Source organism: Helicoverpa armigera, chromosome 29 (assembly GCF_030705265.1).
Source record: "Helicoverpa armigera isolate CAAS_96S chromosome 29, ASM3070526v1, whole genome shotgun sequence".
NCBI lineage: Eukaryota > Metazoa > Arthropoda > Insecta > Lepidoptera > Noctuidae > Helicoverpa > Helicoverpa armigera.
The window spans coordinates 4316463-4433211 of record NC_087148.1 but is presented as its reverse complement, the minus strand read 5'-3'; the positions used below and the strand labels follow the sequence as shown (position 1 = coordinate 4433211).

The window sequence follows — 116749 nt, the reverse complement described above, 5'->3', positions numbered from 1 at the left end:
TATTTCTTACCAGAATGACGCCCCGAATTTGGTTAAGTACTAATAACTTCAGTATAGCCTTAAGGAACAAAACGTATACTTAATTAGGTTCCGCTTAGGTTGCCCGGATAACAGGGTTGAGGAGGTCAGATAGGCAGTCGCTCCTTGTAAAACCCTGGTACTCAGCTGCATCAAGTTAGAAACCGACCCCAGTTGGGCAAAGGCTAGGCAGATGATGCTCGAGGCGTCTAAAAGTCTAGATAAAATGTGATTTATTTATTGCATGATATTATACTATTTACTGGATAATGATAAGTACCTACACTAACTGTTCCCAGATAGTTCCACAGGCGTCCTAAGGGAACTATTTCCCAAACCTAGATAAAAAATAGTATAATGCCCTTCTTTAGGGCCCTATTCAAGTGCACTCTTTTACAAAATATTATACATATTGGGTCAGTTTAATTTACAGGATTAATAATGAATGAAGGCATGAATTCCAGTCATATTCTTTTAGGTACCTATAACAACATTTGACCTAAAAACTAAACAAACAAAGCAACAACACGCAAAAGTCGCGTTATCGCCAATTTTTCTAATCAACATAAAAAGAAATTCATTCCACACGAAAATATTCAAAATGCCAATAAAACCATAGATTGATTCACGTGAACGAACAATCTTTACACTTTAGCGAAAGATTTTAATTATTTTCGACGTGATTTTGTCATGGCCCACGTGGCTCCATCTGTGCGATCAAGCATGAACTAGCCAGTCAAACCCGATACAGTCACGTGGTAAGCACTTGCTCGGGATGAAAAAAAAAACAAAACCTGTTTGGCTGTATAGTAGAATGACGTTTCTCATGTTTTTGTGTCGTGTTTGATTCGTAGAAGGAGTTTTAAGTGTTTTAAACGTGAAATTCTAATACGTGAACTGTTAAAACATCTTGTTTTCGTGTAATATAAAGTTTAAATTGTGTTTCGACGAGATTCTTTGCTATAATTTTGTTGTTAATACAAGTGATTGTCACAACGACCTGCAGACAACGGGTGAATGAAACCAATGTGATAGTACTTTGTGATTTAATCATAAATACGGAAAAAAATGTACAATCAGTGACATTTGGTAAGAGTAACCATTAATAATGTGCATAAATACTTTTTTCATATTGGTTTTATGTGTGAAATAGTGTTAGAGAAATGGGTGACCTCTTAAAACACCCTTACCGAGTGAAAAGTACATTTGTAAGTGTTTTATTACAAAAATGGATGTGATTACTGGATTATCCCCACTGAGTGAGTATAGTTAACTTTCTAGAGAAATAAGGGTCAGTTAATTGGTAGTCTAAGCATGGCTTTAGGGTCTATGACCATGCATTGGTATTTTGTTCGTGGAAACAGCCGTGTTTGTGATTCAAGTCGCGTTAAAAACTTTTTTGTTTGGCAAAACTTTTTTTCTAAGCTTTTAGGTGTATACGTCATTGATTTTTATGTTTTGTTTTTTATTTAAAAACCATTAATTTTACTTAATTGTCTTTATTTTTAGGTAATTTAATAGGCATATTTTTTTGTTTCTTTTTTTCAAGGAAAATTACTCTAAAGTAAAAAGGATATTTAAAAACAACTTTTACGCTGTCATCTAACTACATTCTACAAAGTTGCTTTTTTATGTATTTCCGATCATAGGTGGCGCTTTTGACGACAAAGTTAGCACTCACTTTGTCACCTATTGCAAAACATGTAGAAAAAAATATAAAATGTACGCAAAAATAACCTTTTTTTTCAAAGAAAATTTATGTTATTTTGCGTCTTTAAAATATCAAGTTCATATCCTTTACATTTTATCCAATTTTTTGCAAGCATTTTTTCGTCTTTTGCCTTTTCGTGGCAAAACCGAATAGAATTAAATTGGTTATGGAGATGGGACTTTGAGGATAGATCAAGGCCACTTTTTGCCAAGAAAAGAGGTCTGTAAGGCGCGAGTAAAACCAGGGTAAATAGTATACCGAGGTATAATCATCAGCACGAATCTTGAGCGCTGACCTTCACCTGCAGAAGTAATTTATTGGGTCCCTTTTGTGGTACGAAGTGAGGAGCGGGGGCGGGCTAAAGCGGTGATTGGCCCGCAGTGCATCGCGTCATAGCCGTCACTCGGGATTGGTTCTTTGCTAATAAATCACTTCGGCGCAGGTGAAGGTCAGCGCTCAAGATTCGTGCCGATAACTATACCTAGTATTTTTATAGCTTGCGTTTCGCGAAGGTGCCTATTATGGTACGAAAGATAATGTTGCTCAATCTTTTACGTATTGAATATATTATTAGAACATGAATCATCATTGTCATAATATTTTATAATAGTGCAGTAACTGATACTAAAACAAGTTTGGTTTGTATCGCGATTGGTAAAGTCGTGACTATGGTGGAGCTTACGACAGAATAACGTTAAAAACTATTGTAAAGGTGAAATTCCACTGCGTTGAAACTTGTTCGCACATTTGCTCGCGAACATAAAATGAATACCTAGACATACGTGCGAGAGCACTGCTAGCATGTGTTCTCGTACAAAGGTGCAGTTTCGCGGTCATTTATTAGAAATGGTCGTAAACAATTTGTCACTGATTGCTAAAGCGAGGAAAAGAAACAATTTCTGGGCGTCACAGTGCCTTATACCAGTAGAATCTCACCTAAACCATATCTTTGAAAAGTACCTACTGTCTGATCATAATACCTAAGCAGTATTTTAGGCTTGTCAAAGGCTAGAGTACGAATAGTACCTATCATTCACCGCGTGACCTTAAGGTGGATTTTTTCTTGGACTTTTAAACTTCCTCGCGAATTTTTCCTTCACCTTAACGGTGTCAAAGATGCACTCATAAAAGTTCATACTTATTGGAATGTCATAATGTATTATATTATATTTGGCTTACTTGACCTTCAAACCCATTCACTTGCTCATGAGATACCTATGAAGTTATCTAAGTACAAAGAAAAAGCCGGATATTACGAAAAAAAACATGTCTGTAGTCTGGAAATTACTACTAATGAATAATCCATTGTGTTTAAGATGAGACTTGTGAACTATATCTAAGGTTTAGTAAAAATACGAACATAATCTGTTCTAATAGGATCTTTTAAATAGGAACCTTTCTAGAGCCAAGTTTTGGAGAATCAGATGAACCTTTGGGTGTACATATTATAATGATTGTTTGTTATCTTCTGTCAAACGTTTATTTTCTTCCTAATCCCAGGAACTACTAGACCGATCAGGAATAACTGGCTAACTATCACGGTTTACGAGCTACAGCCTGGTGACTGACAGACGGACACACGGGCAGCGAAGTCTTAGTAATAGAGTCCCGTTCTTTGAATGTCTATCTAAGTACGACTGTACCAAGCTGGATAAAGTTGTTTTATGATCCTCGTCAAAAACAACATTAGCAGATATCTCAATAAAAATATTTAAGATGAACAAAAACTCGAATTCCTCTTATTAAAAAAAACTAAAACCTGCTTCTTGACGCTTTGGTAAAGTATTTTTAAATATGTAAGTAGGTAGATTATTGGACACAATGGCTTGAGAAAATAATAACTTGTCCTAGTCATAGTTTAAAATGTTTTGTAATACCTATGTAGGTATATCTAATTTAATTAATGTAAAACTTAATACGTCGAGTCTTCGCGCAAGTCGGTTCGTGATCACTCTTGAGAACAGCTTATAGACGTGGCTTAGGAGGGAAATGGGTCGATAGTTCTTCAACTGGGTTTTGTCTCCCGTTTTGAAGAACAGGACGACAACACTCCTACTCCACGCCTCTGGAGTTCTCCCTTCAAACAGGACGGCATTAAAAAGCTTCTGGAGCTCCCCCAGTACGGGCTTACCTCCTGCTTTTAATAGCTCTGTTGTAATGCCATCATCATCATGCAACTTAATACACTTCATAGATAAATCGTGCTAACAATAGCATAATGAGTAGGTATGCCTAACTTTTTCTCGTCGCATATTATTATTTGTTACTGTTTTCTAAAGCAAGAAGACAAGAAAAACAGTTCTGTGCGTTGGACACAAACACCGCACCGCACACTAGTGCGGTGGAATCTCACCTTTAGTTATAAAAAAATATAAACCTAGCAGTCGACGTCATTGGCAGATCGCTAGGACTTGTCTAGAAGCTCCATTTGAAAAAAATAATGTTGGGATAGACAAGTAGGTATAGACACCAACTAATTAAGATACTCTAATCTGTCAATCGTTCTCAATCAACATTCAACCTTATACTTTACGAGATAGGGTTGAAATCTATTAAACGTTGACAGATTGTAATAGCTTGATATGCTGATGTTTTTACAGACGTTAGCACATCAACCTGTCTTAATCTGTAAAATTTCGTCAATAGATTTTGAACCTTTTCACAATAGTTTAAGGTTAATGTTCGATTGGTATTTGACAGATTCGGATAGGTTGACCTGCTGGCGTTTGTACATATTATAATGTATGATATGCATGTCATTCATAAAAATTTCACTATCGCTTTGTATAATGTTATCAAGTGTAAAAACCCAGGATATTAAACAGCTCGATTAGAGAATTCCGGATAACTATCTGTTAACCTAATTCTGCGTAAAAAGATGGGTGGATATAATTAGGTAGATAACAATTAAATAAGTATTATTATACAATAGTAATGTACAACTGGATGAAAAAATCAAGAGTTTGGAGAAAAGGCCTAATTTATGTACATTGTCAAATCCTGAGAAAAAACTGACTGAGCTCTGAGATTTATTTTACATACACAACCTTAAATCTACCATAACAGAGCGTGCCTAATGCGGCACATAGGTTACTATAGTTTTTTTTGCTGTAAGAAGAGTTCCTTGACAGTTCTTGTTTGACAAATGTAGTGATGTGACCTAACGAAATTTAATCGATTTTTTTGTAATATCGAATCAGTTGGCAAAGAAAATAAAATCGGATTACCGATTTTAGATCCTGCAAATATTATAAATGTGAAAGTTGGTATGGGTGTGTGTGTGGATGTTTGTTTATTTTCACACAAAAACTGTTGTACGGATTTTGATTAAACTTTACAGTAAACCAAAAAAAACCAGCCAATAACCAAAAACCTGATATAACGCGGGTGAAACGCGTTCGCGATTACAAGATGGCCGCTCCGATTTGTGTCTACGAGTAGCGTCAATCTCTATTGGCAGAAGTTCAGTTCCACGCATTAAACTTTTTTAAGATTTATAGTTTGTTATTTTATTTACTTAATTTATTAACAGTTATTTGAAACCACAATAATTTACTTAGTGATTTAAGATAGGCAATATTTTTTTTATCATATAATTTTTATTTATTTTTTCCAGTTTATTTTTTATTACTCTAAAGTAGTATGCATGTCACGGAAAAAAATGAAGTGTCAGGGAACTCTTCTTATGGCAAAAAAACTATAACTAATATAATCTGTTTCTAGTGAAAATATAAAAACCTTGGGACTTCATGACATTTACGAAATCCGGACACAATCCTGAGGGGAGACATATGATAACCCTACTCACGGGTCGATCGATTATAAGGCGGTCCGTGGATTTTTTACGTCAGTTCACTAATTTCGAAGCCTTTAGCGTACAAACAAAAAAAAACTCGGACTCGCGCAAGAAGGGTTCCGTACCATTATTTAAAATGAGCAAAAATATCACGTTTGTTGTATGGGAGCCCCCCAAAATATGTAGGTATTTGATTCTGGTTTCCAGTATTTGTTGTTATAGCAGCAACAGAAATACATCATCTATGAAAATTTCAACTCTCTAACTATCACGGTTCATGAGGCAGAGGATAGAGGAGCTAAAACAATAGGGTCCCGTTTTACCCTTTAGGTACGGAACCCTAAAATGGAAAAAATGGTTCCTCTTTACTAGGCAGTATATATAGAACAAAGTTGTCCAATATCTTATGCTTTTTATTTATTCTTGAATGCATAAGGAAAAAGTCGGGTCCTTATCGTCAAGTGAGTTTTATTAATACTTTTCCTGGTCCTATTGGCTATCTGGCATTTGGACCGGTTGAAAGATTTGTAAACGTTTGAAGGTTAAGGTGTATGTCACGAGGAGGTAAGAGAAATTTGAATATAAATAACATTATTTTAGATATTTTAACTTAGTAAACGTCAAAACAAGGCGCGAAAGAAAGTCCCGGCTGTTATTTGAACATCTTTGGCTGTCGTTTTGGGTAGTCGGAAGCCAGAAAATTTGGCAACTAGTCTTATGAAACGGCCAAGTAAGTAATAGGCCCAAGTAATAGGGTTGTGGACGTCAGATAGGCAGTGGCTCCATGTAAAACCCTGGTACTCAGCTGCATCCACTTAGACTGGAAGCTGACCCAACGTAGGTGGGAAAAGCAGATGATCTAGACACACGGCAGTGTGTCCGCCAAGTTCGAGCAAAAAAAGCGACACACCGGCCGTGGGTTATATTACACGAACCATTTCGGGCCAAATTCGACCCCCCTATAACTCAAAATCTATTTTATTCACGCATATCAAATTTCTAGTATCTATTGAGACCCCCTCACTTATCTAAAATACAAAATTTCATTAATATACCTATTGTAGTTCTTGAGATATTATATCTATCTTACAAAAGCGAGCGGTCAGAGCTATGTACAACTTACGTGGTCGTGAATCTCTTAGGGAACTGTTTAAAAAAATTAATATCATGACCGTACCTTGCCAATTTATTTATGAAAATATCATGTATGTTAGGAAAAACTTACATTTGTTTGATAAAATATGTGATAGACATAATTATAACACTAGAAATAAAAATAAGTTAGCTATCCCGCAGTTTAGATTATCTAAAGTACATACATCTTTCATGGGATATTGTGTCAAATGTTATAATAAAATACCAGACAACATTCTGGAATTGAATGACTTGCGGTTTAAAACTCATATAAAAGCCACACTTTGTAAGCAAGCATATTATAAATTAGAAGATTACATTCAAGATAAAAATGCTTGGAAACATGCTGGTCCTGCTCCATAGGACATACTGACAATATCTAATTAATTAACAAATTAAAACTACACCAGCAAATAAAATTGTATTCATCTTTTGATTATTAAAATTTGTTTGTAACTTTGTACCAAAATATAAACCAATTTGTAAATGTGAACACCATGTAGCATTTTAATTGTCACTTTATCCTCATTTGTCTTTGCGATTCTACATGATCTTCGCATGCTTTTACTGTATGTATCAATACATACAAACTGTAATACTATATTATTTTTAAAAAGAGTAACCATGGAGTTTCTTGCCCGTTCTTCTCCATAGGAAGCTACTTTTGGAATGGGCAACTAGAATCAAACTTAGTTATAATTTTGACGTTCATAAGTGCTTGTAAAGGCCTAAATGAAATAAATGATTTGACTTTGATTGACGTCAGAAAATCGCTATTTTTACTATACACTCACTGACTGACTGACTCACTCATCAAAAACCTAGACCACTTCCAATGGTCGTATTGACTTGAAATTTGTCATGGAGGTAGGTCTTTATGTCAAGGTAAAGGAAAAAATCTGAAAATGGCCAAGTGTGAGTCGGTTTCAAATAATGAAGGTGTAAATTTATACCTCTAAGGAACTAAAACGAACTTTTATCTATATTTATATAATATATCTTCGAATGGTCGAACCGATCTGAAATTCGTTACAAAGGTTTGTATTTAGTCAAAGTAAAGTAAAAATCTGAAAACGGCCAGTTGTGAGTCACTTTCGAAAATAACGAATGTGTAACTTTGATCCACGAACATAATATATGATAACATGTCATGTCAGTCAGTTGGTAAATCTAGTCCATTTAGTTAATCTAGTTCATTTCTTTGTAAGAAGCATAGTGCATATTAAAAAATCTGAAAGATTGTATAAATGAGACATTTCCTTAACTAACTTATTCATAAGAAAAAAATAAAATAAATAACCTTACAAAAATAAATGAAATCCCACCCAAAACAAAAATGTGAAAGACTGCCAAGTTCGATAATATGGGAATGCTTCGTCTATAAAAGAAGTGAGATCTGAATAAGTACCAAGTTCCATACACATACCTCAGTTAAAAATAGTTACTTTTTAATGATGTTACTTGGCAAGTTTCAATAGTAAAATTAAATACTTGATTCATTGCGTTTAGAAGGTTTATAACAGGGTGTGTGAAAACTTGCCAAGTGACATCGTTAAAAAGTAACAATTTTTAACTGAGGTATGTGTATGGAACTTGGTACTTATTCAGATCTCACTTCTTTTATAGGCGAAGCATTCCCATATTATCGAACTTGGCAGTCTTTCACATTTTTGTTTTGGGTGGGATGATCATTTACTTAGCCAAAGAGTGAAATATAAAACTACCAGTCCAGGAATTCAGCCATAGAGTGTTTTACATAGAGCGACTGCCTATCTGACCTCCTCAACCCAGTCACCTGAGTCTGAGCAACCCAATACTTCTCATTAAGACTGGTTATCAACCTTTCTCGCTACACTAGAGTACATTTCACAGTTCGGCATCTCAGCAGACTTAGTTACCACATCATTCATCGTTCAATTGGATGATGATGAGAATCATGTCAAGGCATATAGTTGGTGGAAATTTGTGCCCTAACTGAGGCACAATAGATCGCTTTAGCCAGATCCCCTATTATCTAGTTTGTGTTGTGTTTGAATGGTACGGTTTGAGGTATAAGCGGAAGCGATTATTGTTAAATAAGTTTATTTATATTCGATTTACACGGTTTTAAAAGCTAATCATATAAATCGGAGAACTTATTTTCTTTAAAGAAGGTGATGGCAGTAGATGCATGCAAGATCCACGGCCGAGATGGTTGGCATTTGTTTTTGGAGGCCTATGTTTAGAAGTGGAGGGCAATAGGCAGAAATTCTGACGATGATGATCTTTTCGGGCCTCAATAAACTTGTAGTTGACTTTATAGAAGGCAATAAGGTGAAAAAAGCAAAATAAACAAGGAAAGTAATCTTTAGTTTAAAAAATTGCTAAAAAATTGTTAAAAATACAGTGTAGTCCGCTTTTTCCTTATTCTCATCAATAATGTAAGTACGAACGTCTGTTTGTAGCGTTTTGATGTCAAAACTACTGAATCGATTTAAAGAAGTAAGTTTTATAAGTAATTTTGATATGCCCTTTCCTCGGCGGCCCTGCGGATTTTATCTCTCTCTCTCCGGTGGTGAGGGATTGCCGTCCCATCGCTCTTTGAGAGGGGAATAAAATGTAGTAAGTTTATTTAGTAACAATAGGAATAACAATGTATCTTTCAAACAATGAAATAATTTTTCAAATCGTTTCAGGAGTTACGCAGCGTTTAGGGTACAAACAAATGTTTCCTCTTCATTATATTAGTATTCATAATTGCTGTCGCTTCTAACTTGTACCACGCCCTGCTTATCTGCATGTGTTCGGTCCAGCATCCACAGAGAAGGTCAAGAGATACATAAATACCTGTAAGCCGTATGTTTGTTTGTCATCGTTATTGACTCGGTTAATTAATTGACTGTCTTAAACGAGCGTTTAGTCAAACAAATAAGGCTGGAGTTCACCAACGACATAAACAACCGTTTAACTTAAAACAACTGTTTACTTCGAAAATGTAACGTGAATGTGAATATTGAAGGCTGAAAATCAGCACTTTTTGAAGGTCACATAGACAGCCCCCAAAACGCCCGCCCTTCTCCACTTCTTATGTGTTTTTGCTGGGAAAAAGAAGTGGCGCAACAAACTTCCCAGCAAGCAAAGTATAGGAGAGTGAGAATTTAATACCGAACCACGGATTAATATTTTTTAAAGGCTCTACTTTACTTCGCTTACCCAGATGAAAGTGTATAGCTATCTTCAGATTACGAACTAGTATGTTGATAAAAAACAGTTGCCAATCTGTCAATCCGACTTGTCAAGCAATTGTGGTTCATCCGTTTAAGCGTGAAGATGTAACATACATACAAACTCACACATAAACTTTCGACTTTATAATAAAGTGTGATTAAATTAAATAAGTTGACCATGTCAGATAGGTATTCGTTCCATATAAAATACTTACTGAATAGGTACAGGTACCTACTCAGCTGCAGATTAGACTGTATGCAGAAATGATAGTTAGTTATTTTCTAAAGTGTCACTTCTCATCAAATAACTTTGCTACTCCAATTTTAGCTCGCTTCACGCATGTTGTGAAGTGCTTAGTTACATTATGATCTATCGATTTGCTTGGTTTTGACTGCTTTCATTTAGACACGAGCTTTTAATAAAAATTGCTAAATGAATTAGCCTAATTGACTTTAATTTTCTGGGTAGTTTTATCAAAATTTCATATAAAACCAGTTCGAAATACGTGTTCGTAATAGGTGTTAGATGGCACAGTCTAACTTTGCCTAGCTTCATCACAGTAGCTCACTGATTTGGGTTGCTCGGGTAACTGGGTTGAAGAGGTGAGATAGGCAAGACAAGGAGCGACTTCCTTTTGGAACATTGGTATTCAATTCAGCCGCATACGCTTAAACTGGAAGCCGACCCCAACATAGTTGGGAAAAGGCTAAGCAGATGATGGATAGTAGGAACCGGTTTTTGGGGGAATTTGGCAAATTTATCAGCCTAATTTCAAGACTCTGACTTGAATTTTCTTAAGTTTTATCAGAAACCAGTTCGTAATACACAGGTGTTTGAGATAGAGCGGTGGCCATGTAATCAGCTTCGTCACAATAGCTCAGTCTAGCTCGTTTTGTGCTCCATTGTCTTTACGTGGGAATGTGACAAGAGGCAAGTTAGGTGCAGAAGGATTAGTATGTTACGTAAATATGTAGCTGATTTAAAGTCGTCCCTAGGAGATTTGTTTTTACTTTATAGACGTATTTGTGGGTTAAAAATAAGCTAAGAATGTTGCATGTTTAATTTATAAATATATGTACACACAACTTTGGCTCACCCGCTTTCCTGAGATAAAACACTTTAGAAGATTATTTGTATAAACTAAACCTGATTACTTATTATATTAATATGATTTCTAATGCAAAAAAATAAACTTCATTATTAGAAAAGGAAAAATCTAACCAAAAATGGCAACACAATAAAAGGAGGGTGCCTGGTGACACCCGCCCATTTGCTCATCGGTGGTCGTAGAGTGCGGAAGCTCTGTCCGAATTATTAGCGATTGTCATTTTGAATTACCTTAAATTATAATTTTTCTTCTTTATTTAATTTGTAAGGCTGGTGGCCGATTAAATCTTTAAAAAAAAATCTTCTGTGTTTCTATTTGTAACATCATAAAAATTTACCAATACCTACAATAAAAATAAATACGACATAAAATATGGTGCAAAAATGCGTCATAAATATTTCATGACATGTAAACAGCATTTTTATTGTAACATAAAAAAATATATTTCAAACGCATAATATTATGTACTAGCCGCGATTACACTCGCGTCCCGTGAGAACTACTGCCCGTACCGGGATCTAGACACACGGCAGTGTGTCCGCCAAGTTCGAGCAAAAAAAGCGACACACCGGCCGTGGGTTATATTACACGAACCATTTCGGGCCAAATTCGACCCCCCTGTAACTCAAAATCTATTTTATTCACGCATATCAAATTTCTAGTATCTGTTGAGACCCCCTCACTTATCTAAAATACAAAATTTCACTAATATACCTATTGTAGGTCTTGAGATATTGACGTCAGAAAATCGCTATTTTTACTATACACTCACTGATTGACTGACTGACTGACTCACTCATCAAAAACCTAGACCACTTCCAATGGTCGTATTGACTTGAAATTTGGCATGGAGGTAGGTCTTTATGTCAAGGTAAAGGGAAAAATCTGAAAATGGCCAAGTGTGAGTCGGTTTCAAAATAATGAAGGTGTTTTATACCCGGTGTAAATTTATACCACTAAGGAACTAAAACGAACTAAATTTATCTATATTTATATAATATATCTTCGAATGGTACAAAGGTTTGTATTTAGTCAAAGTAAAGTAAAAATCTGAAAACGGCCAAGTGTGAATCTCTTTCGAAAATAACGAATGTGTAACTTTGATCTACGAACATAATATGTGATAACATGTCATGTCAGTCAGTTGGTAAATCTAGTCCATTTAGTTAATCTACTTCATTTCTTTGTAAGAAACATAGTACATATTAAAAAATCTAAAAGATAGTATAAATGAGACATTTCTTTAACTAACTTCATCATAAGAAAAAAAAAATAAACAACCTTACAAAAATAAATGAAATCCCACCCAAAGCAAAAATGTGAAAGACTGCCAAGTTCGATAATATGGGAATGCTTCGCCTATAAAAGAAGTGAGATCTGAATAAGTACCAAGTTCCATAGTTACATATACCTCAGTTCAAAATAGTTACTTTTTAATGATGTTACTTGGCAAGTTTTAATAGAAAATTAAATACTTGATTCATTGCGTTTAGTAGGTTTATAACAAGGTGTGTGAAAACTTGCCAAGTAGCATCATTAAAAAGTAACTATTTTGAACTGAGGTATATGTAACTATGGAACTTGGTACTTATTCAGATCTCATATCGAAGCAATTGGCAGTCTTTCACATTTTTGTTTTGGGTGGGATAAAATATAGCCTATGTTACTCGGGAAGAGTGTAGCTTTCCAACAGTGAAAGAATTATCCAAATCGGTTCAGTAGTTTCCAAGCCTTAAAGGTACAAACTTAAAAAAAAAATATTATTATGTATGGATAAGGAAATAAATATATTTTATGAAGTGATAAGTATGGGTTTTTCATTTTCCCACGGCACGGTTATAATGTTTATTACTACTATTTAGATATGGTGGTACTGTGATTGAAAATCGCATAAACAAACAACGAGAAGTTCTAAACTCTAGACTGCTTTAACAAAGTTTTTAATCCCGATCGGCCAGCCTAAGAATCGAACTTCTCTTCTCTTCTCGTCTGTCTAGCCTTTTCCTAACTATGTTGAGGTCGGCTTCAAATATAACTCGATGCAGCTGAGTACCAGTGTGCCACGTGGAAACACTGCCTATCTAAACAACTTGGTAGGACCACTCGGACTCTCTGGCTACCCTGTAATGACTGTCAAAGATGTTTAAATGACAGCCGGGATCCAGCAGTTTATAGTGCCTTACGAAACACGGAAGAACTCGTCATGACCCAATGGTCACCCATCCACTGACCGACCGTGCCAAGCTTTGCTTAACCTCATGATTTACCAATTGCATTGACTTAGCCACGAGCTCTTCAAATGGATAGTTCCAAATTCTTCATCTTTTCATCATGTCCCTTTAACTATACTTCTGTCGCCAATCTGTACAGTGGCAAAAACTAATGTATTCTTTTAATCGTTTGTGAATTATTGAGTAAGGGGCTGAGAAAAATATGGCTATCTCTCTCCTTCTAAGAGACAGCTGATTAAATACTAAGATAACAATTCTATTATGTATTTATGTCGTGTCTTCTAGGACAAATACAATAATTAGTTGAGATTAAAGAACTTTAAATAGCTCTCAAGCACTGGCAGGGACCTTGTATATTGGGTATCGTGAAAATGATTTAAGTATTTTAACCCTTAATTTGGCAAGCATAATCTTTATCAAATTTTATAAAAAAAATACTGTAGTCTAATTATTTGAGGTATAAGGAAATAGAGAAAAATATTCAAAAAAATTTTTTTTCAGTAATTGCGCTGAAATAATATGTATCTTATTTTACACATTGCCAAATACGGAGGAAGGTATAGTTTTTCGATAGTGTATCCAAAAGGATACATTACCAAATCGGGGTTATAAAATAAAATAGTTAATTGGTAAGAAAATTTATTTTTTTACATGAAAATCGTAAAAACAGTTCCGTTGTTTAGTTAGACATAATCTCACATTATATTTTATCCGAATCCAGTGAAGGTGTTGAGGAACTACTATAAGAATCATGTTGTATTCCATAAACTGGCAATGTTGTGTCACTGGCTGTGTTATCTTCCTCATTGTCTGTTGTGTCACTGTCGTCCGATCGTGCATTTCCTGCAGGAATCAACGCTAGAATGCACTTTGATCTTGCTCGTTTTAATACCTACGAACAAAAAAATTGCACATGCAACCAAACCAAACCCAAGCAAACTGAACACTGAACTGTTTATATGAAATTATGTCAAAAATTATGCAAAAAAAAAATCTAAATAAAAATTAATTTTATCCTACGGAACCTTACATGCTGTAGGGTCTCACATGCGTGTAGTTAATATTTTTTTATATAAAAATTACTAGAATTTTAACGTGCGATAATAGGTTAACTTTTGGCAATGTGTCTTTAAAGATACAATGTTGTATAGTCGACATTTGAGCAAAGTATCTTTAAAGATACATTGAGGTTTGACACCTTGTCATGGCTCGATAAATACATTTCTATGCCATTATTTCAGCTAAATCGTTAGTATATTACGTTACACACATAAAATAGTAAGAACCTGACATCATCACATATAAAAAATAATAAAAATCAATAAAACTTACAGCTTTGTTGTTCTTCGCGACCGTCATTTTTTCAGGTTGACGTAAATCGGGATGTCCAGTTGTTGAAAATGCAATAGACTTACTTTTCCTAGTGATGTCATGAGTCAAACTTTATAATTAAATCGATCGATTCAAAAAAACACAATTATTTAATGTTACAGATTTTTTTAAAGTTGTTGTATCTTTAAAGATACATTTCCAAATTAAGGGTTAAATGTGTTGTCCAAACGTGAAGACGGATTACTCAAGTGTTTTAAAAAGATTGTCAAAATGTGTGAACGCTTTGTTAACATATATAATATATATGATTGAAATTAATTCTAAGGGTGCGTCTACACGGTGCATGTAGCTGGAGCAAGTTAACATGCGCAAGTGACAAGTGCACGCGGGTGGGTATTTTGCTTTGGTACATGCGCGAGTCGCTGGACCCGCACGTTTTTAAATGCATGTAACCTGCGCATGTGTCTCAACTTGCGCAAGCTACTTGCACCTTGTAGGTGCACCCTAATGCTAACTTCAGATAGGCGAAGTTACTTTGTATCTACTTAGTTAAACTGAACGCCGGAAACGCGGAATTCACACGGAGTATAATTGATTTTCTATTGTGTTAGAAGTCTATGTAAGTACATATAAATGAGCGTTTAATTCCCTTTTGTCGTGAAGAGCTCGTGGCAAAGTCAAAGCCACATCTCGCTCGATCATGTGAGCATCTTTAGAAGTTTAGCAGAAGCCAGAAAGTCTGACAACCAGTCTAGACTTGCTTAACATAATTACCTGGGCAACCCAATATCCCTTGATAGGACTGGTTGTCAGACTGTAAGACTTACTGGCTTCTGAGTGCCCGTAACGGCTGCCAAAGATGCTCAAAAGACAGAGCCCACAGTTTATGCCCGTGCCCTATGAAACACAGTCTTTGGTGTCCAAGATATACATAGAAAGTACATACAAACTAAGAAAATTTCCATTTGTTCTTGCCAGACTTGGAATGGGACCCACACTCATTCTTGAGAAGTTGATTCTTTCCCCATTAGTCCACCACGACTTCCATATTATAGAAGGAATTCCTTATAAATATAGGTACAATGCAATAATACATGACCTACCCACAAAATGTTTTATACAGATTTACAACATTGCTAAAATGTATAGTTACACCACATAAACTATAGACTTGGATTCGGACTAGTAATTATTGTAAAAAGGTTAAGTTTTTATTGTCAACCTTCAAGTTGGTGATAAAAAAAAATGAATCCAATATGGCGACGTTTATCCTTGTAAATGAGGTTATGCAGTCGAATTTCAGTTTCATTAAAAAAATATAAGTTCTTAGAAGAAAAATATAATGAAAATTATAAGAAAAATATTCTTTCTTATTGGTTTCAGTTGTTCATAGAAAAATAACTGGTTTTTGATGTGATGTGAAACTAAACCAATTAAAGTCTTTTCAGATTCATAAAATAAAGATTTATCTAATGAAAAATATTACATGCTCGACGACCCTAGAAAAAATTAAAAACACATATTTTATATTTATTTTTTACCTTAAAAATTTTTATCTTTACATTTAGATCACGTTTTCATTAAGGAAAAAAAATCAGGTCAATACTACAATTTTCAATGCCGAATTTGCAGACAACAAAAAAAAACACCAAACCTAAACCAATTTCACACTCTATCGGTACCTGCTCAGCCGTTTTACAGATACAAGGGTACAGACGAACAAACAGATTGCACAAAAAAGTTTTTATAGAATATTGCGATATTTAAGTTATTGTAAAAATGTGCAAAGTCTATAGTTTTGGTGATTGTTAATAATAATTGAAGGTTGGTCAATGCCAAGGTTACTCGTTGATGCGGGTTTGAACCTGGGTAGGTAACAATTTGTATTGTTATGTTAGTAGCATTTGTACTAATATTGTGAAACTGAAGAGTTGGTTTAAACGCGCTAATTTCAGGGATTACTGGCCCAATTTGAAAAAATATTACGCCTATTCGTTTTACAGACAACTGGGATTCCATTAGTCCATTAATTAGGCTTATGCATATAAGTAGTAAATATTTCGACAACGGTTACACCTACGTCCTGTGGGAACTACCAACTCTGCCCAGCTGGATATAGAAGTAGCCTACAGCCTTCCTCGATAAATGATATAGATGTAATAAATGTCGGGACACGGTTTTCACACACGGTCGGTTAGCCCCATGGTAAGTTATTAATTAACTCGTGTTGTGGGTGCTAACACAACTGATAAATTACATATAGCTACATATATGACATATTTTAACATTCAACCACCACCGCTAACAAGCATGCTCTCACACGGGCTGCGGCCTCCTCTCACACGGAGAAGGATTGAGCGTTAATCACCACGCTTGCTCAATGCGGGTTGCTGATTTCAGGCTATATAGTCCAGGTTTCCTCAAGATGTTTTCCTTCACCTTTTTATCAGCCATTGGTGTCCAAAATATACTTAAAAAGTACATATACAAACTTAGAAAAGTTGCATTGGTACTTGCCTGACCTGGAATCGAACCCACACCCTCATACTAGAGAGGTTGGTTCTTTACCCACTAGACCACCACGACTTTAGTTACCACTCGACTTCGGCTCTCGCTGAAAATCAGCGCTGAGGCTTTTGTCCCGTATAGGGTCTCAGCATTATGCTGAGCGAGGGCCGTTTCACTCGGGTGTGACGCATATTTCCCGCTATGTACCTTCTCGTGTCGTGTCTCTTGTTGTAATTTCCGTATATTATAAGGTACTCTGTGTTGTAATTCGTATTTTTTTGTTGTTGTTTTGTTTTGTATTTTTCTCTTTTTTCCTTGTGTCACTCGCATGAATAAAACGTTTTGCTTTCTTTCTCTCACTATTACCTACACTGAAATATTTTTTCAAATCGACTTAATAGTTCCTGAGACTATCACATTCAAGCAAACAAATTCTTCTATACATATATTTACAGGTATGAATTACCACACGAAATATAATGATTCACAACGATTTGATTATCATAATTATAAGGGTGAATAGTTTTTCGTATCAATAAAGGGGGTTTCTATGGCAGTGGTTAACCGTGAAATTATTGACAAACTTATTTTGTTTTTTTTTTTCATATTGTTTCTCATGCCTGTTGTTTGCGTCGTGAGGGAACGACTTACGACGATGAAGCTTCTTAATCAATGTTCGCAATGAGCCTCGAACTCCGAATACTTATTTATTTTCATTTAATTGACCCCCAAAACACCCCCAGAAAAAATAAGTGAAAAATAAGAAAATTCTAAAATGAATTCTAAATTTTCCTCTTTGATCTTAACTTTACCTCAAAGAGCTACTCTAAAAGGTTTTGTTCCAAAAACTCGCTGTCAGCTAACAATGTGAAAAAATGCTAAGTATAAAAATACTTCATTAAATTATTCTGAATGAAACAATAATCATGAAAGGAGCTCCTTAGAAAGTCCTTAAATTACAAATTTAGACAGTCCTGATCTCCTCTGGCGGCACAAAGTGTAGCTGTATCTTCAAAAACGCTTATGCAGTATAACATGTTCATGTGTATATGTAGGTAAATACTTCTTGCCTTGGATGCCATTATTTATTTCAAATCTTGATCATCAAAATCAGACCCTGGCTGAAGGTCTTATATTCTAGGATCCGCAGGGAAAGACCGGTTAAGCAGTACACATAGGCTAGGCCTAGGCTGAACTGCGAGGAAAAAAAAATCCGCTAAGAGTTAGTTTGAGCTCATAAATCAGTATGAAGATGAATGGTTGTACGTAATTACAAATACATATCAGGTATTTAGCCGGTATTAGACCGACTGAAAAGATTGCAATCAAGATTTTGTTTTTTCTGTGGGTTAGATAAACTCTCTCCAAAGAATCGCGAAGTAAACAAAATTGTCCTTCATTTCTCTGCACATACAATTGTGTAGTTTTGTGTATAACTACAGTTATTAATAAGCAGTTTATGTATATGCTTCCGTGTGTACTCGGGGAATCAAGACACGCTAGTCGAAATTTATAATGCTGTGATGTCATTACTTTATATAGGGGGTGGAGATATAGATAATTTCATTTCGTTCCTCAAAAGAATTTCATTATTAGAAAAAAAATCTACTGAACCGTTGGTTCATAATCGTGACTGGCTTGTACGGGATCCTCTGTTTGATTCCTGGGTCGAGCTTTCCGTGGTCGGGCCGATATCGCTTTGTAGGTTGTAAAATCTTTGGGAGAGCCTCGGCTCTGGGAGAGCACGTAAAGCGTCCCCGAATGCTACTCAGTAGCAGTCGTTGTTACATACCCACGTCAGAGGCCGTCAGGCGGATTTGAGAAAACTCTGACTCTAGGGCTTGTTAGGTGATTAAAACTGCAGCTTACTGGCTAAGAAAGAAGACTGAGAGTCAGTATTTCAATAACAAGAAAGTTTAAACCATTTCTCAGTTACAAAATTAGCCTTAGCGTTTTAAATGGGGCATAACAGTATTCATATAAAACGCACATTTTAGACCTGTCTGTTTGTATACAAAGATAGCAGTTCTCCTTGACATTTTAGTTACAATCGACAGAAAGTCACTACTTGTGTTAGTTGGCTATTAGAGAGGTATAGTTTAGCAAGGATTTAATTTGTAGAGATCATTTAGATTAATACACCTGAACTGATATTATAAATAGCAAACATTTTGTTTGTTTGCTTGTTCGTTTGTGCCCTAAAGGCTCCGGAACTGCTGATACGAGTAACATAGGCTATAGTAGTTTCCACGAGACCCTAGTGAAACCGCTAGAAAACAGCTACTTTATAATAATCCGATATCCCTTGGCAAGTCTTTCTGGCTACTGACTACCCGTAACGACTGCTAAAGATGTTCAAACAACAACCGGGACCCAATAATTTATCGTGCCTTCCGAAACACGGACGAACTCGTCATGACAAGATGGTCACCCAACAAGCATTGCTTAACCTTATGATCAACGTGTGGCTGTTACTTAGCCGGGAGCTGCTTTACCAAGTATCATCATCTCCCGAGCCTTTTCCTAACTATATTAGGGTCGGCTTCCAGTCTAACCAGATGCTGAGTGCTTTACAAGGAGCGACTGCCTATCTGACCTCCTCAACCCAGTTACCCGGGAAACCCAATACCCCTTGGTGTGACTGGTTATCAGACTTACTAGCTTCTGACTACCGAACGACTGCCAAAGATCTTAAATGACAGCCGGGGCCTACAGTAATGTGCCATCCGAAACCTTTACGAAGCAACTGAGCCATTAATTGATCGTTAATAGTAGAGAGCCGGAACTTTTTATTGAAAAAAAAAAACAAATAATCATATTTCAAAAGTTTCTTAATTTTTCACCCTGTATAAAACTGTTTTGGTTTGACGATACGTCAATTTTTGACGTTACAAACTACAGACGCATCGGCACGCATTCCTAATTTAAAATCCTCACCTCCTATTGGTCGAAACTTGATATAGAAGAGGGGGTTAAGCCCCGCCCAACAATGAAACCAAAGTTTTCCACCAATATTTGGTCGATGGTGAGGTAGTCAAATACCTTGAAATTTAACGATTTTACCCGATTATTGCCGAAGTTTGCCGATGTAAAGATCAAGTACAAAGGCAAAGATACCTTTTGATGCTTGTTTTATGTATTTAGAGCAGAGAACTGAAGAAAATCTTATTTATACAAGATTGACGAAATTCAACTTTAAAATAGACCTTTCCTAATATACATTACTAACCTTTACCCACTTATCTTTGCGATTCTACATGATCTTCGCATGATGTTACTGTATGTATCAATACACACTATAATACCATATTATTTTTAAAAAGAGTAACCATGGAGTTTCTTGCCCGTTCTTCTCCACAGAAAGCTACTTTTTTAATGGGCAACTTGAATCAAACTTAGTTATATTTTTGACGTTCATAAGTGCTTGTAAAGGCCTAAATGAAATAAATGATTTGTCTTTGTCTTTCACCCGCGTCCCGAAAGAACAATTTTCCGCATTTATCTGTCCAAAGAACTCAAAAACAATTCACAGATTTTCATGTGGTTTACACTCATTATATTATCATTCTCGGAGCCTTTTTCCCAACTATGTTGGAGTCGGCTTCCAGTCTAACCGGATGTAGCTGAGTACCAGTGCTTTACAAGGAGCGACTGCCCTATCTGACGCCCTCAACCCAGTTACCCGGGCAAACCAATACCCCTTGGTAAGACTGGTGTCAGACTTACTACTTCTAACAATGTGGTTTACAATAATAAAATAGAATATAAGAATGTTCTAATTAATATGAGGATCACATAAGCAAATCAACTGCTTTAGAATAGATCGTTTAGTGAAAGTCTCTTCCATACACGACAATTCACTTTCGCCCTGCGCATATGGTTACATAGTTAAATCCCGCGGTTTTACCCGTGGAAACTACTGCCCGTACCGGGATAAAATATAGCCTATGTTACACGGGAAGAGTGTAGCTTTCTAACAGTGAAAGAATTTTTCAAATCGGTTCAGTAGATTTGGAGCTTTTTAGGTACAAAAAAATATGTTTCTTCTTTCTTATTTTAGTATACATTTAGGCCCAGACTCTACCAAAGCGGAGTAGAGCAGTTTTGAAACAACTAACAGTATTTCTCTGCTCAGGGATACCTACTACTGGGTGGAGGTGGAGACGAGATGTTTGAATAAACGAAATTCTATCAGTTGTTTAAAAACTTCTCCAGTTCGAGTTTGAGCGTATGAGGCCGACAGAAATCTAAAGATTTCTTTGTCGCACTCGTTTAGTTTTAAAAGGTCAATGAGAATTTGGATGGGTGGCCATTATCAAAACTAAGTCGTGGCGATTTGAGATAGGCAATTACTCCTTGTATGACAATGGTATTCAGTCTGATACTGATGGTTTTAATGTGCGCAATCCATGCGAACCGATCGATCTATTGGCCGACTAATAGTCTGCATCTCAAAACGTGCTGCAAACTTAGGCATGTAAAAAGGGAAATAACTCTAAAACTTCTCCTTATTGGATACATAGATTTCTATCCAAGACGTCTATTTCATCGGCATACATTTATCGCATCAACGAAACGATTTTGGAAGACGTCAACTCCTTTTGGATTGATGGACACATCGTCAATGGCTGCCATAAGTCTTAAAAATACTATGCCATACAATACCATGAAAGCCGCATCAAAATCAGTTTACCAAGCGTGTGATAATCGCGCATAAACTACAGGTACCCTACAGGTCAAACTGACAACCTTCAACTTACGTTACCTATGTTTAGATAAGTAAGATTAACTATGTTTGACTTTGAGAACCTCGTTTTTTCATGTCGGTTAAAAATCAAACCTTCTAAATCTACGAAACAAAACATGTAAGTAGGTACTCTATAATGTCATGGGCAGAAAGCATTCTGCTTTGTATTTGTATTGATCAAGCTACTCGTTACTAGGTAACGTTCGTGTTTCCAATGCCGTGGTGGGTATCTGAAACATCGTTGGTTTATACAAGTTGCTGAAAATTTTGGGAGGTCTACTATGATGTGTAGAAAGTAGGGGATAGTTGGTAAAATATGGCTAAAAGGACAGATTTGTTTGAGGAAGGATTAACGTTTATTAAGGCACAAAACATCTTTTTGGGAAGTCCGTTAAAAATAGAGACAGTAGCATGCATATATACGTGACTAGCTGTTTCTTGAATTTTCACCAGAGCATAGTGGATACTACTTTATGTACCCGGATAACATATAGCCTATGTCAGCCGGGGATAGTGTATGTAGCTTCCCAACAGTGAAAGAATTTTTCATATCGTTTCAATGGTTTCAGAGACTTCTGGATAAAAACAAACGCAAAATCTTCTTTACCTAAAACAGTTAATGTCATCAATTTTGATCAAATCGTCATCATCCTCCTGTCCTTATCCCAATTTTATTTGTGGTCGGCGCAGCATGTTTTCTCCTTCCATACTCTTCTATCTGTCGTCATTTCACAAATCATCATCATCCTCCGAGCCTTTTTCCCAATTATGTTGGGGTCGGCTTCCAGTCTAACCGGATTCAGCTGAGTACCAGTGCTTTACAAGGAGCGACTGCTCTATCTGACCTCCTCAACCCAGTTACCCGGGCAACCCGATACCCCTTGGTTAGACTGGTGTCAGACTTACTGGCTTCTGACTACCCGTAACGTCATCTCACAAGTAACATTCAATAATTCTGACCACATAGTATACCCCCTTAACTAAAAATGACTGATTGTTATCAAGAATTGAATCAAACAATTTTGACCTTAAAATTCGTCTTTTCGTTGACAATTTGTAAATTAGCTTTGGAAATCATATTTAACCGTAAAATATAATGGCTGATATTTTTTTGGGAAATGAAAAAAATATGCAAATTAGTTGGTAAATGGTTTATTATTAGTAGTCCCATTATTTAAGGATATTAGATAAGAAATAATTACTTTGTCATCATCAGCCTTTTTTATTGCCCCACTGCAAGGCTGCGGCCTCTTCTCATACAGAGAAGGAATGAGCATTAATCACCACGCATGCTCAAGGCGGATTGGTGATTTCAGACTTTTAAGTCCTGGTTTCATGGGTGTGATGTGGAGGAATGAAAGTCATGTTATGAGGAAGGTGATGAGTATGAACGTGGACGGATATATATAGTGGAAGAGGACCAAAGAAACGATGGATGGATTGTGTGAAAGTCGTTATGGCTAGAAAGAATGTTACTTATGAGATGAAGGCAGATAGAAGAGTATGGAAGGAGAGAATATGCTGTGCCGACAACAAATAAAATTGGAGTATGGGCAGTAGGATGATCATCATCATCCATCGAGCCTTTTTCCCAACTATGTTGGGGTCGGCTTCTAGTCTAACCGGATTCAGCTGAGTACCAGTGCTTTACAAGGAGCGACTGCCCTATCTGACCTCCTCAACCCAGTTACCCGGCTAACCCGATACCCCTTGGTCAGACTGGCAGTAGGATGATCATCATCCTCCGAGCCTTTTCCCAATCACGTTGGGGTCGGCTTCCAGTCTAACCGGATTCAGCTGAGTACCAGTGCTTTACAAGAAGCGACTACTTTGCAGTAGGATGATGATATGTTTTAATTGGAATTCAATTCGTGGTAGCCTTTATAACAACGAATATCTATGTAATTCTTTGGCACGCTTAACAAGCTTGAGTGTTTAAAGATTTTCAGCATATCAAGTATCATTGTTGAATGAAATGGTTTATAAAATATACGTGTTTAGGTAAATTACGAAGAACGCACCCAATCGTAACAGGCGTTGTTTTTAAATAATTATCTTTTTTAATATCAACAACAGATCGTGACTAAGTTAACAGGTTAACCAAAGATAGAAAATTTCTACATATATTTAGGTGTAGCTTTGCCTAATGCGATCCATCAGTGAAAACCTATGTCATAGTATGTTCTTTTGTTTTTCAAAAAGTGAATCGTGCTTTTGAATTACAAAGGAAGTGTGAGTCCCAGCTGTTATTTAAACATCTTAGGCAGTCGTTACGGTTAGTCAGAAGCCAGAAAGTCCTACAACTAGTCTTACCATAGGTTATCGCCGTTATCGGGTTGCCTGAGTAACTGGGTTGAGATGGTTAGGTAGGCAGTCGCGCCTTGTAAAACACTGGTACTCAGCAGCATCCAGTAAGACCAACATATGTACCTAGTTGGGAAAAGGCTAGGCAGAAAATAAGCTCTGCGTTAACTGTGGTTAAATAGGTTATAACTAATGTTTATCTGTCACTAGACTATTCATGATCCTTCATAGCTAGACCATTGAAAACAAACTACCACCTCCAATTTCTCCCAAACCCCTTGGACACGTCTTCCCGTAGCCTGATGGTCATAAAAAGTACATACTTAACCTTAAATTTTCTCCCAAATCTTATTAATAGAAACAGGTTTTTTTTTCTTAGGTTTATAGTTATCGGCACGAATCTTGAGCTATGACCTACATCTGCGCAGAAGTAATTTATTGGGTCCCTTTTGTGGTATGAAGTGAGGCGCGGGGGCGGGCTAAAGCGGTGATTGGCCCGCAGTGCATCGCGTCATAGCCCTCACTCGGGATTGGTTCTTTGCTAATAAACAACTTCGGCGCAGATGTAGGTCAGAGCTCAAGATTCGTGCCGATAACTATACGGCTCCCGTCTCACACTTGTCTGTTTTTCTAACCATGCAGGGGTGTCAAACAATAAACTTAATTATGTGTTAGCCGATAGGTCAGTCGCACGGCCCCGTTTAATGCGTACATCCGTTCATAATCGGTGACACCCCTGGTGTGTGATAGGGGCAAATATTGTGTGTAGGGCTGACCGTGAAATCTGGGAAAATATTTTCGTAAAATTAGGTAAATGATTTTTGGGTTCCGTACCCAAGGGGTAAAACGGGACCATATTTCGCTCCTCTGTCTAAAACTAGAATTAAATAAATATTTAGGGGGCTCCCATGCAGAAAACGTGATGTTTTTGTCTGTTTTATAAATAATGGAACGGAACCTTTCGTGCGCGAGTCCGACTCGCACTTGGCCGGTTTTTTGTTTTTACTTGTAATCTATCCTATTGGTGTTAGAGCCAGCCTCCGTTGTTTTACCATAAATAAGTAACTTACTAATAGTATAAAGTAAAACTGCACAGTTTGTTTAAACACGCTTATCTCAGGAACTACTACAGGAGTGATTCGAAAAATCTAAATATTTCAGTAATAGATCGCTTATTTATCAAGGAAGGCCAAAGACTACATTTGTACTGGGTGCTACTCGGGACACGGTTGAAACCACGAGCAACAGCTAGTCTCGAAATAAAAACAAATATTTGATGTCCAAAAGGACCTGTTTTAAACCGCCATCTTGCAGTAATTGTTGACAAACAATTCCAACCTTATTACCTAATTCCAAATAATCCATGATCACATTTACCTATAAACTGAAGTAATTACTTTTAATAGAAAACCATGAATACCGTTTTCCCACGGCAGCCATTGCATTCACAATGGGGAATAGAATATGACATTTTAGATAGACAAGCGTTGAGCTTGACGTATAATATGGGTAATTTTTGTTGGGGGTGTTTACAGGTGATTTGGTGATTTTCATTTTAAGTTCATCATAAGCCTTTTAGGCTTCTGAAGTCCTGCAGAGAAAAAATTTACGCCAAAATCACCAGGCTTGCTTGAGACCAGTAGGCGATTTGAGACACTAAGGAGAAAACCAAAGCTTTTGCTAAGGATGCCCTTATGTGTGTTTTTGTTGGGCTTTAACGCCAAAACTACTGAAGCGATTTCAATGAAATTAGGTACACCGATAGTTTAGAGCCTGAGAAAGGACATAAGGAAAGTGGTTTTCCCGGGATGTGGGTGAAACTACACGAGAAACAGCTAGTATATAGTTATTTTTTTTTTCAGAATTGAAAATAAGCTTAACATAAAGTTTTTTTTTTATTATTATTTTCCAATTTACAAAGGCCAGCTGTCTTCACCCATCATTGATTTCACCAGCACCTGATATGACCCTAATTTTATAGCACATGTGCAGTGCCGCTCCATTGACTCGAACCCGTACTATACCGGTCAGCAGCTCATGTTCACTGAGCACCTGTGATATGCTCTGGTGGTCATAGAAGATTATGGTGAAATCATCTCATCATCCTCCTGCGGTTGTCCACATTATATTTTTGGAGGATGCAGCATATTTTCTTCTTCCATAGATAAGACACGTCCTCCCCCAACAAACATTATGGCTGCAAATACAGCTTACTTTAGAACCTAAAGTGTTATGAAGGTAGAATAGTAGCTGCAATTATAGATTGAGACGACAAAAGAGTGTTAGTAATAAAATATAACACTTATAGTGACAGTGAAGCAATTATAAGAGCAATGTATGGAGGTTAAACGCGTAGAGCAGCGATTACTATCCCTACAATACAGACCAAAGCTTCTGTGTTATAGCTTTGAGCGAATTTTACGACTATAAGATCCATATAAGAAATTAACATTTACTATTAACTTCTAAAGTTCTAAGCAAGCTGCTACAAACTCTTTCGGAGCGCTGATAGTTGCTCAAAAGGAGCAATTAACGTTACTTGCTCTACAATGGTGTTCATTAACACTTTTACAACACCAAACTCCTAAAGGGATACAAAACTCCCTTGTATGATTTAGGGCTGAATAGTAGGGATATTTCTCCCTATTAATAGAACTTATAGTGTCAAGTATAGTCTCTATATTACTTAAGGTTTAATTATTGAGTTCGTTACTACTTTAGTACCTCTAATTGGTCACGTGGCGCACGAACAAAAAAATGGCGTCACAACATAGTTCCTCTCAAAAGCGTTTTAAAACTTGGAAAGTTCAAAGTAGAACCGGTGGAAATAGACGGAAAATCTTGAAAGATTATCGTAATATTTTAAACTACAACGTTGCAGATGCAAACTTATCACAAGATAACCTGAATGAAAATGGAAGCATCACTAGACGTGGTCAAGTGGGAGACTTACTTGATGAGGGTTCCGCATGTAATGGAAGTGATATCGCAACTGCAAGTTTTGATATTTCCGAAGAGGACCGATGTTATTACTCATTGAGTAGTGATGATGAGGATAATCCGAGTGAATATATTAAGAATTTTCAATTTAGTGAAAAATTGAGGGCATGGTCCATTGAGAAAAATATTACACAAACTGCTATAAAAGATTTGCTGTTAATCTTAAATGACAGATTTGGCATGATTCTACCAAAAGATCCTCGAACTCTTTTACAAACACCAAAAAATATTTTAATAAAAAAACTAGATGACGATGGCGAATATTGGCATAATGGAATTTCTGAACCTTTGAAATGTATTTTAAGGAAGTTTAGTAATTTACCCAATACAATTTACTTGAATTTTAATATTGATGGATTGCCAATCCACAACAGTTCTAAAAAAGAATTTTGGCCAATATTAGCAAACATTCATCAAGTCGACGCAAATCCTTTTGTGATTGGCGTGTATTTTGGTATCGGAAAACCAAAAAGTTTAAAACTTTATTTAGAAGATTTTGTAAATGAGACTAAATGTATTTTACAAGAAGGCATCCAAATAGAAGACAAGAAAATTTCTGTGAAAATCAGATGCTTCATCTGTGATTCTCCAGCGCGAGCTTTCATTAAAGGTTTGTACCTACATAATACGAATCGGTAAGTTTAGTCGGCAAATAATTACAGTAACAGGGCTCAAATCGGTAAGTCTATAATTGTTTATATATTTATATGAGATGTTATGTAACAATTTATTTAATGAGTCAATAAGTAATAGGTTAAATCAGTCTCTACCGGTTTCAAAAGCTTAATTCTTTGGCCGACTATTAAATGCAAATACAAAGCAATGCAAAACACAAAATATACGTTTTCTCATGTTTCAGGTGTCTGCAACTTTAATGGAATGCATGGTTGTTTGAAATGCACAACTGTGGGCGAATACTCTCACCGTTCACATACAGTGTTTTTTTCTTCGCGAAAGTTTCCTGATAGAAATAATGAAGATTTTAGAGCTAAGAAATATGGAGCTCATCACAAAGCAGATTCCCCACTATTAGAATTACCAATCGACATGGTTCAAGATATTCCTGTAGGAGATTCACTACATTTGATTGATCTAGGAATCATGAAACGGCTATTAGTGGGATGGCGTAATGGAAACTTTGGGATTTATACTACAAAATGGTGTGCAAGGGATATCACTAAAGTAAACGAATTCTTGATGAAAAGTAGAATGCCTTCCGAAATACACCGGTCAATCCGCTCACTTGATTGCCTTGCGCACTGGAAAGGATCAGAATTCAGGACTTTTTTACATTATTTGAGCATAATCGTACTTATTGATGTCCTTCATGAAGATGTGTACCAACATTTTCTAATGTTTTTCTGTGCGGCAACTATATGTTCAGTTAGTAGATATAGCACTTATTTACCAATAGCTAGAGAGCTGTTTCAAAGTTTTGTGGACCAGTTTAAATTTTTTTATGGGAGAGACTATGCGACCAGCAATGTTCACAATTTGATGCACGTAGTAGATGAAGTGGAAAAATTTGGGCCCCTGCTAACTTTTAACGCTTATCCATTCGAAAATAAATTATACACAATTAAAAATATGCTCAGGCAGGGCAATAAACCTCTGATACAGCTAGCGAAAAGAATCTCCGAGAAAAGTATGGTTGATTCTCCTAATTTACATAAAAGATCTGAGCATACTGAGCCTTTTGTATCTGAGAGTCAATATCGTACAACGCTTCATTTTAATACTTATGTATTATCATCTAAACTTCAGGACAGATACTGCATGACGAATGACAGCGACATTGTGGAAATAAAAGAGATTAAGCAATTACATGAATCTAATGTTGTGCATATTCATGGCTATAGATTAAGGAACAAACGTGACATATTTCAACGTCCTATTAAATCATCATATTTGAATATGTTTGTAGTTGCAAAAGACACTGAAAATCGAGATGAAATTGTGATATCACCAGGAGATGTCCAGTTTAAACTTGTGTGTATTGAGCTTGAAAATTCTCTTTACTTCTTTCCTTTACTTCACACTGTGTAACATTTTGAATTAAACGCAATTAATGTATGTATTTTTTTTTATTTCTCGTGCAAAATCAACCTCTTAATCTAAACTAAAATTAAGATCAGAAATTGTTTACGTTATTAAATAACAATTACAATCATTAAATGCGAATCAGGTACTTTTTTACTGGAATAGTGACATGTAGCATAGCGTATTTATTCGTATGATTAGTTCCTGTAATAAAACATTTGCATTATAATTAAAGTAGGCACTTTTACCTCCTAAAAATATAAATGAATTAAAAATGAATTAAATTAGCATAGGGACTCTTCTTCGACTTCGATTGAATCGTCACCTGGGGCTAGTACTATGGAATCATTTTTGATTCCAGGTATATGTCTGGGTTGATTTTCAACATTATTTTCAGCAGTTGCCACGAATGCTACATAATTGTTGTTTTCCGTCTCGTTTGCGTCTTGTTCAATATTTCCGGCACTATTTTCATTATTATAAGGCTCTGAGCTACTTTTATTATTTTCAATTTTGGCTCGTTTTCGTGCAGTAGATGACCTTTCTTGTTTAGCATTTTTTCTTTTGTTGGCATTCTTCAAAATGCTTTTGAAAAAAAGCTCATTTTTTTGTAATGTAAAAGTCTGGTCCCAACTGAAAATCATCTCCCAAAAAAACGAAACAACATTTTTATAGCACTTTAAACTAATTTTAACGCCATCAGAACGACTACTGCCACTCCAAGAGCACTGACACAAAAAATCACGCGAAAACATGATATCTATAAGTCTGTAGGCACAATTAATTCCTTTTCCACCGGAACAAATAACCGAAAAAGTTTGTTTCAGTTGTTTTCTAGCAGTTTTATCAGAAAGTAAATCATTGATTTTGTTCAAATCTTCAACAGTTGTAATTGAGAGAAACTGAATCGCAAGTTCTCAACTTGGTTTTTAGACGTACCCAAGGGAACAACATCCTCTTCATTGCAATTACCGAGTTGTAATTGCATATTATCAACTTGGACAGAAATGCAAGCCATCTTGTGCATAATTTTTTTTTGATTTTCCAATATTGAATCCATCTTTTGTCGTGGTTTTCCAATACGTCTAATATTTTCTTTAAATCACTATTTTCTTGTGATTTGTCTATAAAGTGATCTTGGTTTTCAGCAAGCACACAATAGGTATTTGGAGGTATACCCAGTATTTGGTTATCTGAAGTCAAAATGATTTGAGATGAAGACTCGCTGGACTCATTGGGTACAGAAATCACGGGTGAATTGTATTGGTTATACTGAAAAAAAAAACACAAAAGGTGGGTTGTGTATCGTAAAAAAATCTCAGTCTCTGCATTGTAAAAAAGTTTTTTTATGCAATCATCTATACTTATTACTTATAATATTATAAAGAGGAAAACTTTGTTTGTTTGCTTGTTTGGTAGTAATGAATAGGTAGGCTCAAAAACTACTGGACCGATTTTAAAAATTCTTTCACCATTCGAAAGCTATATTATCCACAAGCAACATAGGCTATATTTTATCCCGGTATGGGCAGTAGTTCCCACGGGACGCGGGTGAAACCGCGGGAAAACGGCTAGTTACTTATAAAACGTTGACCATGTTTTCATCTATAAGTATAAAGAGAAAAGAATCTATTCAGATCGCATACCTCGTAAAGCGTTTTGAAACAAAAACTCAATATCTATTTATCAAATGAAAGGATCTTGATTTCCTGAAAGTAATAATACATACCACTTGTTGTTGGTCGGATGTTGTAAATTTAGAGGAAGACGCGTTGGGCTCATTGGGTACAGAAATCATGAGTGGTTCGTATTGGTTGGTAGTCTGAAAAAAAAAGCAAAAGCACTCTTTGTATTGCAAAAAATGTCATTGCCTATTCGCAAGCAATTACGGTTGGGTTTCTGCCGGAAATACCCAAGGTCGGGTATTTTCCTGAATAATACCCGAGCTTGTAAAATAAATTACATGACTTAAATATCTTGTGGTACTAATAACACAATTGTATAAAATGTTATTTAAAACGATTTTGTTAAAAGCCCTTACTTGATTTTTACACAAAGTCGTCTGAATTCGAGTTTTATCCCATTTTTATTTTCCGGGAAAATACCCGAGCTCGGGTATTTTTCGAGCAGAAACCCAAACGTAGTTGCAATCCGTTCATTATTTTTGGAACATCTTTTAGAAATTGAAGAAACTGACATAATTACTGACTGACCGGTCAATGCACAGCCAAAACCGAAACAGAAACACACAAAAACACCACATCACGATCGTGCAAATACGCGTGCAAAAGCTAATTTTATAACAAACTTTTTTTAAATTAAAGAAGCTTGAATTGAAAACGGAAAGTAATACATACCAATTGTTCCACAAGTGCATTCAAGTTTACTTCTTGTTTGTTGGATTTTGTCATTTTGTCATTTATTTGCTCTTCATCAGTGTCTGTTACACATAATAAATTCTCGAGTTCTCGTTCAGCGTCCTTATAAGTTGGAATATTGTTTCGTTTTACTCGGCACTTTATTTGTCGCCAATCCGGGTCTGGTAAGTAATCATCGCATTTAACAAGTTTTGAAATGTTTCTTTTAGGCCATTTTACAATGTTATTAGATTCCCATGTAGCAGGAACAATCCAGTGGCTGTATTTTCCCTTCTCTAATGTTCTTACAATTTTGAATGGCATTCTGAAATTGAAATATTATTGTTTAGTTAACAGAATTAAATTAAAAATACAATAACGTCTAAATCGTCTTGCACTCTTATTTATTTTAACAACCTATATGGTAAATAATGCTAATATCTACCTAGTGACACTTTTAAAACGGCGCAATCGAAGTTACCTACGTGAACAAAGGTATAGGCACTACAAAGTTTTCGCGCGGTGTCCAGCGCCAAAAACAACACTCGTCACGATGAACTTAGGTGGAGGGCAGAGACTGAATGGTAGGTATTTATTTATTAGCGCGCGGGCTCTGTGTGCGTTTTGTGTCAGCTAACCGGAACTGTCAACGTGCGTTGCCGTCACTGCGTACGGCGTCTAACTGAGTGTAGACAGCAAGTGCCCTCGCCTCTCCGCCCCACCGCTCACAAGCTCACATACCTAAGGCGCGGCCAAGTTCCGCGCGGACTATAGTCAACCGTAGGCTAGGTAGTGCTTTTGGAAAATAACTACGGATCCCCAAATTCATGCGTCCACCATTTTAGATAATGAAGTTAATTAAAACAGTAAAATATACGAAACGAAAACTTAATACAATGAAGGTATTTATTTTTCTAGCGTCCTAATACCAGGGTCACGACACTTAAGTCAATAGGCAAAGTTTTGTTACATATTTAGTAAAAAAATGTTTTGCTCCATGTGAATCAAAACATTTTTTTAGATAAATACGCAACAAAGTGTGGGCCCTTCAATTATTTGCTAATAATATATACACATATTCACAGTTTACTTACCTTCGCAATGAAAATTCCGCTTCAGCTTCCACTAACAACGATTTAAAATAACACTCAACTCCGCCTTTTTACCAAGCGAATTTTTTGATATATCATTCATTTAACAACGTTATACAAAAACATACCGCATTAGCCGGCTATGAAAGAAAGTAAAAAATTATATCCTTAGACGCTAAAATTTCCTATTCTAGATCTATACTGCAACTCAAGGTGTTACAATTTACCTTATTGCCACCTTCTAACCGCTCAAACAGTAAGTAAGATACATCATAGATCTACTGTGCCCCTTACGGAGTTTATATTCATACATTTGCTCCCTTTATAGCGCTCAAAGCGTCAGTAAGCAGCATGTAGCTCTACCATACCGCTTGAGGAGTCACTAGTCACTTAAATACCACTCTTACAGCGCTACTGTACCTCCACAATTGCTCTACTATATCTCTTAAATTAATTCTGTAACTCCACTACATCGCCATTATGGAACCTAAGGCCATAAGAACTTGTGCCCATTCCAGGGGTATAATAGATTTATAGCTCGCTATAACTCCCATGTGATAGCACTTATTGATGACCTTAGGACCTGTTTAGCTCCTTTATATATCTGTTATAACTCTTGTATTAGCGCTTAATGTTAGTTGGGCCTAGCCGATTATCGTCCAAGACGTATGTTCTCACATAAAATGGAGATTAGCCAGCTGCGCAGGACATATCACAATGTACAAAAATCATCTACCTAGTCTTTTCCTAAACTATGTCTGTCCTATTCAACCTAAGTACTTGAGCAATTGGTAGGACTGGTTGACAGACTTTCTGGCTTCTGATTGCCCATAACTGCCAAAGATGTTCAAAAGAGTGGAGTAACTCAGGGAGTAAAAGAACTCGCTATGAAGAGATCATTAAGATCAGAGACAGGTCACCCACTTACAGACCGACTGTCCTAAGCTTTCTTTAACCTTATGATCGATCTACCCTTGCGGCTTATACTTAGCCACAAACTCCTTACAAATGATAAATAATCCAACCTTCAGGAAATAGTAAGCTACAAACAAAAACAAAAAAAGATAAATTAAAAACTTGACCGTCACAAAATAAATAATACACAAAGTTGAACTTCGAAATATTTTATGAAAAAACCTAAACGTTTTAAATCTCAAAATAAACGTTTTACTTTACACACGCAAGTAAATAATCGTCAACCCACAATATTCAAATTAGTAAAATCATCCCCTAACCATTTAACTTGGTAAACGGAAAATCCCGCGATTGGTCTACACTTTCCCTCCAAACAACCAATGTTTTCCCTGAAAACCGTAAAAAGACAAATATATTTATCTCTTTCTAACACACTAACAAGGCCATTTACCTTTCTCCCCCGTCTCTTTCCAACGCAAGGGGTGAAAACGACTGTTGACGTTTGTTGTCAGTGCCTTCCAAGTTTAAACTAATGACGGACGTACGTAGACAAAAAAAAACAATTTTTAAATAAAGAACACATAAATGGCCAGTGTTTAGTGTAAACTGTGGTGAATAAATACTTTTTTGTCGTATTGAAATTCGCAGCGCAACGTGACGGTTCGGCGATCATACTAATTTCACTGTGAAATGTGATTTAAAAGTGAAAACGGATTCAATGAAAAAACAATAAGTACACACGTGATATGGTAACAATTAACTGCAAAAATACAGCGGAAAAGATTTTGAGTCCATACTATATCCGTTTCTTGTGACTTTAAAATTCGAATAGAAGTGCTAGTTAAAAAAAAACATTTGAAAATTGTCATTTCCCGCGATGTGTCATATTGGGTGCGTTCTCGACGCCACGTGATATTCAAAATACAGATAAAAAATGAGTGCGTTCTAAATTAAGATGGAATATACTTGGCATATGGAGGACCCTGGTCAAGAATCAAACTCACGGACCACGCGGTCGCAGAGCCGTGGGCAAGGTAAGACTGGAAAAAAATCATAAAACATTAACCTTAAATAGAAGAACAACGCAAGGACTTTATGACTTTATACAACATGTAACGTAATTAACGCACACCCTCAAACACCCCAATTAAAATATTATGTTATAATCATAATACATACACTGAATTTTTAATTTAACATGTATATGCATTGTTATTTACTAAATTAGTTATACCAATTCTTGGAGAACTTTTTGGTCATACTACTACGCACGCAAATATCGCGCCGCGCGCCGCTCGACTCGACACAACATAACGAAACTACGGAAAAAGCCGACAATACACGAAGTCTTATTACTTTGAGTTACGGTCTATTTGAATTTGTTTTGACTGTACAGGGTTAATATGACAATAATTTCCGTAGTTTTAATTATTTTTGGGAAAAAAAATTACCTATATTAAAAATGATATAAATCGATTCAGTAAACGATTCTGAACAAACTAATTTCAGGATGTGCGTTAATTAAGTTACATGTTGTATATGCACGTAAAACATAGCGTCTAAAGAAATAATGGAGCTACATTTTCTCTGAAACATACTAAAAAATAAGACCAGTAACCCCGAAAACCATCTAGATAGACAGACCATTACACACATATAGTTAATCTACGTATATGCGTATAAGTATACACGCAAATCTCCCCAACTCGTGAAAATATCAAAATCTACTCAACGAACTTTCATGCAGTTTTCACTTGCATATCGGTCTCTTCCTCATACACGACCCTCATTCCCTCTTTCCTCCTCGTCACATGTGCTAAACATGACGGCCTGTGTCCTCATAAGTTCTCGGTTACTGGAGGCACTTAAACTGCCTCATCGTTCTATCAGTCGCCATAAGCCTCCACCAAGCACGGGGTCTTCAAAGTTTACAATTAAGTAGCCTGGGATCTAGAAGTTCTTGATTGATACACCCGTGCATCGGAGAGCACGTAAATGTAGATCCTGTGCGTGATCTCTCTCCGCTGGTGTCGGATTGCCGTCCCATCGCGCTATGAGAGTGAAGGAATAGAGAGTGCACCTGTGTCTAATCAAACGCTATACTTGTAAGATAGTGTCATGCGAAATGCGGTAGTCAGTTTTAAGACGACAATCTTTGTTTCTTTTTTGCGTCCACTTCTTCCCTGCAAAAACACATAGCAAGTTATGAAGTGTGGGCGTTTTAGGAGCTGTCTTTTTGATGTTTAAAAAGTGCTGTTTTGCAGCCAAATTCGCGTTTGACCTTTTGCAAAATACTGAAGCCTTATCTTAGCCTATCATACCTTCAACTGTAAATCGTTGACAACGTATCGAGTACAGTATAAAACATGAATATTATTGTTGAGCGTTACGACTTACTACAAGTTAATACTCAGTCATAACATTAAACATATTGTACTGTAAACTGTTCAGTTAATTTGAACGTTGGCCTGTAACATTGACCGTCTTATTCTTTTAGGGTTAAGATTATATGTTAAAGGTTACCCATTGGCAACCGTAGCTGAGTGCCAGCGCTTTACAAGGAGCGACTGCCTATCTGACCTCCTCAACCCAGTTACCCAGGCAAGGCAACCCAATACCTTACGGGTATCCTTTAACATATAATCTTAATAAATGTTTAAATACGGGATTTTCCCTGTAGAATCTTCTAGAAAAACCACCAAAGAGTTTACTACTTAATCGCTGGAGGCTTTAAAAAAAATTGCGATTGCCATTTACACGCCACGGTAGTCATATCGATCGAGTATCGAAACCGGTATGTATGTACGAATTAACGATTCCATTTAAATACTCTATTTGAAAGCGGGCAACGCTCCATTTATTCCGTGTGTTTCTGAAATCATTTTGCTGAAGGAATGTGGCCTAAATCAGTAACTTCTTCCTGGGATTTTGAATTTGGGTCCATTTGGGATCGAATTTTAGTGTGAAACGCGTCAAATAGAGTTACTTTCGCGATTACAACATAGTTTAATTTGATTGGTGTCCATATTAGTAGAAGTGATCAACACTATACTAATATTATAAAGCTGAAGAGTTTGTTTGGTTGTTTGCTTGAACGCGTTAATCTCAGGAACTACTAATTAAGAGCTTCCACATTTATATATAGGCTCCTTTTTATCCATGTGCTGAAAGTAATTTCCTCAAGACACAGGTAAAGCCGCGTAAAAACGTCTACTAATATAATAAACCAGTTCCGATTAACTGAAGTATATTTCATCGAGGTAACCGTAATATGTTGCATTATTTACAATATACACTTAACCGTGTTAGTTAAACTTAACTGCCAGTTAAAGTACTTAACTAACTGTAGCTAATTTTATAGTAGCGTTATTAAATTAGATTGAAAATAATCAATAGGTTCGAGTTTGATTGTTTGTAGCTTATGCTGATGGTCTGATAAAAAAAAACTTTCAATGTTAGATAGGCCCATAGAAAGTACGATACATAGATAGTTAACATTACAAAACTTATACCTAGGTAAACTAATACATGAAATACAATTTTAAGTCTATTTGTTGACACGAATAGGCATAAAAATCGGTTGCGTAGTTTTGAAGATTTAAGGGTACAAAGGGACATAGGGACAGAAAAAGCGACTTTGTTTTATACTATGTAGAGTTGTCAACCTGACTCTAGAATTTAAAGAGACATACTACACTTTATTGCAAAAAAAAACACACACACAAAGTTACACTCGATGGCAAATTACACTGGGCAGCAACTTACACAGGTAACAAGTAGGTAACAAAGTAGGTTACCGGTTATAACTGGCTGTTGAAACATGACAAGTTGGTAATTAAATAATTAACCGCTGGGTAAGTGAGTCGGTCATCCATCATATAGTGTACTTACAGGTATTTGCTCAATGGAAAGTTGACACTCAATATTAGAGGTGGGAATTATAAGTTAGTGGAAGAGATTTTAGGGTTCCGTACCCAGTACTCGAAGGGTAAAAGTGGGCCCTATTAATAAGATTTCGCTGTCCGCCTCCAATTTTTTATATAAGTTTTCAGTAGTGGAGGCAATACAAATACATCACCAGTGAAAATTGCAATCGTCTAACTAACATAGTTTAAGAAACGTGAGCCTGATGATGGATAGATAGATAGAATATTCTTTATTGTACACTAATAACAAACAGGACATAACAAACAAGTAGTAAACGAGTACAATAGGCGGTCTTATCACTAAAAGCGATCTCTTCCAGACAACCTTTGGATGGAGTCGATCTGTAAAGAAATAGATTAAGACGGAGAGCAAAGTCTAAGTAATATAAGCCTGTTTTACCCATTGTGTACGGAACCCTATAAACTAGTTTATTCATATTACTTAAAATAATAAGAATACAATTTATGATAGGGAAATATTAAAACTAAGTATCTATTCATCCGCATCGCTGTCAGCGGAGATCGTGCCCAAAAGGCTGGCTACATTGCCACGCTGGATGGCAATGCATATCTTTTGGCCGAAGTATAGGCCAGCCCTTTGGTCACGAGTGGACTCCACTAATCGCTTACTGATTTCTCGGAAGAACTACAGTTACCAGAGATTGATTCCAAACAAATACCAAAAAACGAAGGAAGATATACACACGACACATGTAATAGTCTCACGGATGAGTATTGTGTTACCCGGGTAACTGGGTTGAGGAGGTCAGATAGGCAATCGCTCCATGTGGCACACTGGTACTCAGCTGCATCCATTAGACTGGAAGCCGACCCCAATATAGTTGGGTAAAACCTAGCCTTAAGACGATGCATACAAATGCATATAATTATATAATCTGCGCTAGTGTATTCATTAAACAATTATGACGCTAACAGATCACTCTTTTCTAGTTAATTATAATTATTATTTAATAGATCCACTTATTGTTAAACGTTATTTGTTACGCCCCATTATGAGATGAGGCGCAATAATTTGTGCACGTGTGCTACGTAATAACATATTAACATAATTCTAAAAGCGTAAATCGGTTATCTATATACTAGTATTATAAAGCTGAAATCTTTGTTCATCATCATCATCATCTCAGGCATAGGACGTCCACTGCTGAACATAGGCCTCCCCCTTTGATCTCCACAGATACCTGTTGGAAGCGACCTGCATCCAGCAAATCTTTGTTTGAACTTGCTAATCTCTGGACCTATTTGGGAAATTATTTCTGTGATAAGTAGCCCATTTATTTTTTATCCGGGTGCACCAAGAAGATCCCACGGGGGGCAGATAAAACTGCAGAGAGTCTAGTCACTGTAAATCATGAACCATCTTCTTCTTCTTCCTCTTAGCGTTTATCCCGTCTTGTGACGGGGTCCGCTTTCCGTATCTTCTTCTTCCACTTCGCTCTATCCTGGACATCTTCCTCTTCGAGTTCGCAGATTTCCATGTCTTTCTTTACGACACTCAACCACCGCAGTTTTGGCCTGCCTCTGCGCCTTTGACCGCTATATTGCGATTGAGTGTCGCATTTGAATCATGAATTATGAACCGAACAATTTTAGGACATTTTTTTTTTCAATTTCTGACCCTTGAGTTTGTTCCGGCGTTTCTTCTCAAGGTAGTCAGATATGAAATGTTGTATCCTGTTTTAAATATAACTTATTTTAATATTCAGTATGGTTTCTTGGTCAATACAACCTAGGTACTAGTTTTCTTTAAAAAAATACATTCTTGGTATCATGTCACGCAAAAAAAATTTCGCAGAAACCAACTCTTCTATTTATATCCCAGCCAAATTCAATACTTTTTCCTGTTTACAAAAACTACGATAGCAAAACGATTTGTTTTTTCCTAATGACGAACATAAAGTGATGTAGTACGTTATCTACTAATAATAAAATGTGTAATTCAATCTGTCTGTCTGTTGATAACGCGCCAATGTTCGGGCGAGCCGATCTGAACTGGTCAGTAATTGTGACTGTTAAACGAAAGATTTTATTATCAAACTCATTTATTCAAACTTGGCTGCTAAACAGCACTTTTTGAGTGTCGAAATTTATAAAAGACAGCCCGCAAAACGCCCTCTCTTGGCTACTTCGTATGTGTTTTTGCTGGGAAGAAGAACAAGGCAACAAACTCCCCCATTATAGCCTAGTCTTTGAGGACATTTAAATTTAACTATATGGAGCTGAGTACCAGTGTACCAGTTACACGGAGCTACTGCCTGTCTGAACTCCTCAACCCTGTTAACTCCGCAACATGATACCTCTTTGTGTTAGAATTCCTGGCTTCTGATTACTCGTAACGACTGCCAAAGATGTTCAAATGACAATCGGGATCTTACAATTTAACGTACCTACTGAAACCCACTGACCAACTGTATGAATATTTAAGCTTTGATCAAATCGAGATTGTGTGCTGTGCCACGGCGGCTGTCCTCATATACGGAGATCAGCCAGCTGCCCAGGACATTAAAGTGTACAAGCATTTGCTTGGTCACAGGTGCACTCACTATTCCTTCACTCTCATAACCCGATGGGACGGCAATCCGACACCACCGAAGAGAGATAAGGCGCAGGACCGACATTAACGTGCTCTCCCGTGCTATCGTAATAGTGACGCATTGGTATAATATTTATGTGAAACACGTCAGGAATGCGCAAATCTGTGATATTATCTGTCAGCCATTTTTGTTTTATCAACACGTTTTTATATAGTGCGTGAAGCGGCGCCAGTGACGTTTGCGTCGACTCAATTTGTAAATCAGAAACCTATCTAAGTATAGGTGTATAATCATTATCATAATTCCCCTATCCTTATCCAAATTTATTACTTGTCGGTGCAGCATGTCTCCATTGATACTTCTCTGTCTCACGTCGTCTCACAAGTAACATTCTCTACAACCATATATTGTCTTTCACTCAACCCATCCATCGTTTCTTTAGTCGTGCTCTTCCTCTTTATCCTTCATTCCTGGTCAATCCTCCCCTCAGAAAGTTTACTTTTTGGTTTCAAGTGTTTCTGGAAAGAATTTTATTTAGGAAAACTGGACTTTAATATATGAAACTTTGGCTTTATCCTGGCACTATAAGTAGGATGCGGATGGAAACACTGGAGAAAGAAAGTTGAAAAAAAAAAGAAAAATTTTAATGAATTTAAATTAAGGAAACAGTTTTAAAAATTTCAATGAATATAAATTAATAATAGTGTGAATACAACAAAAACATATTTTAAAAAAGCGTGGGGTGCATGGTGTCAATAGTTATAAATATTTTATTGACAGATATGAGTACAGTGATTTTCATTTCGATAATATCTTAAAAAGCACCCCACGCTTTTTCAAAATATTTTTTTGTTGTATTCACACTATTATTAATTTATATTCATTGAAATTTTTAAAACTGTTTCCTTAATTTAAATTCATTAAAATTTATTTTCTATTTTTTAGTTCGTTTTTCTATAAAAAGCGTGTTTTTTAGTTTTTTTAAACTATTATTTATTTTCTACTTTTTAGTTTGTTTTAAAACTATTATTTGTTTTGTAGAATTAAAATTCTCTTAAGTATACAAAAAATTGTCAATATTAGAGAAAACGGTTAAAGATAATTATCGACTGTAGAGAAAAATTCTAGAAAATTTTAATTAATTTTCTTACCTTATCGACTATAGATGAAAATTATATAAATTATCAAAAATCATATTTTGCAAATTGAAAAGCCTAGAAGTCGGTGTCTAATGGATGTTACTAAGTTAATTTTGCCACCGACTTCTAGGCCGATGCACCTAAAATTAGTTTTTTTTTTTTGCTTTTTAGTGTTTTGGGAAGTCGGTTTAATTTTTATTTCTTTTCAGTGATACGAATAGTTGTCACTATCCATACAAGTGGGAAGTTCTCATCAATACAAAGAATATAAGTCCAAACGAGGTATTTTACATATTCAGTTGTCGAGTTCCCTCGACTTTCTCTGGTCTCCATCATCAGGTCAGCTCCAAACCTACACTGTTGCAAAGGTCTTGTCAATACAAATAATTTAAGCCCAAACACGAGGTAGTTTACATATTCAGTTGTCGAGATCCCTCAACTTTCTCTGGTCTCCATCATCAGGTCGGCTCCAAACCTTCACTGTTGCAAAGGTCTTGTCAATACAAATAATTTAAGCCCAAACACGAGGTATTTTACATATTCAGTTGTCGAGTTCCCTCGACTTTCTCTGGTCTCCATCATCAGGTCAGCTCCAAACCTTCATTGTTGCATAGGTCTTGTCAATACGAATAATTTAAGCCCAAACACGAGGTAGTTTACATATTCAGTTGTCGAGTTCCCTCGACTTTCTCTGGTCTCCATCATCAGGTCAGCTCCAAACCTTCACTGTTGCAAAGGTCTTGTCAATACAAATAATTTAAGCCCAAACACGAGGTAGTTTACATATGCAGTTGTCGAGTTCCCTCGACCCTCTCTGGTCTCCATCATCAGGTCAGCTCCAAATCTTCACAGTTGAATAGTGCTTTCAGGCGCACACCTGAGTGTCAAGTTTTTACCCTATGTATGCCTACAACTTTTGAAGGTTGCCCTCGATTTCTCAGGGTTTCCATCATCAGATCCTGACCTGATGACTATGGGACCAACTGGCAGCTATTCCGAGTCGAACAAAAAAAGAATCACGTAAATCGGTCTATAAACCTCGGAGTAATCGATGTGTATGTGTAACCTCCTCCTTTTTGGGAAGTCGGTTAAAATGGAATAATTTTATCAAATTAGTGTATTGTCATCGGTCCTCAATAAATCTACAAAGTTTGAACGAAATCTGGCCGTTTAAAGTGGGTCAAAATCGCGCCCAAAGAAGTCGGTTACAAACAAACATACAGGTGAAGCTAATAAAAAGCGTGTAAAAATTGGTTGTGGCCATATACTCCACACTAGGTTTCCCCGAACTATGTAATATAAACTTTGATTCTAACACACTGTCGTTTTTCTTTGAACTTAAAATAACTTTGTATATTGATAACACTGCAATACAGACGTCAGTTGTTTTTTCTTTTCTTATAAAACGTTGGTTCATAAAAAGAGTCGAGTTAAGGCGAGGAAGTGGTCAACAATAATTCCATAACCGGCACGCGCATCTAAGGCGCCAAAAGGGGTCGGAGCGTCTGAGCGGGGCGAGGATAACAATACGCGCGCTAGCTTATAACTAAAAGTCGTAAGCGACAAAATGGTTTTGTAATTTTAATATTTAGAAATGATAATTTAATAAAAATTCCTACTACAATTTTAAAGAGTATGTATATACTCAACTACTAAAAAAGTTAAGAGGCTTAAATCGGTCCCGTTTGCCCATAATATGTGAATCTCTTTTTAAAAAGAGGTATGTTTGATATATTTTTCTCTGTTATAAAAGTTACCTAATCATGTTTCTACAACTAACAAAATAAGGTTTATATTATGAACTTTCAGGTAACCAAGTTGTATTTTGATCCGTTTTGTATTTACTGAGAAAAATTGACATCCTTGGCGCCAAAAATTCCAATTCGTCCTCTTAAGGTACGTTTTCGATGCCAATTGCCGACCGCACATGCCCCGACTGCGTGAAGTCGGCCGTAGCTGCACTACTGGTTTGTATGTATTAACATGAAACCGTTTTGGACCGAAGCGGCAGCAGCACGTGCAGTCGCGTTTCTTTTTTTATTGGAAACCATCAAATGACCTCTCCCGCTGTAGGCGCAGCGTGAAGGAGTGTCAGACTCTTACTGACTAAAACCCACCATGTTCCTTCTTAAGCCCTTTGTGTACCAGCGCCGCGGTAACTCGCGCGAACAACCTCGCAGCCCCGGACGTGCAGTCGCCTTTAGATATCAATTGTTTTCATGCAGTCGCGGCATGTGCGGTCGGCAGTTGCAGTCAACAGCTAGTATTGAAAGCGTACCTTTAAGATTGTTTATGTAGAGGGAAAATCCAGGTAGGTTTTCGATTTGCGTAATAGCAACATTGGTTTTTCATCTTTTTACCGTCTGGTATGTTAATTGCTAATTTACTTTTGTAATGTGGCTAATTCTTTTCTCAAGATTATGATGAGCATACGATAAAAAAGTTGGTGCTTACATAATATATTGTTTTCACTAACTTAGAGGATCTTACGATTTTTTCTGCACCTACTCAGTTATTTATAGCATATGTTAGAAAATCATGATGTCATATTTATGAGCTTTAGTATCCCGTGTTGTTATTTAAGTAAGTATGTAGATTTCAATCACTTAGTTTAATATTTTTTACTGGCATAACGATCTCATGGATAGTGATAGATTGAATTTTCCACACATTATATATTATTGTCGTCGATATAACTAAAAATACCGAAAACTATAATAAAATAAATACAATAAACATAACTTTCGGCCATTTTTTTTTTCAAAACAAATTACCGCGAGTCTGACTCACTACGCCGTTTCTTATCAACCCAAAACAAAAAACAACATTTTTACTATCAAAATTTAACCAGACGTATCAAAAGTCAGTCGTTCAGACCTTTATAGACATAACAGAATGCCAAGGAAGCTGGTTATCAATGAAGATGACTGTTATTCACAAAATGGTTGACAAAGAATCAATTGTTGGTACTTGGTAGTATTGAATCGGTCCAGGAATTGACATTGTACAACGAACACGAGATGATACGGGCTAAACACGCTTTTATTAGGTCGACTTGTATGTAACTGTGTAGTGGAATCTAAGGCATATATTACTGAATAGTTACTTGTCTAAGATAACTTATTTAACCATCTTCCAAGGATCGAAGTAAAAATTGGCAGCTGTATGTAGTTCTGATGAAAATACAATAATATGGTAATGTCGAACTGAATTCGAACTGTAACATCTTATGAAAAGGTATCTAGCTGCTTTTGGGCTTGTTAGAAAAATCTTTGTTAAGTAACTAACTAACGTGGCTAAGTAATATATAGACCCATCATAGGTTAAGCAACGCTCGCTTCGAGCATTCTGTGAATGGGTGGAATGCATGTTAAATTGGTGGGTCCCGGCTGTTTAGCAATAACTCGTAGATCGAAGCCAGAAAGTCAGACAACCAGTCTTACCAAGGGGTATCGGGATTGCTCGGGTTACTGGATTGAAGAAGCAGTTTTGTGTAAAATACTGGTATTTAGCATCAGGTTAGACTGGATCTCTATTTGCTTGAGAAAAAACTGCGCAGATACTGGAATACTCAATTCTTTATTAGCATTCCATATAATGTTATACATTTTATGAAGTAGAAACAATGTGGGAAAACAATATAAGGCACAATGATAATACTAAACCAATATCTATCTTTATTATTAATAATGTCTTTTTTTCACAGTAAGTTATTTAGCACAAAACCGGAGTTTGTACTTGGCTACATTTTTATAGTATCAACAGGGATAATCGTCGGTTTTGTGTCACCATTTCATTAAAGTTGTCTTAAAAGTGCTTCAGCGTGTTGGCTTCGGCCCTACGTTCGCCTTTCAAAAATGTTGAGTTGTTGGGACTATAGTTCCGTGGTCTGATAGAGACTATACAAATCAAATATGTAATTTCTTAATTTACATAGAAAAATAGTAAATAGAATAGCTTCATTGATTGACGATTCGTCATTTGTTTTTAAACAACATTAACTTACAAATGAATCTAACCAATACTGTTCTGAAAATCGCATCCAAATTGCTTCAGGCAAACGTGAGATAATCGCGGACAAACATACATACGTACATACATATATACAGGTCATACTGAGAACCTCCTTTTTTTAAATCGGTTATAAGTTTTCCACAATAAAAATAACAAAAATTACAGTTATTTAAAGACCAGATGCATTTTCACGGATCACTAGAGCCCACCCCTAACAGGGGTAGAACAATTTACTTCACAAATTAGCTAAGGGTGAACAATATTAGTTTGCTCACTCAACTGTGTGATTTGGTCAAATATTTAATGTTTACCTTTTAAAAGGGGTGTTTTCATATGGACAGGTGTAGTTTTCGTTGAGTATAAATGGTAGGTCGACTTTCTTCACCTGTTTTTACCCGACTAATAAGAAGTTTTTCCCATTTTATATGAAACTAGCTTCCGCCCGCATCATCGCCCGCGTTTAGTTCGGTTATATCGCGTTTCCAAGAGAATTCTTCAAAAGTCCGGGATAAAAACTATCCTATGTTCTTTCTCAATGTCAACTCTATCTCTGTACCAAATTTTATTAAAATCAGTTCAGTGGTTTAGACGTGAAAGCGTAACAGACAGACAGTTACTTTCGCATTTATAATATTAGTAGGAATTATTATCACCTCACAGAAGCCAGTAAGTCTGACAACCAGTCTTACCCAGGGGTATTGGGTTGCCCGTTGCCCCAGAACTCAGAGCCAAACTGTGTAACTGGGTTGAGAAGGTCAGATAGGCAGTCTCTCCTTGTAACGGCTTCGAAACTACTGAAGCTATTTGAAAAATTCTTTCACTGTTGGAAAGCTACACTCTTCCCGAGTAACATAGGCTATATTTTATCCCTGTACGGGCAGTAGTTCCCACGTTACGCGGGTGAAACCGCAGGAAAACGGCTAGTATTATACAATACTAGCTTCTGCCAGCGGTTTTACCCGCATCCCGTGGGAACTACTTCCCGTACCGGCATAAAAAGTAGCCCATAGCCTTCCTCGATAAATGGGCTATCTAACACTGAAAGAAATTTTCAAATCGGACCAGTAGTTCCTGAGATTAGCGCGTTCAAACAAACAAATAAACTCTTCAGCTTTATAATATTAGTATAGATTGTTTACGAGACCCATAAATTAAAATTAATTCTTAGTGCATCACGATCACAATCCGGTCAAGGATATAATCATTATATTGCAAAGATAACCTCAGTATTTTGAGACCTATTCAAGTTATAATTATAAATTGTTTACGCAAAATTAATGCTGATAAACTTTATAGAGTTCTTGGCTACGCTTAACGCGGTCGCTATGTGGATGGGTGACCATCAATGGCTTAGGGAATTCCTCGGTGTTTTGGGAGGCACGTGGAATTGTGGCTGAAGAATACCATTTGAATATCTTTAGCGGTCGTTACGGGTAGTGAGAAGCCAGAAAGTCTGACAACCAGTCTTACCAAGCAGCGAGCGGCCTGGGTTAACGGGTTGAAGAGATTAGATAGGCAGTCGTTCTATGTAAAATACTGGTGCTCAGCTGCATCCGATTGGACTGGAAGCTGACCCCGACGTAGGATAGGCTAGATGAAAATGATAATTTAATACGGGATACAAAGACGAATGAAAAATTCGGCCAACGAGTTGGCCAAAAATAGCCTAGTTTTTGTATGGGAGACCTAAAAAATATTTATTCAAGTTTAGTTTTCAGCTGTTGTTGTAGCGGCAACAATAATACATTGTGTGACAACCATCGATATATTTGTACTACGTGACAACTGTTTAACAATCATGCTTCAAAGGATACAGCCTGGTGACAGACGGACGGACATCGATGTCTTAGTAATAGCACAGATTGCCATAATAGTTACTACGGTAAAAGGATCCCGTTTGGTACAGAACTCTAAAAACAATTTATACACGGAAAATTTTACTAAAACCCCACGGAATTAACATTACGACCTCAAGTTCAACATCAAAGCTAAGATACACTAATTAATATCAAAACATATAAATATTTTGCCAAATAAAAGTATAATTAGCACAATCTCGTCGCCTTGACCCAAAATATTGTTTCATATCAAGCGTGTGTATAGGTATTTAAATGATAATAATGCCTATTACATGTTCTGTTATGTCTTATTAAATAACTAGCTTGTTTTACGCGGTTTTATCCGCGGAACGATATAACTTTATAGCTTACCCAGATGAAAATTACAATATCTGGAACCTACTGTATCCTTTTTTTAAGGGGAATTCATCAAATGACCCCTCCCGCTGTGGGTGCAGCGTGAGGGAGTGTCAGACTCTTACTGACTAAAACCCACCATGTTCCTTCTGGAGGCCACAGTGTACCAGGGCCGCGATAACTCGCGCGAACAATCCCGTAGTCCATTAGACATTTCATATGGTTTCACTCGCGTCCCAATAGGACTACTTCCCTCTCCCGCATGAAAAAGGAGCCTATAGTTTTTCTGGATAAACAGCGGGCTATCTAATCCCTACTGTGTGAGAGGAGGCTTATGCCTCGCCGTAGATCGATAAAAACGCTAATGATGATGGGTTACCTAATATTGAAAAATTTTTTCAAATCATTAATGTAGCTTACAATATTTCTTCCTTACCCAATTCAGTAGCTTTAGAATCCTTTATTATACATGTTTAATAAGCTCTGCATTTGTGATTTTTGATAAACATAGTCAACTTTTCAATCTAGCCTAGAGCCTGAGAAGACATAGGCTGTTTTGTTTTCGATGGCATGGCTGTGGTATGTGGTACGACGTGGCTTTCCCTAGACGAGAGATTAACTGGGAACAGCTAACTTCAATACTTCAAAATTAATCAAACAACGTTAACCATAACCAATAATTAATTACAATTTTTCACGACATTTCTGCATTCGCATCGAACGAAGTTCTCAGGGCATTCACCTGCTCCTTTCACTCGTTCATATTCATTCAATTCGTGTCGATGACTTCAGAGTGCTTATCTCCAGTTCTCCCGGGTTAAGATTTAATTGTTTTTTATAACGTTATTAATGGGCGTTATGTCAGTTTTATTAATATTGTTTTTGATTAAGTATTCAGGGCAGTGATTGGTAGGTATTTATCTTGTGTTGACTTCCGCCAGCGGTATAAAATGGGTCCTTTTGATATTTTTAGCATTAAAGTAGTCTATATATTTTATTAAAAAAATGCCTCTAGAAAATTAATTTTCTTCTCTTCTTTGGATTTCATTTACCCTACTGGGTCCACATTGTATGCATTTTATAAAATGTAACACCTGTGTGTGTAACATATGAAATGCTAATAAAGAAACTGATTATTGAGTACATATAGAGTTACTTCTCCATTTATGATATGATATTCGTTATTTCACGATGAAGACCCGACAGGGAGTTTTGCTCAGAATTCAGAGAACTATTTCCCGTACCGGGATATCGGATTTCTATTGGTAAAATAAGTTTCCCAATTGGCAAGTGGATCCAGAGATTACCCCTCACAAACATTACCTTCCCCTTTGCAATATTAGTATCTTGTAAAACATAGCCAGAAATTTTCGAAAAAGTTTGATAAGGTGGTTTGAAGATCAACCGCAACAACCAACCGTTAACCTTTTCACCGCCACGCCATATCGGTATTCCTATGCCCTGTACGCCAAGCCCGAAAATCTTAATTTTAAATATCTACTAAAAAATACATAAAAGTAATGATTTAATAGGTTTATTTTGTATTTTTCTGCGACCTGTTTTTTGTCGAGTATAGCCGTCGTTGGCGCACAGGGCACGCTTGCTCATGTCGGCTATAGCCGACATTGGCGTTCAAAAGGTTAATTTATTTATTCTATACTAGCGACCCGCTCCGATTTCGCACGGGATAACAGTATTTCCCTACTATTTAATGTATGTTATTATAACAGTATTTCCCTACTATTTAATGTATGTTATTATACATACAAAACCTACCACTTTAATCACTCTATCTATTAAAAAAAACTGCATGAAAATCGGTTGCGTAGTTTTAAAAATTTAAGCGTACAAAGGGACATAGGGACAGAAAAAGCGACTTTGTTTTATACTATGTATTGACTTACATATAATTATTTACGGAACCACATAGCTTGCCACACAACTCTGTTTCATTTTCCCATACATACCTACTATATTAATCTGAAGAATTTGCACATCTACATAATATGTTAGTTTCTGTCACGCGTTGCAAAAACTATAATATTTATGTAATACATACGGTATCGCAGACATTTTTATTGGTGTTATGCGCGTGGGCAATTTATGATGACATTCTTAAGTTGATTAGAATTCCGTTGGTTTTATTGTTAGACTCAGTATTTTCGCGTGAGTATGCTGTCATTGAACATCTTTGGCAGTCGTTACGGGTAGTCAGAAGCCAGTAAGTCTGTCTTCCAGTCTTACCAAGGGGTAATGGGTTGTTCGGGTAACTGGGTTGCGGAGGTCAGATAAGCAGTCGCTCCTTGTGAAACACTGGTACTCAGCTGTATCCAGTTAGACTGGAAGCCGACCCTGACGTAGTTGGGAAAAAGCTCGGGAGATGAATGCGAAAGTCATGCGTAGTTCTTGGCTCCTCTGACTTACATACTGCATGGCTTCTGACTACCAGTAACTACTGCATGTTCAATTGACCAGACCCATTTAACGTGCCTTCCAAAACACGGAGGAACTCCTCATGCTAAATTGGTCACCAATACACCGACTGCGCTAAGCGTTACTTAACCTTATGATCAATCGACCCTTGCGGCTTTTACGTTGTAGCCACGAGCTTCTTTCAAAGACAAGAACTAAAGAAAGAATATTACATACACACAAGATACACTCAAAGACATAGCCCTTTCTTTGTCTCATAAAAAAAGCTTTACAAAAAAAGTTAGATAGCATTTCATGCGCACACGCACATAGAAGGGTGCGGAAGAATCGCATGAATGCGTCAGCCATTGCGTGAAATTCTCGAGCATAGACAGTATAGATCGACTGTCAAACAACGTCACTTGTGCTATAGTGTAAATGAATAGCTTTTTTTAAAATTGTGCGTTCGTTTTGAAACGAAGAAGTATTTTAATCGAAGTATGAAAGTGTGGTATTGAAATTGGGTTGTATGTGAGTGTTTTTTTGAATATTTACTTTACCTAATATTTTGTGAATAAGAATTTAGAGTCTTTACTATGTATACTTGCGGTGGGATATACAATAATAACAGCCTTACTTATAAACGTGAATTAAATAATAAGTAATACTTAAGGGCTGTTTAAGAAAATTCTTACTTATAAACGTTGCTTAAGCAAGTCTTAACTAACATTTAATCACTACTTAAGGCATAAGTAGTGATTAGTTAAAATGTTGCTTAGAAGGTGATTATAGATTTTAATAAGTAAGGGGGTTTAACTATAACGATAACCGAACCATTTTCAGTTGTCAAATCGCCGATGTGACCAATGGACGGCAAGTATACGGCTGGTTATGGTTTGGTTATCGTTATAGTTAAATGGTGCAACTCTTTCTTAATATTATAAAGCTGAAGAGTTTGATTGTTTGAACGCGTTAATTTCAGAAACTATTGGACAGATTTGAAAAATTATTTCAGTGTTAGATAGCCCATTTATCGATGAGGATTATTTTTGCTAGTTATAATTAAAGTGCGTGCAATAGCTGGCGTGTGGGTGAAACCGCACATCTAGTTAATAATGTTATTTTGTTATAAAAATAATTATATAACTTTCTGATCGAATTATGTATTGAATAATCGAGTTTCCCAAAATCATAACAAAATTAATAGCGTTAGTCGGCGTTTGTTACTTTTTAAGGCGCAAACATTTGAACCAATTTTGGCATGTAGGGAACTAAATATAGATATTTTTATCCGGTTGCGGTAAATAATTCCTTCGGGTCGCAAGTGAAGCCACTGTAGAAAACTAGTTATTTATAAACCGAGTCAAGAATCTCATTTCTGCTTCTACTTTTCATGGCGTTTATAAAGTCATAATATTTATCCTGGATTTTAAAGTAAGTCTTACCTAGGGGAGTTGGATTGCCCGGGTAACTGGGTTAAAGAGGTCAGATAGGCAGTTGCTCCTTGTAAAACACTGGTACCTACTCAGCTGCATCTGGTTGGACTGGAAGCCGACGCCAACGCTGTTGGGGAAAAGGCTCGGCAGATGATGATTTTGAAGTAATTCCACAAAAGAGAAACCATATGAAAATACTAGCTGAACAAAATTACGTGAAGTAAGATGCAACTAGCCATTACACTAATTATGTATGCACATACGCAATAGATTGGCGTGATAAGTAGAAAAATAAAAGTGATATCGACTTTTTTTTACGACTTCAAAAATCATCAAATGACCCCCTCCCGCTGTGGGTTAGCAGCGGTGAGGGAGTGTCAGACTCTTACTGACTAAAAACCGTCGTGTTCCGTCGTAGGCCTTTTATGTACCAGGGCCGCGGTAACTCGCGCGAACAATCCCGCAGCCCTGGCAGGCCTTGGCCATGTTGGGTCCCGTTGGGGTTGCTGACATCAAAATTACGTGAAGTTAGATGCAACTAGCCATTACGCTAATTATATATGCGCATACGCAATAGATTGGCGTGATAAGTGGAAAATAAAAGTGATATCGACTTGTAAAGTTAATACTGTATGTTATGTCGCAGGGAAATGAGGAAATGTGGGAATTGGTGTAACACGCATGGTGGTTATTATTCTGATTGGCTTTGTTTTTGTGTTTCCTGTGACTTTTTTGTGGTTTCGAGACATGGTATTCTGGACGTATTATTCTTATTTTAGAATTATAACCTAATGTCAGTATGCTTATGTTTTATTTCACCAATTAGTCAGCGAAACATAGGTACATATAAATGGAAACATATTGAAAGATACAATGTTTTTTTTTTTTTCAATATTATTCATTTACTGTTATTCTATCATATAGTATTTACTTTGTGTGAATAAATGATTTTTCTTTCTCGCATGACGTTTTCGTAATACAAAACTGACGGTATAAGCCCGAATTTTAGTGCGTTGTGTCTTATTTCAATAGCATCATTCATGGGCGTAGCCAGCTTTGGGCTCAGGGTGGGGCAGCAGTCAACCTATCCCCCGGGGAAGTACGAGGGCCCTCCGAATTTTGTCTCTTAATTTGAGAGGTTTATATTTTCAGGTACAGAAAAAAAAACAATCACACACAGGACAAAAGCCAAAAAAGCATTTAGTTCCGGAATACGCGAGCGAAGCGAGCGCGAAATTTTTATCGGACTTAAACCAAATATTACGTAAAATTTAGCCCAAACGTACCTACTTAACTTTTTGTTTGTTGACCAATGCAAAAACGAGGGCATTTAGTTCCGGAATACGCGAGCGAAGCGAGCGCGAAATTTTTATCGGACTTCAACCAAACATTACGTAAAATTTAGCCCAAACGTACTTAACTTTTTGTTTGTTGACAAATGCAAAAATGAAGGCATATAGTTTCTGAATACGCGAGCGAAGCGAGCGTGAAATTTTTATCGGACTTAAACCAAATTTAACCCAAACGTACTTAACTTTTTGTTTCTTGACAAATACAAAAATAATACAGTTTCTGAATACGCGAGCGAAGCGAGCGAAATTAATTATTTTTTAAGACTTAAAAACAAAAACTACGTAAAATGTCGCCCAAATGTACATTTTCATGAATGGGGGGACTAGGTACGACACACCCGATTTACGTCCATAGGAAAACCCCCTCGCTCGCATAGATAAGTCGATAAAAATAAAGTTAGATACCTAACGTATAGCAACGTCACGCAGCTAAGCTTCGCGGACCACTCGGAATGCTTCCAGGGACCACCAGGGGTCCGCGGACCAGCGGTTAAGAACCACTGTGCTAAACGATCGTTCTATTGTACAGGTTGTACAGGGCAAGCAAAATAGCGAGCGTGGTTTTTACACTAGGATAAAATTGCATTTCCGAAATTTTGATCACATCTACCAGTTCCATCTCCTTCAATGCATTATTTTTTGGATTAGATGGACGGCTCGGCTTGCTACGCCACATAGCAACTATTCTTTTAGGGAATACGGCTAGCGTGTATTTTGTTTTGATCGCGCTCTTTTCAAAGTCGACAATTTTTTTGTGCAATAACTTATGGATAGTACATACCTATGATTGTTGATGTTGTTAGTTAGAGTTAGTAAAAAAAACATTGTTTAATCAGACACCTTATAGGTCAGAGCCAGGGCCCAGGGTGGGGCAAGTGCCCCAGCTTGCCCCAGTGTGGCTACGCCCATGGCATCATTACAAAAAAGTTATAACGTGTCTATCTATATTTCTTATCTTTTCCTAAAACTAAAGTATAAAATTTGTTTGCCCTGCAGGTCCAGGCTTCATCGAGGAGTTGGACATCGAGGCGTACATGAGCTCCGTCGGCGAAGGCTGCTATGCTCCTCAAACTATTGACCCTCGTCGGACTGGGTAAGCACTACTGTCTTTATATTTTATTATCATCTTTGGCAGTCGTTACGGGTAGTCAGAAGCCAGTAAGTCTGACACCAGTCTAACCAAGGGGTATCGGGTTGCCCGGGTAACTGGGTTGTTGAGGTCAGATAGGGCAGTCGCTTCTTGTAAAGCACTGGTACTCAGCTGTATCCGGTTAGACTGGAAGCCGATCCCAACATGATTGGGAAAAGGCTCGGAGGATGGATACTGATACTTATGTACCTCACATTGTGATGGGGTCAGTTTTCCTGAATTTTTTTCTCCACTTTGCTCTATCGTTCACGTCTTTCTCGGATACCTAGAACTCCGTTATATCTTTCACTGCTACATCCCTCCATATAATTTTGGGGGTTCCGCTAGGTCTCCGACTGGATAAGTCCTACTCTGTCTATAAGAACATCATCGTTAGCCAAGCCTTGTTCCAATACCAGTGTGCAAGATGGAGCGACTGCCTTTGTGATGTCAATAATCCGGTTACCAGGGCAACGCATTTTGGCTTCTGACTAACCACTGCTAATAGATGAACAAATGATAGCCGGGACGAGACCTACTTAAACGTGCCTTAAAATGTTAACCTCATGTCCCGAGCGGCTAATATTTAGCTATGAACTCTGCTTTTTCAACGTTAATATTTTAAACAGTAACTCCAAATCGAAAACTAGGAGCTCTATATGTTAATCTTATCATTCCAGGGGCCACCAGCTACCCGAAAGTCCACCGGACTCCGGCTCCGAAAACCCTTACAGCCCATCAGAGACCAATGTCTCCCACGCCATCTCAGTACCCCAAACGGTCCTAAGTTCCGACTACATGCTGGTCCATGACCATATACCTACCCACGAGATCCTCCAACAAAATGGCGACTATATCTACGATGAGCTGAAGTCCGACCATGAGGTCTTGAGGAGTAATCTCAATGATGTCGTGGTACTGCCTCAGGATTCTAATATCGTGGAGCTGGGCATCAGGACTGTTAGACATGATTTGGGGTTAGGCGATGTTTATCAGAATAGGTAAGGTTTACTTCTGTATTTTTTTACTGATGTAGTATTGTTGAAATAAACTGTTTCGTGTGTCTAGTAGTTGCATAGCGAAACTGCTGTGTTTGAGGTCTCGAGTTCGACTCTCGGGTCGGGCTGAAATAGCTTGCTTTGTGGGTTTTCGAAAACTTATAAAATAGCTCAGAGTCTAGAAGATAAAAAGACTACTGTTATGACCTTAACCATAGCAATGAAGATGACCCTAATATATCTTATATCATACAATCTACTTTGTAGCCACTTGATAAAGAAAGCAAAGTTATTTAGTGAAAGGTTGTTTATGACATTGAAAAATTAAGACAAACATATAGTTATCGACACAAATCTTGAGCTCTGACCTTCACCTGCGCAGAAGTAATTTATTGGGTCCCTTTTGTGGTATGAAGTGAGGCGCGGGGGCGGGCTAAAGCGGTGATTGGCCCGCAGTGCATCTCGTCATAGCTGTCACTCGGGATTGGTTCTTTGCTAATAAATCACTTCTGCGCAGTTGTAGATCAGAGCTCAAGATTCGTGCTGATAACTATACCTAGGTATCATTACTATTAAAAGATTTTCTACTAATCCAACAAACAAAATTAAAACAACCTCCCATCCCAAGGTACAGTCAGATGAGGGTCGACATGCCAGACCTGGACCAGGGCATGATAAACCCTCAGCTGGTGGCGTTAGGCCACGAGACCCTGACTCCAGTGTACACCAGCCTGCAAGAACCTTCTACGAAGAAGAGGAAGCATTCACAGGATACTAACTCTCAAGTGAAATGTGAGCCTGGTATGTATAATTTCAAATGGTAGACTTTACAAGGGTCATCATTATTATCCACAGTCTTTTTATTTTCCCACTGCAGGGAACAGGTCTTTTTTCATACAGAGAAGGAATAAGCGTTAACCACCATACTTATTGAAGGTGAATTGAAGATTCAAACTTCATAGTCCAGGTTTTCACAAGATGTTTTCCTTCAGTCAATGCGATTTGTATGTATAGGAAAAAATCCTTCAATTACATGTATAAGATGGTTAAACTGTGGAGCTTGTGGACTCACTATTTATCGTGGATAAAGTGGCTTTCTAACAGTGAAACAATTTTTCAAATCGGTTTAGTAGTGTGTCGAAACAAACCATTTTTTGGGTGTTTGTCCCTAACATTGTCCAAGTACATAACTCATAACTGTGCAAAAAGGATGAATACACGTACATGGATCGTCATATATTGCGAAAACTGTACTTATTTATTTCCTTCTTCAGCGGCCTTATCACCGGAGAGTGTAACCCACGTACCCCGGCCGGCACCGCCGTCAGTAGACGGATCAGAGGCAGGTGACGATGCGCCCCTGCAATGCATCAGGTTCGGCCCCTTCCAGCAGAACGTCTGGCATTCGCTGTACGACTGCAATTTGAAGCCGCTGTGAGTATTGAACTCTTCTTCATATCATTACTAGATTTATATAAACTAGTTATATAAAAATGTTTTTGAGGATAACTAGCTATCTTAGGGATTCCATGAAAAAATGTTGCCTCAGACCTTTGAGATTTATATAAACGTGTAGGTTGAGATGTTTTGTTTTACGAAACCTGGTGAGCTATACTTACTTGTTTCTGACAATCTAAATGTGTAAGCTCGGGAGTTCTCTCGCTCGGTACTGTTCGAGTCACCGAGTTACACAAAAAATGTTGCGATTGTATCAAAATAGTACGAGTAGGTACAATTTTAAAACCTACTTGTACTATTTAAAAACAACTTGCATGTATAATAACTTAATAACACACACAAAACGGCTAACCCTCTTTCGTGAAATAAAATTTCGAACTTCAGAGCAGCAAAATTATAAAAGCACCTTCAGAATCCAGTATTTACAACGAAATTCTTGATTTTCCTTCCAGCCAACCACCCTCCTACGTGGTAGGAGCTGACAAAGGATTCAACTACTCACAAATAGACGAGGCGTTTGTCTGCCAGAAGAAGAACCACTTCCAAGTCACCTGTCAGATTCAGATGCAAGGAGACCCTCACTATGTGAAGACGGGAGAGGGGTTCAAGAAGATCAGCAACTTCTGTCTGCATTTTTATGGAGTTAAGGTAAGGAGATTTAGTAGTACTATCTTCACCAGCGGTTTTGCCAAAAAGTAGCCTGTAGACTTCTTCTATAAATGGGCTGTCTAAAACATAAAAAATACCATCCAACTATTAGTAAGTAGGTTGGTATGTAATATAAAATGGCCTAAAAGTGTTTGTTTGAAAACTTATATAGCTACATATTACGTGCATAATGAAAATAGAATGACTGACCAGAAGACTCAAATTATTTTTGATGGTTAAAGTTGTCGGTTACATGTTTTATTTACTTTTAAATGCAATAAGGTTTTATTTTACAGGCTGAAGATCCGAGTCAAGAAGTGAGAATTGAACAAAGCCAGTCTGACAGAACAAAGAAGCCTTTTCATCCAGTACCGTAAGTATTATAATAACTGAATATACATAGATCATCATTCTCACCATAGTAGAAATCCAAAGAATTTATTTACTGCCTGGTTCTCTGTTGAACTCAAGTTTTGGTTTTTCCTAATCCTCATAAAGCTTTATTTTCTTTTGTTTGAAGAACTTTATGAACAGATTAATTCTTTTCTAAAATATGTATTTGTCTTATTTACATGCATCAAATAACAAATCAGACTTTGAAGAAAACATTCTAAAGAAAGTAAACATTTTGTGTATATTTGCATGTTTAAAACACTTTCTATATTTTCTACAGCGTCGAAATCCGTCGCGAAGGCGCCAAAGTGACAGTCGGCCGTCTACACTTTGCGGAAACCACAAACAACAACATGAGAAAGAAGGGCCGACCCAACCCAGACCAGCGACACTTTCAGCTAGTCGTCGCTCTGAGGGCTCACGTAGGACATACAGACTTTATCATAGCGGCTTCAGCTAGTGACCGGATTATCGTCAGGGTGAGTCAGATTTTGTGGTTTTAGAATGTTTTTGAGGTTAATAAGTGAGTTTTGGGATGGTGTTCCGCAAGGTTGTATTTTGGGTAGTATGTTAAAATTTCATTTGTCCCTTTTCCCAACTATGTTGGTCGGCTGCCAGTCTGATTAGATGCAATTGAGTACCAGTGTTTACATGGAGCGAAGCAACCAGTTACCTATTCAACCTGGTGCCTTTTGGTATTATTGTAATATATTCTGGTAGCGACTGACAAAGATGTTAAAATGACAGCCGGGACCCACCAATTTAAAGTAGCTTCTGAAACACGGAAGAACTCGGCATGACAAGATGATCCACCCTGGGACCGATCGCACCAAGCGGTACTCCTAACTTATGAACTTACTAGCTTCTGCCAGTGGTTTCACCCGCATCCCGTGGGAACTACTTCCCGTACCGGGATAAAAAGTAGCCTTCCATGATAAATGGGCTATCTAACACTGAAAGATATTTTCCTGAGATTAGCGCGTTCAAACAAACAAACAAACTCTTCAGCTTTATAATATTAGTATAGATGATCGTTTGATCCACGTGGCTCAGACTTAGTCATGAGCTCTATCCGACTTAGCTTATATACCTTCATTGTACTACTCTTATTCACTTTCTTTTCTACCTTTCTCAGGCATCGAACCCAGGTCAGTTCGAATCTGACTGCACGGAGAGCTGGTGGCAGCGAGGAGTGTCAGACAATAGCGTCCACTTCACCGGCAGGGTCGGCATCAATACTGACAGGCCTGATGAGTCCTGTGTTGTTAATGGTAAGTTCATCTTTACCACACAAAGTGCATCTCCCAGGCATCGAACCCAGGTCAGTTCCAGTCTGACTGCACGGAGAGCTGGTGGCAGTGAGAACTGTCATTAGTATCAGGACTTTTACACAGAGATATGTATGTTAACTAGGTTCTGTCGGCGGTTTTACTCGCGTCCCGTGGATACAGCTTATCGCACCTGAATAAAAACTGAAATTTAAATATAATGGTCCTTGAGATTAGCATTTTTAAACGAACAAACTCTGGCGTTAAATTAAAGATGTTTGACATTATAGTTAAACCTTCTGCCCGCGGTTTCACCCGCGTCCTATGGGATTTTCATCCCATACATGGAAAAAAGTAACCTATATTCTAATATATTACTACCATCTCAAAATGCAAACGGTAGTTTGTGGGTGCCTATGTATTTCTGTTAATCAGAAAGTACATAATATACCTATTCGTTCTTTGCAGGTAACTTAAAAGTGATGGGCCATATCCTTCACCCATCGGATGCTCGCGCTAAACATAATATTGAAGAGTTGGATACAGCGCAGCAACTGAAGAATGTACAGAGCATCAGAGTTGTCAAGTAAGTATCACGCAACCAAAAATTTATCTAGATCATCATTTGCATATCCTATTCCCAACTGCGTTGGCCAGGCCATTTAAAGGATGTTGTTTATCCAGCAACCCTATAGTATTTTGTAGCCTTCCCGTAACGACTATCAAAGATGTTCAAATGTCAGCAGAGACTCCATTTTACGTATCTTTCGAAACTCGTCTCGCTCATCTACCGTGCGAAACATTGTTTACTTTATGATCAATCGATCCGCACGGCTAGTACTTAGAGACAGGGTCCACAATGTCTCCTATATGTAATTTTCAATATGTGTAATTAAACTGCTAAAGTTAATCAAAATCCGTCCAATAATTTCAAGTGAAACAAACATCTATCCGATATATAAACATCTATCATATATGATACTTATATAAATCTGTGAATTTGATTTGTTAAAAATAAATGAGCAGTCCTAACTAGAGTCATGCCTACATTTCCCTTTATATTCTCTTAACCCCAGATTTAACTACGACGCTTCATTCGCGGAGCACTCAGGCTTACTCGGCTACGATCCGTCCCGCCCCGCACCGCAGCTCGACACCGGCGTCATCGCACAGGAGCTGCGGAGAGTCATCCCGGAGGCCGTGAAGGAGGCGGGCGACGTCACCCTGCCTAATGGCGATACTATTCCTAAGTTCCTGGTGGTTAATAAGGTGACAGCAACTACAATATTGTGGGTAGATTGTACACACAGCAGGTGGACATCGGCGTCATCAGTTAATTAAATATTGTGACTTGTATTTTTTAATAAGCAGTTGAAGTAAACATTTTGGAAAAAAAAATTGTGACTAGTATGCATGCCATTGAAATATACAAATATGTGCCAAAAATACTTTATATAAAATTAGAGGTAGAGTCATTTTGTAGATCAAGTTTCAAGTGTATTTTGTTGCTGTGTTAATACCATATAGGCTGTTTTTCGATTTCACCAGTTTCCCTGGGAAATACATACTGTACCTGAACAAAATATAGCTTATGTTACATGGGGATAGTATAGCTATCCAACAGTGAATTTTTCAAATCGATTTATTGGTTTCGAAACCTTTGAGTACAAAGACACAAAACACCCTTTTTATACTAATATATTTCTTTCGTCCCACCACCCAAAGTTCGTAATATGTATCTTCAATAAAGTCATACTTAGTTAGTTCTGTTTATGCTATATATATATCTTTGCGTCACCTTAAGGTTGACTGGAGAGAATACCTATGGCATTAAGTCCGCCTATGTAATATAATGTTGCATAAAGTTAAATAAATAAATAAATCCTCCCATCTTAAACCACCTTCTCATTCCAGGACCGCATCTTCATGGAGAACCTCGGAGCAGTGAAGGAGTTGTGCAAGGTGACCGGCAACTTGGAGTCCAGGATCGACCAGCTCGAGAGGATCAACAAGAAACTCTGCAAGATCAGCATCCTGCAGAGACGAGATAGCTCTAGATCCAGTGTTAGCAATGGTGAGTAGATGGAGAATATAGGGCTCTTCATGGAGAATATAGAGCTCTTCATGGAGAATATAGGGTTCTTCTTCATGGAGAACCTTGGTGCAGTCAAGGAGTTGATCAGCATACTGCAGAGACGACATAGCTCTAGATCCAGTGTTAGCAATGGTGAGTTTTTTGGAGAATGTAAGGCTCTTCACGGAGAAATCTAGGGTACTTCATGGAGAAATCTAGGGTTCTTCATGGAGAACCGCGGTGCACTCAAGGTGTTGATCAGCATACTTCAGCGATGACATAGTTCTAGATCCAGTGTTTTAGCAATGGTGAGTTTTTTGGAGAATATAGGGCTCTTCATGGAGAACCTCGGTGCGGTCAAGGAGTTGTGCAAGGTGACTGGCAACTTGGAGTCCAGGATCGACCAGCTCGAGAGGATCAACAAGAAACTCTGCAAGATCAGCATCCTGCAGAGACGAGATAGTTCCAGATCCAGTGTTAGCAATGGTGAGTAGATGGAGAATATAGGGGATTTTTGAGAAGAAGGGGGAAAGAATTGGAGAAATCTAGGGTTCTTTATAGAGAACCTCGGAGTAGTCAAGGCAAGTCAGGCGGAATTGCCCAAGGTGACCGGCAACTTGGAGCCAGGATCTAGTGTTAGCAATGGTGAGTAGATGGAGAATATAGGGCTCTTCATGGAGAAGGTAGGCGCAGTCGAGGAGTTGATCAGCATACTGCAGCGATGACATAGTTCTAGATCCAGGGTTAGCAATGGTGAGTTTTTGGAGAATATAGGGGATTTTTCTTTGAGAAGAAGGGGGAAGAAGGGATAATAGTAGTGAATGGTGGGATTGTTTGGGGGCTGTCCATTGAGTTTTACCAATCAAAATCTCTAATGTTGAGATTCGCTAGCTTTCTATTAAATTCTTAACACCTGGTTATATTCCTTGTTCTTAAAACCGGCTTTGGCACCGGGTTTGTACCTTAGTTTAATATGATGATTTAAACCGAGCACTAAGCCTAAGACACTTCTTAAGACCACCTTTTATTATGTGTTTGTTAAGATAAAGGAAGGCTAGAAAAAGAAGGTGGAGTTTTGCAAACCTGAATCTTTGGAATCTTGTAATACTGAATTTTAATATATCAAGTAATTGCCCTTACAACTCCAATAAATATAGGTTTACAGGAGACTTCTTAATAAAGCATAACATATTTTTAAATTACATTTCAGATTCCCGCTACTCAGCAATGTCAAACTCCTCAAAATCCTTCTACAGTGATGGCAACATATCCATAGACCAAATCCGAGACATAGCTCGCAACATCCGAAAACACGAGTGTTGCCATAAACTCAGCCACAACTCCCCGAAATACACGCGAAAACAGTGTAAAAACTGCCACGGAAACTACTCGAAATACGGGAAATATTACAACTATAACAAAACCTGCGTCAGATACCACTCTAACAAACTCGAAAAGCCGGAAAATGTCGAAAATCCGACTTATACTGAATCTAATATACAAAAATACCCGGAAGAAAGCTATGAGAGTACGTTGACGAAGAAAAAGGATACTTGTCTATGGTTGAAGAGTGATGATAATTTTTCGTATGGCAACACTAAGTTGGGATTTTGTTGTCGGAAAGATTATGGGGATACCAGCAGTGAATTAATTTCGAATAAGTTTTTGCAAATTGTTATTACAATACTGATATTTATTATGGCTGTTTGGTAAGTACATAAATAGTACTACTTTTATAGAATACTAATATTATAAAGCTGAAGAGTTTATTTGTTTGCTTGAACGCATTAATCTCAGGAACTATGGGACCTACCTAAATATTTGCTCATAGCCCATTTGTCGAGGAAGGCTATATGCCTACGATGTTTTATCTCACGAAAGCGGGTGACCTATACTTGTGTGTGTAAATATTCATGCACATGCAAAACGTCTATAAGGCAAACCCGTGTCTAGGTCGCGTATAGGTTTCACCCGCGTCCCGTAGGAACTACTACCCGTAACGGGATAAAATATTACCTCTATCACTCAGGAATAGTACAGCCTCCCAACAAAGAAATATTTTTTCAAATCAGATCTGTAGCTGCAGAGTTTTAAGAGTACAAAGAAAAAATGATTTTAACTCTGTTATTAATTTCCAAAATGTTTGCCACCATATTTTCCATCGTTGTTGCCATTCTAAAAAAGAATTGGTCAAAAGCTATGCTATTTACAAGATATCGTGGATTCACCTATAAAATCTGTGTTAAGATTTTTGATAGCAAATAAATAAACCTATGTTCCAAAAAAATATTATGTATTTTTATTTAAAAAAATCTCCATGTTTACAATATTTTCTTCATTTTCAGCCTCGTAGTAATGTCAGCACTATACTTCAGAGAGCACCAAGAACTCATATCTATGAAAGAAAGTCGTTTGCATCACAATCTAGACTACCCACACTACGGGAAGCTAAACAACGAACTGTATACGCATAGAACACCACCGGATAAGAACCAGATTCAGGTAACTCTTTATTTGGCTAGGCATTTCCTTATAATCAGCGGCAAGTTTGAAATTCGGTTAAAGAGCAACATTTTTTAGGGACTGCTTCGTAGTATCTAAGATTTAGGTATTTCCGAATCGAAGAAGTCCTGCTTTTTTTAAGTCTGCTAAAATATGATATTGCCCAAGGGTTGACCTAATTAACTATTTATTAAGCTATTGAAATAATTAAACGTTTATATTTATATTCTTTTAATTTGCATTATTTCAGAATACAAAATCATCACAACACACAGCGTCTAAGAAAACACCAAAAGGTACGTAATATTTTTTTTTTATCTTCACAGTCAGTGACTGACCTGACAGCCAGTTTCTTGATCAAAAGTAAAAGCCAAAGTAATGTCATAAAGTAAAAGTAACGGTCAAATTCGTTTTTTCAAGGCTAAAGTTACAGCAAAACTAATAGATAAAACGAATTTGACCCTTACTTTTACTGTATGACATTACTTTAGCTTTTACATTTGATGAAGAAATTGGCTGTTAGTCAAGCAAATATTTAACATGTAAACATGAATATTAAAATTAAATAATTATTATTATTTCAGAGAAAGGACCGCACAAAACTACACAAGAATACATAACGACCGCGCCAACGGAATCACCACATACAGTGTCCAGTTCTTCACATCCTACCAAGAATTATGCCAGTAACTTTAAAAGTAAGTTTATTATCATCTGCCTAGCCTTTTCCCAACTATGTCGGGGTCAGCTTCCAGTCTAACCGGATGCAGCCTATCTGACCTCCTTAACTTAGCTTCTTCTTCTTTCTCCTGCCCTGTGCCCAATTTTACTTGGAGTCGGCGCAATATGTCATTCTCTTCCATTTTCCCCTGTCACTCGTCATACTGACACTCACTCCCTTCCTATTCATGTCATCTTTCAGGCAATCCATCCATCTTTCCTTAGGTCTTCCTCTTCCTCCTTAACTTAGCCATCTGGGTAAAATGATACCCCTTGGTAAGACTGGTTGTCAGACTTTCTGGCTTCTGACTACCCGTAACGACTGCCAAGGATATTCAATGACAGCCGGGACCTACAGTTTAATGTGCCATCCGAAACACAGTCTATGGTGTCTAAGATATACTTAGAAAGTACATACAAACTTAGAAAAGGTGCATTGGTACTTGCCTGATCTCCTTTTCTAAGTTGATAATTATTATTATTTGCGTATATTAATATTTGGATATGTTTATCATGTAAAAGAAATATTTTAAAGAGAGAGAAGGTCTTATGTATATTCAATGACTAAAAAAGCTAAAAAAAAAACGTTTTAAGGTATAGGGTATTTTGTTTGCTTTTCACCCTTTTTTTGAATCATTTTATTTGTTTACCAATGATAAACTTATTTTCCTTTTACAGACTCAGTCCCCACGCTCCAAGCTCCTCTTCAAGCCGAGATGCCGATATCCCGCGTCAGGAAAGTGGACGTGGTCGGCGGCGGCTGTTCTTTCGCAGCTAATACTAATAACGAACTGGATCCTGAATGCCAGGTAAGGAATTTTATAGAATAACTAGCTTTCGCCCGCGGTTACACCCGCGTTCCGTAGGTGACAAAAACTATCCTAAAACCTTCTCCCGAGTCTAAGTTACCTCCCCTCTAACTTTCAGCCAAGTCGGTCAAGCCGTTTTCATGTTATGTCGTGACAACGGAAAGCGGGTTCCATTTTTATAGATAGAATATAGATAAAAAGTTATTTCAATAAGTCCGCAATTCAGATTGGCAAAAATATTGCACCCGTATTTTTAACAAAACATTAATAGCCTTACTACAAAAACTTAAACGTCTGTTGAACACCTGTCTAAAAAATGGTAAAAGGTAAATAAGCACTTAGATATAAAATAAAAAGATTGAGAGTAGGTGCTCGTAACGTCACGTCTATGTAAAATTTTTGTACTTAGAAGTAACGTAGCACAAAATTCAATCGTGCTGTTTTTTCGTTGTTATTAATTTGTGAGAGTAAATAAAAATACACGCTTATTATTCAAGGGCTATTTAAAAGACGCACTAATTAGTTTTTCTCATTCCCCATACTTATTTTCTAATTTCGATCTCATCAAATAACTTTGTTATTCTAAAGTCAGAGTTGTAATATGTCCGCTACGGCGTCATTCAGTGCACTACCATTTATTTATTTATTTAACTTTATGCAATCCTAAAATTACAAAGGCGGACTTAATGCCATAGGCATTCTCACTAGTCAACCTTAGGGTGATGCAGAGATAACATGGCAGGTGCATTAATTACTTAAAAAGACATGGTATAGCCATTCATCTACGTAGTAATTTAAAAGTTTTTATATTACCTATTATACGTAAAAATTATTTACACGCTGCTACTAAAGGATATTGTAAGGTTAACAGCATGGATCAGATCAGTTTTGGTAAGTTAACACAACAGTAGGTATTTATATAAAAGCTTTCAATACCGAATGATGAAGATGAAAAACCTTTATTGAACATTTTAAAATAAGACAATACAATATAAATAAATATCTATTGTACTCCACATCATCTGCCTAGCCTTTTCCCAACTATGTTGGGGTCGGCTTCCAGTCTAACCGGATGCAGCTGAGTAACAGTGTTTTGCAAGAAGCGACTGCCTATCTGACCTCCTCGACCCAGTTACCAAAAACCAATACCGCTAGGGAAGAATGGTTGTCAGACTTACTTGCTTCTGACTACCCGTAAAGACTATAGTTATCGGCACGAATCTTGAGCGCTGACCTTCACCTGCGCAGAAGTGATTTATTAGCAAAGAACCAATCCCGATTGACGGCTATGATGCGATGCGCTGCGGGCCAATCACCGCTTTAGCCCGCCCCCGCACCTCACTTCATACCACAAAAGGGACCCAATAAATTACTTCTGCGCAGGTGAAGGTCAGAGCTCAAGATTCGTGCCGATAACTATACCAAAGATGTTCAAATAACATACCGGGACCTACAGTTTATCGTGCCTTCCGAAAGCTTTATAATAATCGTAATCATTATAATAAATTTCAGTTTTTACTTTCCCAGTCACCATGTGGCTTAGACCCACAGACTTACGACAACCAAGAACCAATAGAGAGACTAAAACCCGACAAAGAACAGAATGACACTTCTAAACCTTTAGAAGTGTCGACCAGAGACGAACAAGAAGCTATGCCTGCTACTCTAGATAAAAATAATACATTAAAATCGGAGCCAGAACCACTTAGAAATGAAAATGACTCTTTCAAATCTCATGATGAAGATAATTATTTAGATGTTAATAAGCAAAATTCTACGGATAATGGGAGTAGAATGAAGAGAGAAGTAAGAGATAAAAGGGAGACTAGAGATAAGTTGAGTTCTGAAGAAATGTCTTTGGATCAGTCGCATGAGATTGGACGAAGTGGTAAGTGTTAAAATCTCTATCTTTTTAATCATCTTCCTAGCCTCTTCCCTTCACCTTATAGAGATGGACCAGATATAGGTACTTAGAAATTACATGTTTTCAAGATGATTTTCATTCAAGATTTATTTACTTTTTCTTTCCAGCTTTAAAGGTAGTTTGTCATAGAGTATTTGACAGTCATAAATTGTTACTATAAAATACGTATACTATACATAAAAAATACATTTGTGGTTTAATATATCAGATACATATTAATCCATATTATATGTATTTTTTATTTGTTAGAGTAATTATCTGAAATAGTCCAAAACATAAAATTCTTTAAACTAACTTTCGCCAGCATTTTCACCTGCTCCTAGCGGGAACAACTTTTCACACCCGGACAAAAAGTAACATAAATGGGCTAATATAACACAGATTTTTTAAAATCGGTCCACTAGTTCTTGAGACTAGCTCTTCAGCTTCATAAGTATAGATAATTTATTAAGGTCCTTTATTAATATTCCCAGTAAATAATACATAGGAAGTGGTGAAGGATCTGCGTTTTTGGGGACTGTCTCATGTAATTCTTTCATGTTGTCTACAACTTTGGACTATTTTTTTTTCCTTTCAGAATGCGACACAGTCCGCGTGGGTATATCAAGCAAGTCTATAATAAACTCGTCGCTATTTAGTGAGAGTGTGTGCGCCAATAACGTGTATAGCTTCAACTATACTATACCGCTGTCGCATTGCTTGAGCCATAAGCATGTTGATCTTACTTTCAGGTGAGGATTATTATTAAGTCTGTTAATTTGTCAATTGAACACGCTTATATACCTATATATTAGTTTCACTTGTAACTATGTACGTAAGAATTTCTTGGAATCTTAATTTGACCCATACATGACTAGCTAACAAACGTCAACAAATCCAATATGGCAGACTCCCCAACATGGCGGACGTTTTTTTTTTAAGTATTATTTTTTTATGGGAAATTATAAAATGATCCCTCCCGGAGTTCCAGACTCTTACTGACTAAAACCACCATGTTCTTTCTGAAGCCCTTTATGTACCAGCGCCGCGGTGACTCGCGCGAACAATGATTAAAATGAGTTTGAGTTAGGGCCAGCTTAGTAATCGACTCAAAAATGACTGAATAGTTATCTTAGTAGTTAGTAGCAAGTCTATAATAAACTCGTCGCTATTCAGTGAGAGTGTGTGCGCCAATAACGTGTATAGCTTCAACTATACTATCCCATTGTCGCATTGCTTGAGCCATAAGCATGTTGATCTTACTTTCAGGTGAGAATTAGATTATTACTAGCTAATCTAAAAACTTCGCGTCGACTTGTTAAGAAAAGATTTTGAAATTCGATTATCTTGAAACGGGTTAACTTTTGCCCAGTGTCCCATGGTCAAATTTGTCCGTATTGACCTATACTATCACCTCATGAAAGGATGCGGTCTACTTACAAGTAACCCTGTATAAGTCTGTTATATCTGTTAACAGTTAGCTTAAAAACTATTCAATGGCATGATAAAACTTTGTTAGTCAGCTCAGGGATAGTCTTGGTGACAAACAGAGCAAGAATTTTTATATCGATTCAATAGTTTTTGCGTGAAGAAGTAAGAAGCATGCACGATTGCATACTTTAGCCTCTCATTTTTATTTATTTATCAACACTATAAACAAAACCAATGAAACTGAAAGCCTAATGAAAAGTTAGAAATAAAAGAGTAAAATCCGTCGAATTAATGTAGCATAAAAACTAAATAATTCAGGCCCGATTCGACCAACAATATAAATGAACTTTGTGATATGAAAATTGAACGTGAAAATTCATAGATAATAGCTGTTTTAAGAAAACTTCGTTTAAGATGTTAACTTGGTCCTAAAAGAGTGATATTTTTTTTTCAGGTCTCAAAAAATAAAAGAATTCCGTCTCTGCGAATTACAATGCAACTACGACTCTTCAAAGTCCTGCCAAACCACCACGGAACCGCCCAAGCCGGCCCTAGCTGATGACTCCTGGAGCATCAAGATGGCGCTGGAGTGCAATGTGGACCGACTCATGAGAGTCAGGGCTAGCTTCCAGCCTTTGGTATGGTATTTTTCTTAGTAGTAGACTATTTATACTTTATGTATAAAATTAGTAAATTGGCGGACTTAATGCCAATCCAGTCTAACCGGATGCAGGAAGGAGCGATTGCCTATCTGACATCCTCAACCCATTTGAGTAAAACTGGCCATCAGACTTCCTGGCTTCTGACTACCCGTAACGACTGCTAAAAATGTTCAAATGACAAGATGGTCAGGTCACCCATCCACAAAGCGACCGAGACAAGCTTACCAAAAGTGGAAACACATTATATTAATGATATAATTTTATTTCCAGGACCTATGCTACCACACGCAAGAACACAAGCAGCCGTTTATCGAGTACAAAATACGTATCTACAGAGATTGTCACAATTAATGTCACTTATGTCAACTGTCAACAAATGTCACTCTAGTAGGATTTTCATGTAAAGTAATTTTACTCCATTTGAAAAGGCACTTAACTAAAGGCAAGCAATCTTGATAAGACTTTTCACATAAATACATATGAAACAAATAAACTACTACTTAACGTAAAGGTTCAATTGATTAAGTTACTTTGATTTTTAGGCGCATTTTATTTTTAAGTTGAGATTTCATCATCTTTAGCTAAGTGCCTACTCTAATGGAGAATAGTATATCAACTTTGATTATAAAAAATGAATTACCATCCATATGCTGTTATAGCTCTATGTTATGAGACATTCATATATGACGTCTGATTTTATGGAGTCATACACATTTATAAAAGTTTAAACTAGATAAACGTCAAAACTCCAAACATGGTGAAGTTTTCAAAATGGCGACCGCAAGCTCTATAATGTCTATTGTAATATTTGAGTCGCAAAATTGTATCGATAAGATAAACTAAATATTTACAATACACCAGAGAGATTTTATTGATAAATTACTAGTATTTGCTTATTATTTTATAATAAATATCACTTTTAATTTTGTTTTGGGAACTACTTCGAGCACCTGGATAAAGCCTCGATAAATGCTATCTATCACTGAAATATTTTTTCAAGTCAATCCAGTGATTCTTGAGATTAATGCATTCAAGCAAACAAACTTTAGCTTTGTAACATTTTTATTTATTTTAATTATTGATACTTCGAAATCCCAGTGTGAATTTTCAAAAACCAGTGGTTTTTACCAAAAGATATTAACATTAAAATTTATCAATAAAATCGTATCAAAACACAATTATTATATGTATTATTAAATTAAGTAATCTAGTACTAATATTCTATGAATAGTAAAATAAAAATTATATTATTAATAATATGACACATTCCATAAGTGCAATTATGTAATTATTATCCGTCCTATTTAATGATATGGCCTATTATAAAAAACGGCTATTTTCTATACTCATCTAAATGGCTATAGTTACATAAAAAGAGATCGAAATACATACAGATACCGACCGTCTTACCACAAAAACTTTTAAACGTCAGTTTAACAGCTGTCTAAAAAAATTATTATGACGTTGAAATAAGGTCCATTTTGCAGCCACACTTTTTTTTAGACATGTGTTTGACACATGTTTAAGTTTTTGTAGTAAGACCACGAATGTTGTGTGCAGTTGAAAGCTGTCAATTTTGAAGGTAAAATTGTTTTTTTTATACTGACTGATACAATTGTCAACTGCACTAAAAAACGGTCGGTACCTTTTTTGTATTGGCAACTACTATAATAATATTTATAAGTACCTAATTATTTAATATTTGAACATTATTGATATGTTCTTTATTTATTGGCAATTTTATTATTTTTGACAATTGCTGTTTCTAACATTTTTGAAAAATAAACAACATATGTTAAAAATCATGTCGATTGGTGCTTAAAACGCTCAAAAAGACAACATTTAATGTAACTTACCATGACAAAAAACATTATATATTCAAATATTTATTTATTTTAATGGTGATAATAACAGCTCAAATTAAATAATTTAACAGAGGAGCTATGTATAGAAAAATACATAAAATGATTTTTCATCATCTGCCTAGCCTTTTCCCAACTATGTTGGGGTCGGCTTCCAGTCTAACCGGATGCAGCTGAGTACCAGTGCTTTACAATGAGCGTCTGCCTATCTGACCTTCTCAACCTAGTTACCCGGGCAACCCAATACCCCTAGGTAAGACTGGTTCTCACTATGATTTTTGACTATGATTTTGATATTATTTTGAGAAAATATATTTTCTTTCCGTAAAAATGGATTTTGATGATAACTGAAAACTGAAAAAAGTGCCTATCTTAAATGTAATGAAATTATTAATAAGTTCAATTTTTTATTTAAACATTTAATGGAATTGGTTTGTTTTTTTTTACAAATAAACAATATTTTTATACAATTTAAACTAGAAATGGTGGTAGCTACTATTATTATTTTTAGTACATAATAGGAACTTTTTTTGTAATAATGAATTTTATTTTTAGTATTTTTGCAGCTTTATTTTTAGTTTTAATTTTAATTATTATTATTTTTGTCTAGTTTTTAAGTTGTATTGTTTGAAATTATGTCAGAGAAATACTCAGATGAATTATTTAATTTTTATTCGAACCATGGATGAGCCATATTTCATATTGTAATGTAATCAGAATGATTGGTAAATATTATTAAAATATACAATATATTTAGAAAATTAAGTAATTCTGTGAATATAAGACATACTGAATGAATCTCTTTATTTAAAAAAAAAACAAACGTTTTTTAACCGACTTAAAAAAATACTTTTTTACAAGAAAATAAATCCCACTTCAAAAATGTACCTAAAACTTTCTATGCACAATGATAATAATATCTCTTTGAAGTCGGTTTTATTTTATTGTAAAAAGATTTTAACGTATCCTCCTAAAATAATTTTGGCCATATTTTCTTCTAGCGTAGTCTAAAGTGTTATTATTCCGATTATACGTAGAAATAGTATCTTTGCATTCCAAGCCAGTACTTAATTAGTTAATAAGAATAATTTGTAAAACATTTTTAAAAATCACAAGAATGTCTTTATTATATTTCTTTTTCATCATATTTATAAGAAAAGACATCAAATTTTATTGTTTTTAACATATTTAAGCTAATTAATATTCTATTTTATCAAACCAGTTTATGTCAGAAATATTTTTTTTTATTGTAATTTTCGTTAAAACTTCTCTTCGAAATAAATGTAATTAAAAACATCACAACAGCTATCTGACATCACAAATACACTTAAAAAAAATCAAAATAATAAATCTTAAAAAATAATTTTTTGTAACAAAAAATAGCTCAAGTTGCCAGTTTCATACTTACATATTAAGTGTCCTACATCTGAAACAGAAAAACTGGAGTCTCATTAATCTGTTATTTAAATTAACAAATGAAACAGTGGATATCTACTTAGTACAGTCGGTTAGATGTAGCTTTACAAATTAAGCTAAAAATTAAACTAGGCTAAGTATTTTTTCTTGCCATATTACTAAATAAACATCACAAATTATTTATTTCTAAAATTATAATCATATTGTCATTTTACATTTTTTTTTGTTACGGCCTTTCTTAATAACCTATCTATCTATAGTTTTGCCTCAAATCTACAGATAGAGTATTGGAAACGGCCGTTAGGCTTTTGAAGCAAAAAGTATCTAAACTCTATGGCAGCTTTATTTAAAAAAAATATTATTAAAAAAAATAAGACAGCGATTATTTTGCTTGCTTCAAGAAATGTAATATTAATATTATTTTTTAATTTATACGAATAGAAATAATGATTTTTATTATTATAATTAAAAACTAAGGAATTTATTATTTGTAAATTTTGTCTTTGATTTGTTATTAAAAGGTTTACGCCTTTTTTAAGGTACGTTTTAAATGCTAGCTGCCGACTGCAACTGCTGATCGCACATGCAGCGACTGCATGAAGTCGGCCGCAGCTGTACTACTGGTTTGTATGTATTTACATGAAACCGTTTTGGATCGAAGCGGCAGCAGCACGTGCAGTCGCCCTCAGATATCAATTGCTTTCATGCAGACGGTAGTTGCAGTCGGCAGCTATCATATAAAACGTACCTTTACTATTATATAGCACTATTAAATAAGGTAAAATAATGTTACTATTGTAATAATGAAATATGCGTATTATTTTTTTCGAAATCGCATGTTTTTTTTATTGTATTTAAATTAGAAAAATCTCATTTTAAGTAGATGGATTAATTATAGTACCTAGTTGTTTAGTTAGATTTTAAAAGGCAATATTTAGACTTTGTTTAGTTTATTTGCTTACAATGCTCTCTGATTAAAAGATCTGTATTATATTATAGTGGTATCGAATGTTTTGTGCAGTTTACAGCTGTCAGTTTTCATTTTCAAAATACCGCCATTTGTACCAACTGACAGCAACTGTCAACAGCACCAAAAAACGGTCAGACCATGAGTTTTTTTTTTTGTCATAATCAAACTCAAAAAAGGTTTTATCATATTTATTCCTTTTTTATACTCAATCATTTTTAATTTTGACGTAAAAAATATTGGGGTATTTTATTAAAAATGCTTTATTTCACTAAATACAGTCTAAATAAGTCCAAATATCTAGCTGTATCCTAGTATTTATATATTATATGTTATTATAATATAACTCTTATAAATTAGCCAAGCCCTGTGTGTCGAAACTCAGGCGTTTATAAGTATGTACCTAGTTACAAGTTAATGATAAGAATCCACAAATTTGTATTCCGTAAGATACAATATTAAATTGTAGATGTTTATATTTGCAGTTTTATTTATTTTAACTTAACTGTTTACCAGCGGTTTCACCTGCGTCCCGAGATAACTGACTTCGCTTAGTCGGATGGTGACAAATACTATCCTATGTCCTTCTCCCGGGTCTAAGCTACCTCCCCTCTAATTTTCAGCTTAAAGATTCGGCAATTGTTCGAGTTATAAGTAGTGTAACTTGTACAACTTTCTTTTATACTTATGTATAGATAGATAGAAGATGAACTGACACCATTAATGGTACTTACTAAATAAAGGATGGATGCGATTGGGAGAAATACTTTTAAATATAAGTTAACTAAAGCAAGCAATTCAGTTTAACAGATAATTATGTCACAGATAATTAAGTTTAATTATGAGATGCGATCTTATCATTCACGCTGATAGTATACCTCGAAGTAATTTTTGAAATCTTTGTTTAATAAAATTAACTGTGAAAGTTCTTTCAATTCAAATGTTGTTAAAAAAAAAAACTAGTAATATTTTTAAGTCAAAATGAATACGTAAGCCACTCAAAGATGGTCAGAAGCCTTTTCTCCAAATAGTTCTTTTCAGATACAAGTTTAAAATAATCATAGAAAACTTCGCCTTTGCATCCATTTAACATAAGGGAAAAAGCTATACACAACCATCTACCTATTTGGCTTGACACGCTTGCTTTCAGCATAAAAAGTACTTACAATGTATGTACAATACATTTTAGACAAAAAAATGCTAATACTATGACTTCACTTGAGTTGCGCAAACAGTTGAACTCACGACAAATATGGTGGTTCCGTATATTTACTGCCTTCTTAATTGTAGCATAGCGCTATTACTATGCACGAGGTCTCGGCTTCAACTCTCGGGTCGGGCCGAAATTGACCTGTGGGTTTTAGAAACTTTCACAAGGCTGGCAATAGCCTGGAAGTTGGTGATTGATACACCCATGCATCGGAGAGCATTTTAATGTCGGTCCTGCGCCTGATCTCTCTCAGGTGGTGTGGTGTCACTGCATAGTAAACCCTGCACAGCTCGCTGTACTCTTATATGAAAACAGCCGTCATGGCCGACAATCGGCTAGAACCCCATTATTTATATTATCATCACCACTAGCCTTTTTCACAAATAGAGAAGAAATGAGCGTCAATAACAACGGTTGCCCAGAAAGAACCCTCCCGCTGTGGGTGCAGTGTAAGGGAGTGTCAGACTCTTTACTGACTAAACCCACCATGTTCTTTCAGGAGCCCACTGTGTACCAGGACCGCGGTAACTCACGCGAACAATCCCGCAGTCCAATAGTTATAAAATCTCTAGGAAGGTACCCGTATTAAAATCGAACAAACCAATTAGAACATGAAGCAACGTCTTACACATACCTACTCGTAATTTTAAATAATAACCATCATCTGAGACAATCGGATCAAAATTGATGATTATCGAAATTGCACAAGCCACACCGGTGTAATTTCATCATCATATAGGTATAATGTACTTACCATGCTTCGTAATTGCTAATTAGTTACACGGATAAATCAATTTGCGTTTGTGAGTTCCGTCGGCTTAATTTATTAAAGTAGGAAGATCTCAATAATCTTTTTGTCAAGTTTGGCTGAAACCATTATGATGCAGCTTACATCATAGTAGTTAGACTTGACAGGTTTTAGATTTAGGTATTATAGAATTTGGTTTCATTATTTTCTAAAAAGTTTTTCTTTTACATTTTAGGTAATGCGTTCTATAAAGTGCATACCTTCCATGAGCAGTTCCACCCGCGTGCAGTGGGATCTACTCCGCGCACCCGGATAAAAATGGGACCAATTATTCTTGAAACTAGCGCGTTCACATAAATAAACAAACTTCAGTACCTAAGATATATCATGATGATATTAGTATGTATCTCTATCTATATTAGCACACGTAAGTATGACTCACCTGATTTCATCAAAAATATTTATTGACTTCCCCTTAAAATGTAAGTACCACCTAGATTTCCTAATTGATACGGTAAATAAACATAGGACCTAAAAACCAGTTGTGATATATTGACAAACAACATTTCTCCCCCATTTTGAACACTAAAACAGAAAATACCGTTGGTATATGCTAATTGCATAACTCTCAGTTATCTTATTAGCATACCTAACCAATAAAATATAAACTGTTCTTGTATAGTTTTAAAATAGAATCAAGTTAAACTGGGACAGCCATTCTTTTAAAAACGACGTAGGTACAATACTTTAAAAAGTAATATCATAAATACATAAGAATGACAGTTTGTTATTTGATATTAATCTCCCACGACTTAGTCAGCATGGGTTCTGATCATTCATTCATCCTCCGAGCCAACTGTGTTGGTGTCGGCTTCCAGTCTAACCGGATGCAGCTGAGTACCCTGTACCAGTGCTTTACAAGGAGCGACTCCTCCTCAACCCAGTTACCCGGGCAACCATTGGTTAGACTGGTGCATGGGTTCATATGTATAAGCTGTAGTATACTGTCAAGTTTCACCAAAATGCATTTATTTAATAGTTTTTGCGTGAATGAGTAACAAACATACATACATGCATATATTCTTACAAATTGTGTAGAATTTGTAAGATATAAGTACTTAGAAAGGCAGTTTCTTACTGCCTTTCTAAGAAATCCTACAAATTCTTACTTTTACGGGTATGTAATGGCTGGATATATTCACATAAAGTCTATCTAACTTATGTGATTTATCCGGTAAAACCGCTGGAATGTACTGGAACAAACTACAAACAAACACATTGAGAAAACCAACAAAAGAAAAATGATTTTGCATATTTTCGAGTCTCAAAGTACAATTCACAACAAATAATGTTAAAAACGTTTTTATTACGATCTTACGGAACCCCAAAACGCGGTGAAACTCACAGATGTTAACTCAGTAACTCTTGCGCATCGGCCAAGCGCGCACGTGCACCACAGACAATTTATTTTATGTGAAAACTATTTGGACTTTAAACCTATTTACACCGGTAAGTGTCTATGGTTTTAATACTTATTTTTTATAGTAGATTTTATTGCTTAATTCTAACTTGATTTTATAATATTTTTTTGTATGAAAAGTCATATTGTTTTATGAACTGTAAAAAGTAAATTAGTGCATGTATAAGATTCTATCTTACGGTAGTAAACTGTAGCTACTTAGGGTCGCTCTCAAAGTCTCAATCTATCCATGGTTTTGAAAGATAGGAATTTGACGTTTCTTGGTACCGTGGTTTATTTCGAAATTCTAGCTCTAGTACCTAAGTACGTGTTTTTATGCTAGCATGGCAAAATATATATATATTTTTTTTATAATGCTTGTAATGTTTAATGTTGTTTTTGGAAAAAATGCTGTTTAAGCCTAAATGACGTTTCTGAAATTTAAATATTTTTGCAATTTATTTAAATTATTTTCAAATCATAATTATGTAAATATCAAAAAATATTTAAATAAAATTCCTACGTTTGTTTCTTATAGGCTCTCAGTCTTAGGTTTGATTTCCCATTAAGGCAAATTGTTTCTCTTATATATCCTAGATTCACAGTTATTTATTTAAATTTCATAACTTTTAGAAAAATATTATTGAATGAAATGAATTGATGAAGAAGAAAAGATAAGTACCTAAGTGCAAAAGTGTGTAGTATTTACTACACATTTCCAAAATATGGTCTAACTGGTAGTCAACTGCATCTGGTGAGACTGGAAGCCGACCCCAACATAGTTGGGAAAAGGCTGTAACTGTGTCGGTATAAGAAGAAGGGTCTAATAAAGCTTTAAAGACAGAAACCTTTTCACAAAAACCGTCATATGAGTACCTATATTTTTTTGCCACATAATAATGTAATTACCTATAACCGCCAATTGTTTCCAATTAGGATAATTGATACTTTACTGGCACATTTAATTGTTCAAGTATTTTTTATTACTGAAGTTATATTTTTATGCAAATTAAGGTGGGCAATATCTTTATACATATGTATATGTAAATAACAAATAAATAATCAAGCACCTGCAAGGCAAGTATGCGTATTTGCATCGGTATGGTAATTTTACGTAAACTGAGTTAACTATAAACTTATTAATTTTATGCAAACTTATACCTATGTGTTTATGACGTCAAAAAAATGTTTAAGTACTAAAAATGTAATTGCTCTTCATATTATTTCACATACAGTCTATTTCAACTGCGTCCCGAGGTCACTACTTCGCGCACCCGGAAAAAAATAGCCTCTAGCCACTCTAGATAAATGGGATAAATGGGCTAAAAAATATAAATAGCACTCTAGATAAACTTTCAAAATCGGACGTGAGATTAACGCGTTTGGGCAAGGAAAACAAACTCTTTAACTTAATTAAATTATTTTAGATTAGTTATGCATTTCACCTACCTACCTAATTCAATTAATTTGGATAGGTACTCCCAGTTATTTAAAAAACTTCTGACGTCAAACGTGTTTTTTTTTCTGGGAAATTCGACATAGTAGTAACTGCTCAGTGGTTGAAATTCGCTGTAAATTAATATTTTTAATACTTAGTTTTCCCTGTATTTTTTGGATTGACTAGCTGATTTCCCGCGGTTTCGCCTGCGTCATGTGGAAACTACTGGGTAGGTACAGATAAAAAAATGTTTCCTCATTACTTATACTAGTTTAGGTGAACATTCACCTCGAATATTACATTAGTGGTTGATGAATGAATGCTCAAATTGAATGGGTACAAAGTTTGACGCAGCCCAATAAAACAGTCTATGATCATCATTAACTTGAACTTTATGGTAGGACCCGATTGTCATTTGCACCTCTTTCGAAGTCGCACAGTAGGTACAGGTAGTTGGCCGCGAGAGTCTTGCAACCGATCTTATTTTACTAAGGTATATTTAATCGGGTTGCCTGGACAACTGGCTTAAGGAAGTCAGATATAAAGTCGCTCCATGTAAAACTCAGCATCGCATTCGGTGAGACTGGAAGCCGACCGCAATATAGCTGGGCAAAGGCTAGGCAAATGATGATGACTGGTAACAACCGAACATATTTTCGCGATACTTAGTTACAATCTTATTTAAGTAACTAAATCTTAACAATCCCAGTTAGAACAAAACAGCGTTAAAACTAAAAGCAATTGCTTCAATGAACAGTTAAACTACGTGAAAGTATTTCCAATATGGCGGCTCGTCACAACGGAACGACCATGGCGTTTTATGGTAAACATGACAATTATAAGGGCTTACCGCCATGGTCGCCGTGAGAAAAAAAACATTGATTGTTTTATTACTTTATGCATGGAAATTAAAATATCTTGGCCTTCAAAACAATACTTAAATCTTTTTTTAGAAGGTTCGTGAAAAATAGTAAAAACGTACCTAAACTTAAGTAGGTATTCTGTGACAAAAATAAAATGTTGAACAAATTAAAATTGAACATCTTTGGCAGTCGTTACGGTCGTTACCTACGGAGAAGCCAGCAAGTCTGTCTTACCAAGGGGTATTGGGTTGCCCGGGTAACTGCCGTAACTGGGTTGTGGAGGTCAGATAGGGCAGCCGCTCCTTGTAAAACACTGGTAGGTACTCAGCTGCGTCTGGATAGATTGGAAGCCGACCCCAACATCGTTGGGAAAAGGCTTGGCTGTGATATGACAAAAATATAATAAAATAATCTCTAGCTTTAAGAAAACATGACCATCATTTTGCACTGATACATAATTTGCAAAACCTGCTTTACAAAATGGGCGGATCTACATTTTAATAATAATAGAGGTATGTTATATGGTCACAGAATACTAAATAGTTTTTATCTACTTTGTAGGTAAATATGGTGGCCGTTCCTTATGATCTTGCCACACTTTAAAACCATAGACTACTAATTACCTAGCTGTTTCTTGCAGTTATGAAGTAGAACTGGCAAGAAACTCAATGGACATCATTTTAATGTAGCCTATGCTTATCGGGGATAGTGTAGCTTTCATAGTAGCTAGAAACTATTCTACGAACCTGGATAGAATGTAGCTCATATCATCATCATTATCTCCCGAGCCTTTTCCCAGCTATGTTGGGGTCGGCTTCCAGTCTAGCTGGATGCATCTGAGTAACAGTGTTGCTTATATCCTGCCTCGATAAATGGGCTATCTAGCCTCATAGAACTTCTCAATTCTAATCGGTCCCAGAATTTCCATTATTACTGTTACTGAGATTATCATTTTCAAGCAAGCAAAGAAAAAAAACTCTTCCCGTCTTACCACAAAAACTTTTAAACGTCAGTTTATGCCTTGTCTAAAAAAATGTCAAATTATGACGTTGACATATGGTTCATTTTGCAGCCAAAATTTTATTAGACAAGTGTAAGACAGGGTTTAAAGTTTTTGTAGTAAGGCCCTTCAGCTTTATAATATCACTATCTAAGATGAGAATCACGTACAAGTCATCGTACCTATTCGCAGAGGAAAAAATTTAGTGATTTTCACGTCTTTAAACATTTACGACCACAGTACCTACATAAATGTATGACGCAAGTCGCGAACAAAAAACTGCATTACTACATAAAGTAATTGTATTAGGTATATTATAGGAGCAAAGTCTTCCGCATCTGTCTATCTGTTCGCGATAGTAATAAAAACTACTGATGCGGATTTTTGAGCAGTTTTTACTGATTCTAACTAAAAAAATTAAATTATAAATTTAAAAAAACCCCCGACCCAAAAAAGTACGCAATAATTATGACAAAAGGTTAAAAACGCTAAACCCTATAAAAAACAAAAAAATAACTTTTAACACTACGTAAACTAAATTTTGTCGTGTCGGGGGACCGCTCTAATTCATTACTTTAGATACGTGTTTTTTTTTAATACGAATGTTGTAATTAGGTAGGTATCATTTGATTTATGTAAGTATTTATGAAGGTAAAAAGCGGTCCCCCGACACGTCAAAATTTAGTTTACGTAGTGTTAAAAGTTATTTTTGTTTTTATAGGGTTTAGTTTTTAACCTTTTGTCATAATTATTGCGTACTTTTTTGGGTCGGGGGTTTTTTTAAATTTATAATTTAATTTTATTTCATGCTTTTTAAAGGAGCTCCTTAATTTTTCCTTCTTTCATTTAATTTATTTTATCTTAAGATGGGGTCGCTATATGCGATCTCGGCCAAAGGAAGCTGTTTAACAATCCTCATGACAAACTGGCACTGGGAGAATTGCACAGAATGAGAAACAATAAAGATTAACCTTTGGACATTCTAGATTTTCAGCAAAAATATAAATCGGTTTATCCGTTTCATTCCGGCATTTCGGGGTTTCATCCGCCACATCCCATTTCCAGCATCAGGTTCTCGTCAATCAGAAACATGAAGAGAACTCGTCAAGACAAATTCAACGAGCCCAAACTCGATGGGTTTACTAAAAGGCAGTTCAGGGTTACGTCTCCTACCTTCGTGCCTTAACAGCAGACCAGCTCAGCGGTTCCAAAAGACATTAGTGTTTCAAATTTCAGATCCCACATATACTTGCAAGTAAACTGAGCGTGTAACATTCCTATCACATCTAGCAAACGAGCTGATGACCTTGAAGACCTGAACCGATTTCCACCAAACATAGCTAAGAACACTCCCGACTGACATACCTTTTAAACAAAAAAAACCGCATCACAATCGGATCATCCGTTTGGGAGCTACGATGCCACATACACACACACACACACACACACACACACAGACACGTCAAACTTATAACACCCCGTCGTTTTTGCGTCGGGGGTTAAAAATAGAGGGATTTATGAAGAAGGTTATGTAAATATACCTATATTCATCTTAAACCCTTTTTTTAACGACGCAAAAAATCATCAAATGACCCCTCCCGCTGTGGGTTAGCAGCGGTGAGGGAGTGTCAGACTCTTACTGACTAAAAACCGTAGTGTTCCGTAGTAGGCCTTTTATGTACCAGGGCCGCGGTAACTCTTTCGAATAATCCCGCAGCCCCGGCGGGACTTGGCCCTGTTGGGCAGGGGAACTTATATGATCTTAAAGTTGCATTTACACGGTGCAAGTAGCTTGCGCATGTTGAGGCACATGCGCAGGTTACATGCATTTAAAAAACGTGCGGGTCCAGCGACTCGCGCATGTACCAAAGCAAAATACCCACCTGCGTGCTCTTGTCACTTGCGCATGCTAACTTGCTCCAGCTATAGTTATCGGCACGAATCTTGAGCTCTGACCTTCACCTGCGCAGAAGTAATTTATTGGGTCCCTTTTGTGGTATGAAGTGAGGCGCGGGGGCGGGCTAAAGCGGTGATTGGCCCGCAGTACATCGCGTCATAGCCGTCACTCAGGATTGGTTCTTTGCTCACAAATCACTTCTGCGCAGATGTGGGTTAGAGCTCAAGATTCGTGCCGATAACTATAACTTGCTCCAGCTACATGCACCGTGTAGACGCACCATAATGTTAAAAGTCTATATCTAGTAAGCAAATAACCAGATGGAATATTGTCATCGTAACCATAGTTACTATGATAATGACGTTTCTACAGCAAAGGTAGGCAATTTACTTGATTTTCCTGTTTTACAAATGGCCATGCAATTCTTAAGCATGTTGTTTGTTGGAGGTAAACAGAACTTGCGTCAAAGTGACGTATTTCATCATCAGCAGGCTTTTTAACATCTCACTGTAGAGCACAGACTTACTCTTATGTAGAGAAGAAATAAGCGGTCACTAGCGGATTGGCGATTTCAGACGTTCAAGTCCAGGTTTCCTCAACAATGTTTTCCTTCACATTTACGCAGTCTTTAGGTGTCTAATAAATAACTTAGAAGTTATATTGGTTCTGACATGGAATCGAACCCTCATAACCACTAAGCCACTACGACTTTTATTTTTTTTATTTACACACTAGAGGTTTTCCCGCGGTTCCACCCGCGTCCCGGGAAAAATCCGGCCCGAACCCGAACAAAAAGTAGGTAGCCCAAAGTCTTCCTTGATAAATAGACTACCTGAAACTGAAAGAATTTTTCAAATCAGACCAGTTGCTAATAGGTACCTTAGACACTCCTTCACGCTGCTGCCACAAGACAGCGGGAGGAGTCATTTAATGATTTCCCATCAAAAAAAGTACTTCAGATGAGCGTATTCAAGCATACAAACCAACAAACAAACTCTTCAACTAAATAGACTTAAAACAAAACATTTGCGTAACTTACAAACAAAAAAAAAAGAAAATCCATTACCCCAGCACTTGCTTACAATTTTGAAAGCACAAACACATGACTATTAAAGAACCATCAAACCAGACATTATATTACTTACCCAGTTATTACATAAACTGGTAACAGTGGCAACCACGAACCACGCTTTCTAGTTTTCCAACAGCTATGCAAAATGCATTGACATTCATACTCTTTTCTCTTTCATTAGGTACCTAACATTCAAAAAGACTAGATTTTAATGCAAATATCTTGAACATTTACCTACATTGTCTATATGCTAATAAAGCGTGCTGATATTATAAATACGAAAGTTTATTTGTAACTTCTGGTTGGATTTTGATTAAACTTAGCATTCAGGTCATGTAGCATATAAATGAGGGTATACATAGGGTTCTTTTGGGTTTGGTGAAGGAAAACATCTTGAAGAAACCTGGGTCTATTAAGTCTGAAATCACCGACCGCATTGAGCAAGCGTGGTGATTATTGCTCAATCCTTCTCCGTGTGAGAGGAGGCCGCAGCCCAGCAGTGGGACGATACAAAGGCTGTAACAGTAATAGGGTTCTTTTTGTCCATGTGTGGGAAAGTACTTCCCTCGGGACGGGGATGAAAACGCGGGTGAAAGTAGGTATTAAGTATAAAGCTGAAGAGTTGATTTGTTTGGTAGCTCTAATTTCAGAAATCATTGGTCTAAATAGAAAGCATATTTCAGTTTTAGATATCTCATATTAAGATCAAGAAAGATCATAGGCTACTTTTTACCCAGATGCGCGCAAAAGTTTCCACGGAACACGAGTAAAACCGCTGACAGAAGCTGGTTACAAATACGTAAGAAATATTACAAATTAGATAACTTATCAAAGCATGTATCTTTAATTAAGAAACAAAACATTAATGCTTGTTGTAGTCATTTGTTTTGCATAAATATGGTACTGCAAAAGTGTGCAAATAGACAATTGTGTAGCTGGGAAGTTTATTTCGCCATTTCTCAGAATAACCACTTAGTATGTGGTGAAAGATACATGTTTCGGGGGTTTGCATTCATTATTGTATATAGTATTTTTATTTAGTAAAGTAGTTTAAGTTTGTAAATATAGTTTTTCAGTAATTTATAACATATTCAAGTTTGTAATTCTAAAAATAAACATTTTATGCATGACATAGGTTTGTTTCGGGGTTATTTTTTGTTAATTATATTATAAGGTTTGAAAAATGCTGATGTTTCAGTAAAACTAAATGTTTCTGGCAGTTTCACCCGCGTCCCTAAATAGCTACCTGGGGAAAAGTAGCCATTATCTTATTCTGATATAGGTTTCATTACTGCCAAGTTTTATCAAAATTCATTCACTCGTTTTAGCGTGAAGGCGAAAAAAACATTCATAGATATACAAACTAGTAGGATTGAAAAAAAAACTGCATTCTAGAGGCAGTAAAAGTTCTATGCAAATAATAAGAAATTATAAATTCTATAGTTACATGACAATTCAAAAAGTGAACGTTGATGCAAAAGTTGTACGACCAGATTCACTTTCACAATAAAAAAAAAACTGCACTTTTAATATATGTAGAATGGAAAAAGAAAAAAATGCATCTACATAAATGTATATCATTATACATTATTGTAGTAGAAACTACCAGTAAGTCTGACACCAGTCTACACAAGGGGTATTGAATTGCCCGGGTAACTGGGTTGAGGAGGTCAGATAGGGCAGTCGCTCCTTGTAAAACACTGGTACTCAGCTACACCCAGTTAGGAAAGAACATAGTTGGGAAAAGGCTCGGCGGGAGATGATGACTTAGTGGAAACTGCCTCGTTAGTCTAGTAGTCTCAAACCGAGACTGCTGTAAACGAGGTCTTCTATTCAGTTCCCGATTCGGGCCGAAATCGCTTTGTGGGTTTTAGAAGACTTTCACAAAGCAGCCCGGAGCCTGGAAGTTAGTGATTGATACACCCGTGCATCGGAGAGCACGTTAATTTAGGTACTGCGCCTGATCTCTCTCCTTGGTGTCGGATTGTCGTCCCATCGGGATATGAGAGTCAAGGAATAGTGAGTGCACCTGTGTGTGTTTGCGCAAATGCTTGTGCACTATAATATGTCTCCTTGAGGATATCATCATGTTACGTAGGTGCTACATACATTATATTGCTTTGTAAAATAAATGCAATAAAAAGCATTCAGACAATATAAATCTTTTGACTATTTATTTTTTGGCACTTTAAATAATGGATTGTGTGAAATGAAAGTATAAAATTATGATAGATGTATGTAATATACATAATGGTCATTTCCGTGTGCACTTTAGACTGTTTCTTCTTGACTAATATTCGACCTTATTGCTTAGAAAATAATGTCGAAAGTTCTTGCCCCAATGAGTTAATGGACGTTGTTTTACATTCTAATTCAAGCAATTATTGCTTATCCGAATTTGATCTGACTTTACGAACTAAACTTACGAAAGGTAGAGTATATGCAGAATTACTTTGCGAGTGTGAAGTTAGGTGTTAGTAGAAAATTTTGATCCTCAAACGTTACAGATTGGACAGTTACAATCCAAAGGACAATGGGCACAAATATATGGGACCTGGTATACCCCACCAATAGGAATGTCATATATATCATTGGATAGGCCTTTTTATGTAGAACAATATTTACTATGACAGCTTTGCTGAAATGTTTGTCCGTTCTGAGATATAGATCAAAAACTGTGCAAAAGTTAGAACTAAGTAATCTATTGATACCTCAAGTTTTTAAAGGAAAATCTAAGTACTAATAACTTTAAGTCTTGTAAGTACTACTGTGCCCGTTAGGATCCATAATTGTTACTATTATGTAGCATTTCAACCTTTTATTGTACCAACTGGATGTTGTTCGTAGTGAGAAACCGCACCAATAGGAAAGTCATACATATCATTGGATAGGTCTTTTTAACTGGAACAACATTTACTATGACAGCTTTGTTCTATTGTTTGTCCGTTCTGAGATATAGATAACAAACAATCTTAAAACTGATGCTAATCAATACTGTAATCTGATTTTCTTTCATACAAGACTTACACTTAGTAGTTCTTAGATTTTCCTTTAAAAACTTGAGTTATCAATAGATTACTTAGTTCTAACTTTTGCACAGTTTTTGATCTATATCTCAGAACGGACAAACATTTCAGCAAAGCTGTCATAGTAAATATTGTTCTACATAAAAAGGCCTATCCAATGATATATATGACATTGCTATTGGTGGGGTATACCAATCTGCCCATTGTCCTTTAGAGGCGTTAAGTATTAAGTATAGAATTGTGCAGGTTTAATCACCTAACAAGCCATAGTGTCAGATATATCCCAAATCTACCTAACGGCTTCTGTTAAACAACTTATCAGACCTTTAAAATCCAGTCTTTTCTCATACCTAGATATTTTTGAGACCTTGGTTCAGAGTAGTTAGGTACCTACGTCAACTTTATTGAAAATACATAAAATAACTTACCTATATGCTACTCGGGGAAAATGAACTAAGTATCCTCAAGGTAAAATATTTTTTGAAATCGACCCAGTAGATTTTCTAAAAATGACGGCACGAAATTAAAAGGTAATTTACATTGATCAGTGATCACCCATCTACCGGCTGACCGTGGGAAGTAAATTTTGACCTTTCATCGATCGACCCGGAGCACGATTCTGCTAATTTTACTTAAGCGACATACTATTCACATCCGACTGAGATCCAATCACGACTCAATTACGATTGAAGAGTATGTGGCATTCCGCTATATTTCTTTTAAATAAACGTTTTTATCCTTTTCTGTCATTTTAACTAATTATTTTGTATGCAAATGATTTACGATTTTAATATGATTGTAGAGACTACCGTATAGAGACCAAAATCACAAAAATGGCAGACCAATCGCAAACCAATCGAATGTCGTTGGAATACGATTGGTCTTATATTAGTAGCAGAATGCCCGCAAAGGTTAAAGCTGCTATTGCGTTTCAATTTCTATACAATGTTGACATTATTAACTTAGCAGGATCGGGCCTCTGTACGACTTTTAGCGAGCGGTCACGATTTTGATGCGTTTTTAGTCCATTAGACTTTAGTCAAATTGGACTTTCACCTTTAACATTGAGTTTTGATCGACCCGGATTCCGAAAGTGTTGAGGATAAATATTTCTAATTTATTGGTAATTTTGATTCGTCATTCAGCTAGGTACGAAGATATGTACCTATCTACATAATTAATTTTTATGAATTGATAATTTAGTTGATATAGGTAAAAATAATAATAATTTGGTGTTTTAAAGTAAGAATGGTTTAGGTACTTAGTAAAACCATTGTCTTTTTGTTAACTGTCAAGATTATCTATAACTGCCACACTCATAATGGATACTTAAATTAGTCCTAACGAGTCCTTAACTAATTATCATTAAATCTGTTAATGAACGATACATCCCAGAGACGAAATTTAAGTTTTCATTAGTTAATGACAGCTTTAAGTATCCGTAGGGCAGAGTATCGTCAAATTGTCTTTGATAATGCTTATCGATAAAATTAAATTATAAATTTAAAAAAACCCCCGACCCAAAAAAAGTATGCAATAATTATGACAAAAGGTTAAAAACGCTAAACCCTACAAAAAGCAAAAAATAACTTTTAACACTACGTAAACTAAATTTTGTCGTGTCGGGGGACCGCTCTAATTCATTACTTTAGATACGTGTTTTTTTTTAAACGAATGTTGTAATTAGGTAGGTATCATTTGATTTATGTAAGTATTTATGAAGGTAAAAAGCGGTCCCCCGACACGTCAAAATTTAGTTTACGTAGTGTTAAAAGTTATTTTTTGCTTTTTGTAGGGTTTAGCGTTTTTAACCTTTTGTCATAATTATTGCATACTTTTTTTGGGTCGGGGGTTTTTTTAAATTTATAATTTAATTTTATTTCATGCTTTTTAAAGGAGCTCCTTAATTTTTCCTTCTTTTATTTAATTTATTCTATCTTAAGATTTTCAGCAAAAATATAAATCGGTTTATCCGTTTCATTCCGGCATTCCAGGGTTTCATCCGCCACATCCCATTTGCAGCATTAGGATCTCGTCAATCAGAAACATGAAGAGAACTCGTCAAGACAAATTCAACGAGCCCAAACTCGATGGGTTTACTAAAAGGCAGTTCAGGGTTACGTCTCCTACCTTCGTGCCCTAACAGCAGACCAGCTCAGTGGTTCCAAAAGACATTAGTGTTTCAAATTTCAGATCCCACATATACTTGCAAGTAAACTGAGCGTGTAACATTCCTATGACATCTAGCAAACGAGCTGATGACCTTGAAGACCTGAACCGATTTCCACCAAACATAGCTAAGAACACTCCCGACTGACATACCTTTTAAACAAAAAAAACCGCATTACAATCGGATCATCCGTTTGGGAGCTACGATGCCACATACACACACACACACACACACACACACACACACACACACACACAGACACGTCAAACTTATAACACCCCGTCGTTTTTGCGTCGGGGGTTAATAAACGAAAGGTGTAGCCGCACCTTAAAATGTGAAATTATTAAGTAGCAAAAACTGTTATTTAAATACATTAAAACCTTGTGTATCAACAATAGAAATAAGAATTTGTTAATTTCGGCATGGTTTTTAAATGATATAAAGTATATGGAAACTTTTTTCTGGTATCACTGTCAATATTGTACTGTCAGTGTCAAGGTTATGTTTAAAATTCTTGTTGAGTTAACGGTCAGGAAAGAAAAGTGTGTGGAAAAGTGTGATAAGCTCTGAAATAAATAGCTTTATCTTAACATATTATCATGGTAAGTTTCGTTTCTATGTACATTAGTAGCTGCACATATGTATTTGAAGAATTTAACTTGTGCTTGTTTCATTTTAGGAGTCTTCAGGAACAAGAGCCCCATGCAAACGTGTGGCTAATTTCACGGCGGACGAAAAAGCTTTGTTAAATAACAGATGGCAAGTCAGTCGCCAAGAAACAAGCAGCATGGGATAGTATAACACAGGAGTTCAATCAGGAATCAATCACCAACTTCCAGACTACGGGCTGCTTTGTGAAAGTTTAAGAAAACCCTCGAGAGACCTCGAGCACAGCAGCCGCGCTTGCGACCACTAGACCAACAAGGCAGTCAAATAAACTTTGTACTACATAATTGTTCAACAATTAAAAAAGTATTCGTCTTATTTTATGGATTTTTATTTATTAAAAATTAAATTATGAGAAAAACCTATCAACTATAGATTGTCGCACCAAAATCCATTGCTGTTAGTTGTGCTTTCACGCCTTTCACTCATCAGGACAACATCATCATTCTCAATATGAAGAGATTCCCAGTTCATTGGAACCAAATCATCAACCTGTAAAGAAATATTATGCAATGTCGCACAAGCACATAATAAAAGCCACAACTGTATCCATCTATGCCCATGCCAAGTTGGAGACAAGGAAACCTTCTTTTCCAAATGCCAAAGCATCTTTCCACAGTATTCCACATTATATTTGATTTGGCTTCTGTTGTAGTTTTCTTGTGCAGTTGAATTTGGTGATAAAACGGTGTCAGTAGCTATTCATATCATTGCTAACTGCATACTCGCTGTCCCCTAAAATTATCCCTTTTAACACACCAGTATCAGTCTTTGTTTACTTGCACTGCTGTTATAAATAAAACTATCATGGGTACTGCCAGGCCACCGGGCTACTAGATCATAAAATTCCAAGTTTGTCCCAGTGACTGCTTGAACAATGAACATTGATAGAAAAATACCCTTTTATATTCCTATAGACTTCTAATGTTACTCCTCCTGGGCTTCTTATTTGGCCCCACTACTCTAAACCTTCTGGTATAGTCTACAAAATCAATAAAGTCGAGCAAATCACTCATCTTTACTTTATTGTTAAAACACTTCTATTCCTGAGACTTTTAAAAATATTTTATTTACTTTTATAACCTTAAACATAAATGTCAAAATCAATCATTAAAAAGTTAAGTAAAGGTTTTGGTCTACTTAACTTTAATTGTCATTAAGGGATGGTAACGGATCATTAAGTGTCTCTGAGAGTGAGCTTTTTTAAATCTATACTAAGGAACCACTTAAGTAACCATTAACTGACTCTGAGTGTGGCAGTAAGACATTTTAAGTATACTTAGTTCCAAAAAACGCAATCATTCAAATTGTGAACCTCCTTCTTTTTGGGAAGTCACTATTGACTTCACACTAGTCAAAAAGAATCTACAAAATAGTACTGCGCTTGTGCAAGGCATCGATCAAATAGTTGACTTTAAAGGAGGCACTTTTTGACAAGATCTATATTTACCCCTAAAAAGACAAGTCAACACTCAAATTATTGACTTTTGAGGCAAACAAGTTATGGACGATGTGTATTCTACTTATTTACTTTGTCGTAATGTTTGTAAAGCATTTACAAAGATTGAAGGTTATGAGATGTCTTGTCTATGCTCTACCACGGAGTACAAGATGAGTGGAGATGCCGTAAGGCAGGTAGGTCAGGTGCTTTCTTGTAGGTCAAATACCTAGGTACGACCGGCAAGACCAAAATAATCAGTTACGAGTGAACTAACGCAGCGTTTTTGTTCTTCAACGATTTTTGATTTTATACACCTAAATTGTCGGGTTACTCAGCTGTATCCCATTAGACTGGAAGCCGACCAAACACATAGTTGGGAAAAAGGCACGGGAGATGGTCGGGTTCCAAAGAAGGCGTGTAAGGGCGGAGCTAGTAACGTTCCTCGTCCCTCGAACACCCGCATGTTGTCGCGCTACTTTCTTAGGAGACTTTCCGTTATGACATCTCCGATAGTCATTTTGTCCTCTATGTCTTTAACCAACCTTCTTGGCTTACGTTCAATGATATAAAGTAGGTATGTCATCGATTTATTGTTTACTTGAAGTTAACGTATGCGCAATCATTTATGACCATCGTTACCGAAGATATTATAATGTATGATTAGGGATGCCATCCGTCCGGGTTTCCCCGGATTTGTCCTCGTTTGGAGGCCGTCCGGGGGCCGTCCGAGCGGGGTTTCAAGAAGTGTCCGGGTTTTACCCGGACACTTTTCATGTAAGGAAGCACCTCATTGAATTTAAGTATAGGTTAATAGTAAATGGATTACAAATTAGTTATTATATTGTTTAAAAAAAATCGTACTCGTTTGGGGAAAAAATGCGATTTTTATGCCAAATGTCCGGGTTTTTTTAATGTTTGTCCGGGTTTGGCAAAATTCGAGATGGCAGCCCTATGTATGATCATTATAAATATTAAGTAGATAGATATGCACCTAGGTATTTTAAATGTGAAATCAAAATTGTTTATTTATGACAGTATTCATTACGGGTATTTATCATCTGCCTGGCGTTTTTCCAAAAATCTAATATAAAAAACCACCTCACTTTAAATCGTCTCACTATTGGAGTCCAGTCATCGGCCTAGCCTTTTGCCAAATATGGTCCAGTCTAACCATATGGAGCTGATTACCAGTGTGCCACATGGAGCGACTGCCTATCTGACTTCCTCGACCCAGTTACCCAGGCAACCTAATGCCGCTTAGTTTGTGGTTCCGGCTTCTGATTACCCATAACAAAAGACAAAAATATTCAAGTGGCATCTTGGACCTATCTTTTTAACTTGCATTCCGAAGCTCCCAAAAATATAAATTCTTATGCAAATACCTACATATTATTTATCTATAACACTTAAGGGTAATGACCTTAAAACGCATGTAGAAAGGATAATCTAGCATTCAAAATATCTGGGTGAGGTTGATTGCCTTTTATAAATATTTTGAGGTCACCAAATAATGTCTAAAACTTGTATAGAACAATCCGCCTTGAGCAAGAATAGTAATGAACGCTTATTCCTTCTCTGTTTTTTTTTATAGTCAACTAGCCGTTTGCTCGCGGCTCGTACCGGGATAAAATATAGCCTATGTTACTCGGGAAGAGTGTAGGTAGCTTTCCAACAGGTAAACAATTTTTCATATCGGTTCAGTATTTTCGTAGCCTTTACAAACAAAACAAAACATATTTCTTCTTTACTATATGTATTTTAGTATACAGAATTATAGATTTAACCCTGGTTTTGCGAATAGACGGTTAAACGGAGCTGATTTCAATATTCAATCCCGATTTGCCAACAAAGGATAGATAAGTTAAAGAAATCCACTTTAAAAGGCAGACGGAAATAAAAGTAGAATGAATCACTGAATATTATTTTTGGAAATTGCATAACCAACTTCAGACACCGTTTAGTTTCAAAACGTTTGATTTCAGAATACTTGCGGACATTGACCTATAGCTTATGTAATGCAGGATTTCCTTGTATTCATAATACGAACCGAGACTGGGGTGACTGACCTTTGTCTAGTCGTTCGATGGTCGATAATTTCGAAAAGGATTATTTAAAAGCTTTATTTGAATTTATTTAGCGTATCTTTAACTGAAGTTGGCTCTGAACTAAGTACATCTTGGACAGCAATGACTGTGTTTCGGATGGCACGTTAAACTGTAGTTCCCGGCTGTCATTGAACATCCTTGGCAGTCGTTACGGGTAGTCAGAAGCCATTAAGTCTGACACCAGTCTAACCAAGGGATATTGGGTTGCCCGGGTAACACGGTTGAGGAGGTCAGACAGGCAGTCGCTCCTTGTAAAGCACCGGTACTCAGCTGCATCCGTTAGACTGGAAGCCGACCCCGACATAGTTGGGAAAAAGCTCGGAAGATGAAATAACTTATTAATACCTATCTGTGGTTTAGTCATTAAACTGGCGTTACCTCGTAATTCTCTTAAAGGCCGTTTCGCCTACATTTTATTTCAAAGCTATGAACGGCCAATGCCTTTTAAAAATCTTTAGCACAAATTCCGAGGTCATGCAATAGTTCCAAAGTCCATATAGTGGTGTTTACGGTTTTGAATACCTACTATTAAGTAATACTTCATAATAACATAGTTAGGTACGTAGTTTTTACAACAGTTTTTATAAACTTCGTACGGTGATACTTAATAAAGGTGCGTTTTAAAAGCTAGTTGCTGCCGCCGCTTCGATCCAAAACGGTTTTATGTAAATACATACAAACCAGTAGTGGTCGACTTCATGCAATGATGTGCACTTGGCAGTAAAGTTGCAGTCAAAAGGTGGCATTCAAAACTTACCTTAAAGTTTATTTCTACGCAGCGACTCGAGCAATGTTGTATCAACTTTATTAAAGAAGTGGAGACTCAATTCGACAGTATTTTTCTCACGTCATATAGTTTTGTTAGAAAACTTCTGAAATCACATCAGTATAATTAATACGTTGCTACTTAAAAATAAAATATACTTTTGTAAGATTAAAACATAAATTAAATTAATAAAATAAACTTTCTTCTACACTTAAACTCTACATTTGAAAGTAACCGCATCATAATGCCACGAATCATAGATATAGATTAACCAACACAAGCAAGCAAGTAGGTCGAAGTCGAAACGATGATTAGTCTATGGTTATGAAATTAATGCATTAAAAACTCATACAAGAATTACGAGACAATAAGAATGGCCCATCAAATTATACATAGATGCGTTGCATTGGCAAATTGGCCTACATATTCTCGAAATTACATAAACTATAATCAGCTGGTATAAGCAATCATAACATGGAAAAAACCGATTGAAAATATTCCATGCAGATATACACACTGCAGACTAAACAGTCGGCCGAGAGTTGACGCGATAGTTTTCATTTTTTTTTTTTTTAAGAAATCTTGTTTCCAATCAAAGTTCTCAGTCGGTCTGATACCGGCTAAATACCTGGTGTTTGTAATGTGCGTATGACCATATTCATCTTCTTACTGATTTTTGAGCCCAAACAAAATATCGGCCGACTAAAAGTGGGCAGTGTGTTGCCACTCTTAAATGATATATTGATGATTAATTCATTCACGCCCCACAAGAATGATTTTCCATTTGGTTTGGGTCAACGTTTTCTCATACCACATGTTTATCTCAATATCTATTAATAGATAGAATGGCGAAACTGTTTTGGTATATTTAATTTACATACTATAACATCTAAGATACCTCTATGGTTTACTGTTCTTTTTTCTTGTTTTGGCGGCAAATGTTATCCACAGATATTTTTAAATCAAAATAAGAAAATGATGCGTTCAAGATTAAGGTTTATTTTTTAGTTTAAATGCTAATAAGCCAATCTCAATTTAATTATTAACACACCTAAGCGATAATATTTCTTAGGTAGGTAGGTACTAGCCGTTTTCCCGCTATTTCACTCGCGTCCCGTGGGGATCACTGACGCACCGGGATAAAATATACCATATGTTACATGCAGATGATGTAGCCTTCTAACTGTGCCATATTTTTTTTATCGGTCTATTAGCTTTTGAGTTAGTCCATTACAAACAAGCAAATATATTTTGTCCTCTTTATAATAGGTATAAGATATTTTCTATGAAATAATTCGTAACTGAATCATATTCTAGAATAAGAATCTTTGAACCCAAACATGTACATTGATCAATAAATTCATTCACCTTTGTATCGTACGCATGATATGCTTTACGCATATTATATTTGCATATTATATGCTTCGGAAGTTAGGACTTTGACCTTGTCATAGTTGTCATGTCCGTTCTTACGTCACAGTGTTGCTTGCCTTGAGAAGTTGAGACCAAAGGGCTGCTTTATTCAAGGTAGTTTTCCAAAATATGTGGTAAAATCCGTACAAATAAATTACCTGGAATGAATGTTCTGTTTGTTACGTACATATTAAAATAATCCTTTTTAGGGTTCCCAAAGAATAAAACGAAGATCCCATAGTATTAAGATTCGCCGTCTTTTTTTAAAATTTTTGTTTTATCTGTTTGTTCCTGCTAATTACTAAAAAGGCTGGATAGACCACTTTGTTAGCAAAACCTGATTTAATAAGGACTTTTTATTAACTTATTTATACTTTTTATGCAGGTGCGGCTAGTAGTTTTTTGGAGGGAAAAGAAACTTAATTAATGCTATTTTTAGACTAATGTAGGTTGGTTTAAGGTTGTGTAGTCGATAACATAATTTATAATTAGGTATTGACGTTGTAAATGCTCAAGGGTGACCCGCAAGCGGACATTTTAGTTGTTATTTTCTTAAAATTTTTACTGTTTATTTTCTTGTTATTTACAACTTTTTACAAAAAAGAATTAAAGGTAACAGAGGTATTTATGTGAGGACACACAAATACTTTAATTGTAGGTATGGCTTCTTTTTAGTAACACTGTGCTCTACCTAAAGGCTAATAATTATTATTGATTATGTAGTTTTAAATAATAATTGTTAAATAGAGATGAAACTTCTTCTTAATTTAATTAGGTAGGTACTTAGCAAGCCCCGGTATCAGGGTTTTTGCATATTCGCTTGTGAAATAGAATAGCTGGAATTGTAAAAACTTCTCTCCCACGCACGAAGACTGAGCAATGAACATGTAGTTTTTTTTTTATATACCAATACTTACATATCTTGGAAACTACTAAACCTGTCGTTTACACAGGGTCTTTTTTTAATTTATTGGTTATTGGTCCTTGACTCAGTTTATGACAGATTTACGCCAAAGCACAGAAGCACCTCTCTGGTACCTAAATCTTTTTAAACGTGGGAAATCATCAAAATAGGTCAGACTCAGCGACCAATTTTGTAAAGAGCAATTGCAAACACCCTTGAAAACCAGCCAAGTTCAGATACTTTGGAAAAAACCATGTCTTATAAGTAAATTACTCCTTAAAACCAGTAATGCGAATAAATAATAATAATACCGGTTCACTTAGATCTACTTAATACAGGAAAAAACATCGGTTCTTCTAGTTCCTTATAAATGGAAATAGTTAAGTATTTCCTTTGTGCGTAGTTCGTATAAGTAGTTTTTTTTATAATGTTTACATTTTTTTCCCCATATTATTTTCTTCACAAATAAAATGTATAAATATTTTAATTTTAATATTTTGATAATTACATAAACGGCTTTTTGTTTATTGTTGAATTTAAGATACAATCTTATCTTGAATAAAAGATGCAATCTTTCTCATGAAAATTTTGCACTTTTAAAAATTAAATACCTAATCATAACAACAACAGGGAATGAAAAACAAGTATTTTTTATGCATTTATTAATGAAAAAGTCACACTATTGTTTATTGAACGAACATTAATCAATTTCTCATTAAGTAAATATTGTGTACCTACAATACATATTTGATTTTTTTATTATGTAGAGACGACAAAAACATAATAAATTGGATTCAGCGTTATTAACGAATTGCTTAGGAAAATGAATATCAGTAACTTGGCATTACTTTTTAAGTAGGTACTTGCAGTTCATGACTCAAAAGTCAAAGATTCAAACCCTTAAAAAAAATTACAGCAAAAGTCAAAGTATTATCTATGTGTCAGATTTTGACAGATCACAATAGAAACCTGAAACAAAACTTTTTTGTTGTAAACTTTTTTAGTAACATCGATTTTTCTTTTTTTAAAGGTTTTAAACCAGAAATAACGGAGCAAGTTGCAGAAAATTCGTGAAAATGGCGGACGAGTCGCAAGTTCGTGCTTTTTACGCGGGAAAGAACTTTTTCATTACCGGTGGCACTGGATTTGTTGGTTTGTGTCTTATTGAAAAGATTTTGCGATGTATGCCTGATGTTGGGAAGATTTACCTGCTCATGAGGCCTAAGAAAGGCAAGGAGATCTCTGAAAGACTGGAAGAATTCCCTAAAAACCCGGTAAGTTATATCGCCTGTATGTTATAAAAAGTATACAAGTTTGATGATTGATGATGATGATGATTGATGATGATGATGATTCTATTTGAACATGAGTTAAAGCAGCAATATTTATTACTAAGGTAATGGAAGACAATCAAAACTATTCAGAAAATAAAAACCCTAAATTGTGAAATGCAGACAGTATAGAATCATAAACCACTAAAATAATTTATAATTTGTGTACCTACTTATCTCCATTAAACTATGACTGTTAATGAAAATGTGAACTTTACCTTATGAACTTTGACATGCTTTGGTCAGTGGGTCGTCTTAGGGGCGGCTTTGTTTAAGCAAAATAATGCTTTTATTGTTAATAAAAAAGCAAATGAACATGACATTATTTTAGAATACTTTCTGCTTTGCCAGATAAATGTGATAAAGGATTTTATTCTTAACTAGCCTAGGTTAACTTCTCAATTGTAACAATTATACTAAAGTATAGCAGCATTCAGCAAAGTATACAGTTATTTAAAAAGAAACACTTTTTCAGGTCTTCGAAAAACTCCTAGAAAGCCACTCAACAGACATCTTCAAGAAACTAATCCCCGTCTCCGGAGATGTCGGTGAAGCTAACCTTGGTCTCAGCCCGGCAGACAGACAGATGTTGATCGACAATATCAACGTGGTCATCCATTCCGCAGCTACGCTAGACTTCCAAGAGAGTTTGAGGCCGACTGTTAATATTAATTTACTTGGTACGAGAAGGATTATGGAGCTGTGTAAAGATGCTAAGGATTTGAAGGTAATTTATTGAACAAATAGATTTCATCAGCAGTTTTTTGGGGACATAAAGTAGTCATTGATTGATAGGCTATATAACACTGAATGATTCTCCAAATTGTTTTAATAATATATCCCTGTGATTTGCATGTTAAAGCAAACAAACAGTCAAAATCTTCAGATTTTTTAAAATAGCTTATCTGAATAGGGATAAAAAATAAAACATTTCACCTTACACCTTGCAAAATATGTTATTTTTTTAATGACAACAAACAATTAGTTGACAACAATTATATAATATACAGCCTAGTGTCAGTCATTAGTACTGTCGTAATTACTTGGAAACTTATAAAATTACATACAGAAAATATTAAATTCATAAAAATTTTACAAGATACACATCTATGAATTTACATTAAACATATTATGTACTACAATAATAAAACCATCATCCTCCGAGCCTTTTTCCCAACTAAGTTGGGATCGCCTTCCAGTCTAACCAGATGTAGCCGAGTACCAGTGCTTTACAAGGAGCGACTGCCCTATCTGACCTCCTCAACCCAGTTACCCGGGCAACCCAATACCCCTTGGTTAGACTGGTGTCTGACTTACTGTCTTCTGACTACCCGTAACGACTGCCAAGGATGTTCAATGACAATAATAAAACCATAATAATTTCCAGGTTATGATCCACGTATCATCAGCCTACGTGAACTCGTTCTTAACTGAAGCTCATGAGAAGGTGTACGAGGCACCGGAAGACGCACAGAAAGTGATATCTTTGGTGGAAACCCTGAATGATGAGTCTTTACTGCAGATTGAGCATAAGTAAGTTATTTTTTGTATAGTGGACTACTCTGTGCAATGGGTTAAAAATTGGCTACATAGCCTTCCATTATATGAAATAGCCTAGCCTTCGATTATATGGACTGTAAGAATTTTTCGAATCGGTTTAGTAGTTCCTAAGATAAGTGCTTTCAAGCAAACAATGAAACTAATTTTTCAGTTAAATAATATAATTGGTGTAGATAGTAATTGTAATTTTTTCTATTGGATTCATAAAGTTAGGGAAAAAATATTCAATCTGTCTTCATCAAATCACATTTTAAATAAGCCCAGTTTTTGAGTATATTTTATATATAGTAGTAAAATCCGCTTACAGAGATACCTACTTTCCGCATCCGGATAAAAAGTAGCCTTTATATTATTCTGATGTATAAAACTATATTCCTAAAAGCTACTAAAATAAACATTTTATTTTCTTCGCAGATTACTGAAAAGTCATCCCAACACTTACACATTCACAAAACACTTGGCTGAGCATGAGGTCATCAAATGTATTGATATGTTCCCCTGCACTATTGTCAGACCTACTATGAGTAAGTATAATAAAAAATTATTAAAACGTAATATCTTTAAGTTCCACCCTTGACTTAAAAGAACAGTAGCATTGTTCTTGGTTATTCTTCTTTTGCTCAGAAAAACCGAGCGGAAAATCCGCCAGTGTGAATGGGTTGTAAAAATAATTAACTGAGTTTTTAGATAAAAAGTCATTAAGAGTTTTGACGCTTTAAGATTGTTTATGCTTAGTATAATACTTAGGTATTAAACCAATTTGGGTATAGGTTAATTGTCAAGTATATTATTTTCTTAATCTTCAGAAAGGAAGTCTATTGAAAAGTGAAATGTATTTTTCTTTACATTTTTCAGTTGTGGCGTCTTGGAAGGAGCCAATTCCTGGTTGGACTTGCTCTAAAGTTGGACCTCAAGGCTTCCTCATGGGGGCAGCTAAAGGTAAAACTCTTTGCTTGATTACCTTATAGCTAAGCAGTTAATATGTGAGAAGTGTTTAAAGGCAATACTATTTTAAGTGACTGGACAATTCCCACAACAAAAGGATGTGTAGCGTGACAACCATAGTACCTTCTCCTCTCCGAACTCCAAACTAGTCAAGATATTTAAATTGTATTTGTTGTTTGTGTCAAAAAAGTGTTAGACCTAATTGAGTCTCAGTGATTATTTAACATGTTATGCTACTTTCCCGCGGTTTCACCCGCGTCCCTATGGAACTCCTTTTCGTACCTGGGAAAAATATAGCCCATGTTACTCAGCGATAGTTTAGTGCTTTCCAACAGTGAAAGATTATTTCAAATCATGCCAAGTTTTCTTTTGTTTCTTCCATGTTTTCTTTAGTTTTGGAGCCTTTTGGATACAAACAACTAAGAAAAATCTTCCTTTATTATAATATAGGTTATGGCATAATAAATGTGTCTAATACCACTTTTCTCTACATTTGCAGGAGTAGTCCGTCGCCTCCCCCTGGCTAAAGAGAAGGTAGCGGATTACATACCCGTGGATGTCGTCATCAACCAGTTGTTAGTTGCCGGATGGGAGGCTGCCAAGAGCAAGTGAGTTTTTTTTTTAATTTTATTAAAAATACCATATTACTTACTATCTATTATTTTGATTCTCAAACTCAAGAACGTTTATTTAAAATTAGGCTGATAAATCAGCACTTTTCGAACGTCAATAACAAAAGACAGTCCCCAAAACGCCCGCCCTTCACCCTATGTGTTATCGCTGGGAAGAAGTGGCGCAAACTCAGAAGTGGCAAAAACTCCTCAGCAACACATGTTTTTGTGTGTCCTTGATCTTGTATCATAAAATATTCATCATGTTGTAATTAGTTCTAGTTAAAATGAGTAAATAAGTAAGTTGTTGCGACGATAGCTCAGCAGGTGGAGTAAATAATAAGAGTGGACTGTATAACATGTAAATACGTATAATGATTTTTAAGAATAATTAAGAATAACAATATAGGTAATACAATTAAGCAAATACGAATTAAAGTTTAAGTATAAGAACTAAAGAACGCGTGCGCGCGGCCGGTGCGCATAAGCAAGCTTTGACCTCTGGTCTCGGCGCATTCGCGGCGAGCCGTTGCACTACGACGTCACAGTCGCCCCCACTTGTCGTGGACGCGGTTGAAGCGAGTGGGACGACTCAACATAAGTAATTAATTAAGTACTAAAGCTACTACCGTTTCTCTCAGGTTCACCCGCGTATCAATAAATCGCGGAAATTACATCTGGCACCTGGATAAAATATACGTAATGTCATTCGGGGATAGTGTAACAGTGAAAGAGTTTTTCAAATCGATTCTTTAAGTTACAAACAAAAATCAGTCTTCCTTATTATGGAGGTAATAATATATGGGAACTATATTTTTTGTCACCAAAATTTATTTTTGTCATCAAGTTGTATTACCTAATAAATAGATTTATCGCCACGAAATATTTTCGTTCTCAGATAAACAAAGACTGTTCCCATGTATGAATTACCAAATTATTGTCAATATAATGTATAAAATATGAGATGGATCACCAATAAAATTGTAGTGTATTACATGAATATAAACTTCGTTCTTATAATAATAGTTTTATTACTTAAATAATAGCTTGGTGCTCAAAATGGTAGATCTGTCACCAAATAAATCGATTAATCGATCTCTGACTGCGACTGCTTTTTATTTGTTATTTTGTCATCAATACAGTAGTTACATTTTATTATGTTCAGTTATTAAAATAATGTATTCGTTACCAATTTAATACATCAGTTTATTTTTAATGAAAATATGTTCAAAGGGAAGAGGAAGGGAAGGGAGACAAATTGGCGCGCTTTCGGGCCTCAACGAATGGGTTGTAGGTTGGTTGTAGGTACGATCATACGATGCTTATTTTGACTTTAATTAAGTGTTTTATTTACTATTCAGCTAGAAATTTAATTTAAATATATTTATACTACCTGTGGAAATTAAGACCCTTGGGGGAGGCACATGGCCAGTGAAGTAGTAGACTCTTTTGGTTGAAAGGATGATGACGACCACCCTACATTTTAATACAATTCATGAAATTTTCTAGTGATATAATATATGATTTATAGGTGATCTCTTTAAATTAGTTTGCCTAAATACTATTAGGACAAACCTATTATAATACATACAAAACCATTTATTTGGTACTTGACCCCATATCTCCATGATTTTCGGTAATTTATTGTGGAATTGATTTTATATTGTTTGGTGATACATTTTGGTGACAAATCTACTATTTTGAGGGCAAACCCTATTATTTAAGAAACACAAAATTAATTAAATTGGTGACAGCTTAAATCATACCCATAATATATCGGATAAATAGTAGCCTGTACATATTTATTTTGACATTGTTTTATCAAAATCTATTCAGCCATTTACACATACAAAAGCAAAAAATACACACACTTCTTTAAAATATAACTATACATATAAATAAATCTTAATTTCAGATCGGGTCTAACAGTGTACCACTGTTCTTCATCAACGTGCAACCCGTTCACCTGGACCATGTTAGACAACACAGTTAACAATATGCTGCACAAATATCCACTGAAAAGTGCTGTTTGGTAAGTTATCCCATAACATCTATACTTATTTATCTGTAAGATTATAAAAAAATATATAAAAGAGGTATTAAAATAAAAAACCTTAAAAAAGCAAAAAAAATCCTCGCAGTCGCTAACATACATAACAATAATCTTCTATAATATAAAAATGAATCGTTAAATGTGTTGGTAAGTGCATAACTCAACAACGCCTGGACCAATTTGGCAAATTCTTTTTTTGTTGTGTTTGTTATTGTCAGGAGAAGGTTCTTATGAAAAAAAATAGGGTAAAGTAGAGAAGTCAGTTGACGGGAGCGAAGTCGCGGGTAAAAGCTAGTATTTTATATAAAATCAATACTAGCTGTTTCACAAACGTCCCGTGGGAATTACTGTCCGTAACGGGATAAAAAGTCCTCGATAAATGGTCTATCTAAGGGTGCGTCCACATCGCGAATGTGCCGCAAATGTGCAGCACGCGAGCCGATAGCTTGCTGTCCGCGAGCTGCGCGCGTGCAGTCACTGCAATAGTTCGGTGCTTGTCTTTAGCGCAACTCACGCAAGGCTCGTATAGAGCGCGCGAGCGGCACTCAGTTCTCGCGCATTGGCCGCTGCCTCGAATTTAGCGGACAGCGGGGCGGCAGCGGCGGCGGCGCGGGAGCGGCAGGATCTTACGCGTATAAGCAAATGGACCGGCCCTCGAATACAGCGGCGCGGGAGCGGGCAACGAGCGGTGAGCTCCAGTCAAGCGGTGACCGCCCGCGTTGGGCGTCTGCATTGTAGGCATAGTGTTATACATTTTTTTTGTGACGTATCAAGATGTCTTCGGACGTGCAAGAGCTAATAATTTCGGCCATCTTTGAGAGGACACCCATATGGAACAGCAAACACAACAGAACACAACACTACACTGCTATAATAGTGCCGCGCGATCTGCCCGCTAGTTTCGAAAACAGGTATGCGTTGCCCGCCCCGCTCCCGCGCCGCCGCCGCTGCCGCCCCGCTGCCCGCAAAATTCGAGGCCGAGGCCTTAAAATTCCGTTTATTATTTAATAACAAGCGAGTCGCGCGCTGATCGCGTACGGTGCTTAGGCGCACGAACAACAATGCACGCGGGCAGCGAGCAAACGGCTCGCGAGCTGCACATTCGCGGCACATTCGCCAGATGTGGACGCACCCTAACGCTGAAAGAATTATGCCCATTTTCACCAACAAATACCTAAATTAAGGGATCCCTTAAGAGCATTTACGGAACAATTAATAAGAATTTCGTTTTCACCAAAGTTTAGGTATCCCTTATCCATAGTTATTTATGTCAAAATTGGGAGAGCCCTTATTCTAAGTGGCACTTAGATTAAGAGATTGTTGGTGAAAATGGGCATTAGTCCGTTGTTTCATGAGATCAGTGTATTCAACCAAGCAAAATCTTAGTTTTTTGTTTATTACTTCATTTAATTAAAAAAAACACACATTACACTAAAGCATATCATATGCAAATCTAATATAGCTTTTCCCCGCACTTTCACCCACGTCCCGAGGGATCTACTTCCCAATGCGTTACTCTGAAATATAAATTACATAGAACCAAGTTTCATCAATATCCATTCAGTACTTTTCGCATGAAAAAATTACAAACATACATCCTCACAAACTTTTGCATTTATAATATCAGTAGGATGTATAAATTATAGGTTTTGAATCAATATATTTATTTAATAATTTTCAGGTACCCTCATCTGAAATTCGTGCCGACCCTCCTAATGTTCCGTATATCTGCGATATTCGTACATTTCTTCCCGGCCTTCTTATTGGACTTGATGCTAAGAGTTACGGGAGGACGACCTATGTAAGTATTATATTTTCCCGCGGTTTCACCCGCGTCCCGTGGTAACTACTGCCCGTACCGGGATAAAATATAGCCTATGTTACTCGTGGATAATGTAGCTTTCGAATGGTGAAAGAATTTTTAAAAACGGTCCAATAGATTTTGAGCCTATTCATTACAACCAAACAAACAAAGTTTTCCTCTTAGTATAGATTGTACTCTTTATCTGGCTAGCCATTTCCTTTGATAATAGAAGGATTCAGATTAACTGTACTCAATTTCCATTTTTTACTTAAAGAAAAATAATATTTATGTTACTTTTCATTTAAAAATAAACAGAGGCTAAAAATCAATGTAATTATGGAATAACAACAATAAAATAATTAATTCCATTAAAATAATATTTGAGCAGTAGTTTTTTTGTTTAATATGTATTTGTGTAAAAAGTCCTATAATTTGAGTACCTTTAGTTTCTGGTTTGATTCCTGGGGTGGTCAAAGTGCACAAATTTCATTTTTTTTTATAAGAGTATGACGGCGCCACCGTCGATGTGTCAACCGTCGATCTGTCAACGGTGGACCTTATATAAAGCGGCGCGCACGACTCGGGTCATTCGTTCGCCGACCGTTGCCGAGTGCACACCTCCCACACATTCGTGATAAATAATTGTAGTGACTAATATTGTGTTAATTGAAATAAACCAAGTGATTGTGTGGTTAAAACAAAGGGGTCCTCCTTTGTTTTATTTAACGATGTCGGATCCTGACGCCGACAAGTATTTAAATTGTATATCTGTGGAGATCTAAGGGGAGGCCTATGTCCAGCAGTGGACGTCCTATGCCTGAGATGATGGTGATGATGATGATGATTTGAATTGTATGCGTCTGTTGAGCTTTTTTGCAATTTTTACTTCTCAACATAATAACCAGCAAAAATAATATTTAAGATGTTACATAATAAAATATTACTACTTTTAGGTATTATATAAAAAAATATTAAATACTTCATTTTATTATTTCAGTCTCATCCGGCTGCACAAAAACGTATGGAATTCACTGAACCGGCTCGAGAGATTCATCTTCAGCGAATGGAAATTCTACAATCCTAACACGTTAGAATTGGCGACGAAGTTAAGCAAAAAGGATAAAGAATTATTCTATATTGATGTAACTTCTTTACAAGTGAGTATAAAAAGTATATTTTTGTATAAAAGGTAATTTATTTCACAATTCGCCAAAAGTCCAAAATTGTATGCTGGAAGGTAGCAATTAGGTAGCAACTCTCTATATGTCTTCCTTCGGGGAGGGTGACAGCGATTCTGACGGTCACCGCTAAAGCTACGGTTTAAATGAAATATTCAGATACCTAATTTCCGAAAAAGGCCTGTTTACTATTTATCCGGGTGCGGGAAGTAGGTCCTTCGGGACTCGGGTGAAGAAACAGACAGTAACTTATATATAATAGGAACTACTACCCGTATCGGGATAAATATAGCCTATGTTACTTGGGAAGAGTGTAGCTTTCCAACAGTGAAAGAAAATTTTAAATTAGATCATTTGTTTCGGAGCCTTTAAAGGTACAAATAAACCAAAAAAAAACAGGTTGTCTGCAAGGAAGAAAAGTACACAGGAAGCAAAATAATTTTTCATACTTTTCATAGTATTCGTCTACTTCCAAAAGGATTTATCTCAATCAATACAACAGTTTTATTTTAAGATTTTTCAAACTGAAACTGTTTAACTGAAATATTTTTTTAAGTGGGACCACTAGTTCCTGTGTGAAACAAACATTCTATGAAACAAACATTTCTTTTTTATTATTTATGTTGATATAGTTAGTAAAATACATAATACAATCTATTTCCAGTGGGTAGAGTACTTCAGTACGCTACATTTGGGCGTCCGTCGCTACTTGAACAAGGAAAAGGAATCTAGTTTGCCCGCCGCTCGCAATAAGGACATGGTGTAAGTATTTTAAACTATATCTTAGTTAATTGTTACAAAATATATTTTTAGACTTCCGTACCACAAGGAAAAAAGCAGTATGTCTGTTAAGGCTTCCATACCCAAAGGAAAAAAACAGTGTCTCCTTTTAGGGTTCCGTGGCCAAAGTGAAAAAAACAGCAAAATGCGCATCCGACTCTCACGTGAAGAGTTCTATACCGATTTATCATTATCTAGCTTTTTCCCAAGTGTGCTGGGGTCAGCTTCCAGTCTAATCGGATGCAGCTGAGTACCAGTGTGCCACAAGGAGCGACTGCCCTATCTGACCTCCTCAACACAGTTACCCGGGCAATCGATAAGTAAAACTAGTTGTGAGACTTACCGACTTATGACTGTCTTTAAAACGATTAAAAAGCCCGTTTGTTGTATGAGAGTCCCTTAAAATATTGAACAAACAAACAGAAATATGGTCCCTTTTTATAATATTTCTATAGTATGGAAACCTTCATTTGAAAGTCGAACTCATATTTAGCGGGTTTTTGTAAAAATAATTTAAAAAATATTACATATTTTAATAAATAAATAAACGTACATACCTAATAATATAACACAATATTTTCTCCATTCCAGCCTCCTAGTATTCCACGTGATTTGGCAACTCTTCATCATGGGACTGCTGTGGTATATCTTCGCTTGGCAGACAGGATTAACTCTAGCTACTAGTGCTTGGATCGCTCCCATTATCTATGTATTGTATAATTTACTTTAAATGTAAGGAAAAACTACTTAAAAGAACGTAAAAGTTTTTGAATTATAGGCTTTTTGATATGAATCTCCTTTGAAAACAGTGTTTTGGATAGCACTTATTATTTATGTAAGTACTCTATAATTTACTTTAAATCTATGGAAAAACGTACTTAAAAAAACTTTTTCAAGAAACCTTAAAATAAAGTACTGAACATTATTTTTGTAATAATATGAATCTCCTTTGAAACTTATGGTCTACTTTTTTGGTAGTTCATAACAGCGTTTTCACACTAGCGTATTTTCCGCTCGATTCGGGCGGTGTAGCGCGTATAGGCGCAATACAATTATTTTTGTAATAATATTAATTTCCTTTGAAACTTATGGTCTACTTTTTGGTAGTTCATAACAGCGTTTTCACACTGGCGTATTTTCCACTCGTTTCGGGCGGTATCGTGCATATACGCGTCATTAAACAAAAAGTTTTTGTCAAAAACTGTTGTTACGAAACATGAAATTAATTCTAGCTGTCGGATAATCTGATAACGCACATGTCCTGCTAAAAAAGTAGTTAAGAAAATCCTTGTCCTACAAAGAATCGGCCCATAATATCTGTCCTAAGTCTGACGTGACGGGTGCGGGTAGCCTAAAAACTATTGGTGAGAAAGTTGACGTTTAAAACCAGACCAATTTTTAAAGCACGATAAAAATCCGCTAGTGTGAAAGCGTGGTTAGAAAATCTAAATCTAATTTCTATAAAAACTGACTTAAATTATTTTTCTATATCTTTTAGATTTTTTGAATATTTACTTCGATTTTTGATATTTTTATTGAATCTCTTGTATTATGTATTTTCGTCCATTTTCTACTAAGAAAAACTTATTATTAATGTTTAACTGATAGAAAAGTATGCATAAAATGCTGATGTGTCTATGGCCTATGGGCTTGGTTAAAAAAGTTAAGCTATACTTAGGTAATCATTGGATGAAAAAAAAATTATGTTATATAAGTATTGGGCCAAAATTTAATGTAAGAGGGCGAAATGTCAGGGAATGTTTGTAATGTTGTATTTGTAGTTTTAATTATTATACTTCTAAGTAATCAACGTTAAATAAGTTAATAAACTGTTAAAAGATTTAAGAAGTTCATCATCAAATGACCCCTCCCGCTGTGGGTTAGCAGCGGTGAGGGAGTGTCAGACTCTTACTGACTAAAAACCGTCGTGTTCCGTCGTAGGCCTTTTATGTAACAGGGCCGCGGTAACTCTTTCGAACAACCCGCAGCCCCGGCAGGCATTGTTGAAACAAGCTGTTTCAAACTAACAAAATAAAGTAAAAACCATTTCAAGATTTACATTCCAGCACCTTATTTTATATTTATGGTAAAAATATTCATACAAAATAGCATTTATTTGTGCTCAATCTTGTTATAATTTAATTAATTGTAATACCGTATCCAATAATTAATTTCTTTGTATTTTATATTAATTCTGTAAGGACTTAGTTTTGTCGTTATAAGATAGAAATACTTGACAACACCGTAAGTATTGCCAGCAATCAAAATAGAAAAAATAAGTTGGTCTTGTTTTATGTGTTATTCTTAACCAACTTTTTAAAAAGGATGTTCTTAATTCGATGTTTGGTATTTTCTCATTTTGTATGTTTGTTTGTGAGATCTTACAACAGGAAAAGTGAAGTATGTACTTACATTCCAGTATTTTTAGTGCAATGTATTTTTTTTTCGAAATAATAAACATTTTGTTAAGAAACTGTTTAGTTTTTTTTTTTAACTTTGAAAAAAAGTCTATGTGCTTTCTTTAGGGATTACCACTAAATGGCATGAAATAAAAATCGGAATAAATGCGAATTATTTTTAATAATTTATCACAAAGTTATAAACATTTCATTCATAGTAATAAATAGTTGAGTACATGTTCCTATACATTATTGTAACCATACATTTACACATGGATATCCTACATTACTTCATGCACGTCCAATAATCGGTGACCGATGTTTTGTAGGAGAAAAATAGAATAGTATAGTAATCGGCACGAATCTTGAGCTCTGACCTACATCTGAGCAGAAGTAATAATAAATAATAATAATAAAAAACTTTATTCACAAATATGAGACAACTATACAGAATAATACATTTAGTTGCGTTGGATTAAGCAAGTTACAAAGCTCTACAAAAGTTTAATAAAGGTATTGTCACAGTAGAATTTAGGCAGAAATGTAAAAAACAGCGTAATGAAATTGAAAGTGGTTTGGTTGTCTTTGGATTGGTTCACCCTATCCCCTCGTACTAGTGTAGAACTGTATCACGAGCGGATAGTCTTCCTCAACCTTATTACAACACATTCACACATGGTTCCAGTTACAATGACTCAGGCAACAAATATCTTAAAGCTATTTTAAGAAATTAAGTACATTATTGTGAATTATAGTATGTGTAGTAAGTATGTAGTTAATCTGTGTTATTTTATGTATGTATATGAGTGTGTTTAAGTGTATGTTTTGTGTAAGTTACAGTAAGTGTGCGTTGATGTGTGCGTTGATGTGTGCTTACATTTATGTGCTCTTTTTATACTAATTTTTTTATCAGATTTTCAGTGGTGTTGTAGTCTAGTGTTTTTAAGTATTTCTCCAAAGTTTCTTTACATGTTTGGCTATCAAGATTCTTCAATTTAAGATCTTTACTTATTGTATTGTAAAGGCTAGGTCCAAGATAGTTATGGAATTTATGTGCAAAGGTAGTACGGTATTTGGGTATGTTATAAACTATATCCAAACGTCTCCTATTCGTAAAGTGCGGTTTTACCTTATGTTGTGCCATGATCTCTATTTTAATAAACAATTTTCGTACCGTGAGAACCCCTAGATCAGAGTAAAGTAGGTGTGTCGGATAAGTGTACTTTTTGCGAGAAATGACCTTAAGTACCATGCGTTGAGCTCTTTCGACCACTAACATAGTGGTTTTTGAAGTTCCTCCCCATACATTCAAGCCATACATCAATATAGACTGACATAATGCAAAATAGATTTTTATTAGCAGTTTAATGTCACAAGCGTTTCTAATTGTTTTAAAAATATAAATCAACTTTCTTGCACGATTTCCTACTTTCATGACATGCTCCTTCCAGCTTAAGTTCTGATCTATTACCACGCCGAGATACTTTATAGAATTCGTTTTAGTAATTGGTTTGCAATGACAGGAACATGGGCTGTTGCAGTTGTGAGTTTGTATGACTATTGAATCCGGTGAAGGTTGAGTTCTGGCGTTAATAGTAAAAGTAACAAATTTAGTTTTATCAAGATTCAGTGTCAACAAATGATTGTCCAGCCAAGAGGTTACTATAGCAAACCCTTCATTTGCTGCTTCAGTTACTTCTTTCCAAGTATTGGAACTGAACAGTAAAACTGTGTCATCTGCAAATGTTACTACTTGACCATTTCGCAAAATCAAATTGCAAAGGTCATTAATATATATTAGGAACAGCGTGGGACCCATTACGCTGCCCTGAGGCACACCAAAAGCAACACTTTCCTCACAACTGACACTGTTATCAATTTTTATAACCTGCTTTCGGTTTGTCAGGTAGTCTAGAAAAAGTTGGAGTGGTATTCCTCGAATTCCTAAGGTCTCGAGTTTATTTATGAGGATCGGTACAGATACGGTGTCGAAAGCCTTAGCCAAGTCTAGGAATATACCTACAGACTTCTGGCCTTTGTCCAATTTTTCGACTAGATACGAAGTTACCCTATGAAGAGCGTCAGCGGTTGATATTTTTTCTCTGAACCCAAACTGATTATCAGAGAGAAGTTTATGGGTTTCTAGGTAGTACTTTAACCTTTTATTTATTAGTTTTTCCAGAATTTTTGAGAAACTAGAAAGTAGAGAGATTGGCCTGTAATTTGACACCAAAGTTTTGTCTCCTGCTTTGTATATAGGAACAACTACAGACTTTTTAAAAGCATCTGGAAACACTCCTTTTGAAAAACAAGCATTGTAAATATGCGCTAGAGGTGCAGTCAGGAAATCTACTGTTCTTTTAATAAAGTAAGTGGAAACACCGTCCCATCCCGAGGAATTCTTCGATTTCAAGTTAGCAATTACTTCTTTAATTTCTATTGGATCTGTTGGGAGAAGCATAAAAGAGTTAATGGGTTTGCCCTTCGGACCTGGTCTACCCCGCTTGCTTAAATCTATTTCATTTGTGAGGGTCCTGGCCATAATAGCGTTTGCTAAATTACTACCGACATTGACAAAGTATTTGTTTATGTTATTTAACGCGTCTTGAGTTGTTGAATTAGAGGATATAAGCTCTGATGAAGTTTTTGGGGAACTGTTTATACTAGCCATTTCTTTTACCAATCCCCATTGTTTTTTTAGATTACGACTGGATTTGGCTAACTCAGATTTAAAATAATCTTTTTTAAGGTTTCTTAGTAAACTATTGCATTTATTTCGATACCGCTTGTAAGTTATAGCAAGAGTTGAGTTTTCTGGATCCTTTCTCAGCTTTTGGTGAAGGTGATCGCGATTTCTCATACATCTACATAATCCCGGTGTAATCCACGGCTTAACAATCACTTGTCGCCTAGGCTGCTTAAAGGTGACTGTGTGAGTCAATATGATGTTTTTAACGACATCCAAGAAAGTGTTTGTCATGTCATTTGGATCATCATTATGAAACCTGTCTTCCCAATTTATCATTTTTAAATCTTCAACCACGGCATCGTAATCCGTTTTTGTACGAAAGTTATTTTGTATTGGTCTATTCTTCATTTCCAAACGTAGTGATAGCATGACAGGAGTGGTCGGTTAAAGTTGAATTACAAACTATAGTTAAAGGTTTTAGTTTTGTTTTGATGAAGCAGTGATCAAGACAATTAGATTCTCTAGTCGGAAGAGTGTGTGTGGCAAGAAGGCCGTAAGATGCGAGCAGATTTAAGTATTCTGTGTGTTTGGGATTAAGTTGCTCAGGTTTAATATTAATATTTAAATCACCAATTAAAATTATATTTTTATAATGATTAAGAGTAGACAAGATTTGATCCAAAGACTTTAAAAAAGGCTCTAGATTTTTAAAGGCTGGAGGCCTGTACACTGATACAACAGCTAAATCGTTATTTATCGTGGTCACAAGACAATTTACTTCATGACAAAAATCTGGTTCATAGACATTCGCGTGTATACTATCTTTTAGATATATTACGATACCATCATTTTGATTTAGGTGGCATTTAGTAATATGAGTTGTGTAATTAGGCATTACAGGTATGATTGAATTTTTGGATAGCCAAGATTCAGTAAGCACAATAAGATCATAATTGATGTCTAGTCTTTTGAGGAGAACAGTAAGCCCATCATAGTTACAGTTTAGACTTCTGATATTTTGGTGTAATACTGAAAACGTCTTTGCATTTGGGTCAAAGGCAGCCTTGCAGTTTTCCGGAAAATCAACAGCTATAGCATCGCCGACACTGACGAAATCGTCAATGTCATTTGCGATACCATTTACATCAACCATGTTCTTTTGAGGTATAAATAAAAACAGAAATAATAGCGATGATATAGCTGAAGCATTCTACCAGGACACCAAAAACTGCGAAATATACCGTATTGAAAGCACATAGCAATAAGCAAGGAGATGTTTTGTGTTTTAGTTTTAGTAAAAAAGATGGGTGAGTTTTATGTTTTGATGTGTAGTGATTGTGAGTAGTTAAACAGTAAACATAATAGTAGAAATACTTAATTATTAACAATACGAAAATACTTGTACGAGATAATTTTGAATGAGCGCAAAGCATGCAAAAAGTAAGAATAAAAAAGTTATTACAGTAATATGGGTGTTCAAGAAAATAAGTACATAAACACTTAACTAGTCATTTAGCCTGACGGAGGAGATCTATGTCTGTTTCTTTTTTAATAAGAATCTGCCGGTCTCCTTCACTTTTTCTAAGGAATACTTTACCGAGAGAAGTCCAGCAGAATTTATAAGTATTCTCTTTAGCAAATTTTCTAGTAAGGTAGAATAGTTGCTGACCTTTTTGTGTAAGGCACTCGGACAGATATACCGGTTTAGGGGGGCCCTCTAATTTTAAATGTGATGTGTTAAACTTATTATCTTTGTTGGTTTTATTAAAGTTCCGTGCACTTTTAATGAACCGGGCCTTAATATCAATGTTCGCAAAATCCACTATTATTGGTGATACGCCTTCCTTCCTGTTTAACCGAAATAAATCTTTAATGTCATAAGATTGGATGGATACACCGAGAACGTTGGCCGCTTCTGTGACGATTTTGCGCAGGTCTTCCTTAGACTCTCCAATTGGCTTCGCAATATTTCTTATTTCTAGTCTTGACAGGCATGACATCCTTTCCAAGTTTTCAATGCGATCTTCCAACTGAATAATATAGTCTAAATCAGATTTCCTCTCAGCTTCCAAGGTCTCTGTTCTAATGACAATATGCTCGTATTGCATGGATAGAGTAATTAATTTTTCTTTTATTTCCGTATTTTGCGTAATAATCTCCTTTATTGTGTTCTGAAGCTCCTCTAACTTCCTATCCACCTGAGCTGTATGAGACTCCAGTAGGTCACGGATTTCGTTCATAAAATCATCACCTTTGCGTTTACGAGTATTTACATTCTCGTTTTCAGGAACAGTGGGAGTGGAGGTAGGCATTTTCATAAGGTTCTGTGGTTGAGTGCGTATGTTCGATTCGGCTTCTGACTCAGAGAGAGGACGTGACTTTGTCGGAGTGCGCTTCATCATATTTACACCATGAAGTTGGAGTTAGTGCAAAAAAAAAGGCAATAATAACAGCTTTTGATGTTTTGTTGGCCACAAATAAGCAAAGTTCTGTTTTATTTTATAAGGAAATAAAACAAAAACAAGTTTAAAAAAAAAAAAAAAAAAAATAAACTTGCAAAAATAATCTCGTGATCTGGGTAGCGAACCTGCACTCCTATTCTCGCCAGTCCGACGTGTGTCTCGACCCTCTGCGTTGCTCTTCGACGGGGTGGTGAAATTAACCGATTTGTTTCGGAAGCAGTGTCGATCCAGTCAAGTGGTGTTTGTGACCATATACGGTAGCGTTTGGTGCCACCGCGCGCTTTGGGACTCACCGCTTGCCGACGAATAGGAGCGAAGCAGCTTGGTGACTCACTGGTTGTGTACTTGCAGGACGATGACTCGCAGCAATTTTTGTTCTTTGTTCGCTTAACTTTACTTCATTAATTTATTGTGATAATACAAGCACATTTAACTAAGTTGTACACTATGAGTGTAAGTACTCAATTTGTTTATTGCTTAGATTTAATACCAAAGTTTTTTTTTTATATATCGGTATATACGGAGGAACTGTGTGCACGTCAACTGTATGTGCGCGCGCGTTGAGGAATGAAGTGATTTATTAGCAAAGAACCAATCCCGAGTGACGGCTATGACGCGATGCACTGCGGGCCAATCACCGCTTTACCGCCCCGTCCCCGCGCCTCACTTCATACCACAAAAGGAACCCAATAAATTACTTCTGCGCAGGTGAAGGTCAGAGCTCAAAATTCGTGTCGATAACTACACCGCAACGCTCCCGTCCTACAGAAAGTTGGTCAGAAAATCTTAGTCAGAACGTCCTACAAAAATCAGTCGGATTTTCTGTGCTACAAAGTCTGGTATAGGCGAACAGCCTTATGAATACTTATTGCAGAAGTATTTATAAATATCCAAACAAAAACAATTGGGTGCGTTCTCATAAAATCATCAGTTATGATACTTTAACCAATTGTGTAGTGCAGGTAATTAGTTTAAAATCTCCGATTGCACTATCCCATTCAAAGATTACATATACATATATCCTACATTTCAATCACAACACAAAATCAACAACAAAGCTTAATAAATAGCGCCTTTTCTAAAAAAATTGGCGGCAATTTTGACATTGACAGCTATGACAGCTGTCAATTGGAATGTTTTTTTTTCTTTTAACTTTTGGTCGTGGCTCTGTCTAGTTGTGCCAGTTGGTGTGCAATCCGTTCTTCTCTCGCCCGTCTAGCTTGACCAAGACCTCTTTTTTCAGCAAACTTCGCTATGAACGTTTCAACTGGCATGTTACCTGAAAAAAAAGCAATATTATTGATTTCATCAAAAATCGTGTACCTATCTGTTTAGAGAGTGAGGATGAGGACATAAATAAAAACATACGCCCACTCCCAAACTTCCGAGACATAAACATAAATAAATAGATAAAAACTAAAAGTTGCATTGTTAGTTGCCTGATCTGGAAACGAAGCCACACTCATACTAGAGAGGTTGGTGTTTTACCCTTACCACACACCCGATATAAGGAATACAAAAGTAAGTATATAAGTGGAGTACATAAGTGAAGTACATGAGAGGAGTACATAAGAAAGTATATAAGGAAGTACAAAAGGAAGTTCATAAGGGGAGTAAATAAGTGGAGTACATAAGGAAGGACATAAGGGGAGTACATAAAGTACAAAAGGGGAGTACATAAGGAAGTACATAACGGGAGTACATAACGGGAGTTCATAAGAAATTATATAAGGAAGTACACAACGGGAGTTCATAAAGTGAGTACATTAGGAATTAGATAAGGGGAGTACATAAGGCAGTCAAGCAGTTAAAAAATAAGACACACATACCCGTCAAGAACTGCTCCGCAATAACCTCGGACTCCTCATCAGCCTTTAACGCAGCCTCCTTCAAGCAATCTCTAATTCGATGCGGGTCATACATTTCCGCTAACTTCATATGCTTACGGTTCAGCTCTTCGAAGTTCATTTTCATCTGAACGATGGTGGATATGCGGTCGATAACTTCGGTTTTTAAATCATCCAACTGTTGTTGTTTGGCGATATTTTCTTGGGCTATGTTCTCGATACTGTTCATTAGTTCTTCCGTTTCAAGGTCCATTTCCACGAGTTGGGGGTTTACTTCTATTATTTTGTCCTGTAAGTAAAGAGGTTAGATATTATCTTCTTTTGTATTGTATGAGTTTCTCAGGGATAATTTATACTGTAAGATAAGAAAACTATTCCTTAACAATTGTTTTTTTGTAAATAAAAGTTGGAGCTATGGAGTTTCTGTTGGTTCTTCTCGATGAAATAAAAAAATATGTGTTTGAGTGAGATAGATAATTGAATGAACTGAGCAGAAAACTTATATGAAGCTCATGTGATTTTATCCAAATACATAGTATGTAAATCATTATACATAGTAGTGGAAACTACTAATAAGTACTAATAAGTAGTGTAACTGGAAAACCAATTTTCAAGAAAAAAGCCACATCCAAATTGGTTCATTTGTTGTGACACAGATTGGTCATACATATAATAATGAATAAATCTCTTTTTGTGTTTATTCTGCTACTTGGTGAGTAGAGAAATGTAACAAATTAGTTTGACTGTTCAAACAAACACAACTTGTTTTATAAATAAACATTCCTATGAAATGACCTGAGGAAACAGCTGCTTATATGATATTGATGTATTATAATCTAGAAACAATATGTGGACTGTATAGGGTGCAGTTTGAAGAACTTGAAGAGCTGTAGAGTAGTTTATAGGTTATAACTGAGAAAAATATAACAAAAAACAGAAAAAAACATACCTGTAAATCAGTATTATGCAATATCTCCTGCAATTCTTCAACACAGCAATCATTTAATTCAGGAAACATCATTGATTGTACATTAAAGTTCGCTTGAGGGCTCACATCATTACTTTTTGGCACTTCCTCCGAATTTGAGAGCTTAGGCATCGATTTCTGAAACTCCCTTATAATAGCTTGGACTACACGACCTAAATCTGAATGTAACGTATAGTTCAATAGACCAGGGGCACCTATAACTTGATTGGAGTTTTCACCTATCCAAGGATGAGGTATAGGTGGGTTAACGAAAATTGTAGGCTTTTCATTAGGAAAGTCTGGCCCTAAAATCACTGTTAAGCTCATATTTTTCGCGTCAGCTATGAATTCGACGCGATATTCAGCATTATCTTTAACTTCGACTACATGATCGTTGAAGATTTTTAGCGTATCTATTTGACGTTTTCTCATCTCTTGTTCCCCGTAGTATTGTCGTGGCAGCATCTTTGGTCACTCTAATTTGAAATCGGAACACTTTTTATGAGGAAGTAGTTGATTTTTTTGTTTTTTATTGTCGTGAAATTATGTTTTGTGAAGTGTCACCAAAAACTGGCTTGAATTTCAGTACTGATCTTATTTTGAAGTTCACGTTAACAAGTAAATAGGCAACCTGTAATACTTTTTTAATAAATTCGATAGTATTCTTACATGAAGAGTTTAAGAAATAGCAGAATACAAAATATTTTGTATTGTACGATCAATCAATACAATAAGTGATTCGAAACGTTTTCGTTCGTTGTCTAATTTTATTTCGTTGACTGTCAGAAAGTAACGTTATTGGCACAATTTCTTATTGGATACGAGTTGCAAAGCGATATTTTCAACCAATCACTGGTCTTAAAACTAATAAGTTACGAACGAAATCGTTACCGAGAACAAACCTTTTCTGAAGTAAATGTCAATTTGTCAAGTGTCAAAACTGCGTTTTGTTTTCGGAACTCGTTTTGTTACTAGGTGTATGTACTTTCAAAAACTTCAGCTAACATTATGATTTTGAAATTTATTGCAATATTAAAAAGAGAGTTTGTAGGCATTTTTATATTACGTATTGTATTCTAGTAGAGGTATTACAACTCTACCGACCGGTGTTGGATGATAACTTTCACATACGAAATTATTTTAAGAAGTTTTCAGTTACCTACACTGTATCATTTCA

General features: G+C 36.1%; 3 protein-coding genes and 1 long non-coding RNA gene across 9 annotated transcripts; 2 read left to right on the top strand and 2 right to left on the bottom strand.

The window, feature by feature from the left end:
* Window positions 1-795: 795 nt before the first annotated feature.
* LOC110382977 (uncharacterized) lies at window positions 796-73244 on the top strand. Of its 4 annotated transcripts, none has more exons than XM_064042637.1 (21): window positions 796-1277; window positions 53525-53621; window positions 54338-54658; window positions 55284-55456; window positions 55930-56089; window positions 56566-56761; window positions 57058-57134; window positions 57435-57633; window positions 58290-58425; window positions 58891-59008; window positions 59499-59691; window positions 60337-60496; window positions 61707-62205; window positions 62842-62998; window positions 63249-63294; window positions 63583-63696; window positions 64397-64527; window positions 66040-66415; window positions 67029-67182; window positions 68316-68499; window positions 68794-73244. In XM_064042637.1, exons 1-21 carry the CDS (start codon window positions 1247-1249, stop codon window positions 68872-68874), a joined length of 3603 nt encoding a protein of 1200 aa, XP_063898707.1. In that variant the 5' UTR covers window positions 796-1246; the 3' UTR covers window positions 68875-73244. The 4 variants fall into 4 exon arrangements, with proteins under 4 accessions (XP_063898707.1, XP_063898705.1, XP_063898704.1 ...); XM_064042635.1 differs by lacking the exon at window positions 796-1277 and adding an exon at window positions 34412-34533 and having other exon boundaries at window positions 55290-55456; XM_064042634.1 differs by lacking the exon at window positions 796-1277 and adding an exon at window positions 34414-34533.
* LOC135119096 (uncharacterized) lies at window positions 30037-32833 on the bottom strand. Of its 3 annotated transcripts, none has more exons than XR_010277983.1 (4): window positions 32588-32833; window positions 31494-31818; window positions 30866-30958; window positions 30037-30408 (listed from the first exon to the last, which is right to left on the bottom strand). It is a non-coding gene; the product is annotated as an uncharacterized LOC135119096 (long non-coding RNA). The 3 variants fall into 3 exon arrangements; XR_010277984.1 differs by lacking the exon at window positions 32588-32833 and adding an exon at window positions 31939-32325; XR_010277985.1 differs by lacking the exon at window positions 32588-32833 and adding an exon at window positions 31979-32325.
* A 2866-nt stretch (window positions 73245-76110) lies between the features above and the next one.
* On the top strand, window positions 76111-107271 carry LOC110382211 (putative fatty acyl-CoA reductase CG8306). Its single transcript, XM_064042591.1, has 12 exons — window positions 76111-76235; window positions 95977-96220; window positions 96753-97004; window positions 97665-97810; window positions 98252-98361; window positions 98693-98776; window positions 99282-99390; window positions 101309-101425; window positions 103128-103247; window positions 104248-104407; window positions 105093-105190; window positions 105800-107271. Exons 2-12 carry the CDS (start codon window positions 96023-96025, stop codon window positions 105936-105938), a joined length of 1533 nt encoding a protein of 510 aa, XP_063898661.1. The 5' UTR covers window positions 76111-76235; window positions 95977-96022; the 3' UTR covers window positions 105939-107271.
* A 498-nt stretch (window positions 107272-107769) lies between these two features.
* On the bottom strand, window positions 107770-116297 carry LOC110382212 (vacuolar protein sorting-associated protein 37A). Its single transcript, XM_021342718.3, has 3 exons — window positions 115555-116297; window positions 114588-114894; window positions 107770-114037 (listed from the first exon to the last, which is right to left on the bottom strand). The coding sequence occupies exons 1-3, from the start codon at window positions 116035-116037 to the stop codon at window positions 113907-113909; spliced, it is 921 nt and encodes a 306-aa protein (XP_021198393.3). The 5' UTR covers window positions 116038-116297; the 3' UTR covers window positions 107770-113906.
* Window positions 116298-116749: the final 452 nt, after the last annotated feature.

Bases quoted from the DNA above. Each gene is read 5' to 3' on its own strand.
- LOC110382977 (XM_064042634.1), top strand. From the start codon at position 34,455: ATGGAATATACTTGGCATATGGAGGACCCTGGTCAAGAATCAAACTCA. The intron at 56,762-57,057 runs GTAAGGAGATTT...TTTATTTTACAG, and splicing joins TGCATTTTTATGGAGTTAAG to GCTGAAGATCCGAGTCAAGA. The intron at 59,009-59,498 runs GTAAGTATCACG...TCTTAACCCCAG, and splicing joins CAGAGCATCAGAGTTGTCAA to ATTTAACTACGACGCTTCAT.
- LOC110382211 (XM_064042591.1), top strand. From the start codon at position 96,023: ATGGCGGACGAGTCGCAAGTTCGTGCTTTTTACGCGGGAAAGAACTTT. The intron at 98,362-98,692 runs GTAAGTATAATA...TACATTTTTCAG, and splicing joins TATTGTCAGACCTACTATGA to TTGTGGCGTCTTGGAAGGAG. The intron at 105,191-105,799 runs GTAAGTATTTTA...TCTCCATTCCAG, and splicing joins GCTCGCAATAAGGACATGGT to CCTCCTAGTATTCCACGTGA.
- LOC110382212 (XM_021342718.3), bottom strand. From the start codon at position 116,037: ATGCTGCCACGACAATACTACGGGGAACAAGAGATGAGAAAACGTCAA. The intron at 114,895-115,554 runs GTATGTTTTTTT...CTTTACTTACAG, and splicing joins TGCATAATACTGATTTACAG to GACAAAATAATAGAAGTAAA. The intron at 114,038-114,587 runs GTATGTGTGTCT...CTTTTTTTTCAG, and splicing joins TGCGGAGCAGTTCTTGACGG to GTAACATGCCAGTTGAAACG.